This window comes from Oncorhynchus mykiss, chromosome 3 (genome assembly GCF_057628025.1).
Source record: "Oncorhynchus mykiss isolate SJ-2025 chromosome 3, ASM5762802v1, whole genome shotgun sequence".
Taxonomy (NCBI): domain Eukaryota; kingdom Metazoa; phylum Chordata; class Actinopteri; order Salmoniformes; family Salmonidae; genus Oncorhynchus; species Oncorhynchus mykiss.
In genome coordinates, this window is record NC_143024.1 from 46,584,539 (window position 1) to 46,706,434 (window position 121,896).

A 121,896-nucleotide genomic window follows, 5' to 3' on the forward strand; every position below is an offset into this window, starting at 1 on the left:
AGTTCTGAGAACGGAGGCGATAAGTATCTGTTCTGGGAACGTACAGTACATTTTTAGGTTGCAGGGAGGTTCTGAGAATGTTTTACTTTGGTTCCCTGAAAGTTTTCCTGGGAGGTTTTATTAACGTTCTAAGAACGGAAACTAAATGTTTTTAAATAATATTCGTAGAACACTCTTTGAATGTTACTAATGTTTTTAGTAACTGTTTTTTATGGAAAGCTTTCTTAATGTTCTGATTACATCCTTTAAATAGAACCATGAGGAAACCTGCAGAAAACATTATGTACTGAAATTCCCACCTAAGAAACACGTTGTTCTCAGAATGTTATGTATCTGGGTATCTTGCACCATTCCCAGAGCATTGTGGCAAAATAACCAAAGGACAACCATGCTCTCACCAAGTTCTAAGAAACATATGGTCCTCAGAACGTTATGTGCTAGCTGGGGTTGCTCTTATTTGGAGAAACAGAGGGTTACTTTGGAACTCAATGGTCTTCACAACACAATCAAATCATGTCAGATTGAAAGGGAAGCAATGCAGATTAACTGTGAATGACAGAACACTCAAATGCATTTAGACACTAATCAGTAAAATTTATTTTATTTGTTTATGAACCATTAGAGCTCCATACGGCACTCAAAGTGCTGAATAAGTCACATATCTTTGGTTTGTCAGAGACCACTGCTAGTATAGTTGTACAGGCTTGAAGCGGACACAACAAAATGATTGAATAACCAAATTAGTGATGCATGTTCAGTGAGATGCTTGTTCAATAGCCCACCATCTGAATACATAATTACGTGTTCTATGAGATGTAATAGGGTCACATGGCGTTGGGGTTCATATCATATTTTCAGTGTTGTAGAATAACGCATAATACTGTGAGTATTATACACAGGATTTAAATGTTGTTGTCCAGATGTGTCAAAGCATACTGTACATACCCTATAATAACCCCAAATATTCATAATTCTACACAAAATACAGTCAAAAATGCTTTGTTTGAAAACATGGGTTGATAAATGAGGCCTCATGATCTTGTTCTCAAGTCTGCCGTCGTGTCGTTCCTCGAAGGGGCAGACTGCAAATGGACAAGAGCATATGTTTTAAATTAATTTGTCCTTCTCATTTCCCTCCTCTAACCAGACAGCCCTCGTGGAGGGGGGTCTTCAGCAGGAAAAACAACAACATTGTCATCTGTTTTCAGGGAGGTGCCAGAATCCCAGTCTCTGGTTGTGTCTTGGCTCTGAGGAGCAATGCTGAGGAAGTCACATGCTATTAGCTGAGCTAGGAAAACAGCAGTGGAGTCTGGGATATGTTGGCCTCTGTGTCCAGTGTCCACACGCCAGCTCACAGATAACAGAGCAGTGGCACACCCAGTGTTAATCTAGCATAGAAGGTATTTCCGCCCTCTCTCTCCCCCCCTCCTTTGGTGACCTTCTCATTTGCCCCCTGTGTATCAACCATTACTTGCCTTCCAGTCCCATTCTTTCTTTTTCTCACGTTATTTTCCCAGATAACGAAATGTAATTAATTCTAGACACAGGGAGGACTTGTATAAAGTGCAGACCCACAACAGACAACACCCTCCAACTGAAGATTGTTTTCCTAGTAAATTGTGGCTTGGGCTGGAAGGGCGCTGTGGTAGGATACTCAGACCCACACAGTGTATTAACCAGGTTTAACATAATGATGACAAACTCCTTGTTTGTAGCACTTCCAGGAGGCAGCGCTGCATTTCTCAGAGGCAGAATTTTTTTCTTAGACTCATTTACTGCAGTACCTCACCAAGTTGTCACATTATAGCCACTGTTAAGAATTACTGGTCATATCTCAAGTTCGCTACAACACTGAACCTTCACACTTGCGTCTATTTGTTATAATAGTAGTTTGGTCCTGAGGTTGCTGATAGTGAAGTACGGCATTATGTCTAATTGACCATGTGTGTTCACTGAAATCAAATCTCACACATTCCAAAACCAGGAGAAGGAGAAAGTGTATCATTCATAAATAATGTGGATGGGGACCCAAGATAATGTTTCTTTGTTTGTCCATGGTCTGCTACAGCCACTTTAGTTACTCACTGAACCCTCACTAAGCTTTGAAACCCCCAGGCCCCCGGAGGTCTGCTGGGAGAGTGAAACATGCATGGCATCTGACCCCAGCCCTGCTGCTGGACCAAAGTGGAGGTACTTTTAAAACCAGCACGAAATTAAAGTCTGTGTGTTTTGAATCAATATTTCACAAAGTGGATGATAAGACACGCTTTTTTGTTATGGGGCACCATGTCATCTTAGCTCCTCTCAAAGGATTGAGTTCTGATGAATTGTGCATGGACAAATCAGGTCAACCTTGAAGTATAATAACTCCTGGAGTTATTTTGGGTCAATTTTGAATCTACAACTGACATATCTTCCCTGGCCTTGTTGACCTCACTTCATTCAGTTTTGTAGAGTCAGGGTTAGAGAGGGTCACAATATCAGTAGTTAACATGTCCAGAATGACGACTGGTGGTATTTGACTGAGCCATCAATTTGAGAGTTTTTCTTAAAAAGGTTTGGAACATATACCAGGACAATTGACACACCAACTTCTCTTTTATCTACAAGAGTCTGTCAGAGAAAAATGGGAAATAAATTATACAATAGCTAAACTCTATCGTGGAATTCAAAACAAAAGGTGGAATTATCTTGGAGTTTCCTGATGTATTATTTTTAAATGCGCTAGTAGATAAGTCGAGGGAAGGAGTGACACTTCACACAGAAGGTTAATATCTGAATGTGCTAGGTTGTTATATGTAATTGGAGGGAGCAGCTTATGAAAATGACATGGCAGGGACGAAGGCTTTAATTAGATCTTGATGATTTTATATTTATTTTTTATTTATCCGTTATTTTACCAGGTAAGTTGACTGAGAACACGTTCTCATTTGCAGCAACGACCTGGGGAATAGTTACAGGGGAGAGAAGGGGGATGAATGAGCCAATCATGAGCAGAAATGAATTAAAATCCCCACTCATTTATGGAGAGCTAAACTGGAGCAGGGCGGGAGAGTATGTAGGTGAAACTGATTGTATGTTATTGTAGTGTTGTAATAGTAGTATTTTGAGAAAGGATACCATTTATATCGCTTTTAAATTCCCTTAGGACTGTAAAGTATTATGTCACATGTAGGCCTATGCAAGTCTGCATTCCTGTTCAATTGATTGTGACAATACTGTATTTTCAGGTCAGGCTGAGGTCTTTCCCTGCTTTTGCCATTTAGGGTTTTCTTTAACTATAAATTACTTACAGAAAGTCAATTTGTAAAGTGTAAATTATACACTGAGTGTACAAAACATTAGGAACACCTGCTGTTCCCATGACATAGACTGACCAGGTGAATGCTATGATCCCTTATTGATGTCACTTGTTAAATCCACTTCAAATCAGTGCAGATGAAGGGGATTAGACAGGTTAAAGAAGGATTTTTCTAGGTTTTTTCACACTCAACACCTGACCTCTGTGTATCAAGAATAGTCCACCACCCAAAGGACATCCAGCCAACTTCACACAACTGTGGGAAGCATTGGAGCCAACATGGGCCAACATCCCTGTGGAACACTTTTGACACCTTGTAGGGGGTATACTCAGTGTACATCATCAAACAGGTAAACAAAAACAATGAGATCTCACATGCCGTCTGGTGGTCATAGAACTAACTGCCACAAGATGGGGCCACCTTCTGCCTCCCACAACAGTAGGCCTCCCAGCCTCTGTGTGTATCAAGATATAAAATGATGAGTTTGAACAATAACAAAACACAAGAATCCCCTTCAACATTTTTAACAATCAAATTACATTTGGGCCCCTAAAGTAAATGTAATTTAGGCTGTTTTGAAAATATATTAGGTAATAGAATTGAATGACTAAATGATAGAACTTAAAGGGGAACTGCACCCGCTGATTTGGACTCGTTTTTTGGCTTGCTCCTCAAGAAATGCTGGCGGCCATGACAGAAGCCAAATGTGATTTGGCTTGGGGGTGTGGTTTGATGTGGGTGTTTCTTGGGTATGTCCTTGTCGACACCAAGACACACCCATCTGTCAGAACCTTGCCCACAGCGGTTTCCCCCCACTCAATCACAACAAACAAACCTCCTGCAGGTTGAGTTCAATAACAACAGGCAGATGTATGGTGAGAAACGCCAGAGGAATATTTGAATAGGTTAGTAGCCTACAGAGTAATATATGAATGCAATTGCTGAATTTACAGGTCTTATACTCAGCTGTCATGTTGTGTTGCTACCATGCTTTGTTTTCATGTGTTGCTGCAATGCTATGTTGTTGTCTTAGGTCTCGCTTTATGTAGTGTTGTGTTGTCTCTCGTCGTGATGCGTGTTTAATTATTTTTTTAATAATAATAATTCCAGCCTCCTTCCCCACAGGAGGCATTTTGGTAGGCCGTCATTGTAAATAAGAATGCCAAGTTAAATAAAGGTAAATAAAAATAATGTATGTAGATATTCTAAACTAAGTGTTTTGATAACATTCAAATGTAGTAACAGGTCCATGTAGAATAAACAACCCTTTACATAAAACCATAGAATCAGTGTTCTGCTAATATAACAATGTGCACCTTTCATCATTCATTGTCATTCCCTGCCGATACAGATACTGTGCCTATCAATATTTTGTCTGGTGATAATTGGGCTACCTTGGTAAACATGTCAGAGTGGTCATACCTTCCTATATGGTGTCCTGTATACACCAGGAGTTACCTGATCCTGGTGCAGAATACACTGGGTTTCTCCCTCCCCATATTGACTGATACCATTCAATTCAATAATAAAAAAAGACAACAAGTAAAAGTTGTCTAATAAAATGTTAATGCTGTGTCAGGTCTCTCTCAATTTAGAGACATCAGTATGAAGCCCGTCTGGACTTCATCACATCATCTTGCAAGTCTCCTAGTGCTGGGTCAATAGATGCATCTGTGAATAAATACACAGTCACTGTTCGATTACCAATGCCAGTTAGGATATGTGATATACTATGTTAAAGTTTGAACAGGTCAGACTAAACCTACCTACCTCTCCATTAACGACCGTTAGTAAGCAGGCAAGAAGTGAGGCTGGAGGTAAGTTCTTTGCCAGCGCCCCATTGATGGGCATGGTAGCGTAGATGAGCTCCTGGCCCCTCAAAGATACTGGTCAGTCACACAAACAGAGCACTGACTACATTATTAATGGTGGTTCTAATTAGCATGGTGAAATCAACCTGATCGTTGCATTCACCTTTCTATTTCACATCAGATGTCATGATATGCGACGTGAACTATTATGACAAACGCAGTGATCAGCCTGGTGGAACTAGGCTATGTTATGAAGGTGAATTGGGACCAAACTCACAACTGTTTGACCTTGACCAGGGCAAATGTCACCAACCTGAATCAAGTATCCACACTGTTCCATTTATAGGAATGCTCACAGGAAGGGCATGTCTGTGTGTTTCTGAGGGTCCACTTGCTGGTCTTTTCTATGTTGCATGAAACTGGACATCTCTTGAACAACTGCAGCAGGCAATGTACTTCGTCATCTTACGAGGTGGTGTTGACTGGTAGGGTCTGGGACAGCATGATACAATAGACAGCCAAGTAACACATTTCATTGTTAGAAATAAAGGACTAAGTGTTTTGATAATGTACTTCACAACCAAAATTAATCTGCTTGGCTGGGTAATTAAAATATGAGGGTTTTTTTTCAAACTGGATATATTTATTTTGTATACAACTTTTCACATAACACACATTACCGTTGTTGATGAAGCCGTCTGTGTCATCAGGGCAGTAACTCGGTCAAAATAATTCTAGGTCGTCACTAATTACAGCCACAAAGTCATATAGGCCGCCTATTTCTACAATTGCTCTTCTTAAAATGTGATTTTAAACCTAACCTTAACCACACAGTTAACCTTATGCCTAACCTCAGTGGTGTAGCCAGAAATTCATTAGTGGGTGTGTCGACAAAAATTAGCTCCGATTGGGAAATTTAATTTTGAACGGTATTCCAACTCGAAATTCCAAGTTGCAAACTCAGGCATTTTTCTGACTTTCCGATCTGAAGATCACTGACGTCATGATTTGACCTATTTTTTTCCCCTCCCAGTTCCCTTGAAAGCACCAATAGTTCACTGTATTAGTCAGACTCAGACATGAGTTAGCTACATCCATTACTAAGTTTTGCCCTAAACAAAACGGAATACACCTGTATGAGCTACAAAATAACTTGCAAATATGACTTGTAGGCTAACATTAGCTAGCTAGTTAACTAACGTTAGCTAGCCTGCCTTGCTAGCATTATCAAATGATAACGTTACATAACCAGCAGTATCTAGATAATACACAATAAACTTGTATGAGCTACGCCCTAACTACGTTCAAATGAGGTATCTAGCTAGCTAGTTATATTAGCTAGCATGGCTCGCTAGATCAAAAGATAGCTAGCTACCTACATTTTGTTGTGTTACATCCCAAATTTGTAATTTATTGAATTTAGATTTTTTTCGGTCACTGGCCTACACACAATAACCCACAATGTCAACGTTGAATTATGTTTTTTGGAAAATGCTTACAAATTAATAAAAAATGTAACATCTGAAATGTCTTGAGTCAATAAGTACAACACCTTTGTTATGGCAAGCCTAAATAAGTTCAGGATTACAAATGTGCTTAACAAGTCACATAATAAATTGCATAGACTCACTCTGTGTGCAATAATAGTGTTTAACATGATTTTTTAATGACTACCTCATCTCTGTTCCCCACACACACAATTATCTGTAAGGTCCCTCAGTCGAGCAGTGAATTTCAAACACAGATTTAACCACAAAACACCAGGAAGGTTTTCCAATGCCTCGCAAAGAAGGGCACCTATTGGTAGATGGTACAAAATGTAAAAGCAGACATTGAATATCCCTTTGAACAGTGTGAAGATATTAATTACACTTTGGATGGTGTAACAATACTTTTTTATTTAACCTTTATTTAAACTAGGCAAGTCAGTTAAGAACAAATTGTTATTTACAATGACGGCCTACCCCGGCTAGACCGCTGTGCCACTCGGGAGCCCCGTCACTACATCCAGTCACTACAAAGATACAGGCGTCTTTCCTAACTCAGTTGCTGGAGAGGAAGGAAACCGCTCAGGGATTTGACCATAAGGGCAATGGTGACTTTAAAACAGGTACAGCTGTGATAAGAGAAAACTGAGGATGGATCAACAACCAGCGGTGGAAAAGTACCCAATTGTCATACTTGAGTAAAAGTAAAGATACTTTAATAGAAAATAGTAAGTGAAATTCACCCAGTAAAATACTACTTGAGTAAATGTCTAACAGTATTTGGTTTTAAATATACTTAAGTATCAAAAGTAAAAGTATTAATCATGAAAAAAATTATTATATTAAGCAAACCAGACACCCCTTTTTTTCCAGATAGCCAGGGGCACAATGCAACACTCAGCCATCATTTATAAACAAAGCATGTGTGTTTAGTGAGTCCGTCAGACAAGAGGTAGTTGGGATGTCAAGGGATGTTCTCTTGATAAGTGCATACATTTTTCAATTTTCCTGTCCTGCTAAGCTTTCCAAATGTAACAAGTACTTTTGGGTGTCAGGGTACTTTATTTTTAAAATACTTTATTTTCTTTAAGAATGTAGTGAAGTAAAAGTAGTCAAAAATATAAATAGTCAAGTACAGATACCCCAAAAAGCTACTTAAGTAGTACTATTTTTAGTTAAGTACTTAACACCACTGTCAACAACATTGTAGTTACTCCACAATACTAACCTAATTGACAGAGATGCAGTCTCAATCACACTCCACACTGCCCTTTCCCACCTGGACAATAAAGAGATGCTCTGCTTTTTTGACACCACACTCCAAAAAACAAGTTCTGCAGGCTCTAGTTTTGTCTAATGTTGATTATTGTCCAGTCATGTGGTCCAGTGCTGCAGGGAAAGACCTAGTTAAGCTGCAGCTGGCCCAGAACAGAGTGGCACGTTTTGCTCTTAATTGTAATCAGAGGGCTGATATAAATAATGTGCATGCCAGTCTCTCTTGGCTAAGAGTTGAGGAAAGACTGACTGCATCACTTCTTCTTAAAGAAACAATGTGTTGAAAATCACATTGTTTGCATAGTCAACTTACACACAGCTCTGACACACATACTTATCCAACCAGACATGCCACCAGAGGTCTTTTCACAGTCCCCAAATCCAGAACAATTTCAAGAAAGCGTACAGTATTATATTGAGCCCTTATTGCATGGAACTTCCTTCCATCTTATATTGCTAAAATAAACAGCAAACCTGGTTAAAAAACAACACAACACCTCTCCCCTATTTGATCTAGATAGTTTGTGTGTATGCATTGATATGTAGGCTACGTGTGCCTTTGTCCTTGAGCTGTTCTTGTCTGTTGATGTTCTGTATTATGTTTCATGTTTTGTGTGGACCCCAGGAAGAATGGCTGCTGCTTTTGCAACAGCTAATGGGGTACCTAATAAAATACCAAAGGAACACCTATGTGAGAATGCTGTTCATTGACTACAGCTCAAAGTTCATAGTGCCCACACCATAGTGCCCACAAAGCTCACCTCTGCAACTGGATCCTGGACTTCCTGACGGGCTGCCCCCATGTGGTAAGGGTAGGCAACAACACGTCTGCCACGCTGATCCTCAACACTGGGGCCCCTCAGGGGTGTGTACTTAGTCCCCTCCTGTACTCACTTTTCACCCACGACTACGTGGCCAAACACGACTCCAACACAATCATTAAGTTTGCTGACGACAAAACAGTCGTAGGCCAGATCACCGACAACGATGGGACAGCCAAAGGGAGGATATCAGAGAACTGGCAGTGTGGTGCCAGGACAACAACCTCTCCCTCAGTGTGAGCAAGACAAAGGAGCTGATTGTGGACTACAGGAGAGAGTTTCAAGTTCCTTGGTGTCCACATCACCAACAAACTATCATGGTCCAAACACACCAAGACAGTCGTGAAGAGGGCACGACAAAACATTTTAATTAATCAAATGGCCACCGGGCAAAAGTTGAGAATGACACAAATATTTTTTTTTGTCAAGACCTCTGCAATCTGCCTTGGCATGCTATCAATTTTATGGCTAGGGGTGCCGCTAGCGGCATTCCGCTGAAAAGGGAGTGCGCGAAATTCAAAAATGTATACTAATACTAATAATATGCATATATTATCAACTGGGACTGAGTAGCAGGCAGTTTACTCTGGGCACGCTTTTCATCCAAACGTGAAAATGCTGCCCCCTATCCCAAACAGGTTATTAACTTCTGGGCCACATTGATGGCAGCTCATTCTTGCATAATCAATGCTTGGAGTTTGTCAGAATTTGTGGGTTTTTGTTTGTCCACCCGCCTCTTGAGGATTGACCACAAGTTCTCAATGGGATTAAGGTCTGGGTAGTTTCCTGGCCATGGACCCAAAATATTGATGTTTTGTTCCCCGAGCCACTTAGTTATCACTTTTGCCTTATGGCAAGGTGCTCCATCATGCTGGAAAAGGCATTGTTCGTCACCAAACTGTTCCGGGATGGTTGGGAGAAGTTTCTCTCTGAGGATGTGTTGGTACCATTCTTTATTCATGGCTGTGTTCTTAGGCAAAATTGTGAGTGAGCCCACTCCCTTGGCTGAGAAGCAACCCCACACATGAATGGTCTCAGGATGCTTTACTGTTGGCATGACACAGGACTGATAGTAGCGCTCACCATGTCTTCTCCGGACAAGCTTTTTTCCGGATGCCCCAAACAATCGGAAAGGAGATTCATTAGAGAAAATTACTTCACTCCAGTCCTCAGCAGTCCAATCCCTGTACTTTTTGCAGAATATCAGTCTGTCCCTAATGTTTTTCCTGGAGAGAAGTGACTTCTTTGCTGCCCTTCTTGACACCAGGCCATCCTCCAAAAGTCTTTGCCTCACTGTGCGTGCAGATGCACTCACACCTGCCTGCTGCCATTCCTGAGCAAGCTCTGTACTGGTGGTGCCCCAGATCCCGCAGGTGAATCAACTTTAGGAGACGGTCCTGGCGCTTGCTGGACTTTTTTGGGCGACCTGAAGCCTTCTTCACAACAATTGAACCGCTCCCCTTGAAGTTCTTGAATATACAATAAATGGTTGATTTAGGTGCAATTTTACTGGCAGCAATATCCTTTCCTGTGAAGCCTTTTTTTGTGCAAAGCAATGATGACGGCACGTGTTTCCTTGCAGGTAACCACGGCTGACAGAGGACGAGCAATGATTCCAAGCACCACCCTCCTTTTGAAGCTTCCCCCCCCTGTTATCCGAACTCAATCAGCATGACAGAGTGATCTCCAGCCCACCTGTGTTAACGAAATAATCACTGACATGATGTCAACTGGTCCTTTTGTGGCAGGGCTGAAATGCAGTGGAAATGTTTTGCATGGCAAAGAGGGACTTTGCAATTAATTGCAATTCATCTGATCACTCTTCATAACATTCTGGAGTATATGCAAATTGCCATCATACAAACTGAGGCAGCAGACTGTGAAAATTTATATTTGTGTCATTCTCAAAACTTTTGGCCACGACTGTATATAGCGTCGTTATTGTTATTTTATTGAGTTATTTATTTTTAACTTTATTTGGTAAATACTTTTCTTAACTCTTCTTGAACTGCACTGATTTTAATGTTCCTGAGAGGCTGAGTTACAGTTGTAATTATTTTGAAAGTAATGAAATGGGCAAATGTTGCACAATCCAGGTGTGGAAAGCTCTTACAGATTTACCCAGAAAGACTCACAGCTGTAATCGCTGCCAAATGGGATTCTAACATGTATTAACTTAGGGTTGAATACTTATATAATCAAGATGTAATTGTTTATTTGTATTTTATAATTGTTTGTCAAAATACTAAAAAAATCTATTAAATCCATTTTAATCCCACTTTGTAACACAACAAAATGTGGAAAAGGTAAAGGGTTGTTATTGTTAAATAACCAGCAATAAAGTTATTTAATGTTGTTCACTAAATTGTACCAGAGAGGTCATTATATTCCGGTATACCTGGTTATACTCACCACCACCGGTTGTTGCACACCAAGCAAGCATTACTGTTGTAGACTCCAAGCAAGTAATATATATATATATATATATATTTTTTTTTTATTTTTTTTATTTTTTTTATTCAAATATAGATCAACAATTTACATTCTTAGAACATACAAAAAAAAAAAATTATAGTGCATTGTAATCACTCTGAAAAAGTCTTATTGTAATGATTTAGGAACATTTTATTCTTGTTATTGTTCACTTGCTTTAATAAAATACTTAAATTGAATTTTTAAAAACTGTAATTTGGGCATAGAATTTTTAAAATTTTGTTTGTGTATGAAGTATTTGGCAACAATAATAAAAAAATGTACAATCATTTCAGTGGTCTTGTTATCATTGCAATAGTAACATGTTAAATATTTCATGTCAAAAACATAGGCAGTGTTCATAATGATAAATAAGTATTCTGCAAGGTTTTCCCAAAATTATGACACAAATTTACATTCAAAGAACAAGTGAGACAGATTCTCACCTTCTTCTTCACAGAAAACACAGATATCATCAATAGCCACACATTTGGATATCATAGAATTACATGGATATATCTTATGTAAAATGTTGAAGTGCACTTCCTTAACTTTGTTTGGTATACAATATTTGTAAGGCCTTAACCATGCATTTTTCCAGACAACGTCAAGAATAAGCATGTTCCAGAAAAACTTTCCACTCTGTGTAAGTTGGTTTTGTGAATGAAGAATTTGTCTTATATATTTATTACAACAAGATCTCTCAAGTAAGCCCACACCTTCCAATCTGAGTTCTGGATAAACTTTGTGATCGTTACCAAAGCTAAGATGAGTTTTCATTATTGTAGTTAGACCACTGGGAATGGCTTTGATCACAGAAATAAACTCCCTGAAAGGTATTGGAAACTCTTTCAAAGTTATAAATTGTTCATATGTGAGAATATTACCCTTGCTGTTGAAAATATAAAGAACACAGTCAATATTCCTCTCATGCCAGCTGGGGTACAATTCCTTATAGATATGTCTGAATTATTCCACAAAAGAGCTTTAAGTGGGGAAAAATTGTGCAGGAAACATATTTTCCAGGCCATTAAAGCTTGTTGGTGAAACCTAGCCAATTTAGCAGGTAATCTTTCAGGAATATAATTACATTTCAGTAAAAATGGAAGACCTCTCAATTTATTAAACACATTATTTGGAATGAAATACCATATTGAATCAGTATTGATCAAAACATTTTCAACCAGTTTATCTTGAAAGTGTTATTTATGTCAACAAAATCCAACACTTCTAGACCGCCTTCAGCTCTTTTGTTTGAAAGGACAGATTTTTTGAGTTTGTGAGACTTACTTTTCCAGATGAAGTCAAGAAAGGTCTTATTGATCTCTTTACGAGTAGCAGGATTTACACATAACGATAATGAGGGGTACACAAAACGAGACAGTCCCTCTGCCTTGGACAGAAGTACTCTCCCAAGTATAGAAGGATCTCTTTGTAGCCAACTATTAAATATATTTTTAGTTCTCTTAATTTTAGGAGAGAAATTCAAATGTTGTCTGACTAAGTGTTTTTTTGACAGATGTATTCCTAAATATTTAACACAGTCCTTTACAGAAATATTTTCTAGTTTTTTATCATCAGAGTCAAATAAACATAAGATTTCACATTTAGAAACATTCAGCATTAATCCTGATGCAATAGAAAATGCAGTTATAGCATTAAGGGCATGGGCAACCTGGTCTTTGTCTCAAGAAAAGAGTAGTATCATCAGCCAGTTGGGAAATTTTGATTTCTTTGTTAAAAATGGTTAAGCCATACAAATTTGCATTAATCAAACTATCTAGAGATAGAAGTTCCACAACCAAAATTAATACAAATGGCGAAATTGGGCATATCTGTCGTACACGTCTGTTGATACTGAATCTTTTGGAAGTATTAAGGTTTAAAAGCACAGAACTATTTATATCTTTGTAAAACATGCAAATTACTTTGCAAATAAAATGTTCACTAAATCCAAAAAGTTTAAGAGACCTAAAGGGAAATTCATGTTCAATTGTGTCAAAGGCTTTACAGAAGTCCAAAAATAAGACAACCGCATGCATCTGAGTCAATTGCATCTGAATAATTTACAAAGTCCAAGATTAAACGAATGTTAGAGCTTATGTGACGGCCCTTCATAAGTCCTGTTTGAGTCTCATTTATAATGATATCTATTCCTTTCTTTAATCTGTTGGCATAAACCAGAGCAATCAATTTGTAATCAATATTTAATAAAGTAATTGGTCTCAAATTGTCAATAAGAGAAGGGTCTTTATCGGGCTTCGGAATCAATGAAATAAGGCCCTGTTTCATAGTGGAGACCATTTCCCCATTTTTAATGCAATCTTGAAACATATTGAAAATCGGGTCTTCTAGTAACCCCCAAAACTGTGTATAGAATTCAACTGACAGGGCCATCAGGGCCAGGTGATTTCCCTTTTTTCATTGAATTCAGAGCCTCTAATTTCTTCAATTGACACAGGTGAATCACAAACTGAGTGGAAATTATCCTCAATTACAGGGCCATAATTCTGAATGTGGCAAATGTAGCTTTCACAACCATCTTCCTGAAATTGAGAGCTGTAAAGGTTTTCATAAAAGGAATTGACAAATTATGATATTGTAATGGGATCTTTGCATAAAACATAGTTAATTTTGAGTGCAGTTATAGATTTTCTTTTGTGGTTTCTCTTTTCAAGTGCAAAAAAGTAACTAGTGTTTCTTTCCCCCTCTTCACTCCATTTTGCTCTTGACCTTACAAAGGCACCCTTTGCCAAATCCATGTAAAGCTGTTCTAATTCTAGTTGTAAAGACTTGAATACAGACTCCTCTTCTTCAGATAGATAATCTTTCTTTAGAAAACTGTCAAACTTGCTCATCATCTCCTTTTCTCTAAGACTCTTTAATTACATCAGCTCTTTGGCGCGTTTAATGGCTACCACTCTGACTTTATATTTGAAAAATTCCCATCTACTTCCATGACCCAAGTCTTTTCTTGCAAAAATATATTTAGCTAATGATTTGATGTTTTCAATGAGAGTAGTATCTTTAAGAAGTGTGTTGTTTAATTTCCAATAACCTCGAGTACCTTTTGATTTTTTAGTAGTTTGTAAATTCAGGGAAATCAAGTGATGATCAGAAAAGGGAGCCAACTGATGATCTACATCTATAACAAATTGTAACAAAAGAGGGACATTAGGAATAAATCTATTCTAGATTTACGTGACATAGTTTTGTTGGTCCCTTTGCATCCGGATTGAAATAACGCCAGGCATCCTCAGCACAGAGATCCTTGCATAATGTAACGATAATGTTACTATTTTGAGGGTTTTGACTCGTTCTAAGAGGAAAACGATCAGCAGATGCATCAGGTATTTCATTAAAATCCCCTGAAATAATTAGAAAAGCCTCTGAGTATTTGTTGCTTAAATCCTGTACTTTCCTGGTAAATTGGGTAAAAGGGGTCTTATTATGAGTATGTGAGTTATGTCCGTATACATTACAGATGATGAACATAGCATTGTCAAGTTTAACAGTTACTCAGACCCATATCCCGTCTTGTGAAGATGTGGATTCTAGAACGTCACATTTCAACTTGTGAATAAGTGTCAAAACACCAACAGAATGATTTGATCCATGACTGAAATAGGCCGTATCTCCCCATTGTGCTTTCCAAAGTTTAAAATCACTTTCCTTCCTGAAGGACACAATCTGCGATACTGCGTTTACAAATAAAAATAAAAATAAAGCTTTCCTTTTTGTAGAATTTCTCAAACCCCTAGCATTCAGGCTAACGATATTGAGTGAACTGAAAACGAACTCCTGCATTAAAAAAAGAAAGAACACAAATTAGATAACACAAGTAGTAATGTGACCAATAAAACAAACAGTGATCCTTGAGAGGATTACTCCGACGGAAAACTACGCTCGGCTGAGGTAGCGGTGGTGGTTAACAGAATAACAAATCTATTTACTTCCTTTTTTGTTGTTGCTGTTGGCAAGTGTTCATCGGTTGTAGTTCGAACGGTACATTTACTCGTGGCAGTATGTTACTGTACTCATGGTATTACTCACAGTTCCAATTTGGTTAATGTCAACAGAGTTACCCAGTAATCATTCTTCCTTCGATAAACGCGTGTGGACCCTTGAACGCAGCCTTTTTTCCCTCTTTGTCGTGCCTTCTCCAAGCAAGTACCAATTTCTACCGCAAACACAACAGTGACGATGAAGAGGTAGTGACGTTGCTCAAGTCCTGCTCATGAGTGTTTACTGTGCAGTGCGCAGTAAATTGTACACCATTTGGCTGATCTGCATGCAACGTCAACCCTTTTCACTTTGTAATATGTAAATCATTGCATTCAATTCTGCCTTGTTTTTGCGTCTGCGAAGTCTTCTTTTGTGTCAGTTTACGCCACACGTGTACCAGCACAGAAGAACGTGCGCAGGCAAGTAGTAACAATATCGTGCATGACACAGAATACATGAAGAATTGACTTTATATCATTACATGTGTGATCCTCCTGGGGCTTGTGTGAACGATTTAATCTGTATTTGTATAATTCGGCGAGTTCAAATCGAGTAGAAGCTAGCTACGAGTTTGCTGTGCTAACTACACCAGATAGTTAGCAAGACAGCTACGGATTAGTATTGTAGCTTGATCAAGTGAGGTCTACTGTTGCAATGGTAATGTACTCTCCCAGTGGTGATAGTCCTTTTACATCGCTAGCTAGCGAGATCATGTAAGAAGCAGCGAACCTGGCTGGCTATACTTGTCATATCATGTGACTTATATTTTAGTGTATAAACATAGTGTATAAACAAAACGATCGAAACAGAAACGATGTGATTGCCATGAGGAATTCGCAATTCATATTCAACTGAAGTGCCATTTTTATTTCCCGCCATTGGATTTCCGCAATTGTGACAAGTTGAAACTGGGTGAACAACCCGTCTCGAGCTCCAGACAAAATAAACTACAGCCACATAGAACACTATAGTAGTTAGAAGTTAACATACAAACATGAACGGTGTTCATGTAATAGAAGAGATCCAAACACTACGGTGAGTGTATTACAGCTACCATGACATGATTGAATGTTATGGTGCTTTCAAGACAACTGGGAATTCGGGAAGATTCGAGTGGTAATGAGGTCAAATCATTACAGTGCTGTTCAGGTCGGAAGGTATGAGCTCGAGAAAGATTCCCGAGTTTCCGACTTAGAATTTCGAGTTGGATGAGTGTTACACGATTTTTCACAGTCGAACAGATTTTTTCCCCCTCCGAGTTTCCAGTTGTCTTGAACGGACACAGGTCGGATATTTCCGAGTTCCCAGTTTAGTTTGAATGTGGCATTAGGCTAACTTTACATTATTTAAATGAAGACTAAGATGTCGGGGGAAACGAATTGCCTCGATCAATCAAACTTGTAGTGTATTATGACAACAAGTACTTCGCCATTTATATCATTCATTACTAGAGGTCGACCGATTATGATTTTTCAACACCAATGTTTTTGGAGGACCAAAAAAATCCATATATATATATATCAATTGGCCGATTAATCGGTATGGATTTTTTGGTCCTCCAAAAACATTGGTGTTGAAAAATCATAATCGGTCGACCGATTGATTATATATATATATAAAATATAAGTATATATATATTTGTAATAATGACAATTACAACTATATTGAATGAACAATGAACACTTATTTTAACTTAATATAATACATAAATAAAATCTATTTAGTCTAAAATAAATAATGAAACATGTTCAATTTGGTTTAAATAATGCAAAAACACAGTGTTGGAGAATAAAGTAAAAGTGCAAAATATGCCATGTGAAAAAGCTAACATTTAAGTTCCTTGCTCAGAACATGAGAACATGTGAAAGCTGGTGGTTCAATATTCCCAGTTAAGAAGTTTTAGGTTGTAGTTATTATAGGAATTATGACGTGTCAACTATTTCTCTCTATACCATTTGTAGTTCATAAACCTTTGACTATTGAATGTTCTTATAGGCACTTTAGTATTGCCAGCCTAATCTTGGGAGTTGATAGGCTTGAAGTTTCCTTGTGGATTGCAATGTAATCGGCATCCAAAAAGGCCAATTACAGGCCAATTCATTGTTATGAAAACTTGAAATCGGCCCTAATTAATCGGTTGATCTCTATTCATAACTCATTTGATTAATGTTTCTCCGGTCTTAAATTGCTTTAGTCCAAAGGCCGGCAGATGGCTTTCATTTCACTATGTATGCAGCCTGCAATACACTTGCATCAGTTCATAACCAAAACAATCTAATTTCAGACTGCAAAGGCGTTGATTTCCTCCTTAACTATATTTAATGGCGAGAAGGTGGGGAACATGTTAGGGATGGGCATGAGTACTCGAACAGATATCAAAACTCAATCTTTAAAGCAATATGTAACTTTTTGTGCAACCTGACCAAATTCACATAGAAATGTGAGTTATAGGTCCTGTCATTCTAATTGAAAGTAAGTCTACACGTGCGTCCACCATCGCGAGCATGGTGATTTTGGCCATCCACACCAGATGCGATGAGGACACACAAGTTGAAATATCAAAATGAACTCTGAACCAACTATATTAATTTGGGGACAAGCCAAAATATTCATGGACATTTAGCGAGCTAGCTAGCTCATTTGTCTTGTGATTTAAACATTGAAATGCACATGTTCCATTTTTCCGAATCTTTGTATAATTTGACACATGAAATCATGTGTTCTCTAACTAATCCACAGATAAAAGGGGAAACCTACTTAGTTTCTAGTAATCACTCCCCCTTCAGCAACTAACTAAGGTGCATTACTGCCACCAACTGGACTGGTGTGTGGAACTCTGTTCATCTTTCAATCACCCATGTGGGTATATGCCCTCGAAAAACCAATGAGGAGATGGGAGAGGCGGAACTGGCAGTGCATCATGCTTCAAAAATAGAATGAAGTTCAACTTTACATGCTGACCAGACAACACATGCACGTTGATTTAGTTCCCCCACATGCATGTTGAAATATCAAAACAAACTCTGAACCAATTTTATTAATTTGGGGACAGGTCGAAAAGCATTAAACATTAATGGCAATTTAGAGGGCTAACTTGCTGTTGCTAGCTAATTGGTCCCGGGATATAAACATTGGGTTGTTATTTTGCCTCATGCATAAGGTACTCTACTATGACAATTAATCCACAGATAAAACAGTAAACTGAATTTGTTTCTAGTCATCTCTCCTCCTTCAGGCTTCTTCTTATTTTGACTTTATATGGCAGTTGGCGACCAACTTTAAGGTGCATTACCAGACCCGACTGGAGTGTGGAACTCTGTTCATCTTTCAATCAGCCACGTGGGTATATGCACCTAAAAACCAATGAGGAGATGGGAGAAGTAGGACTTGAGCGTGACAAATAAACTCAGCAAAAAAAGAAACGTCACTTTTTCAGGACCCAGTCTTTCAAAGATAATTTGTAAAAATCCAAATTATTTAACATATCTTCATTGTAAAGTGTTTAAACACTGTTTCCCATGCTTGTTCAATGAACCATAAACAATTAATGAACATGCACCTGTGGAACAGTTGTGAAGACACTAACAGCTTACAGACGGTAGGCAATTAAGGTCACAGTTATGAAAACTTAAGACACTAAAGAGGCCTCTCTACTGACTCTGAAAAACACAAAAAGAAAGATATCCAGGGTCCCTGCTCATATGCATGGATGTGCCTTAGGCATGCTGCAAGGAGGCATAAGGATTGCAGATGTGGCCAGGGCAATAAATTGTAATGTCCGTACTGTGAGACGCCTAAGACAGCGCTACAGGGAGACAGGACGAACAGCTGATCGTCCTCGCAGTGGCAGACCACGTGCAACAATACCTGCACAGGATCGGTACATCCGAACATCAAACCTGCGGGACAGGTACAGGATGGCAACAACAACTGCCCGAGTTACACCAGGAACGCACAATCCCTCCATCAGTGCTCAAACTGTCCGCAATAGGCTGAGAGGGGCTGGACTGAGGGCTTGTAGGCCTGTTGTAAGGCAGGTCCTCACCAGACATCACCAGCAACGATGTCGGCTATGGGCACAAACCCACCATCGCTGGACCAGACAGGACTGGCAAAAAGTGCTCTTCACTGACGAGTCGCGATTTCGTCTCACCAGGGGTGGTGGTCGGATTCACGTTTATCGTCGAAGGAATGAGCGTTACACCGAAGCCTGTACTCTGAAGCGGGATTGAGGTGGAGGGTCCGTCATGGTCTGGGGCCGTGTGCCACAGCATCATCGGACTGAGCTTGTTGTCATTGCAGGCATTCTCAACGCTGTGTGTTACAGGGAAGCCATCCTCCTCCCTCATGTGGTACCCTTCCTGCAGGCTCATCCTGACATGACCCTCCAGCATGACAATGCCACCAGGCATGCTGCTTGTTCTGTGCATAATTTCCTGCCAGACAGGAATATCAGTGTTCTGCCATGGCCAGCAAAGAGCCCGGATCTCAATCCCATTGAGCATGTCTGGGACCTGTTGGATTGGAGGGTGAGGGCTAGGGCCATTCCCCCCAGAAATGTCTTGGAACTTGCAAGTGCCTTGGTGGAAGAGTAGGGTAACATCTCACAGCAAGAACTGGCAAATCTGGTGCAGTCCATGAGGAGGAGATGCACTGCAGTACTTAATGCAGCTGGTCGCCGCACCAGATACTGACTGTTACTTTTGATATTGACCCCCCCTTTGTTCAGGGACATAATTCAATTTCTGTTGGTCAAATGTCTGTGGAACTTGTTCAGTTTATGTCTCAGTTGTTGAATCTTATGTTCATAGAAATATTTACACATGTTAAGTTTGCTGAAGATAAACACAGTTGACAGTGAGAGGACGTTTCTTTTTTTGGTGAGTTTAGAACCAAATTCTATTTTAGCGCCTGTCTACGCAGATGCTCGCAAGCAGAGTGGGTGCATAACATGTATGTGTTCATTTATTTGTGGTCAGCATGTAAGAAGCAGTAAATCTGTTCTATGTGCGCTATTTTTATGCTTCCCGTTCTTAAGTTTAGCTTTTTGTCTTTTACTTAGTTTTGTACTCCAGTTTCAAACAGCTGAAAATACAATATTTTTGGTTATGGAAAATATCTTTCACACTACACATTGCTTGTTTTGCCACAAACTGAAAATAGGCAAACTATTATAATTTTAGAAACCAGGAAATGGCGGAGCGATTTCTGCATAGTGCATCTTTAGCCAGAGATTTTAAAAAATCCTATAAAACTATTTGGTGGAATGTGCTTTGTGGCTTGTTCCCCAAAAAATTTGTCATTTTGTCTGGAAGACAACGTTACTTTGCTTTGACTCTAGTGTTCCAGTTGTACATGGTTTGCGCACCACAACCAAAAAGAAACAAAGGCAAGCATCACACAGTTCTCCCTAAATTCCCTTTCCCCTCCGTGTCTCACTCACTCAATTGCATTTTGACCGTTCCCTCTACACCGTTGGCCACCAACCGGTTGATCTCCAAGACATTCATAGTCGATCGCCAAACATTTCTGCAAAAAAAACAATGCTGAAGTCTTGTGTTCCAATTTGTATTTTTTCATTCATCGCTGTGGGCGGTAGGTGCACGATTCAGCTGCCTTCTGCACCAGATAGGTGGTGTTCCCATTTTGACTCATTTAATGTGTCTGAAGGTTCAAACTCTAACCTTCCCAGTGGGACCGATGAGCAAATCAAGTGCACTATACACTACCATTCAAAAGTTTGGGGTCACTTATAAATGTCCTTGTTTTTGAAAGAAAAACACATTTTTTCGTCTATTTAAAATAACATCAAATTTATCAGAAATAAAGTGTAGACATTGTTAATATTGTAAATGACTATTGTAGCTGGAAACTGCTGATTATTAATTGAATATCAACATAGGCGTACAGTGGCCCATTATCAGCAACCATCTCTCCTGTGTTCCAATGGCACGTTGTGTTAGCTCATCCAAGTTTATAATTTTAAAAGGCTAATTGATCATTAAAAAAACATTTTGCAACTATGTTAGCACCGCTGAAAACTGTTGTTCTGATTAAAGAAGCAATACAACTGGCCTTTAGACTCGTTGAGTATCTGGAGCATCATCATTTGTGGTTTCGAATACAGACTCAAAGTGGCCAGAAACAAAGACCTTTCTTCTGAAACTCGTCAGTCTATTCTTGTTCTGAGAAATGAAGGCTATTCCATGCAAGACATTTCCAAGAAACTGAAGATCTCGTACAACGCTGTGTACTACTCCCTTCACAGAACAGCACAAACTGTCTCTAACCAGAATAGAAAGAGGAGTGGGAGGCCCCGGTGCACAACTGAGCAAGAGGACAAGTACATTAGAGTTTGAGAAACGGACTCTTCACAAGTCCTCAACTGGCAGCTTCATTAAAAACACCAGTCTCAACGTCAACAGTGAAGAGGCGACTCCGGGATGCTAGCCTTCTAGGCAGAGTTGCAAAGGAAAAAAAGCCATATCTCAGACTGGCCAATAAGAAGAAAAGATTAAGATGGGCAAAAGAACACAGACACTGGACAGAGGAACTCTGCCTAGAAGGCCAGCATCCCGGAGTCGCCTCTTCACTGTTGACGTTGAGACTGATATTTTGCTTGGCATTGCACATTGTTATCTTAGGCTTGTGTGCTGCTACTCGGCCATGGAAACGCATTTCATGAAGCTACAAATGAACAGTTATTGTGCTGACGTCTCTTCCAGAGGCAGTTTGGAACTCGGTAGTGAGTGTTGCAACCGAGAACAGACGTTTTTTATGCGCTTCAGCCCTTGGCGGTCCCGTTCTGTGAGGTTGTGTGGCCTACCACTTTGCGGCCGAGTCGTTGTTGTTCTTAGATGTTTACACTTCACAATTACACCACTTATAGTTGACCGTGGAAGCTCTAGTAGGGCCGAAATGTATGAACTGGCTTGTTGGAAAGGTGCAATGTTGAAAGTCACTGAGCTTTTCAGTAAGGCCATTCTACTGACAATGTTTGTCTATAGAGATAGCATAGCTATGTGCTCGATTTTATACACCTGTCAGCAACGGGTGTGGCAGAAATAGCCGAACACTAATTTGAAGGGATGTCCCTTTGTGTATATATAGTGTATGTGTCACAACAATGAGTTTGGATTTGGTAATAATTGCATGCCGTCTATTTTCAATTTAGGACTTTGCAAACTGCTAGTGCCATTTAGAATTGATTAGCCTAGGCTATAACCCCCCTAAACATAGACGGGTTCCACACTGAAAATATGCAAAAGCATTATTTTGATAAAGCGTATTTTCATCAGAATCATTAAGCCTAGACCGACCTACTCACCAAACAGATGTTGGCTAAAACTGCTTAGACTAGTATAGTAGGAGGTAGGATAGTCAAATCTTTATCTGTAGTAGTGCTGAGCGATAAATTATTTTTGAGGTCTGTTCGTTTTCTGTTCTATTATTAAAAAAGAATCCCGGTTTTTGGTTTCGTAAGATTGTTTTAAACATTAAATACACTATCCATTTTGTGGGTTGAATGCTTTAACACAGAATAAAACAAATAATAAATGGCTCATGATGGTTAACTTCTCACTTATTAACCATAATCTATTCACATTACTTTAATAAAATATTTAAATTGTGTCTATTACATTTCGGTTTATTTGATGACTTTATTATTTCATTCCAAGTCATAATCTCATTTCTATAGAGCTGCTGCTGCCTATGCTGTCTGACAAAAACACTATTTTAGTAGTTCTTCAATGTAAATGAGGCATAATTTTATGAATGCTGAGTACCAAATTATCAATCACTTAGGTACCTCTCGAAGCAACTGCTCTCTATCCCTCTCGATCTGTCCACCACACAGACCGGAAAAGTACATACGCAATGGATTTTGGTCATCGTAGTTAATGAGCACATTTTCTGTGCTAAACTAATATACAGTGCCTTGCGAAAGTATTCGGCCCCCTTGAACTTTGCGACCTTTTGCCACATTTCAGGCTTCAAACATAAAGATATAAAACTGTATTTTTTTTGTGAAGAATCAACAACAAGTGGGACACAATCATGAAGTGGAACGACATTTATTGGATATTTCAAACTTTTTTAACAAATCAAAAACTGAAAAATTGGGCGTGCAAAATTATTCAGCCCCCTTAAGTTAATACTTTGTAGCGCCACCTTTTGCTGCGATTACAGCTGTAAGTCGCTTGGGGTATGTCTCTATCAGTTTTGCACATCGAGAGACTGACATTCTTTCCCATTCCTCCTTGCAAAACAGCTCGAGCTCAGTGAGGTTGGATGGAGAGCATTTGTGAACAGCAGTTTTCAGTTCTTTCCATAGATTCTCGATTGGATTCAGCGCTGGACTTTGACTTGGCCATTCTAACACCTGGATATGTTTATTTTTGAACCATTCCATTGTAGATTTTGCTTTATGTTTTGGATCATTGTCTTGTTGGAAGACAAATCTCCGCCCCAGTCTCAGGTCTTTTGCAGACTCCATCAGGTTTTCTTCCAGAATGGTCCTGTATTTGGCTCCATACATCTTCCCATCAATTTTAACCATCTTCCCTGTCCCTGCTGAAGAAAAGCAGGCCCAAACCATGATGCTGCCACCACCATGTTTGGCAGTGGGGATGGTGTGTTCAGCTGTGTTGCTTTTACGCCAAACATAACGTTTTGCATTGTTGCCAAAAAGTTCAATTTTGGTTTAATCTGACCAGAGCACCTTCTTCCACATGTTTGGTGTGTCTCCCAGGTGGCTTGTGGCAAACTTTAAACAACACTTTTTATGGATATCTTTAAGAAATGGCTTTCTTCTTGCCACTCTGCCATAAAGGCCAGATTTGTGCAATATACGACTGATTGTTGTCCTATGGACAGAGTCTCCCACCTCAGCTGTAGATCTCTGCAGTTCATCCAGAGTGATCATGGGCCTCTTGGCTGCATCTCTGATCAGTCTTCTCCTTGTATGAGCTGAAAGTTTAGAGGGACGCCAGGTCTTGGTAGATTTGCAGTGGTCTGATACTCCTTCCATTTCAATATTATCGCTTGCACAGTGCTCCTTGGGATGTTTAAAGCTTGGGAAATATTTTTGTATCCAAATCCGGCTTTAAACTTCTTCACAACAGTATCTCGGACCTGCCTGGTGTGTTCCTTGTTCTTCATGATGCTCTCTGCGCTTTTGACGGACCTCTGAGACTATCACAGTGCAGGTGCATTTATACGGAGACTTGATTACACACAGGTGGATTGTATCATCATTAGTCATTTAGGTCAACATTGGATCATTCAGAGATCCTCACTGAACTTCTGGAGAGAGTTTGCTGCACTGAAAGTAAAGGGGCTGAATAATTTTGCACGCCCAATTTTTCAGTTTTTGATTTGTTAAAAAAGTTTGAAATATCCAATAAATGTCGTTCCACTTCATGATTGTGTCCCACTTGTTGTTGATTCTTCACAAAAAAATACAGTTTTATATCTTTATGTTTGAAGCCTGAAATGTGGCAAAAGGTCGCAAAGTTCAAGGGGGCCGAATACTTTCGCAAGGCACTGTAAGTGTTGGTTTCATGAGCTGAAATAAAAGATCCCAGAAATGTCCTATACGCACAATTTGGTGCACAAAGTTGTTTATATCCCTGTTAGTGTGCATTTCTTTTTTGCCAAGATAGTCTATCCACCTGACAGGTGTGGCATATCAAGAAGCTGATTAAACAGCATGATTATTACCCGGGTGCACCTTGTGCTGGGGACAATAAAAGGCTGCGCTAAAATGTGCAGTTTTGCCACACAACACAATGCCACAGATGTCTCAAGTTTTGAAGGAGTGTGCAATTGTCATGCTGACTGCAGGAATGTCTGCAAGAACCGCAGACCACGTGTAACCATGCCAGCCCAGGATCTCCACATCTGGCTTCTTCAACAGCGGGATCGTCTGAGACCAGCCATCCGGACCGTTGATGAAACTCGGGGTTTGCACAACTGAAGAATTTCTACACAAACCGTCTCAGTGAAGATCATCTGCGTGCTTGTCGTCCTCATCAGGGTCGTAACCGACTTCAGTGGGCAAATGCTCACCTTCGATAGCCAATGGCACTCTGGAGAAGTGTGCTCTTCACAGATTAATACTGGTTTCAACTGTACTGGGCAGATGGCGAGTGGTTTTAATGTTGTGAACCGAGAACCCAACCGCTACTTTGGGGCAATGGTATGGGCAGGCATAAGCTACGGACAACAAACATAATAGCATTTTATCGATGGCAAATTGAATGCGCAGACGAGATACTGAGGCACATTGTCATGCCAATCATCCTCCGCCATCATATGTTTCAGCATGATAATGCATAGCCCCATGTCGCAAGGATCTATAGACAATTCATGGAAGCTGAAAATGTCCCAGTTCTTCCATGGCCTGCATACTCACCTGACATGTCACCCATTTGAGCATGTGTGGGATGCTCTGGATCGAAGTGTTACAATTCCCACCAGTATCTAGCAACTTTGCACAGAGGAGTGGGACAACAATCCACAGGCCACAATCAACATCCTTATCAACTCTATGCGAAGGAGATGCTGTGTGAGGCAAATGGTGGTCACACCAGATACTGACTGGTTTTCTGATCCCTGTCCCGACCTTGAGGTCACAGAAAAAAACAATTGAACCGATGTCTCAGTTGTTTTAAAAACGGTACAATAACAGACATTTTGGTTAATCGCTCAGCACTAACCTAACATTGATTGTCATCTTCTATTTTTGTTTCTAGGTTTCACATGCCACTATGAAGTACATTTTGGTCACTGGAGGTGTCATATCCGGAATTGGCAAGGGCATCATTGCCAGTAGTGTGGGCTTAATCCTGAAGTCCTGTGGTCTGCATGTGACTGCCATCAAAATCGACCCCTACATCAACATTGATGCTGGCACCTTCTCACCTTATGAACATGGTGAGTGCATTTGGGTGGTGAGTTCTCTCAGACTAAAGCATTTAATCTGTGAGGGCTAGGCCAATGCATGCCTATCTAATTGACTTGAGCTGCATCACCCATCTAGGTGAAGTGTTTGTGTTGGACGATGGAGGTGAGGTGGACCTGGATTTAGGAAACTACGAGCGCTTCCTGGACATCAGGTTAACCAGGGACAACAACCTGACCACGGGCAAAATCTACCAGTCTGTCATCAACAAGGAGAGGAGGGGAGACTACTTGGGCAAAACTGTACAGGGTGAGCGAGAGATCAAGGGTTCTCCGCAAGGCAAGGGGCATTGGGATTAGGGCAACACCTGGAAACCTATGACATCACTCCTAGTTGTTGTGTTGATTTGTAAGGGTCTCTCCGTAGTCCTTTTTTCTATGCTGATCTCGAGTTTCTGTGGATGCTGATTCTATTTTGCTGATGTTTTCTCTCTTATCTCAGTGGTGCCACACATCACAGATGCAATTCAGGAGTGGGTGGTGAAGCAGGCCAAGATCTCAGTGGATGACGATGGGGTGGAGCCACAAGTCTGTGTTATAGAGGTACGAGCCACAGCGTAGTCAAGTTTGTCTTATTATGGGTCATTCATTATAGGCCATTGTGATTGTCCCCATGAAGTTGTTGTTGGTGTCTGGTTTCAGCCAGGGATTGTTAAGCTGGGTCATATTCATTAGGGCACACTGTAGCAACACATTTCAAAATGTTGTGCAATGGAAATCGAGCAGTTCAGATAGTACCTAACCTTTTCAGATGGTTTCTTGCGTTTTTGCCTAGTGAATGTTGAGGTCTCAGGCTGTGTCCTGTTTTGACAGTTGGGAGGCACTGTGGGAGACATTGAGAGCATGCCATTTATCGAGGCCTTCAGACAGTTCCAGTTCAAGGTGAAGAGGGATAACTTCTGCAACATTCATGTCAGCTTAGTCCCACAGGTAAGAGCTTTAACACACACACGCAGAGTAAGGCTTGTTTGAAAGCCGATTTCAGCGTTGTGACAAAGCACATCTGTACCAAAAATGTCCAAAACATTGTCAGCCCTTTACTGAATTAGTACATACACACACACAATTGAATCAAAACACAGTCTTTTGCATAAGCATTGTAAAACATCATGAACACTTTAACTTCGTCTCAAAAGTACATCAGTTGTGTTTCAAGTAAAAGGTTTTACAATGATGCTTAACTGAGAACTGAAATTTCATTTTGTCTGCCTTTAGCCCAGTGCCACAGGAGAACAGAAGACGAAACCCACTCAGAACAGTGTCCGAGAGCTCCGTGGACTAGGACTCTCCCCAGATCTGGTGAGTTAGATACTCCCTCATCCTTTTGCCTTGGGACTCTTGGAATTGGCTAACTATGTGTTTCTCCTAATGTATTTTCAGATCATGTGCCGCTGTGCGACACCTCTGGAGAACGCTGTCAAAGAAAAGATCTCCATGTTTTGTCACGTAGAGCCCACGCAGGTAAGGCCTTCTCTGTCCGTGACGAATTTCCGTTTTCCATTGCGTGCCTAAATGAACACAACCCGGAAAAAAGTAACGTCAACCAGCAACATTTCATATACTTTTGAAAAAACATAATCCGATTCTTATGCTTTTCTCTCTCCCTGTCCCCAGGTGATCTGCGTGGCAGATGTGTCGTCCATCTACAGAGTACCCCTACTACTGGAGGAGCAGGGGGTGGTGGGCTATATCTGCCAGCGGCTTGACCTGCCTATTGAGATGAGGGCCAGGAAGATGCTCACCAAGTGGAAGGAGATGTCCGACAGGTGAATGGGACCCCTGGCCCCCAGTCCAGTTGGACTGTTTTTGGCAGAAATAGGCTTCTGAATGTAGCACTACTCTGCTGTAGTACAATAGTGATGGGAAACAAAGCTTCCTGAAGTATTGAGGCTTTCCAGCCCATTGTGTTGAAATACTGTAGGTTCATTATTCAAGGCTTTACTCAATACAGCGTACAGTGGTGGCAAATATCGCACGTAGTGTAGCCTTTTTGTCTTCAACCAAAAGCAATAACAAACCAGTCAGTTGGTTGTGCAACTAAACAAAGCTTAGGACATCATTGATCTCGTGCCTCTGATAAAGTGATACAGGCATCAGCACACTGCTTTCAAGTAGACTGCTCTGTGATTTCGACGCATGCCTCGGAGCTCCGGTATTAAATGTAACATCACTATAGTACAACATATGATAAGGTTACTGTGGAACTTAGATTTTTACTACATGCTGACATAGGGCAAGATTCAGACTCACTTCTCAGTAGTTGGTATTCAGACTGACCTTATGCAGGTGCGTAGTGGGCTTTGCAGGTGTGGTACCCTTGCGTGCGCAGAATAAATGTAATTCAACTGCTGAAATCCCTCTCACTTGCTGGCCATCAGATTTTCTCGCTGGGTTTTCATTCAAGAGGGTTTTCAGTGCAGTTATCTAAAGCCACCCCTTTAAATGTGGTGTACATAAAACATTTTTTTACAGTTAAGAATATTAGGGATCAAAAAGCCAGAAAGCCATATGGGCCTAAATAGACTTCTCATTTTCAGCACCAATTGGTAGATGTAAAAAATACTCTGATCTTGTATATTATTTAGTGTTATGAAAGTATTTATGAATAATAATTTGTAAAAATAAAAACTTTGGAGAGTCTTTACGCACAAAATATATTGATGAATCAAAAATAGTGTTTTTTTTGTTGGTATTTTGTCATTTTATTAGGATCCACATTAGCTGTTGCAAAAGCAGCAGCTACTCTTCCTGGGGTCCACACAAAACATGAAACATAATACAGAATGACATAATACAGAACATCAATAGACAAGAACAGCTCAAGGACAAAACTGCATACATTGATTCATCCTGAAAGTTGCCATATTAAATTGTTCAATCCAGGAAATATAAAAAATGCACATTAGTCCTATAAATCTACCCTAATAATCCTTACTAATCATGGAACTGTGATGACAACGGTCCTGTCGGCCATTTCTGTATGGACCTCGCTTTGTGCACAGGGGCAGTTTGGAACTTGGTAGTGAGTGTTGCAGAAGGTTTTTACACGCTAGGCACTTCAGCACTTGGCGGTCCTGTTCTGTGAGCTTGTGTGGCCTACCACTTCGCGGCTGAGCCATTGTTGCTCCTAAACGTTTCCACTTCACAATCACAGCACATACAGTTGGCCGGAGCAGCTCTAGCAGGGCAGAAATTTTACTAACTGAATTTTTATACACCTGTCAGCAACGGGTGTGGCTGAAATAGCCTAATCCACTAATTTGAAAGGGTGTCTACATACTTCCTGCCATGTAGTGTACGTTAGCCTAATATGATCCACTATTGCTAGCGATTCTTATAAACAACGACATGAGTGTGACAGTGGAAAGAAAGGTAAACTAATGATGTAATAGAATGATGCAAAATGTAAGGAAACTAACACAAGTCAGTGACATTTATACATTTGTCGTTATAACTGACGGTGGCTACCTATAGTGGTTAATTCGAGCTTCTACTTCTAAAAATTTACCTTTACAGAAACAAGTCTATCACTGTTGCCGCTTGCTATAGACCTCCCTCTGCCCCAAGCTGTGCCCTCGATACCATATGTGAATTGATTGCCCCCCATCTATCTTCTGAGCTCGTGCTATTAGGTGACCTAAACTGGGACATGCTTAACACCCCGGCCATCCTACAATCCAAGCTTGATGTCCTCAATCACACACAAATGATCAATGAACCTTCCAGGTACAACTCCAAATCTGGGCACCGTCATAGATGTCATCCTCACTAACTCGCCCTCCAAATACACCTCTGCTGTTTTCAATCAAGATCTCAGCGACCACTGCCTCATTGCCTGCATCTGTAATGGGTCTGCGACCAAACGCCCATCCCTCATCACTGTCAAACGCTCCCTAAAACACTTCTGCGAGCAGGCCTTTCTAATTGACCTGGCCGGGGTATCCTGGAATGGCATTGACCTCATCCCTTCAGTAGATGATGACTGGCTATTCTTTAAAAGTGCCTTCCTCACCATCTTAAATAAGCATGCCCCATTAAAAATATTTAGAACTAGGAATAGATATAGTCCATGGTTCACGCCAGACCTGTCTGCCCTTGACCAGCACAAAAACATCCTGTGGCATTCTGCATTAGCATCGAATAGCCCCCGTGATATGCAACTTTTCAGGGAAGTTAGGAACAAATATACACAGTCAGTTAGGAAAGCTAAGGCTAGCTTTTTCAAACAGAAATTTGCATCCTGTAGTACTAACTCAAAAACGTTCTGGGACACAGTAAAGTCCATGGAGAATAAGAACACCTCCTCCCAGCTGCCCACTGCTCTGAGGCGAGGAAACACAACACCGCTAAATCCACTATAATTGAGAATTTCAATAAGCATTTCTCTACCGCTGGCCATTCTTTCCACCTGGCTACCCCTACCCCGGTCAACTGCCCGGCACCCTCCACAGCAACCCGCCAAAGCCCCCACCATTTCCCCTTTACCCAAATCACAATCTGGACCCTCTCTTTCTAAAATGATATGCCGAAATTGTTGCAACCCCTAATACTAGCCTGTTCAACCTCTCTTTCGTATCGTCTGAGATTCCCAAAGATTGGAACGCTGCCGCGGTCTTCCCCCTCTTCAAAGGGAGTGACACTGTAGACCCAAACTGCTACAGACCAATATCTATCCTACCTTGTCTTTCTAAGGTCTTCAAAAGCCAAGTTAACAAACAGATTACCGACCATTTCGAATCCCACCGTACCTTCTCCGCTATGCAATCTGGTTTCAGAGCTGGTCATGGGTGCATCTCAGCCACGCTCAAGGTCCTAAACGACATCATAACCGCCATCGATAAGAAACATTACTGTGCAGCCGTATTCATTGATCTGGCCAAGGCTTTCGACTCTGTCAATCACCACATCCTCATCGGCAGACTCAACAGCCTTGGTTTCTCAAATGATTGCCTCGCCTGGTTCACCAACTACTTCTCTGATAGAGTTCAGTGTGTCAAATCTGAGGGTCTGTTGTCCGGACCTCTGGCAGTCTCTATGGGGGTGCCACAGGGTTCAATTCTTGGACCGACTCTCTTCTCTGTATACATCAATGAGGTCGCTCTTGCTGCTGGTGAGTCTCTGATCCACCTCTACGCAGACGACACCATTCTGTATACTTCCGGCCCCTCTTTGGACACTGTGTTAACTAACCTCCAGACAAGCTTCAATGCCATACACCTCTCCTTCCGTGGCCTACAACTGCTCTTAAACGCAAGTAAAACTAAATGCATGCTATTCAACCGATCACTGCCCGGCTCCGACTTAGAATACGTGGACAACTACAAATACCTAGGTGTCTGGTTAGACTGTAAACTCTCCTTCCAGACTCACGTTAAGCATTTCCAATACAAAATTAAATCTAGAATTGGCTTCCTATATCGCAACAAAACATCCTTCACTCATGCTGCCAAACATACCCTCGTAAAACTGACCATCCTACCGATCCTCGACTTCGGTGATGTCATCTATAAAATAGCCTCCAACACTCTACTCAACAAACTGGATGCAGTCTATCACAGTGCCAACCGTTTTGTCACCAAAGCCCCATACACTACCCACCACTGCTGGCCAGGTCACCATCTGGCCAGGTCGCAATTGTAAATGAGAACTTGTTCTCAACTTGCCTACCTGGTTAAATAAAGGTAAAATAAATAAATAAATAAAAATTGCGACCTGTACTCTCTCGTTGGTTGGCCCTCGCTTCATACTCGTCGCCAAACCCACTGGCTACAGGTTATCTTCAAGTCTCTGCTAGGTAAAGCACCGCCTTATCTCAGCTCACTGGTCACCATAGCAGCACCCACTCGTAGCACGCGCTCAAGCAGGTATATCTCACTGGTCACCCCCAAAGCCAATTCCTCTGGTCGTCTTTCCGTCCAGTTCTCTGCTGCCAATGACTGGAACGAACTGCAAAAATCTCTGAAGCTGGAGACTCACATCTCCCTCACTAGCTTTAAGCACCAGCTGTCAGAGCAGCTCACAGATCACTGCACCTGTACATAGCCCATCTGTAAACAGCCCATCTATCTACCTACCCCATCCCCATACCGTATTTATTTATTTATCTTGCTGCTTTGCACCCCAATATTTCTACTTGCACATTCATCTTCTGCACATCTACCATTCCAGTGTTTCAATTGCTATATTGTAATTACTTCACCACCAAGGCCTATTTATTGCCTTAACTTCCTAATCTTACTTCATTTGCACTCACTGTATATAGACTTTTTGTTTTATTTTGTTCTACTGTCTTATTGACTATGTTTTGTTTATTCCATGTGTAACTCTGTGTTATGTGTCGAATTGCTATGCTTTATCTTGGCCAGGTCGCAGTTGCAAATGAGAACTTGTTCTCAACTAGCCTACCTGGTTAAATAAAGGTGAAATAAAATATTTAACACTATACAAATTGTTTTTAAAGAAATACAGTAAAAAGTCCGGGCAAATAATTAAAACATTCTAGAAATCATAAATCAACTCTAGGTTTGGCGCTATACTGTCATTGGTGCAGAAGCCTATAGCTTGGGTCTCCAAATTTCATCTGAAGTTATAAGGCCAGCATTTCATATACAGCGGGGCAAAAAAGTATTTAGTCAGCCACCAATTGTGCAAGTTCTCCCACTTAAAAAGATGAGAGAGGCCTGTAATTTTCATCATACAGTGCCTTGCAAAAGTATTCGGCCCCCTTGAACTTTGTGACCTTTTGCCACATTTCAGGCTTCAAACATAAAGATATAAAACTGTATTTTTTTGTGAAGAATCAACAACAAGTGGGGCACAATCATGAAGTGGAACGACATTTATTGGATATTTCAAACTTTTTTTGTGAACAGCAGTTTTCAGTTCTTTCCACAGATTCTCGATTGGATTCAGGTCTGGACTTTGACTTGGCCATTCTAACACCTGGATATGTTTATTTTTGAACCATTCCATTGTAGATTTTGCTTTATGTTTTGGATCATTGTCTTGTTGGAAGACAAATCTCCGTCCCAGTCTCAGGTCTTTTGCAGACTCCATCAGGTTTTCTTCCAGAATGGTCCTGTGTTTGGCTCCATCCATCTTCCCATCAATTTTAACCATCTTCCCTGTCCCTGCTGAAGAAAAGCAGGCCCAAACCATGATGCTGCCACCACCATGTTTGACAGTGGGGATGGTGTGTTCAGCTGTGTTGCTTTTACGCCAAACATAACGTTTTGCATTGTTGCCAAAAAGTTCAATTTTGGTTTCATCTGACCAGAGCACCTTCTTCCACATGTTTGGTGTGTCTCCCAGGTGGCTTGTGGCAAACTTTAAACGACACTTTTTATGGATATCTTTAAGAAATTGCTTTTTTCTTGCCACTCTTCCATAAAGGCCAGATTTGTGCAATTTACGACTGATTGTTGTCCTATGGACAGAGTCTCCCACTTCAGCTGTAGATCTCTGCAGTTCATCCAGAGTGATCATGGGCCTCTTGGCTGCATCTCTGATCAGTCTTCTCCTTGTATGAGCTAAAAGTTTAGAGGGACGGCCAGGTCTTGGTAGATTTGCAGTGGTCTGATACTCCTTCCATTTCAATATTATCGCTTGCACAGTGCTCCTTGGGATGTTTAAAGCTTGGGACATTTTTGTATCCAAATCCGGCTTTAAACTTCTTCACAACAGTATCTCGGACCTGCCTGGTGTGTTCCTTGTTCTTCATGATGCTCTCTGCACTTTTGGCGGGCCTCTGAGACTATCACAGTGCAGGTGCATTTATACGGACACTTGATTACACACAGGTGGATTGTATTTATCATCATTAGTTATTTAGGTCAACATTGGATCATTCAGAGATCCTCACTGAACTTCTGGAGAGAGTTTGCTGCACTGAAAGTAAAGGGGCTGAATAATTTTGCACGCCCAATTTTTCAGTTTTTGATTTGTTAAAAAAGTTTGAAATATCCAATAAATGTCGTTCCACTTCATGATTGTGTCCCACTTGTTGATTCTTCACAAAAATATACAGTTTTATATCTTTATGTTTGAAGCCTGAAATGTGGCAAAAGGTCGCAAAGTTCAAGGGGGCCGAATACTTTCGCAAGGCACTGTAGGTACACTTCAACTATGACAGACAAAATGAGAAAAAAAATCCAGAAAATCACATTGTAGGATTTTTAATGAATTTATTTGCAAATTATGGTGGAAAATAAGTATTTGGTCACCTACAAACAAGCAAGATTTCTGGCTCTCACAGACCCCTTCTTTAAAGGCTCCTTTGTCTCCCACTCGTTACCTGTATTAATGGCACCTGTTTGAACTTGTTATCAGTATAAAAGACACCTGTTCACAACCTCAAACAGTCACACTCCACTATGGCCAAGACCAAAGAGCTGGACACCAGAAACAAAATTGTAGACCTACACCAGGCTGGGAAGACTGAATCTGCAATAGGCAAGCAGCTTGGTTTGAAGAAATCAACTGTGGGAGCAATTATTAGGAAATGGAACACATACAAGACCACTAATAATCTCCCTCGATCTGGGGCTCCACGCAAGATCTCACCCAGTGGGGTCAAAATGATCACAAGAGCGGTGAGCAAAAATCCCAGAACCACACGGGGGGGACCTAGTGAATGACCTGCAGAGAGCTGGGACCAAAGTAACAAAGCCTACCATCAGTAACACACTACGCCGCCAGGGACTCAAATCCTGCAGTGCCAGGCGTGTCCCCCTGCTTATGCCAGTACATGTCTAGGCCAGTCTGAAGTTTGCTAGAGAGCATTTGGATGATCCAGAAGAAGATTGGGAGAATGTCATATGGTCAGATGAAACCAAAATATAACTTTTTGGTAAAAACTCAACTCGTCGTGTTGGAGGACAAAGAATGCTGAGTTGCATCCAAAGAACACCATACCTACTGTGAAGCATGGGGGTGGAAACATCATGCTTTGGGGCTGTTTTTCTGCAAAGGGACCAGGGTGACTGAGCCGTGTAAAGGAAAGAATGAATGGGGCCATGTATCGTGAGATTTTGAGTGAAAACCTCTTTCCATCAGCAAGGGCATTGAAGATGAAAAGTGGCTGGGTCTTTCAGCATGACAATGATCCCAAACACACCGCCCAGGCAACGAAGGAGTGGCTTCGTAAGAAGCATTTCAAGGTCCTGGAGTGGCCTAGCCAGTCTCCAGATCTCAACCCCATAGAAAATATTTGGAGGGAGTTGAAAGTCTGTGTTGCCCAGCAACAGCCCCAAAACATCACTGCTCTAGAGGAGATCTGCATGGAGGAATGGGCCAAAATACCAGCAACAGTGTGTGAAAACCTTGTGAAGACTTACAGAAAACGTTTGACCTCTGTCATTGCCAACAAAGGGTATATAACAAAGTATTGAGATAAACTTTTGTTATTGACCAAATACTTATTTTCCAGCATAATTTGCAAATAAATTCATTAAAAATCCTACAATGTGATTTTCTGGATTTCTTTCCCTCATTTTGTCTGTCATAGTTGAAGTGTTAGTGGCTGACTAAATACTTTTTTCCCCCACTGTAGGTCACTTTGGAAAAGGTGATTATATTGATTTGCTTCAGTTTGCTGCCATTTTTGCATTAATTATGGATCTCCATTAGCTGCTGCCAAGGCAGCAAATAAAATACAATTTTATTGGTTGCATACAGATATTTAGCAGCAGCTACTCTTCCTAGGGTCCAGCAAAATTAAGGCGGTTATACAATTTTTAAAACATTACAATACGTTTCACAACACATTAAGTCTGTGCCCTCAGGCCACTATTCTACTACCACAAATCTACAACACAAAATCCATGCGTGCATGTGTGTATATTGCGTATGTTATCTGTGTCTGTGTGTGTGTTTCAATATGACTGGGTTCAGATTTGTCAATACAGTCTCCAGCGATCATAAGTTAAAATAGGTCTAAAACAATATTGTAATTTATATTTACGATCCCCTCATCCAAACAACTTACATGTTTACCTAGCTCTTATCAATAGCTCTTATCAATTTGTAAATTACAGTGCATGGAGAATGTTGATATTTCTATCTGATAAAATAAAGTAGATGTTCACCTTAGAACTGACAAGTTGCTCGACCTTATTCATAATTTCATCGTGCCTAAAGGTGGTGGAATTATGAGGGAATTAAGTCAAGGTCAGAATACTGTTAGACACACCTCCGACGCACCTTAATTCCTTTGATCTCCACCCAAAGTGAAAAGCGGTTGAATAGCATGCTATTCTCATGCTTTAGTTCAAGGTCAGAGTGCGCGTATAGAGAGAAGTGCATAAAAAGGGAATTATGTTCCATTTATGCACGATTAACTTGGGTTGGAATTTCCCCATACTGTATTGGGAGTCTCACCCTGGTTTGATTGAGTATTTACCATGTTTTAGTCTAAAATACATATTGACTTAATACCCCAGGGTCCTCGGAACATGTTGGAACTAAACTGTCTCCTCTCAGGTCTGACCGACTCCTGGAACATGTGTCCATCGCCCTGGTAGGGAAGTACACAAAGTTCTCTGACTCATATGCCTCTGTCATCAAGGCCCTGGAGCACTCAGCCCTCGCCATCAACCACAAACTAGAGATCAAGGTATGGAACACAGTCACATTCACCCATGCTCCCTCTTTGGAGCGACTGCAGTTCCCTACGCACAGCATCTGTGTGTAGGAAGAGACGACTCTGCTTACATCGGTGGCATTGATGTTATCTTTTGTGCTAACCAAACCTTGCGTATCCTTAGACGAGGATTATGAGAAGCTCTGTTCTAATGGACTGTGTTAAATATGGCCTTATTTGTTATGTTATAATAAAAATGACGATTACTGTATGTCATGTTCTTATTCCACCCACCTCCCACTGACCCTCAGTCTTCCTCTGGCAGTTCATCGACTCTGCAGACCTAGAGCCAAATACACTGCAGGAGGAGCCTGTGAAGTACCACGAGGCCTGGCAGAAACTCTGCAGTGCTGAGTGAGTCTACAGCAAAATACCTACAATGAGTATACAAAACATTAAAAACACCTGCTCTTTCCATAACATAGCTTTCACTTGGTCAGCCTATGATGCATTATTGATGTCACTTGTTAAATCCACTTCAAACAGTGTAGATTGGGAGGAGACAGGTTAAGGAAGGGTTATTTTTAAGCCTTGAGACAGTTGAGACATGGATTGTGCATGTGTGTATTGTTGGATTCTGGAGTAAACTTTGAACATTTGTTATACTCAGAGTATAGGAACATTAGTTACACAAGAGACATGAGGGGTGCCATGATGAAGCTTGGGAGGGGCTGAGTGCAGGGGAAACAATTGCATGTGAGAGTATGTATAAGGGGAGAAACTGTTGAAGGCTCATTTACGTGTAGTAGCAGTATCAATATGGAGAGAGGTTGGTTTATGCCCTATGGGGAGAGGGAGACATGAGAGATGATGCGGGTTATCAATAATAGTGATATTTGAGGATGTACTGGAATAGGACATTAAGTAATCCGTATTCTCCAGTAATACATTTTCAGACGCTATGGTATCGGTTCTAATACAAGGTATTAAGTGCCATGACCAATTAATTATTATCCGGGGAAGTGTGTAGCGCTAACTTGTCAACTAGTTAATAGAAGGTGTGTATTATAGACGGGAGTGAAGGAATCTAAAATACCTTGGACACCGTCGGGAGAGTTTATGGAATAATAACTATTGATATGTCGACAAACGGCTCTGATTCTCCCTGTAGAACAGAGCTAGGGATTTTAATCAAGCCATGGAGGCTCTGAAAGAAGCGCACAAGCATTCTACCAATTCGGCTGGAATATGGGACAAATTGAGAAAATTTGAGAAAATTGGACAACATTTTCCTGCTGACGGAGAATTCAAAACAAATAAAGACTTCAGGGAGGCAATTATGACTTGGCACAAAGACATAAAACCAGAATCAAAAGCTCAATATAACAGCGTTTTGATGTCAGCATTCTATCAACAAAAAGTGCATCACGATAAACCCGGAATGAGTACCAGGACTCTGCCACAGAAAGACGTAACGGGAGTGTATTGATAGAATTTGCAGTTCTGCTTTGATGGCAGGTTTGAACCCTGTGATCAAAACGGTAATTGCAGAGGTAGTAGATTTAATTCAAGACGATGTTTTGAGAGTGGAATATAGCTCTGCTAACCTCGCCGACATGCGAGGGGTTAATAGGGCCATAGAGAAAAGCACTAACTATAGTTTCAATGGCCAAGATAAGACAATGAAATGTAGCGGAAATGCATCACAGCGTAGGGAGACCGAGTCCTGTTTAAGGTGTGGGGCTATTGGTCATTGGAAAAGGGAGTGTAAAGTGGGTATGGAGCCTGCTGTATTCGTAGAAAATGCTGCCAGGCAAGCGTTTGCGTCGTTTTGAAAACGGCAACAACAAATACTCTGGAAAGTAGCAGGAATGGCACTTTCACCTAGCGGTGTATAGTCTCTGTTCGATCGATTAGTGGTTCATAGAGATTACAGTTTCTATATGATGGAAGACGTATGAGATCACATTTTACCTAACTTTTTAGTAGAGGCCAGGGTTCAAATATAGCGGTTTCCTTACGACGGGAAATGGGCTAAATTTGCCACAGGAAAATGTATTTGGGGTTGAAGAATCTAGGCGAAATGCCAGGGGAATTAATTCTAAAGGTAACACATTTAAAATATATTGCCAAACACTCCTTGCAAACTCAGAAAGCCTTGGGTTTTTTTTTTTTATATCATGAGATATTTTGTGGTTTTATTTTTAAAATATATTTACATTTTATGTCGTCTTTATTCTGGAAAATATTTCTAGGATGGTTGAAAGGGTGGAGGAGTCACGAGGTATTGGTATAGGGGTTATCAAACCTAAAATTAACTTTTCATTTTTTTATGTGGTGAGGTGGTTATGGAGAATCATGGGGAAAAGAGACCAGTGAATCGTTAGACTCGGTGGCGAGATAATGTTGCCTTGTCGAAGGGTAGTACATGCGAAATAAAGGATGGGGTGGATTAAAACAAACATTTAATGATTGGAGAAAGGACAGTGGATTTACAAATAACAGGTTTGGTTTATAATTAATACTATGCTGATTAAAATGTAGCACAGTGAATGCTAACGAAATGTACACTCTTTTCCAGAAGAGGGGGTTTTGTTATTTTTCGTTGGAAGGTCCCCGGAGATTGTGAGGGGAGTGCAGTTAGTGATATTTGGCCGTTTTAGGTATTAACGTATCTGGATTAAGCCATAACCGAGTTCCAGATAATAAGTGAGGCTTGTTCATGTGTGTTCTGGACCTACGGTTCACCAGCACACACCATTTACTGGTTACGAATGTGTGTCAGTGGTGTGTTGATACTGTGGGATTTATCGAATGGGGTCTTTTCAATTCGGTTAAATTGGGTATGCAGAAGGATGGACATGTTTTGAAAGGTATTTCAATTGTTTCTGAAGGACAGGGAAAGAAAAGGGAGAGGAAACATTTTAAATGGGGTCGAATGCCCTGTATCCTAAAATGTCTTATGAAGTCTGATCGAAATGGGGATTTAATTATAAAATGAATGAGAAACACCAGTCTCTATCAAAACTACCATTACTTTAGGAGATTATTATTATTTCCGTAGGGAGTTATAAAGAGTTGTAATTCTAAGTTGTTAGTTAGTTATTCGAATTAGTTTATTTTTGATTTAACATATTGTTTTTGAATCACGTGTTCCACAGGGTAAATTACCAGTTCCCAGAGGAAAATATATGTTATAAGGGATGACAGTGACTTCAAATGGATTGTGATATATGTATTGCTCATTTCATTTTGTGTTTTTGTTTCGATACAAATTTGGGATACTGGAGTGTGGAATTCTGCGAGGGGTTAGGGTGCTAACTTCATGATCTGATAACTCTTCCGAGAGGTCGCCAGCTGAATAAGGGTGTATGGATTGATTTAGAAAATGGTTTTAGCAGTAACACGTATGTTATGCTTTTTGACATTTTTCGTAGATATAATGTTATTAAGAAATGCTTGTCTGGATTTCCTGAAACAGAAATTAAATTAACTAAACTGTTGTTTTGATCTGTGCTTTTTTGAGGTTATCATGGAAGGTGACGTCATACCGTGCCTTAATGCATGGTGGGAATAATTTGGCCACAAACAGTGTGTGCGAACCTCAAAACCCTCCCTAACCGTCTGAAGAAAGAGCGACAAAGGCGTGACTTTTAACACTCCTGAGTCCGAACCATAAACCGGGGCCGTAGTGCTGAGAGCGCGTGTGGAGTGAGCGTGGAGAGAGAGAGCGGTTCAGGTGAGAGACTCATGTACGTGGGAGAAACGTATGTATCTACTTGGATATTAAAATCGGGACGTTATCAAGGGCCATAAAATGTGACAGGTAAAAGTTAGAGTGGGGCAAAAAAGTATTTAGTCAGCCATCAATTGTGCAAGTTCTCCTACTTAAAAAGATGAGAGACCTGTAATTTTCATTATAGGTACACTTCAACTATGACAGACAAAATGAGAAAAAAAATCCAGAAAATCACATTGTAGGATTTTAATGAATTTATTTGCAAATTATGGTGGAAAATAAGTATTTGGCCACCAACAAACAAGCAAGATTTCTTGCTCTCACAGACCTGTAACTTCTTCTTTAAGAGGCTCCTCTGTCCTCCACTCATTACCTGTATTAATGGCACCTGTTTGAACTTATCAGTATAAAAGACACCTGTCCACAACCTCAAACAGTCACACTCCAAACTCCACTATGGCCAAGACCAAAGAGCTGTCAAAGGACACCAGAAACAAAATTGTAGATCTGCACCAGGCTGGGAAGACTGAATCTGCAATAGGTAAGCAGCATGGTTTGAAGAAATCAACTGTGGGAGCAATTATTAGGAAATGGAAGACATACAAGACCACTGATAATCTCCCTCGATCTGGGGCTCCACGCAAGATCTCACCCTGTGGGGTCAAAATGATTACAAGAACGGTGAGCAAAAATCCCAGAACCACACGGGGGGACCTAGTGAATGACCTGCAGAGAGCTGGGACCAAAGTAACAAAGCCTACCATCAGTAACACACTACGCCGCCAGGGACTCAAATCCTGCAGTGCCAGACGTGTCCCCCTGCTTAAGCCAGTACATGTCCAGGCCCCTCTGAAGTTTGCTAGAGAGCATTTGGATTATCCAGAAGAAGATTGGGGGAATGTCATATGGTCAGATGAAACCAAAATAGAACTTTTTGGCAAATACAATTTCATATTTTTAACAAGAGTAATAGTTAGTTAGTATATTACATTTACGCAAATCATGAATGCTTTTAAAAAATATCTATATTTATTACTTTCCAAATAAATGTTATATTTCCTTGGAAATACATGGTTAGCCATGAGAAAGACCCTCTCTCTCTGTGACAGCGGGAGAGGCATGGTAGGCTGGGTCAGGTTGTGTGGGGTGGTTGCTCTCCTGTAGATGAATTAAGCAGCAGAGTATCTGCTGGCCATCCAACATGGCAATTCACATAGAAATACATCACCTACAACAGCCTTTGCCGTGTAGAATCGAGAACAGATCTATATATTGCATTTCTTTCTGGAAAACTGTATCTAAATGCGGTGTCTCAGATGAAATAAGCCACTGTTCTTCATTCATTATCAATGGAGAAAGCTCAAAACTGCGGAGGACAGCAGAGAGAAGGATGGTGGGATTTGTGTGAAGCATAAACACAATCAGAGGTTTAAGCACTCGCCGTAATCAGCAGGTTAGGAAGAGTACACAACCATTCTAGGAGGCACTCTGCCACAAATGTGCTTTGATCTTTTTTTATCTTTTCCAGCTCCAAACAGCGTGGTGGCGAGTCAATCTGCAAGTCTAATCTAGGCGAGCAGTGAGGAGCGCACATAACAATACAGGCTCCAGACATCACAAGCCAGCTAAAAGAAACCCATGAAACAAACAAGTTACACACACTCATAACTTCTTATGGCTTGGGGGCAGTGTTTCGACGTCTGGATGAGAAACGTGCCCAAAGTAAACTGCCTGTTACTCAGGCCCAGAGGCTAGGATATGCATATAATGGTAGATTTGGATAGAAAACACTCTAAAGTTTCCAAAACTGTTAAAATAATGTCTGTGAGTATAACAGAACTGATATGGCAGGCGAAGACCTGAGGAATATCCATCCAGGAAGTGGGATTTTTTTGATGTGGGTAGTTTTCAATTGAATGCCTATTGAGTATCTAATGGGTTAGGACCCAGATTGCAGTTCTTATGGCTTCCACTAGATGTCAACAGTCTTTAGACATTGTTTCAGGCTTGTTTTCTGAAAAATGAAGAAGAATGAGACCTTTCTGTCAGTAGACTGTAGAATCATTTAGTGCTGGTTTGCGTGCGTGATCGAGTGCGCGCCCTTCAATGTTTTTCCTTTCTATTGAATACGTTATTGTCCGGTTGAAATATTATCGATTATTTATACAATTGGCAACCTGAGGATTAATTATAAACATCGCTTGACATGTTTCGACAAACTTTACCAGTACTGTTAAAATCAAATCAAATCTATTTTTATTTGTCACATACACATGGTTAGCAGATGTTAATGCGAGTGTAGCGAAATGCTTGTGCTTCTAATTCCGACAATGCAGTAATAACCAACAAGTAATCTAACTAACAATTCCAAAACTACTGTCTTATACACAGTGTAAGGGGATAAGAATATGTACATAAGGATATATGAATGAGTGATGGTACAGAGCAGCATAGGCAGGATACAGTAGATGGTATCGAGTACAGTATATACATGAGGTGAGTATGTAAACAAAGTGGCATAGTTAAAGTGGCTAGTGATACATGTATTACATAAGGATGCAGTCGATGATATAGAGTACAGTATATACGTATGCATATGAGATGAATAATGTAGGGTAAGTAACATTATATAAGGTAGCATTGTTTAAAGTGGCTAGTGATATATTGATATACTCAATGTTAGTGGTGGCTGTTTAACAGTCTGATGGCCTTGAGATAGAAGCTGTTTTTCAGTCTCTCGGTCCCAGCTTTGATGCACCTGTACTGACCTCGCCTTCTGGATGATAGCAGGGTGAACAGGCAGTGGCTCGGGTGGTTGATGTCCTTGATGATCTTTATGGCCTTCCTGTAACATCGGGTGGTGTAGGTGTCCTGGAGGGCAGATAGTTTGCCCCCGGTGATGCGTTGTGCAGACCTCACTACCCTCTGGAGAGCCATACGGTTGTGGGCGGAGCAGTTGCCGTACCAGGCGGTGATACAGCCCGCCAGGATGCTCTCGATTGTGCATCTGTAGAAGTTTGTGAGTGCTTTTGGTGACAAACTGAATTTCTTCAGCCTCCTGAGGTTGAAGAGGCGCTGCTGCGCCTTCTTCACGATGCTGTCTGTGTGAGTGGACCAATTCGGTTTGTCTGTGATGTGTATGCCGAGGAACTTAAAACTTTCTACCCTCTCCACTACTGTTCCATCGATGTGGATAGGGGGGTGTTCCCTCTGCTGTTTCCTGAAGTCCACAATCATCTCCTTAGTTTTGTTGACGTTGAGTGTGAGGTTATTTTCCTGACACCACACTCCGAGGGCCCTCACCTCCTCCCTGTAGGCCGTCTCGTCGTTGTTGGTAATCAAGCCTACCACTGTTGTGTCGTCCGCAAACTTGATGATTGAGTTGGAGGTGTGCGTGGCCACGCAGTCGTGGGTGAACAGGGAGTACAGGAGAGGGCTCAGAACGCACCCTTGTGGGGCCCCAGTGTTGAGGATCAGCGGGGTGGAGATGTTGTTGCCTACCCTCCCCACCTGGGGGCGGCCCGTCAGGAAGTCCAGTACCCAGTTGCACAGGGCGGTGTTAGGATGTATTCGTCTGCATGTTTTGATTGCCATTGAGCCAGTGGATTACTGAACAAAACGCGCCAACAAAACAGAGTTTTTGGGATATAAAGAGGGACGTTTTTGAACAAAACAAACATTTATTGTGTAGCTGGTACTCTTGTGACTGCAACCAGATGAAGATCTTCAAAGGTAAGTGATTCATTTTATCGCTATTTCTGACTTTCGTGACGCCTCTACTCCTCTACTTTTCCTCTACTTGGAAAATGTTTGTATGCTTTTGTAAGCGGGGATCTGTCTTCAGATAATCGCATAGTATGCTTTCGCCGTAAAGCCCTTTTGAAATCTGACAAAGCAGCTGGATTAACAAGAAGTTAATCTTTAAGCCTATGTATATCACTTGTATTTTTATGTTTATTATGACTATTTCTGTAATTTTGAATTTGGCGTTCTGCAATTTCACCGGATGTTGTCGAGGTAGGTTGCTAGCGGATCGCCTGCGCCAGAGAGGATAAACACACAACCTCGTGTGATGGATAGCTGTCGGCTATATTAGCCACGACTTACCGTTCTTCGTGCAGCTTCAAATGTCGAACAAAGTTGGAAATTGTTGCGCCTCCGTCTTTAATTTTCTTCCCGCATGTTTTGCAAGTTGCAATCCGTTTTTTGTTGATACAGCAGGTCTTTATATCTGAACATAATAATTTGGGGTATCATCTTTCCAAGGGCTCCATCTGAATTCACCCGCTGACGTTCCTCTGCACTGCCACGCACAATTTGATTGGCTGCTGTCCGATTCAAACTGTAATCCGTTAAATGAAGAGTTGATGCGTTGCACACTTTTTTTAATAGCATAATTTTTTATATTTCGGCTTGGGGAGGATATCAAGTCAGGTCGAGTCATAAGGCTCAAGTCCAAGTCATGAGTCATTGGTGTTAAAGTCAGTCGAGTTGCAAGTCATCATATTTGTGATTCGAGTCTGATCAGAATTTCTGATGGAACTGTAAAGAGTGACACACAGAATAAGCGTTCCATCTGACATGGAACAAGACAGCAGATTCAGCTGGAATGGCATTTTGTTGTGTGATGAGAGATGGAAATAAAATTGTGTATGGTGTGGTCATAGAACAGAGGCCATAAGTCTCTGAGTTTGTAAACCTCACGGTGGAGTTTGTTTTATCATTGTTCGTTCATATCTAATCATGTATTATCTTTTATTTTAGATTCATGTTTTTTTTTAGCATTGTTTGTTCAATTATAAGTAATTTCCAAGTTTATGTCAATTGAACAGTAGGACGCCATTGTTCAAAAAGAGGGACTGTTGGATTCTGGAGTAAACTTTGAACATTGTTATACTCAGAGTATAGGAACATTAGTTACAGAAGAGACATGAGATGAGGGGTGCCATAATGTAGCTGCTGAGGGGCTGACTGCAGGGAAAACAATTGCATGTGACGGTATTGATAAGGGGAGAAACCACTGAAGGCTCGTATCACTTAGTTCCCTGCTTAGCAAGAATGATGCAATGTTTAGAGATGAGGAGGAGACTCCACCCAAAGTGGGGTATGAATATCACCTCGGGGGAAGCCATTTCTTGGTCTGAATACAGCTGTGTCGACCCTTTGGGAAGAATTAAACTTGGTCAAGCTTCTTTAGTGTCCGTGAGTGATTTACTCAAAAAATATGAGAACTTAACAGTATGAATGGGCAAGACAAAATATGTAAGTGCCTTTTGAACAGGGTATGGTAGTAGGTGCCTGACATACTGGTTTGTGTCAAGAACTGCAACTCTGCTGGTTTTTTCATGCTCCAAAGTTTCCTGTGTGTATCAAGAATGGTCCACCCAAAGGACACCCAGCCAACTTTTTTCTTAACTGTGTTGTTGGTTAAGGGTTCGTAAGTAAGCATTTCACTGTAAGGTCTACATGTGTTGTGTTCCCTTTAGAAAGCTTTCGACACCTTGTAGAGTCCATGCCCTGACGAATTGAGACTATTCTGAGGGCAAAAGGAGGGGGGCGCAACTCAATATAATAGGCTGCTTGACACCATAAATCCAACAGCATTTACATGAGCATTGTGAATTAAAAAAAATTCTGTGTAATTGTAACCCTAAGCCAAGGGAGCTGTGTTCTCCTGTCAGTGAAGGATCAATGTTGTCTCATACATACAGTGGTGTCTTGGTACCTGGAGGCTTCGGTGTACGGGGGACAGAGGGGAAAATCCAGGCTATCAGCTGGGCAAGGAAAAAGAAAAAGCCATTTTTAGGTAAGATGTATTTAAGCATTAATGAAATACAAATGAATCAATAGTATTGCCATGTATCATGCGTCAGTTTAGCATGTTTTGTTAAATGGAAATGATATTCTGTATGTCACTCTTTATAGTTCCATCAGAACTTCTGATCAGACTAGTTCAGCCTGACTTTTTTTTATTGCACACATTTAATCCCAATTGTCTTGTTGCAGGGGTATGTTTGGGCATGCAGTTGGCAGTGTGTGAATTTGCCCGCAATGTTCTTGGCTGGCAAGGTAATATTTGAATCAGTAATCGTTATATCCTTGAGGTGTATGTTGCGTAATTCCAGAATGTTCATAAGTTAAATGTTCAACTCTCAAACCTTAGAATGGAACTGAAATACGTATTTCTTTTTTTTTTTATAACAGATGCCAACTCTACTGAATTCCATCCAGAATCTAAACACCCAGTGGTAGGTGTGCCATAGTAATCATGTCCTTCTCTGTCACTTCTCACTGAGTTTTGGCTCACAAACATTGTGATATTCTGGTCCTTTTTTGACAGGTGATTGACATGCCAGAACACAACCCTGGGCAGATGGGTGGGACTATGAGGTTGGGGAAGAGGCGGACCATCTTCAAATCCAACACCAGCATTTTGAGTGAGTGCTAATCTTGCCAAACCAACATAGGGTTTGTTGTGTTATAATGGTTGATAATATTCAGTATTTATTTTTCAGGAAAGCTGTATGGTGATGCTGAATATGTTGACGAGAGGCATCGTCACCGTTTTGAGGTAGTAGAGCTGAATCGAGTCTTGATGTGTATATTTGCGTTACATTTTTAAAGTACATTTTACATCATATGTTACTTGGAAGACAATCCATTTGACAATCCATTTGAAGTGTTACATGTATTACATTCTAAGTGTGGATAGGATGAATTGATGGGAGCTCTCTGTCCTCTTAGGTGAACCCTGAGCTGAAGCACCACTTTGAGGAGAGGGGCTTCCATTTTGTCGGCCAAGACGTAGAGGGAGAGAGGATGGAGGTCATTGAGCTGGATGGTGAGTTAACCATGGAGACATTTCAGTGTTTTCCACTGTCTGGCTCTTGGAAATGTTATTGTTAAATAGTGCGTTATCACTTCATAAAGTACTTTCTTGAATGAATTGAACAAAAAAATGTAACACAATTTGTAGGGGTATCAAATGTAATGACAGTTGTAGCTACGCCAACCGTCCGTAGTATCCATCTCAAACTGATCATCTTCCCACCTGTGTTGTTTCAGATCATGCCTATTTTGTTGGAGTGCAGTACCACCCAGAGTTCACTTCTCGTCCCATCAAGCCCTCACCCCCCTACTTTGGCCTCCTGCTGGCTGCAGCAGGGAAACTCCAGAGCTACCTACAGAAAGGTTGTCGCCTCTCACCACGGTAAGACCACGCAGATCATTGTATTTCTCATCATTTCCTTTTAATCCATCAGATGGAGGCAAGCAAGATGAGTGGCATTTGGTCTGGCGTAAAGGGGAATGGAAAAAAGTTACCCGGACAGTTTTGGATTTTTGTAATGCTATACCTAGTTTATATCTCTGACTTATCATATCATCCTGAAAAAGTATTATGGATGTATATAACTCTGTCCCTTGTGTTACAGAGACACATACAGTGACCGCAGCGACAGCAGCTCTCCAGACTCTGAGATCGCTGAACTGAAATTCTAGGAGTTACATGCACCTGTTACTCTGTTGATGCTGGTACTAATGTTATAGTTCACCTCATCTTTTCAAACTCAATACACAGCCTCCGCTCATCTACCTGACAATAAATACTTTTTTCTGTCACCCAACGGAAGGTCTCGTTACTGAGAAAAGTAGCTCTCTGAAATGATGCAGGAAACTAAAATGGCTAGATTTTTAAACAATTGAATTGAACAATTGAATGCAACATATCGGCATTACAATGCCCCCCTTTTTTAAATGGTATTCTTCAAAGTGAAACTTTGTCCAAGAACACTAAGAAACAACAGTGTGAATACAGTTTGATAATATGTAAATGTAGTAAGAGATGTATGTGTTTGTCAATTTCCCTCAGAAAAAAACACCCAGCGAGGTGTTATTGAATAAAACAGTGATGCACTAATGAATGGAAGATGAAAATAAAAAGTTGGTGTGAATTTGATCCATCTTCCATTCTGCACTATTTCAATATCATCCTTCACATTTTTTGTTTATAACAGAAAGAAAACCTTGAATTTATTTCACTTTTATAATTGTTTGAGATCAGCTTTGATATAAGACTAGTGATATTCTGTGACCCTGAATAGACCACCCTTTTCAGTGTGCACCAGTCCCTCTTGTTTCCAATGACAATCCTTACAGCTGAACGTGCAAGTTCCTGTCTTGACTTGAGAGAGATTGATTTGACAACCTATGAAATAAAGCTCAGTTTACATATCCTGAGTTATTAAAATCCCGAGTAGCCCCTCCGTGTGAGTCCTCGGAGAGTTTAGGTTGTATTGTTGTCCACTTCCCTTTTTCAGAGGCTCAACTGTACCCATATAGTGGGTTATGGGGGAGGCTACAATTCAATGTAAGTTTCTTGATAACTTGATATAAAAGGAGTGCTTGCAACCCATGTCATATTCTTATTTAGTGAAACATAGTGTCAAATAGTGACAACAGGAAATGCATGATTCAGGGGAGAATATGTACCCGTTCCCTTCAGAGAGCCGCAACTCCCCTTTTCTCTCTTTCCATCTGCACACCCTCCCTTTCCATTTGAGAGCCCTCCCTCTCACACTCTTGCACCTCTCCCTTTGTCAAGTATCAAGTTTGCACAGGCAAACTTTGGAAGTCCCCACCCCTACCAAACACTCATACACACATGCACATGCTTGTGCAATATCAGTCAGGATCTACATGAAGGAGAACGGCAGCATAACAACTTAAGAACTCGATGGGATGGACATTCTTCCACAGGTGCTTTCACTGAGGATTTGAGGAGCAAGCACACACACTGAACCAAACACACTTTCGACAGCAGGGGATCAACAATGTGAGGGTGTTTCCTGGCTGCTGACACTACGGACAGAGACTGTTTTATGTGGGAGCCGTGAGAAGTGCCTCGCACTATTTCTCCTCTGAGGGAGCGTCGAGGAACTAGCTCCAGCTTTTCAAAACCCTATCTGCCTCTGGCTTCCTGAGGGGAATCCCTCTCTCCATATCTCCCTCCATCTGCCCTATCCCCCTCTACAGTCCTCAGCAGCTGCTATGGACCTGACTCTGTGGCAGTACCAGTTCAGGATCATCATGTTGGGGGACTCGACAGTGGGCAAGTCGTCCCTGCTGAAGCGTTACACAGAGGAGATGTTTCTGGACTGCATCAACCAGACAGTAGGGGTCGACTTCTACGTGCACTTCCTGGAGGTGGAGCCTGGCGTTAGGGTCAAACTGCAGTTCTGGGACACAGCAGGCCAGGAGAGGTTCAGGTAAAGAACAGTAATGTGATGTATTACCACAACAACACATTCATTCAGCCTACAACATCACTCCATTCTGTAATGTTAGCTATTCATTTACTAATCCACCACCCAGTTACTTTTCTGACTTGAGGGACCTGCTTTCTACTCCATGGCATAAATCATGTAAATACATGATTACATACACCCAAGCCACTGCCTGTTCACACCGCTATCATCCAGAAGATGAGGTCAGTACAGGTGCATTAAAGCTGGGACTGAGAGACTGAAAAACAGCTTCTATCTCAAGGCCATCAGACTGTTAAACAGCCATCACTAGCCCACTTTAAGGAAGGAAACACTAGTCACATTAATAATGTTTATATATCTGGCATTACTCATCTCATATGTATATACTGTATTCTATACTATTCTACTGCATCTTAGTCCGTTCCGCTCTGACATCGCTCGTCGGTATATGTATATAGTCTAAATTAATTCCTACTTTGATTTGCGTGTATTGGGTATATGTTGTGTAATTTGTTAGATATTACTGCACTGTGGGAGCTAGAAGCACAAGCATTACTCTACACCTGCTAATCACATGTATGTGACCAATACAATTGGATTGGATTTTAATGCCATGATCTGCACAAACTGGGTATTTTACAGAGGCTCAGGGGGATAGGATTGTTCCCATAAAAGGACAATTCTTAATAGTAAGCACTAACCATATTGACAACAGGAAATACAGGGCTTGCCTTGATATGGAGCAGAATGCACCATTTTCCCTTCAGAGAGCTGCAACTTCCCCTCTCTATTTCCCTTATCTTCACACCGCTGCAATGTTCATGCAAATGCAATACCCTGATAAACTACCTGCTCTTTGATTTGGGTATTTTCAACAATAGGAGTATTCACCAGTCTTTACCTAAAGAAAATCAAACAAATACAATATAACCTATATGGGAGTATGGTGCATCAGACCTGCCCTCCTTACAGAATGTAATGAACACTGTGACTCACCACAGCCAAACAAAATATTCCCTGTGAATCAATGGTTAGGAGTTTCTTTTAACTGTCACATACTTGCACATTTGACCATAGTGCAAGTGTTCCTTATAGTCTGGTTTATCATCTGTCTCCCTCTCTACCTCATGAGTTGATATTCAGTGTTGGGGAGTAGTAAACTACATATAGTTCAACTAGTAATTTAACTACATTTTGCTGTAGCTTGGTGGTAGTTGAACTACATTAAAATCTTGGTATCGTTTTCAATAGTTAACTTTTTTGTTGTTGTCATTTTAGAGGTGTAGCTAACCACACAATACTTTTTGGCAAAAATAAATATGGATGAAGTAGGTAAGAATTGTCTTTCTTTTTTGTCATCAGACCTGCCTAATTGTCACTTGAAACAGTTTTTGTGTTTAATAGGCCAAGTTACACATTCTGTTAAAATCCCAATGCAGACTTTTTTATATCAATATCAAATACTTTCTGCGTAACAAATAAGTATCTTACTGGAATAGACTTCCATTAAAATGGGCAAAAATAGCTTTATAGCAAAAAACTGAAAACTAGCTGTTATTGGCTATTAACCAATTTACTGCATGGTGATGTCACCATTGAAAGCCAAAACCCCCGCTCATGCAAACCTGATGATTAGAAGGTCCTGTGTAGATTGCATTTTCAACCAGCAACTATCAGGAAATAACACTGATCTACTTTTACAGTATGAGTTTCATCAGCTGGAAAAACATCATTTTGGGACTGGGACTCAAGGGATGTGATAATTCATGAAAAAGTAGTTTGGATGTAGTGAATTACTTTTTCAAAGTAACTATAGTTAAATCAATTATATTTAGTGAAGCTTTAGTGAAGCTTAATTTCTTTCAATGTGGAGTAATTGGTAGCTTGCTAAACTATATTTTCAGAGAAGCTTCCCCAACACTGTTGATATTATTCAGTGACAAAAGGGGAGCTGAAGAGTTAATTTATTTACATTTGCAAGAGTGAGAGTGAGAGAAACAATCTGCTTAATCCTCTCTGTGGGGGGGTACAACGGTAGACCCCTTAAGGCATGACATTTGAATAATTAAAAACCTGTCCCTCTGTAAAAAACCTGGCCCATGTTACATATCATATGGTGGTAGATTTTGCCTCGTTTTTTTTGGCTTGCTCCTCAAGAAATGTTGGCGGCCATGACAGAAGCCAAATGTGAGTTGGCTTGGGGGTGTGGTTGATGTGGGTGTTAATTGGGTGTGTCCTTGCAACCACCAAGACACACCCATCTATCAGAACCTTGCCTGCAGCTGTTTCCCCCCACTCATAGTTGAGTTCAATAACTACAGGCAGATGTATGTTGAGGTGCCGGAGGAAACTTTGAATAGGTCAGTAGCCTACAGAGCAATATGAGAAGAATGCAATTGCTGAATTTATGTAGATATTCTAAACTAAGTGTTTTGATAACTTTCAAATGTAGTAAGAGGTCCATGTAGAATAAACAACTCTTTACATAAAAACATAGCATCAGTGTTCTGCTGATATAACATTGTGCACCTTTCATCAGATACTGTGCATGTTGGCATTTTGTCTGGTGATAATTGGGCTACCTTGGCAAACTTGTCAGAGGGGTAATATACCTTCCTGCGTGGTGCCCCGTATACACCAGACGTTACCTGATCCTGGTCCTGGTACACTGGGTTTCTCCCTCCCCATATTGACTGATACCATTCAATTCAATAATAAAAAAAGACAAGTAAAAGTTGTCTAGTAAAATGTTCATGCTGTGTCAGGTCTCTCTCCATTCAGAGACATCAGTATCAAGCCTGTCTGTCATTCTGGACTTCATCACATCATATTGCAAGTATCCATGAGCTGGCTCCATACATGTTTCTGTGAACACATACACCCATAGTCACCAATGGATGTTAGGATAGGTAATAGGTAACAAACAGGTACTACAGTGCATTCGGAAAGTATTCAGACCCCTTGACTTTTTCCACATTTTGTTACATTACAGCCTTATTCTAAAATTGACTAAATACATGTTTCTCTTCATCAATCTGCACACAATAACCCATAATGACAAAGCGAAAACATGTTTTTTTAATTATCTTATTTGAATAAGTATTCAGACCCTTGCTATGAGACTCAAAATTGAGCTCAGGGGCATCCTGTTTCCATTGATCATTTGACCACAGGCCAAACTGAGTAAATCGGGGGAGAAGGGCCTTGGTCAGGATGGTCACTCTGACAGAGCTCCAGAGTTCCTCTGTGGAGATGGGAGAACCTTCCAGAAGGACAACCATCTCTGCAGCACTCCATCAATCAGGCCTTCATGGTAGAGTGGCCAGACGGAAGCCACTCAGCGGCAGGGACTGGGAGACTAGTCAGGATGGAGGGAAAGATGAACAGAGCAAAATACAGGGAGATGAAAACCTGCTCCAGAGTGATCAGGACCTCAGACTGGGTTGAAGGTTCACCTTCCAACAGGACAACGACACAGCCAAGACAACGCAAGAGTGGCTTCGGGACAAGTCTCTGAATGTCCTTGGGTAGCCAAGCCAGACTTGAACCCGATCTAACATCTCTGGAGACCTGAAAATAGCTGGGCAGCGATGCTCCCCATCCAACCTGACCTAACTTGAGAGGATCTGCAGAGAAGAATGGGAGAAACTCCCCAAATACAGGTGTGCCAAGCTTGTACTCAACAGGACTTGAGGCTGTAATCGATGAAAAAGGTGCTTCAACAAAGTAAAGTAAAGTAAAGGGTAAAGTAAAGTGTCTGAGTACTTATGTAAATGTGATATTTTTACATTTGCAAACATTTCTAAAAACCTGTTTTTGCCTTGTCATTATGGGGTATTGTGTGTAGATTGATGAAGAAAAACAATTTAATCAGTTTTAGAATAAGGCTGTAACGTAAGAAAATTGGGGAGAAGTCAAGGGGTCTGAATATTTTCTGAATACTTTCCAATCCAATGTTTCCAAAGTTTCCATCCAAGCTTTTTATGCGAGTAAAATACAAAAAATGCTACGACAGTGCTACCCAGGAGCACGAGTACAGGGACATCACAAAGCTTCTATCGGCTGTTTTACGACAGATGCCGGGAGCTGACACTGTCGTAGTCCATGTGGGGTCAAACTACATCAGGAGGGCTAGCTCAGAACATCTGAACATGGATTTTAAGGAACTTATTTTAGCCTTAACGGCTAAAAAACGGCCAATCATTTCAGGTCCATTTCAGGTCCAGTACCATCGTTGGGTGTGGGAGATTCAGCAGGCTACTGGCATTATACATCTGGCTAAAATATTATTGTAGCTCTGCTGGAGTCACTTATAGATAACTTTGACACCTTCTGGAAACAGAAAATATTCTACAGGAATGATGGAGTCCATCATGTTTCCAGAATCATCTTGGCTCCTGGACTCTGTCCGTGCATTTCAAGGCTAAGTTGAAACAATGACTTATCAATGACCCAAGACCAGCTCAGTTAATCCCTATCATTGTGACAATGAGTCGTCATAATGCTGCATCAGATGTACATTATCCGAGGGGCGTTGGCAGACACAATGTAAGTATCTTAATGTATGTCCCATGTATGTCACCCTAATTGCCCTGAATAACTCTGTTGATCCTACAGCTATTGTATGCAGTAATCATGAGCCTATGAACCAGAGTTACACTGTTAACACAGAGGCGGTGTGCCCTAGTAGGAAGACCACTTTGTGCAACTCACCCTGCACTAATCAGCTCCAATATAAGTAACATGAGCAAGTCTACTTCTGATAAGCTTCCCAGTAAAGCATTAAAACCATCACGCAACCCAGAAAAGTGCTAAAATAGCCCATATTAACTTGCAGCCTGAGAAACAAGGTCCATGAAGTCAATAACTTGCTTGTAAACAAATTACGTTCATATTGCATCTCTGAAACTCACTTCGATAATGCCTTTGATGATACAGTGGTAGCAATACATGGTTATAACATTTACCGAACAGACAGAAATGCCAACGGGGGAGGTGTTGCGGTCTATATAAAGCACCACATTCCTGTAAAACTGAGAGAGGATCTCATGTTAAATACTGTTGAAGTAATATGGCTCACAGGTTCATCTGCCTCACTTTAGGTGAGAAGCTGCTATAGACCACCAAGTGCTAACACTAATATGTGTGAAATGCTTGATAATGTATGTGATATCAACAGAAAAGTATATTTTCTGGGTTTAAATATTTAAGATTTAAATATTGACTGGCTCTCAACAGCTGCCCACTGAAGAAAAAACGTCAAACTGTAACCAGTGCCTGTTGAAGTAACCTACCAGGGTAGTTACAAACAGCACAGGGATGAAATCATCAACATGTATTTATCACATCTTTACTAATGCTGCAGAAATTAAATCAGTATCCAAATCCATAGGATGTAGTGATCATAATATAATAGCCATATCTAGGAAAACCAAAAGTTCCAAAGTCTGGGCCTAATATAGTGTATAAGAAGTCATGCAAGAAGTTTTTGTAATGATTCATATGTTGATGATGTAAAGGATATTTGCTGGTCTGTGGTTTGTATTGAAGAGCAACCAGAGGCCACACTTGACACATTTATGAAATTGCTTATCCCGGTTACTAATAAGCATGCACCCATTAAGGAAATGACTGTACAAACAGTTAAATCCCTGTGGATTGATGGGGAATTAAGAAATTGTATGGTTGAGAGGGATGAGGCAAAAGGTATGGCAAATATATCTGGCAGCCCAACTGATTGGCAAACATACTGCAAATTAATAAATCATGTGACTAAGCTAAATAAAAACCAAATGAAACTATACTATGAAACAAAGATAAATTATATAAAAGAATGATAGTAAAAAAGCTTTGGAGCATCTTAAATTACATTTTTGGGAAAAAATACAAAAAAAGCCAACTTAAACATTATTCATTGACTACTTTAATGACTTTTTCATTGGCAAGATAAGCAAACTTAGGGATGACATGTCAGCAACAAACGCTGACACTACACATCCAAGTATATCTGACCAAATTATGAAAGAGAAGAATTGTACTTTTGAATTCCGTAAAGTCAGTGTGGAAGAGGTGAAACAAATTATTGTTGTCTATCAACAATAACAAGCCACTGGGGTCTGACAATCTGGATGGAAAATGACTGAGCATAATAGTGGACGATGTTGCCACTCCTATTTGCCACATCTTAAATTTAAGCCTACTAGAAAGTGTGTGCCCTCAGGCCTGGCGGGAAGCTAAAGTCATTCCGCTACCCGAGAATAGTAAAGTCCCCTTTACTGGCTCAAATAGCCGACCAATCAGCCAGTTACCAACCCTTGTGTTCGACCAGATACAATGCTATTTCACAGTAAACAAATTGACAACAGACTTTCAGCACGCATATAGGGAAGGACACTCAACATGCACAGCACTTACACAAATGACTGATGATTGGCTGAGATAAATTGATGATAAAATGATTGTGGGGGCTGTCTTGTTAGACTTCAGTGCAACTTTTGACATTATCGATCATAGTCTACTGCTGGAAAAATGTATGTGTTATGGCTTTACACCCCATGCTATAATGTGGATAAAGAATTACTTGTCTAACAGAACACAGAGGGTGTTCTTTAATGGAAGCCTTTCAAACATAATCCAGGTAGAATCAGGAATTCCCCTGGGCAGCTGTTTAGGCCCCTTACTTTTTTCAATCTTTACTAACGACATGTCACTGGCTTTGACTAAGGCCAGTGTGTCTATGTATGGGGATGACTCAACACTATACACGCCAACTACTACAGCGACTGAAATGACTGCAACAGTTTACAAAGAGCGGCAGTTAGTTTCGGAATGGGTATCAAGGAATAGGTTATCCTAAATATTTCCTAAACTAAAAGTATTGTATTTGGGACAAATCATTCACTAAACCCTAAACCTCAACTACACCTCCTAATGAATAATGTGGAAATTGAGTAAATTGAGGTGACTAAACAGCTTTGAGTAACCCTGGATTGTAATCTGTCATGGTCAAAACAGATTGATACAACAGTAGCTAAAATGGGGAGAAGTCTGTCCATAATAAAGCACTGCTATGCCTTCTTAACAACACTATCAACAAGGCAGGTCCTACAGGCCCTGGTTTTGTCGCACCTAGACTACTGTTCAGTAGTGTGGTCAGGTGCCACAAAGAGGGACTTGGGAAAATTGCAGTTGGCTCAGAACAGGGCAGCACGGCTGGCCCTTAAAGTACACGGAGAGCTAACATTAATGACATGCATATCAATCTCTCATGGCTCAAAGTGGAAGAGCGATTGACTTCATCATTACTTGTTTTTGTAAGAGGTGTTGACAAGCTGAATGTACCGAGCTGTCTGTTTAAAATACTAGCACACAGCTCAGACACCCATGCATACCCCACAAGACATGCCACCAGAGGTCTCTTCACAGTGCCCAAGCCCAGAGCAGACTATGGGAGGCGCACAGCACTACATAGAACCATGACTACATGGAACTCTATTCCACTTCAGGTAACTGACTGTATCACAGCCTGGACTTGATTGGGAGTCCCATAGGGCGACGCACAATTGGCCCAGCATCACCCGGGTTTGGCCGGTGCAGGGCGTCATTCTAAATAAGAATTTGTTCTTAACTGACTTGCCTAGTAAAATAAAAGGTTAAGTTTAAAAAATGTAAAACTGATGCAAGGAGTAGAATCAGATTTTTTTAAACAGGTAAAACTACACCTTATGGAACAGCAGGGACTGTGAAGCAACACAAACATAAGCACAGACACGCATACAATACACACATGATAACATACACACTATACACACACGTACACATGGATTTTGCCTTGGCAGCACCTAATGGGGTTCCATAATAAATACAAATATAAAACCTGATTACTGCATTCACCTTTTTATTTCACTTCAGATATTTGGCTAGCGATTATAGTGATAATGCTAGCGATGATAGTGATAATGATTATCAAAATATACATAACCAGCAGTCTATAGTCTAGCTTCCAGTATACTCACCACCTATTCAGCATGATAGGGTCCTTCAGCAGGGCATGCTGGCACTTCGGCAGGGCATGCATAGTCCATATAGGGCTTTTCGGTCTCAAACGGCTGTAATCCTTTGAAGACGTTGGGTGTGATGAAACAACAGAGCCCTATTCAATGAGGGGGTTCATTTATCTGGCCCGGATTACCCTGATAGGAGGAGTTTGAACAGGGTGAAAAGTGATTGTCGTTTTGGAACTGTGCTGCCTCCCGTGTGTGAGCCAGGTGCCCCGCTCTAGTAAATGGTGAAGTCGGCTCAAAACAAAAGTGAAGTACTCAAGCACGTTGAGTGATTAAGTAGGATTCTCTGTTTTCACAAGCAAAAGCGATTGCTTTTTATAAAGATGCTGGTAACACTTGACACTCAGCATCATAACATGTTATGACACAGTCGTAACCATGACATAATATGTCATAACAGCTCACATAACTTGTTATTACCGGTCATAACACTGTCATGACCCATGTATTTAGATCTGTTGTGACATACAGTATATTGCGTTATTTTATGGCTGGTTTTGAGTGAGAGTGTCAAAACCCACAAAACCTACCACACACAGCAAAACCTTCTATTACACCATAAACAAGTAGGCTATGTTAAATAACATTTTCTGAAATTGACCATATTAAATTATCATTGTAATTGTGCACAATTGATGTCAGACATGTACCTACCCCAATGCTTGTTTTCTGATGACTGGGATGAATGCAGGAGCAGATTTCAAGAGCAGGACAAGACACCCTCTTTTTGACTGATGACTAACATAAGGGCATGTACGTGATAGGGCTGTCTGGCTTATATGATTATGATGGTCATAATGCTTCTTGACAGTGTCATAAAGTGTATTTTCTTAGTCCAATTGAAGTGACACAGGATGGTCATAATGCTTTATGATGTGTGAAAGTGTACTTTCTACAAGTTATTTAAAATATGATGGGACAAAAACATGACTGTAAAGAATTCATTACAATAACAAAGGATTTAAGAAACAAACCTTCAAACGCAAGGAAAAAACATTTGAATAAATGTGGGTTTTGACACTCTTATGTAGGTTTTATAACCAGCCATAAAATAACTTAATATACGACCATGTTATGACAAGTAATGTCAGCTATTTTGACATGTGATATGGTTATGACCGTGTTATGGAGCCGGGTTTCAAGTAAAGTGTTAGCAAAATGCTTTATCTGCCTTCCTAATGAAAACTAGTTTGAAAATTAAAATCTTTATTTTACAGAAAAGAGATGTTGTATGTTTCTGGACGATGCACCTAGCTGTCTTGTTGACAACATGACCGAGCAGTGCAGATTACTGTTTTGAGAAGGGCGCTCCTCCCTCCTCGCTTTTGCCCAATGACACTACGGGCCATTGCCCTATTCAACCAGAAAACATTCATGGAAGCCTCTCTAATGCAAATTTGGTTGAGTGTGGTGTACTGCAGGGCAGCCGGCTTGGACCATTATTGTTTACTGTGTTTACGTTTTGTACTACGACCCCCTCGAGTGTAACAGGACTCATTTGAAGGTAACTGGTACTGGTTTTAAAAAATTATTGTGAGTATGGAGGTAGTTTAGACTCAACACTATACACATCGGCAGCAACAGTAAATTAAATAACTGACACCCTTAACATAGAGCTGCAGTCCATTTCAGAATGGGTAACTAGCAATAGGCTGGTGTTAAATATCTCAAAAACTAAAAGCATAATTTTTGGGAGAAAACCCTAAACCTCATCTTGATCTATTGTTGACTAATGCGGCTATTGAGCAAGTTGAAGAGACTAAACCGCTGGCTGTCACCCTAGATAGCAAGTTATTGTGGTCAAAACATATAAACTCAATGGTTACTAAAATGGGATGAGGTCTGTCCATAAATCATTGCTCTTCTTTCTTGATATCTCAGTCAACCAGACTCAGGCTATAGTTTTGTTGCACCTGGTCTTACTGTCCAATTGTGTGGTCAGGTACAATAAAGAAAGACATAGGCAAGTTGCAGTTGGTCCAAATCAGAGCAGCACGCAATTTGAGTCTGCTAAATGGCTCACATGGCATGACTCGCAGTCGGCGTTCCAATTCATCCCAAAGGTGTTCGATGGAGTTGAGGTCAGGGCTCTGTCAAGTTCTTCTGTCAAGTTCTTCCACACCAATCTCGAAAAAACATTTCTGTATGGACTTTGCTTTGTGCATTGTTGTGCTGAAACAAGAAAGGGCCTTCCCCAAACTGTTGCCACAAAGTTGGAAGCAGAGAATTGTCTAGAATGTCATTGTATGCTGTAGTGTTAAGATTTCCCTTCCCTGTAACTAAGAAGCCTAGCCCGAACCATGAAAAACAGCCCAGACCATTATTCCTTATCCACCAAACTTTACAGTTGGCACTATGCATTGGGGCAGGTAGCTTTCTCCTGGCATCTGCCAAACCCAGAAATGTCAGTCGGACAGCCAGATGGTGAAGCATGATTCATCTCTCCAGAGAACGCATTTCCACTGTTCCAGAGTCCAATAGCGGCAAGCTTTACACCACTCCAGCTGACGCTTGGCATTGCTCATGGTGATCTTAGGCTTGTGTGCGGCTGCTCGGCCATGGAAACCCATGAAGCTCCCGACGAAAGTTATTGTGCTGATGTTGCTTCCAGAGGTAGTTTGGAACTCAGTAGTGAGTGTTGCATCCCGAGGACAGCAGTTTTTTATGCGCTACGCACTTCAGCACTTGGGGGTCCCATTCTGTGAGCTTGTGTGGCCTACCACTTCACGGCCGAGCCGTTGTTGCTCCTAGACGTTTCCATGTCATAATAACAGCACTTACAGTTGACCGGGGCAGAAGTTTTACTAACTGACTTGTTGGAAAGGTGGCATCCTATGACGGTGTCACGTTGAACGTCATTGAGCTCTTCAGTAAGGCCTTTCTACAGCCAATGTTTGTCAATGGAGATTGCATGGCTGTGTGCTTGATTTTATACACCTAGCCGAATCCACAGATTTGAAGGGGTGTCCACATACTTTTGTATAAATAGGGTAAATTTGGGTTCCTGAGTTGCGCAACGGTCTAAGGCACTACATCTCGGTGCTAGAGTTGTCACTACAGACACCCTGGTTTGAATCCAGGCCGTTTCACAACTGGCCGTGATTGGGAGTCCCATAGGGCGGCGCACAATTGGCGCAGCGTCTTCCAGGGTTGGCCGGTGTAGGTCGTTAATGTAAATAAGAATTTGTTTTTAACTGACTTGCCTAGTTAAATAAAAGTTAAAAAGAAAATATATATTATGTCAATCTCTCCTGGCTCAAAGTTGAGGAGATATTGACTGCATCACTATTTGTCACAGTTCGGACATTCATTGGTATTACACAAAACATGCAATCAGAGGTCTCTTCTAGAGGTCGACCGATTATGATTTTTCATAGGTGATACCGATTTATTGGAGGACCAAAAAATATCCGATAACGATTAATTGGCCGATTTTTAGATATATATACAGTGCCTTGCGAAAGTATTCGGCCCCCTTGAACTTTGCGACCTTTTGCCACATTTCAGGCTTCAAACATAAAGATATAAAACTGTATTTTTTTGTGAAGAATCAACAACAAGTGGGACACAATCATGAAGTGGAACGACATTTATTGGATATTTCAAACTTTTTTAACAAATCAAAAACTGAAAAATTGGCCGTGCAAAATTATTCAGCCCCTTTACTTTCAGTGCAGCAAACTCTCTCCAGAAGTTCAGTGAGGATCTCTGAATGATCCAATGTTGACCTAAATGACTAATGATGATAAATACAATCCACCTGTGTGTAATCAAGTCTCCGTATAAATGCACCTGCACTGTGATAGTCTCAGAGGTCCGTTAAAAGCGCAGAGAGCATCATGAAGAACAAGGAACACACCAGGCAGGTCCGAGATACTGTTGTGAAGAAGTTTAGTTTGATTTGGATACAAAACGATTTCCCAAGCTTTAAACATCCCAAGGAGCACTGTGCAAGCGGTAATATTGAAATGGAAGGAGTATCAGACCACTGCAAATCTACCAAGACCTGGCCGTCCCTCTAAACTTTCAGCTCATACAAGGAGAAGACTGATCAGAGATGCATGAGCCAAGAGGCTCATGATCACTCTGGATGAACTGCAGAGATCTACAGCTGAGGTGGGAGACTGTCCATAGGACAACAATCAGTCGTATATTGCACAAATCTGGCCTTTATTGAAGAGTGGCAAGAAGAAAGCCATTTCTTTAAGATATCCATAAAAAGTGTCGTTTAAAGTTTGCCACAAGCCACCTGGGAGACACACCAAACATGTGGAAGAAGGTGCTCTGGTCAGATGAAACCAAAATGGAACTTTTTGGCAACAATGCAAAACGTTATGTTTGGCGTAAAAGCAACACAGCTGAACACACCATCCCCACTGTCAAACATGGTGGTGGCAGCATCATGGTTTGGGCCTGCTTTTCTTCAGCAGGGACAGGGAAGATGGTTAAAATTGATGGGAAGATGGATGGAGCCAAATACTGGACCATTCTGGAAGAAAACCTGATGGAGTCTGCAAAAGACCTGAGACTGGGACGGAGATTTGTCTTCCAACAAGACAATGATCCAAAACATAAAGCAAAATCTACAATGGAATGGTTCAAAAATAAACATATCCAGGTGTTAGAATGGCCAAGTCAAAGTCCAGACCTGAATCCAATCGAGAATCTGTGGAAAGAACTGAAAACTGCTGTTCACAAATGCTCTCCATCCAACCTCACTGAGCTCGAGCTGTTTTGCAAGGAGGAATGGGAAAAAATGTCAGTCTCTCGATGTGCAAAACTGATAGAGACATACCCCAAGCGACTTACAGCTGTAATCGCAGCAAAAGGTGGCGCTACAAAGTATTAACTTAAGGGGGCTGAATAATTTTGCACGCCCAATTTTTTAGTTTTTGATTTGTTAAAAAAGTTTGAAATATCCAATAAATGTCGTTCCACTTCATGATTGTGTCCCATTTGTTGTTGATTCTTCACAAAAAAAATACAGTTTTATATCTTTATGTTTGAAGCCTGAAATGTGGCAAAAGGTCGCAAAGTTCAAGGGGCCCGAATACTTTCGCAAGGCACTGTACAGTTGATGTCGGAAGTTTACATACACTTAGGTTGGATTCATTAAAACTCATTTTTCAACCATTCCACATATTTCTTGTTAACAAACTATAGTTTTGGCAAGTCGGTTAGGACATCTACTTTGTGCATGACATAAGTAATTTTTCCAACAATTGTTTACAGACAGATTATTTCACTTATAATTCACTGTATCACCATTCCAGTGGGTCAGACGTTTACATACACTAAGTTGACTGTGCCTTTAAACAGCTTAGGAAATTTCCAGAAAATTATGTCATGGCTTTAGAAGCTTCTAATTGACATAATTTGAATCAATTGGAGGTGTACCTGTGGATGTATTTCAAGGCCTACCTTCAAACACAGTGCCTCTTTACTTGACATCATGGGAAATTCAAAAGAAATCAGCCGAAACCTCAGAATTTATATTTTTGACTTCGACAAGTCTGGTTCATCCTTGGGAGCAATTTCCAAATGCTTTGCTGCAGGAGGGACTGGTGCACTTCACAAAATAGATGGCATTATGAGGATGGAAAATTATGTGGATATATTGAAGCAACATCTCAAGACATCAATCAGGAAGTTAAAGCTTGGTCGCAAATGGGTCTTCCAAATGGACAATGACCCCAAGCATACTTCCAAAGTTGTGGCAAAATGGATTAAGGACAAGAAAGTCAATGTATTGGAGTGGCCATCACAAAGTCTTGGCCTCAATCCCATAGAAAATTTGTGGGCAGTACTGAAAAAGCTTGTGCGAGCAAGGAGGCCCACAAACCTGACTCAGTTACACCAGCTCTGTCAAGAGGATTGGGCCAAAATTCACCCAACTTATTGTGGGAAGCTTGTGGAAGGCTACCCAAAACATTTGACCGAAGTTAAACAATTTAAAGGCAATGCTACCAAATACTAATTGAGTGCATGTAAACTTCTGACCCACTGGGAATGTGATGAAAGAAATAAAAGCTTAAATAAATAATTCTCTCTACTATTCTTACACATTCTTAAAATAAAGTCGTGATCCTAACTGACCTACGACAGGGAATTTTTACTAGGATTAAATGTTAGGAATTGTGAGAAAGAGTCTTCAATATTCCCAGTAAAGAAGTTTTAGGTTGTAGTTATTATAGGAATCATAGGACTATTTCTCTCTACACCATTTGTATTTCATATACCTTTGACTTATTGGATGTTCTTATAGGCACTTTAGTATTGTCTTCAATTGTAAGATATCCAGACACAATGCGTCTGACAACATCTACTGAAACACAACTAGGGGTTGTTCAAAGAGGATACCTATTCTGGTGAAACCTCCCTTCAATGAATACCACATCCTCTTTTGCAGATGCAATAGATAAGAGTTCCTCCATACATAGTCAACATTAGCCTAATTTAGGTTAACATTTACCAATGTGTATGAGTTCATAGTAATTATCACAACTATTTATATGCTGATCATTGATTCACATCCATAAATTGATTCCATTTTTTTTTTTACAATTTACACAATTCCTTTCACTTTTTGATATGTTTTTCTTTTCTCTCAGGTCAGTGACTCGGTCCTACTTCCGTAACTCAGTGGGGGGCCTGCTGGTGTTTGACCTGACTAACCGTGCCTCCTTTGAGCATGTGCAGGAGTGGCACGCAGAGGTGTGTGAACATGTGCAGCCCCACACGGTGCTGTTTGTACTTGTGGGCCACAAGAATGACCGGGTGGCCCAGGGAGAGCGGGTGGTGGGCCATAACGAGGCTGAGAAACTGGCAGGCCAGCTGGGGATGCCCTACATCGAGGCATCGGCTAAGACTGGTCAGTGTGTGACGGAGGCTTTCGAGCTGCTGACCCGCCGGGTGTACCAGGGCTTGCTGAGTGGGGAGGTGCAGCTACAAGAGGGCTGGGACGGGGTGAAGTGCTTGGCTCCACGTGCAACCTTAGCACAGCTACAAAATCCCAAGATCAATATATCCAACAACAGAAGGTGCTGTTCCTGAGTTGCTGTATTGTCATGTATGCCATGTCACAATGCCTCTCTTGAAAAACTGACTGCCATATTGGATAAAAGATCATAAAATAATCTTGACCGGATAAGAATAAATTTTACAAGATGGGCATTACCTATTGTGACAATATTTCAGAACATGGAAATAGACATAACACATGTAAAAGACTTGCAAGTGCGTGTACAGGGACTTTTCTGAAGCAGGTCGTTAGTTTGTCATCCAGAATCAAGAAACATTATCACAGTGGTATTACAGTTAAGGAAATCTAGTCAAATCTCTTTACCCTGAATAGTGATATACTGATGTAATCCATTTATGTAGAAAGTGAACTCCGAAATACTCAAGGTTCCAACAAATGAGAAAGAACATGACTTAACACTGAAATAAACACACAAATCAAATGCCAAGTGAAATATGAATCTTGTTTTATTTATGGATTAAAAGGAACAGGTTTAACTAAAACACGGCCATATGAAGTAAAACAAAATGTTACTGCTTCCCTACACATCTCCAAATAAGGACCATTACCCAACCCCATCTCACGGCAGTCTGGCGATACAAGCAATACTTCACATACTTATTATTTTTGAATAATAATCAGTTAATTGTTGACATCTTATGAAAAACAATGTCCTGGGTAATTTTCTAATGAACTATGAAGATGACATCAGATCCCTACAGCACACAAAAACATAGTGCCATGAAAGTACCCTGAAAACTAACTAACTGCAAAAGGTGTACATTTCTGATGTTAGATGAAGGGGGATTATGTGACAAAAACTAAACGCACAACAGCAAACGCATGCCAGACAAAATAAAATAAGAAAAGTGGGAAAGAGTATGGTAACCACCACCATATTGAAGGTGTGTGTGTTTGGTGGTTACCCCCTGAACAAAAATGTAAAGTTGAACAGATAATTCCAAAAACAAAACACTGTCCAAAAACAACACTCCATACCTGAGTGTACATTTACACTGAATGAGAGAGTGTGTGATTTTGGCCAGTTTGTGGTGAAAAGCATTAAAAAGGACAAGATATCAAAATACTTGTGTGATAGTGGAGCTGACAAATCACACACAAAACCTGGGGGAGATGAAGACGTGGGTGAAACAATGTCCCCCATTATTAGAAATACACAGAGAAAAGACAAAAAGCACAGAGTGTTTGTGCGAGGCTGGTTCCAGGTCTTGCTACTTTTTGGTTGTTTTGCGGATCAATGCCATTCTCTGGATGAGACAAATGAAAAACATGCTCAATCACTATTGCACTTAGGTCATTTTTTCGTAGACATTCTTATCCAGAGCACCTTACAGTCAGTGCATTCAACTAAGGTAGTAAGACAACCACATATTAAATTATTGAAATTATTTTCAATACTTTCTAAACAAACAATACACCAAAAATAATATTTATTTAATACATATTCAGTGCTGTGAAAAAGTATTTGTCCCCTTTCTAATTTTCTCTACTTTCGCATATTTTTGATACTGAGTGTTATATCTTCAACCAAAACCTAATATTAGACAAAGGGAACCTGAGTGAACCAATAACAACAATTACATACTTACTTCCAGTGGTGTAAAGTACTTAAGTAAAAGTACTACTTAAGTAGTTTTTGGGGTTATCTGTAATTTACTATTTAAATGTAACAACTTTTACTTCACTACATTCCTAAAGAAAATAATTTACTTTTTACTCAATACATTTTCCCTGACACCCTAAAGTACTCATTACATTTTGAATGCTTAACAGGACAGGAAAATTGTCAAATTCACGCACTTATCAAGAGAACATTCCTGGTCTGATCTGGCGGACTCATTAAACACAAATGCTTCATTTGTAAAGATGTCTGGCCCACTCTTCCATGCAGAACTGCTTTAACTCAGCAACATGTGGGTTTTGGGTCATTATCTTGCTGCTTGACCCAGCTGCGCTTCAGCTTCAGCTCACAGACGGATGGCCTGACATTCTCCTGTAGAATTATCTGATACAGAGCAGAATTCATGGTTCCTTCTATTAAGGCAAGTGGTCCAGGTCCTGAGGCAGCAAAGCATCCTAAAACTATCACACTATCATCCACCACCATGCTTGACCATTGGTATACGGATCTAACTGTGGAATGCAGTGTTTGGTTTTCACCAGGCATGAGACCCGTGTCGTCCAAAAAGTTATACTTTTGACTCATCTGTCCATAGAACATTCTTCTAAGAGTCTTGATGATCATTCAGGTGCTTCCAGGTGCTTTTTGGCAAACTTGAGTAAACTTTTTCGATGAGATTTGGTTGTAGTCATTCCCTTTATCTAATATTAGGTGTTGGTTGAAGATACATTCAGTATCAAAAATAGAGAAATTCAGAAAGGGGAAAAATAATTTCACAGCACTGTACATTTAAAATATTGAACGTTTAGCACAATTCATTAGTATAAATTTCAACCCTGGGTGTGATCAAGATGAAAGTGTGACAAACAAACCTGTTTGTGGGCCTCTGTGGTACAAGCCTTCTTATAAGGCCGAATCTCATCTGAACCATAGCCAGGAATCCACATGTTCCATTGGCGCTCTGTTGAGTGGCAGACAACACAGGGAGTGAAAATAAAAATCAAAAAGAAAATACACTCAACAGGATATGTTCCATTAACTTCATCCACCTTTTATAGGCATTTTCTTTAAAACTCAAAATTGCTACACCCATGGCTCATTTTTGCCATAGTAAATTAATCATTCCAGTAATGGAGACAAACACTGCTTAAGTTGCCAGGGCTCTACAGTGAGACCATTTTACTCGCATATACACCAAAATATTTTGCTGTGCGACCTGCAATTGTTATTTAGAAGCACCAGTACGCCTAGAAAAATGAAGGATTCTAGCATTATTACCTCTAATACTGTGATCCTACATTTCTTTGTGTGCGCCAACATTTCTCAACTGAGGCGCACACGTGCTCCTTGTAAAAAAGTTCCGCGTAGAGCCCTGACTGCAGCGGCTGCTGCTCCAACCATCAGCCAGTATCAGCCTGTACTTTTACTCACCCAGGTGTAGCTGGACGTCCTTCACTTCTAAGGTGTTGGACTTGCGATGGCGGGCCAGCTGACAGGCAGCCGTCACCACACTGTCAATAAAGTCATCTGCAATCTGCAGCAGCATCTGAGAGGAAGACAGGTGGGGGACCTCAGGTCACAAGTGGTGAGGCTTCAAAACATTGCATGCACTAGTCTTTGCATTGTGGTTTTGGGACGCCATCTTCAGTGAAAGACACTTCTGAGCTACTGTAGTAAACATACCTCCTCCACATCCTCATCGAGCTGCTCATTGGGGTCAATCTCTCTTACTAGGTCCTGCAGCTTCTTTTTACTCAACACCTGAGTGGAGGGCAAACAGGTTGTTAGTCATAGTCAATGGTGCACTAGAAGCGGTCAAGCAGAGTGGCTACATATGCTCATTGTACACCCTGAAACTTGGCATCTGGCTAGGGAGATGAACATAGAAGGCATGTTTTTACAGAACCAATCAGCATGTGAAACTGAAGGATTGGCGTCAATATGTGCAAAGCCAAGTAGTAACTGTACCTTACAGTTTTAGTGAATTCTTTGAACAATTCTATTGAAAAACATCACCCAGCTGAAGTATACCATGGTCGTGTTTATTAGCTACCAAATGGAAGAATCCGAACTGAAACAGGGAGGGACTTCATGTCCAATAAAAAATATACATTTTCAGTCACAAAATTTTTCCAACATGCCCCAGGTTGGTGATGAGGAGATGGATATGAGGACTCACCTGACTTCCTTCTGGGCTGATTCTGCCGGCAGGGCCAGGTGTGCCCATCACCTTCCCTGGAGCGGCGGCGCTGCTATTGGCCATGCTGGTGGAGAGAGGTGGTGTTGAGGAGGCCTCGGCTTTCACAGTGAAGAAGTTGGAACGGTTGGACTGTGGTTGGTACTGGGTCATAATCTTCCAGACCTAGGATGTCAGATGGTGGTGCCTCTCTCTGGGTCTGCACTGTCGTCGTAAGGACCAGGTCCGTGAAACTGGAATAAGAAGGGAAAAGTGTGAGACAAAAAGCCCCTTGCGCCCTCAATCAACAACACACAGAATGCCAGGGTGAGGGTAGACTGGTACATGGGATATGACTAGGGCCTTGTAAAATCTGCGTTGCAGAGAACCAGGACGGAATCCAGACATTAAAACAAAATTCAACAATAAAAACAATTTTACTGAACTTAGTAGGAATGTACTAAATGTATGAAACATTAGAAAATGAAATAATTTGCCCAAGTTAATCATAAGACATGAACAAAATGCATCAGTTATTCATATTTGCCTGCAATTTTTGGAAACGGCACAGGAATGCTCCGTCTGTGTGTGGTGCTCGCGTATGTCTACACTTTGTGTAATCTCTTCTGGTAGAAATAGAAAGACTCTCAAAAACCTTCTAAATTAAAATGTTAACTACAAAATAGCCTATGCCTTCCTCACATAATGATATCATGATTACTTGCATCAATGCAATCACATGAACGCTACAGAAACATAACCAACCAAACAAGGAACTATTGCTGGTGCACACTTGCATTAAAGGGTAACTACACCCCAAAACCCACATTTCTTCTATTTTTCCCCAGATCTCAAAAGTGGTATCCTGGCGTTGTTGTGGACTACAATATTAAGTGTAATTTGAGCATGAAAACCTGAAAAGGCTTGGAAAAAGAGAAACCTGGAAAAACAAAAACGAGAAAATAATAATTTGGGAAAATATTCTACAAATCTTAGACGGCCCTAGCCATATCATGACATTTAGGTAGTTAGCTATTTAAAAATGTCAGACTAGCTAACTAAAAACCTAGCATGATATTTCTATGGATATTTACTGGGTAGTTAAAAAACAAATATCACACATTGCGGCTGGCAAACCAATAACATTACACCGTCTGTCAGTCTTACATTATTGCGTATGGGCATATCAACACTCAGGTGACAGCTATGTTTGTTGACTAGCTAACTGGCTATGTTTGTTGACTAGCTAGCCTGCCGACGCATGTTAACTGGATAAATATTGATTGAGCACATGTTGATTGTTTGATATCGTGAGACAAGCGTTGAATTTAACTAGAGGAAGCCGTAATCATGTTGAAAAACTAGTAATAAATGCATCACAACCACAGCTAATTTCAGTTAACATCCGTTAGTTAGCAGGCTAACATGATTTAGCTAGGTAACATTAACGTTACCGATTTAGCAAAGATTCAGCTTGAAGACACAGCGGTCACATTTTCTATGGAATGGTCCGAGCAAACGTATCTGCATATATAAAATAAATACCTTTATATTTCACTCGAACGTTACATTTTAATGTCAAGCCATAAATGCAGCTAGCTTAACCTTAGCCGTCTTGCTAGCTAGTTATTAGCCAGCTAGATACCTGCTAACACAACATGGGGGGAGGATCTCAATTTCCTCCCGTTCCTTTCTTTGCTTCTTTTTCAAAAACCCATTGGGGGAGAGGGTCAGAAGGGCGGGACCTCTGGCTTCCTCATCCAATGGGTTTTTGAGAAGGGGAGAGGACGCGAAGAGTAAATGATTGAGCTCTTCCCATAATCATAACGCTGTGCAAACTAGCTGGAAAAAATACATGTAATCTCCCCAAGATATATATGTTTTAAATACTTACCTGACAAAACAAACACTATCTCTCCATGTTTTGAACTAGCAAATGTAAGCCCACACCACACAAACCCGTCTATGGCTAGAAAGTCAGATTTTTTTCAGATCTTCCTATTTGAATAACTGTATTTCCGGTACACCCAAATTGACGTACTCCTGCCCCCAGTGTCTGATGAAGGAAATGTTGCTCAATCTACAACATGAATGTGAACGCTATCCCCAAAAACTGATATCACGTCTAGCCTAGTCAATAACCCACAACTGGTCAATGTGATTGTGTATGGGTAAATTTGGGCATAAAATAATTTAATACTAAATAAAAATGATTGGTCTTAATGTTTTCTTCACACATCATTTTCTTTACCACAAGATGTCAACAAAGCACGTTTGTGTAATTTTTATTCAACCACAACACACACTTTTATCTCTGTACACAAACATTTGAGGCCCAGGAAATAGTGTTAAATATAATAGAAATAACTATATTCGTCACTGTATTTATTTTTCCAGTACAAAAATATTCACTTTTCAGTGTCATTCAGTTCACTCTGTGAACATGAAGTTCTCCTGAAAATTATTTTAAAAATATCACAGTAAAAAAACAAAAATAGTAAGCATTATCTAAACAGATGAGAGAAATGGTGTCACAACTTGATACAAGATAATACACTGTAATCAGACAGTCATATTGCTGTTTCCAAGACATGCTCTTTTTTGTACAGCTACTGTAAGAATGATTTAAACTAACACTTCAATGAGCATTTCAGCTTTCAAGTATGTTAAACTTTGATTTGTAATTTATATTTGACTTTTTGTGCCGTTTTATTCACGGAATATATTAGTTAATTGGAATCAATATATGCCATTAGACACATTTTCTTGTAAATAACAGGTCATCAACTTTGGACGGTACTGGTCATGAATGGTCCCTGCTTTGCCCATTACGGTGGCCCAAGGGGTGGGAGTGCCAAGCAGAGAGCAGCCAATGGTGCCACCAAGTGCAAACTGGTACAGACAGACAATGAAAAGAATAAGGATGTGTGTACCAGGTTGGGCTCTATTCAATCCGTATTGCTGAAATTCAGGGTTACAGTGTGAATTAAATTGAAAGACAATGTTCCTGTGTTAGCGGAGACTGCATTCACAGTAAATGCTGCATGTATCGGCGCAATCGTAAATGACCTTTACATTTATAGCGTGCAATATGTAACACTTCAGGAATAGTGGTTGAGCTTGCTATATTCAGAAAGGCTCCTCATATGGGTGCTGTAGCAGGGAGTCAGACAACAGGGGCTCAGGCTCAGTGTAGACCACACTGGCCGGGCGTGGGACATTGGCATGGAGAGACGTAGTGCAATAGCCATTGGGCAACTTTCTGTGAGAGGGGCAGTCATACTGGGCTTGGATTATTGTGGTCCTTGTCCCTGTAGAAACCATAGGCAGTACATGTTTGTTGTTGTGTAGTGTCCCCTGTGGAGTTGCCAGATTGGGATCTGGGGGCTGGTCACTGAATGGGGTGGCATACTCGGGCTCCAGGGGCAGGGGCTCAGTGTGCTCTAGGAGCTTTCCAGGGGTATCATAGTGGTTGAAAGTGAAGGGGACGGTGTAGCCCTCCTCCACTGTGGGCCGGAAGGTGGAGCCAAGCTTCTGCCCCCAAGCCATCACATCTGGCTCTGCATAGTCTGGGCAAGCAGAAACACAACAAACATGAATGTGTCATAGAGCTCACATACTACTTCTAGTTCTATGAAGCACCAGAAACCCATACAGTGGCAAGAAAAATGATATGAACCCTTTGGAATTACCTGGATTATTGCTTAAATTGGTCATACAATTTGATTTTATATTAATCTAAGTCACAACAATAGACAAACACAGTCTTCTTAAACTAATAACTCAAACAATTCTAAGTTTTCATGTATTTTTTGAACACACTGTGTAAACGTTCACAGTGCAGGGTGGAAAAAGTATGTGAACCCTTGGATTTAATAACTGGTTGACCCTCCTTTGGCAGCAATAACCTCAACCAAACGTTTTCTGTAGTTGCGGATCAGACCTGCACAACGGTCAGGAGGAATTTTGGACCATTCCTCTTAACAAAACTGTTTCAATTCAGCAATATTCTTGGGATATCTGGTGTGAACCGCTCTCCTGAGGTCATGCCACAGCATCTCAAATCGGGTTGAGTTCAGGACTGACTGGGCCACTCCAGAAGGCGTATTTTCTTCTGTTCAAGCCATTCTGTTGATGATTTACTTCTGTCTTTTGGGTTGTTTGGGTTGTTGTCCTGTTGCATCACCCAACTTCTTTTGATAGCCTTACATTTTCCTGCAAAAAGTCTTGATAAACTTGGGAATGAATTTTTCCGTCAATGATAGCAAGCTGTCCAGGCCCTGAGGCAGCAAAGCAGACCCAAACCACTATGCTCCCGTCACCATAATTTACAGTTGGGATAAGGTTTTGATGTTGGTGTGTTGTGCCTTTTTTTCTTCACACATAGTGTTGTTTGTTCCTTCCAAACAACTCAACATTAGTTTAATCTCTCCACAGAATATTTTGCCAGTAGCGCTGTGGAACATCCAGGTGCTCTTTTCCGAACTTCAGACAGCAGTGGCTTCTTCTGTGGTGTCCTCCCATGAACACCATTCTTGTTTAGTGTTTTATGTATCGTAGACTCGTCAACAGAGATGTTAGCAGTTTCCAGAGAATTCTTTAAGTCTTAAACAGACACTCAAGGATTCTTCTTAACCTCATTGAGCATTCTGCTCCGTGTTTTTGCAGTCATCTTTGCAGGACGGCCACTCCTAGGGAGAGTAGCAACAGTGCTGAACTTTCTCCATTTATAGACCATTTGGCTTACTGTGGACTGATGAACATCAAGGCTTTTAGATATACTTTTGTAACCCTTTCCAGCTTTATGCAATTCAACAATTCTTAATCTTAGGTTTTCTGATATGTCTTTTGTTCGAGGCATGGTTCACATCAGGCAATGCTTTTGTGAATAGCAAACTCACATTCTGTGAGTGTTTTATATAGGGCAGGGCAACTCTAACCAACATTTCCAATCTCGTCTCATTGACTGGACTCCAGGTTAGTTGACTCCTGACTCTAATTAGTGTTTGGAGAAGTCATTAGCCTAGGGGTTCACATACATTTTCCAACCTACACTGTGAATTTATAAATGATGTATTCAATATAGACAAGAAAAATACATTCATGTGTGTTATTAGTTGAAGCACACTGTGTTTGTCTATTGTTGTGACTTAGATGAAGGTCAGATCAAATTTTATGACCAATTTATGCAGAAATCCAGGTAATTCCAAAGGGTTCACATCATTTTTCTTGCCACTGTAGCTGAAGTACAGTTTAAATGTAACATCCTTAATTTCAGAAAGGGTAACAGGGGTTAAGGACTTGTCATGACAACATACCCCAGTACTGTACAAGCAGGGGCTTGGGCTCCCAAGTGTTGCTGTGGTCTAAGGCACTGCATCTCAGTGCTAGAGGTGTCTCTACAGACACCCTGGTTCGAATCCAGGCTGTATCACAACCGGCCGTGATTGGGAGTCCCATAGGGTGGCGCACAATTGGCCCAGCGAAGTCCGGGTTTGACCGGTGAAGGCCGTCATTGTAAATAAGAATTTGTTCTTAACTGACTTGCCTAGATTAAATGTTTTTCACAGTACTGGGGGTATGTTGTCATGACAGTAGGGCTCATAAAAATACATAAAAATTAAAGTGTTGCTCTGTACTCCCTCCAGCCATGTCTTGAAAGTGCCTCCCTCATACTCAGTAGGGCTCATATCATGGGCATTGTTGAGCCCCTACAAGAGCTCTGTGGCCAAAAACAATGGCCGATCTCTAGGGACAGGGATGAGGGCTGACAGGGGAGGCCTCAGACCCTATCCCTCACCCAACCTCTGAGGGGGAGCTATTTTAATTAGAGATGCCTATAATTGTCTTAGCAACTGACCCTCTGTTCTGTTTATCACTGGCCTTCTCAGTGTAGTGCCCCTTCATCTGTGGGAGGGAGGGGGAGGCTGTGCTTCCCTGGCATGAATGCCTTTTATCCAGCTCCAATTAAAGGGTCTCTTTCAGAGCGGGCTCCGCAGACCAAAGAAAGGAATGTTTATACTGCAATTGGGAGACGGACTAAGTGAAGGGGAAGAATGGGCAGCCCATGGAGAAAGCTGTTTGCTTGTCAAGCCTGGTCTGAGCGCTGCAAACTGGCCAGCCAAGTCAGGATGTGTGTGTGTGTGTGAGAGCGAGAGAGAGCGAGAGTACTTTGGATGAGGTTGGACTGAAAGATGGTGATGGACTCAGAGTCACAGATGGCTGGAGGGAGGGAGTTCCAGAGCCTAGGAGCAGCCCTGGGGAAGGCCCTGTCACCAAAGCTCTGGAGCTTGGACCTGGGGATGTTAAGGTGGCCTGCTGTGGTGGAACGGAGTGAGCATGTAGGTTGGTGCGGCAGGTAGCCTAGTGGTTAGAAGCGAGCCAGCAACCGGAGCGTTGCCAATTCGAATCCTAGAGGGCATTGCCTGCCGTTGTGCCCTTGAGCAAGGCACTTACCCCCCACAACGACAGCTCACCGGGCACCCAGTGTGGCAGCCCCCTGTACTTCTCTAAAACCTGTTTAGGTATGTGTGTCTTTCGGAGGGGTTGGGTTAAAAGCGGAAGTAAAATTTTGGTTGGACCTTGCGTGCAATTGATCAATAAAGTGATCTAAATCTTAATCTGACAGGTGAGAAGGTGAGAAGGTCTGAGAGGTAAGGGGCAAGGTGGTGGTGGAGGGCTTTGTATGTCAGAAGGAGGGTTTTGTAATCAGTGTGTTGGGAGACAGGGAGTCATTGAAGCTGATGGAGGACAGGGGTGATGTGCTGCCAGAACTTAGTGTGGGTGAGAAGGGCTGCAGCGTTTTGAACAATTTGGAGCTTAAGGAGGGAGCTTGAGTTAAAGCCGGAGAGTAGTGAGTTGCAATAGTCAAGACGGGAGGAGATTAATGCATGTATGAGGGTTTCAGTGGCAGGAAGGGAGAGGGAGGACTTGACTTCGGCAATGTTGCAGGGGGAAGAGTGTGGAGTCCAGGATGAAGTCAGTAGTGGAGTTGCCAGCTTTGGTGAGGGTGGATTTGGTGCCTGTCAAGAGGAGTTCCGTTTTATCACTGTTGAACTTGAGGAAGTTTTGTTGCATCCATGTTTTTATTGCAGAGGCAGGATTCAATGTGGGTCAGAGGCTGGTTGTGGAAGGATTTGGTGCCGAGGTAGATCTGGGTGGCGTCGGCATAGCAGTGGAAGTCAAGGTTGAAGTGACGGAGGATCTGACCAAGGTGGAGGATGTAGATAATGAAGAGTAAGGGGCCCAGCACAGAGCCCTGGAGGACACCCTGTGTAACTTCAGCTGAGTCTGAGTTGTGGCCATTGAGGGTCTGGTTTGTGAGGTATGATTGTAGCCATGACTGCGGTGCCCTCAACACCCAGACCCTGAAGCCTGGTGAGGAGGATCTGATGGCTCACTGTCAAAAGCGGCACTTAGATTGAGAAGAATCAGGATGTTGAGGGCACCAGCATCAGCAGAGGTGAGGAGGTCATTGATAACTTTGAGTGCAGTTTCAGTACTACAGCGGTGAGGGAAACTAGACTGGAAGGGCTCGATTAGCAGGTGGGTTTGGAATTGGGAGGCAGAAGTCCATTCCAGAGTCTTGGCAAGGAAGGGAATCAGGGTATAAGATTCACTTTTTGGTCCACCAGCCACTGTGGCAGGTAGATTAAAAAAAATGTATCAGCCAATCAGATTTTTTACCAGCCAAAATATTTTTTGTTGTTGCTAAAATTACACCAACAAAACACAAAAAAAACAGATGAGCATGCTTTGCATTGTTTCTAAAACAATAAATGTATTACTAGTAAAAACTAATGTGGTATATTGTTAAATTTAATTTCTTGTGACCCAAGTCTTTTAAGCAAATATCACAAATTAGACAAAAATGTTCACCTGCCCCTTTAAGGGGCAGAGGTTATATGGTAGGGCACCTCCAGTCATATTTGTGCCTGTGAGATTGAGTCTGGCTAGTTGAAGCGTTGTCTTCTCTTCCCTAACAGTTGAAACTCAAACATAGAAAAACAAAGAGTTGGAGGGGGTTAACAGCTTTGATGTTGCGGAAGGAGAGGAGGCTTTTGTCAATGTTGTGGGGTGTGTATGAGAGAAGAGAGAAATTAAGAATATTGTGGTCAAACGTTGGGAATTGAGAAGGGTTAATATGAGTTAGGTTGAGGCTAACATAGCAGACAAGATCAAGTATCCCTTGATGTGAGTGGGAAAATTGTTGAGTAATATTGAAACAGTCCAGAACTGCAATGAGATGAATCCACGTGAATATTCATTGGCCTAGCAATAGTAAGCGGGGGGAGATGGGCATGTGTAGTCCTAGCCTGTTGCCCTGGCAGGCTAGCCTGGTCCTGGATCTGTTTGTGTTGTATAGCCTAGGAGTTGGCAAAACAGTACAAACAGACATGGAACCAGGCTAGTCTTGACATGCCTCTCTCATTTCAGGATTATGACTGCTATGTCTCTGGCTCTTGGTTTACTGTTAATACATCTGGCAAATAGCCAACTATATCTGACAACTGCATGTCTTTCTATTTTTTATTTGATTTAACCTTTATTTAAGCAGGGAGTCATGCTGAGACCACTCACTTTCGCAGATGAGCCTTCAACGAACACATCAATAAACAACCATTACACTATACATATACACACATCAATTACACAATACATTAAAAGCAAAACACAACACGAAAAGCAAAACACAAAACACGAAAAGCAAAACACAATCACATGCATCAAAAACATTCTTCAGTAAAAAGGCCCTCTAAAATTTAAGGACTTTTGAAGATCATTCCACAAGCAAAAAACTAAAAGCAGATATATCTAACTCGGTGGAGAATGAAGGAATCTTCAGGGTTGGCCATCCGAGTCTGGGTCTGGTAACTTATAGATCTGAAGGTCTATAACGGGTTAAGGTATGGCGGAAATTTATGCAAGAGGGACATATGGAGAAAAAGATTGTGATACAAGATTGTGTACTGAACCTATTGCCCGGAATAAATCACAATGTGCTATGATAAACTGCATCCAAAGGCTTCAATACAATGGCAACTGCCATAGTCAATAACCGGAATGAATGTTGACTGAATTATTTGTTTTCTGCTACAGTTGAAGTTGGAAGTTTACATACACTTAGGTTGGAGTCATTAAAACTCATTTTTCAACCACTCCACAGATTTCTTGCTAACAAACTATAGTTTTGGCAAGTCGATTAGGACATCTACTTTGTACATGACACAAGTAATTTTTCCAACAATTGTTTACAGACAGATTATTTCACTTATAGATCACTGTATCACAATTCCAGTGGGTCAGAAGTTTACATACACTAAGTTGACTGTGCCTTTAAAGCTTGGAAAATTCCAGAAAATGATGTCATGGCTTTAGAAGTTTCTGATAGGCTAATTGACATCATTTGAGTCAATTGGAGGTGCACCTGTGGATGTCTTTCAAGGCCTATCTTCAAACTCAGTGCCGCTTTGCTTGACATCATGGGAAAATCAAAAGAAATCAGCCATGACCTCAGAAAAAAAATTGTGGACCTTCACAAGTCTGATTCATCCTTGGGAACAATTTTCAAATGCCTGAAGGTACCACGTTTATCTGTACAAACAATAGTATGCAAGTCTAAACACCATGGGACCATGCAGCCGTCATACCGCTCAGGAAGGAGACGCGTTCTGTCTCCTAGAGATGAACGTACTTTGGTGCAAAAAGTGCAAATCAATCCCAGAACAACAGCAAAGGACTTTGTGAAGATGCTGGAGGAAACAGTTACAAAAGTTTCTATATCCAGAGTAAAACGAGTCCTATATCAACATAAACTGAAAGGCCGCTCAGCAAGGAAGAAGCCACTGCTCCAAAACCGCCATAAAAAAGCCAGACTATGGTTTGCAACTGCACATGGGGACAAAGATTGAAACAAAAAAAGGACTGTTTGAACATAACATCGAGGCAAGCCGAAGAACACCATCCCAAACTTGAAGGACGGGGGTGGCAGCATCATGTTGTGGGGGTTCTTTATACAGGAGGGACTGGTGCACTTCACAAAATAGATGTCATCATGAGAGGGGAAAATTATGTGAATATATATATATTTTTTATTTTACCTTTACTAGGCAAGTCAGTTAAGAACAAATTCTTATTTTCAATGACGGCCTAGGAACAGTGGGTTAACTGCCTGTTCAGGGGCAGAACGACAGATTTGTACCTTGTCAGCTCGGGGGTTTGAACTTGCAACCTTCCAGTTACTAGTCCAACGTTCTAACCACTAGGCTACCCTGCCGCCCCCTGAAGCAACATCTCAAGACATCAGTTAAAGCTTGGTCGTAAATGGGTCTTCCAAATGAACAAGCATACTTTCAAAGTTGTGGCAAAATGGCTTAAGGACGACAAAGTCAATGTATTGGAGTGGCCATCACAAAGTCCTGACCTCAATCCTATAGAATATTTGTGGGCAGAACTCAAAAAGCGTGTGCGAGCAAGGAGGCCTACAAACCTGACTCAGTTACACCAGCTCTGTCAGGAGGAATGGGCCAAAATTCACCCAACTTTGTGGGATGCTTTATAAATGAGGATACCAGCAACGAGGGCACCATCCAAAGTACTTATGCATCAGATACATTTTTACTTGATTTGGAAAAATAACATATACTTGGTTTTACCGGCATTAAGTTCCAATTTCAGTTCAACAAAGGCTTTCTGCAGGACAGTAAAGGCCGATTGAAGATTCACTAGAAGTTGACGGAACATCCATTCATTCCAACTAGAGGCTGGGAGAAGGTTAGGCAGTCAACTGGCTGACCAGGATCAATTAAACCACCATTTTGTTCAAATAAAAAGCCTGCCGAAATAAAATGCCGATTGAAAGCATCACTTCTCATTTTTCTCAGTAATGATGCCAGAGTCTGACAACTTGCTTCGGCAGGGAAAGAGAGGAATTTCCACGCTTCAGTCCATTAACTGTTTTCCAAAATGTTTACAAATCACCAACAAAGTCTGAGATAAAACTTAGAAATTACCTAGATTTCGCTTTCTTGATTGAGGAATTGCATCTATTTCTCAATTGCCTTGAAAATATACCTATCAGCTACAGTCAGTTTTTCTAGTCTTGGCCCCCGGATTTATCATCATAGCAAGATCAGAAAGTTCTATAGATAACCAAGGATTTGTTATATTTTTTACTCTAAGGCATTTAAAGGAAGAGTGTTTGTCTGCCAGAGAGATAAAATAGATAGATAGAACAATTCTAGAACTTATTCAGGGTCAGGCATGCAGCTGATAGAGGAAAGGTCAGAGTAATACATATCATGAAGAAAAGCTTAAGGGTTTATACCCAGCCTCACTGGCATGCTCATTTGAAAAGGCTGGGTTGTTTGTACATTCTTACCATTGAGAGGAGGGTTGGGTAAAGCATCATGGACACTCCGCTCTAGAGGGTAGGAGATAAGCTCAGAGTCAGAGCAGGGGAGGCTCTTCTCCTGGAAACTCTGAGAGGCTGCTGGACAGACAAAAACACTTTCAGAGAGGTCCTGGAAGAGTAGTAAGGCTAAAACAGTGAGCAATGCGCAAGAATACCTTTGGGTACGGAAAACATTTTCATGTGTGCAGCTTTTTTCCTAAAAAAGACAAGACAACAAATCAAATTAAATCGAACTACACCATAATGATTTATCATAACATTGCCAAAATGTGTCAGAATAACACTGGAAAGTATGTGGACACTTGTGTTATCTGGGCGTTTGTTGGCAGCTAAGGACCAGATTCTCAGATCCGCGCTAGCCGACATCCGCATAGCGGTGTCGGAGATGGCAGCGGTGTCGGAGGTGAATTTAACACAAGTCGGATGGGTGTGGCTTTGTAACAATGACCACACTAGCAGCCGCTCACCGCTTTGACAGCTCTAACGCAGTTACACCTCCGACAGCTATTGAGCTATTGCCGGTTAACACTTGATCCGATTGAAACTGATTCAAATATCAAGCATTGGGAGGATAGCCAGTGAGTGGGTGTTGGACTGCTAACTACATATGGTATAGTGTTACAATACCTTCTATTCCACCAGACTCCAGCCAACAGACAACTGACACACAGGATCAGTCCGAGAACCACGCCCACCGCAACTATCACTGGCTGATTGGAGCCTGCAGGGCACAGGAGGAGTCATTAGCATTCTAGGCTGAAGGGTCAGCACAACAAACAATCACTGCTGAAGAAAGGCCAGCTTTAAACTATCATTTAGCTATGTGCTTTATATCAATGTGAAGGAAGTCCAGTGTCAAGCAAATAAGCAATCTAACTTCAAAATCGATACTGTCGTACAACCATTTTTACAGCTGTTATAAAAGGCATGGTGGCCCCAAGGCTTATTCCGATCAATCAAGTACAAATTAAATTCCTCAAACTGCTGCAGTTCAAATTGAAAAACATAAAGTACTTTAAAAAACCCTAGAGTCAATGCCTGCATCCGTGTGTAAATCTAATTGCCACAATACAAAAATCCCTATCAAAATCCATCTGTTTAGGCTAGATGTCGGCCTTCCGCATCTGCGATGGAAGTTGGCAGAACTACAGCATTGCTTGTCAGACCAGGAGACATCCCAAAAATTGGTCTTGTCATGATAATGTCTGTTTGGGCTACAAACGAATATGTGGAAAGATGACTTACGATGGTGTTCTCCATTTTGCTCTACGACCCCCACAAGCTTCACGAGACTCGTCGGAAGTCGGTACTACTGATCTGCATATTGCCTTGAATTGCCTCTGTTTTGCCATGTATGAATACGTTATTCAATGCGTTTTTATGGGCTCATAGCAGCAGGGCCAAATTAAATTTTAATCAAATAATCACATTTATATTTTTTATACCTAATCTCCTAAAATTCAAACTCAAATAGAAAAATGGTCCCTGAAAGGATTAGACTTTTAGGGGTTTGAACACATTAGGTACATACTCAGGCTTGAGTCCTTTATGATAACAGGGCCCTCTGTGGGGACTGGATTGAGATGAGGTGTTGTGCTAACATCAACTTTTAAGGATGGAGATCCTATAGAGAGAGTTGGAGGATATGATATGAATGGCATCCAGCATACAAGCTACATTCGCTCTTGCTGATGCCACAATTGCAATTTACCATACAATATAATGGAGAGTTTATTCTAGTGGCACAGCTGCTAAGAGCATGTAGTATTCACATCTTCTAGACGGTTTTTATCTGGAATGTATGGTTGAGCCTTACCCCCAGCGGAGCGAGGCCTGGGGTGGATCTTGGGGAGAGGACAGCCCAGGACCTGGACGTGTGCCGAGGCCCTACCTTGCCAGCTCTGGGGCTGCAGCCGGAGGTACCGGACTACCACCGGAGGAAACAGGCTATTGAGAACCCTCAGATGACCATCAGAGTGGGCTTCAAACACCTACAGGCCAAGAAGAGTGACATTAACTAAGCTAGTTCTCTTAGATGACTAACAGCACTTCCCTGTTCTACGGCCTCCCAGTCTCTGTTTGCTCAGCGCAGCTAGGAAAACTTAGCACAGATAGGAAATTGATCAGTACATGTCGAAGAAAACATTGCAGGCAGCGTACCTTTTTCTCTCTGCTGAGAGCAGATTTGTAGACTTTCCAGTTGTGGCGGTCTTTGCTAAAAAGGAGAACGTAAGATTCGATGTAGAAGTCAGCCGATCCCCTTGTTATTATTCCTGGGAAAACACAGCGTGTCTTTTTCAACACTCCAGACCACATTCATAATAGGCTACACACGGATTGTTTGGCAAATCTAACTAGAAGTTAGCCTATCAACATCACGGCTGGAACTGGATTTTTTTTTTCATCCAATGAATAGAGTTTTGAAATCAGCAAAATAGCATTTTGAGTTCAATGAAAAAAACAGCGGTTTCTATCTTCATATTTTCATTTTAATAACAACTCAACGCTAATTATAGTGGATGTAGTAAATTAGACTCCTATTTTGGCCATGAGGGGAGAAGAACATCACCTCAAACTTTCACTGACCTGTGACACTACTCTTGTCTGTAAGCTCTAGCTCCAGCCAGGGCTCCCGGTCACTACCGTCCGATGCCCAGGGTAGTAACTGTCCCTCTGCATCCATGTTCTTAGGGGACCATAATACAAGCTGCCCCAGTCTGTTCACTTCTCTCCAGATGGAAGATGCATTGAAACCAGACACAGTCAGTTCATCATTACACTCTGTTGGAGAGGAGAGGCAAGAAAAGAGTTGAAGTGACAGGAACAGGGCCAGCTCTAGCTTTTTCGGGGCCCTAAGCATCTTGCGGAAAAACATTTTACTTGCATCCCTTTTGACAGTGGAGAGAAAAATGTATGTTTTAAAGTTCATTTCCTGCAATTCTAGACATTTTACTAAGGGAGGGAGAAAAAAATGTTGCAGTTTTAAAGCACATTCCTGCAATTCTTTGTATGACTTAATCCATGTTAATATGATATCCGAGTGAGAATGACCAACAAAATCAATGGTGCGTGTCTGGTCGGATTTCGGACATGATTACTACAAGTTTAGTTAGCTGGCTAGACTTACTGCCAAATGAAAACATTGTTAGTTGACATGGCTAATTGAGTGACTGATTGATAAAACAAAATAAAAACTGCAGATGCACAGCCACATTTCAAAATTGCACCTGGTGGCCCTAAGCGACCGCTTATGTCGCTTATAACTGGAACCGGCCCTGCAGAGGAAGATAACTTGCAATAATGACTTGAACAGCTAATTTAGTCTGGCATTATATCTCCGCTTACCTTTGGTGAAGACCAGCTTCTTTTCAGACAGTGATCCCCTGTCAAAACAACAATGTTCATGAATGGCATCCCTGCATACCAGAAGCAAGAGCGGATCCATATACAGTAAGTGGCCCACATTTCAGCTACCCAATAACACCTACAGAGGTCCTGGAGTGCTGATTAGATTACATTACATGAAACAGATTATATGAAATGTTACCTTTCTGAATACAGCAAATTTTAACACAGTGTGTCATCATGAATAATGAATACGCATCCCTTTCTCCCAAACCAATATGATGTGGATAGAAACATACATCTTGGACAGAATGCCGTTGGCAAAGCTGGACTCATAAAGCGTGAGGCTCCTCCCACGGGTCACAGTGATCCGTCCTCCTAGGTTGTCTGACACCACCCCGGCATGGATCGCAGCTTTGCACAAGACTGACGTCTGAGTGGGGTGGGGGAATGTGTGTGTGTGTGTTTGTGAGAGAGATTGAGGGAGAGAATAAGAGAAAGAGAACAAATAGTTTCAATAAACTATTGCAGCTCTCCACTGTTTAGCCTTCCTCGTGTGGCCCAGTACAACCGATGTCATTATCACAAGGCTGAGTTGATGAGGAAGTGAAACTGGAGCTGAGGCAGTATACTCACATCTCTGTAACCCTGCTCAGAGTGACCACATATGTCCCCCGTCACGTCCTTACACCCAGCAGGACAGTACACACTGGAGAAGAGGAGTCACAGAGGTCCACCATTTCACACACAGTTTCTCTATAGCCATATGTAAAAAAATTCCTCAACGAGCCTGTAAAGACAAAATGTAGTTCACAGCAAAAACACTGAGAAGTGACTACTGAAATAGCCAGAGTTGTCCACTTACCTAAACTGCTGAGATATAAAATGTGTTCCTCTCTGTCGACACGAAATGAGACCTGGTATTGAAATCAAATAGAATATGGGTTTGTAAACAAACAAAACAAAAAACATCTGTCCACTCTCAGGATAATTCTAAGGAACTTCGCAATAGACGGGTGAGTAAACACAAACAGACAGGCACACACATACATGCACATATACAGACGCACATACACTATACACACGCATGTACAGGGGACTTGTGATTGTTACTGTAGATGTGACTAAGTATTTTGTCATCTGTGACTTAACTCACAGAGCAGAGAGAATGCCTCTGTGTTAACGTGACAGAGTGCAATTTGTGGCACTGGCTCCAGACATAGCTGCATTTCATAAACAACTGAGTAAATAACAGGAAACAGGGATATACAAACCACTTTAGCACGAATTGGAGAAACAAAAATCTTTAAACGCACACTATTTGTGGCTGTAAATTGGGTAAAGGGTCATTTTATGACCCCCCAAAAAATCAATGCACACATCGCTAATTGTCACACTGGTATAAATGAGTCGGGAGACAGGCGCAGGAATGAGTAATCATTTTTTAAATTAAGCCCCAAATTACGGCGTGCAGTGTAAAGGCACGGTGACGAAGACCAAACAAACACGTCACAAAAACACAGGGCTGAAACCCCCCAAAAAGAGCGAGGAGTACCTTGAATAAATAACTAGCGCACAATGATTATCATACGGGATGAGACCCGCAATCCACAAGGGCACGAAAGCCCAAAACACACAGCACAGGTACTCACACACACTAACAGACATAGTAACAATAATCGACAGCACCATGGTGAACAAAGGGCACATATATACAAATACAATCAGTGAGAATAGGGGCCAGGTGTGCGCAATGAAAGTTCCAGAGGGATCCGTGACACTAATTCTACTATCAATGAGGCAACAATGTCAAGTCAAAACATCTCCTTCTTTTGGGAATGATTTTCACAAGTATGTGGTACATTTTTACAATTTGAAGCACAAAATTCAAAACAGATAATCAAAAAGGCTCATGTTTCAAAACTCTAAGCACATGTTCAATTGACTGAGTACAACAGACACATTCACAAAGTCACTTGTTTACTGCACCAAATCACTCATTTAGTTTGGACACATATTCAATCTAAGTATTGTATCTGCTTTTCAAAATGCAATATTCAGTTCACATTTGATATGATTTTCTTGTAATTTGTTGACAATACAATACAGCAGCGACTCTTCCTGGGGTCCTGCAAAATTAAGGTAGTTCTACAATTTTAAAAACATTACAATACATTCACAACAGATTTAACAACACATTAAGTCTGTGCCCTCAGGCCACTACTCTACTACCATATATCTACAACACAAAATCCATGTGTACATGTGTGTATAGTTGTATGGTATCATGTATCTGTATGCATGTGTCTGTGTCTGTGTTTGTGTCACTTCACAGTCCTCGCTATTCCATAAGTTGTATTTTTATTTGTTAAAAAAAATATATATTTTTACTGCTTGCATGAGTTATTTGATGTGGAATAGAGTTCCATGTAGTGATGGCTCTATGTAGTACTGTACGCCTCCCATAGTCTGTTCTGGACTGTGAAGAGACCTCTGGTGGCATGCCTTGTGGGGTATGCATGGGTGTCCGAGCTGTGTGCCAGTAGTTCAAACAGACAGCTTGGTGCATTCAAAAAATACTCACAAATACTAGTAGTGATGAAGTGAATCTCTCCTCCACTTTGAACCAGGAAAGATTAACATGCATATTATTACTGTTAGCTCTCGTACATTCAAGGGCCAGACGTGCTGCCTTGTTCTGAGCTAATTGCAATTTGTCCATGTGCGACAAAACTAGGGCCTGTAGGACCTGCCATGTTGATAGTGCTATTAAGAAGGAACAGCAGCACTTTATTATAGACAGACTTCTCCCCATTTTAGCTGCCGTTGTATCAATATGTTTTGACCATGACAGTCGACTTGCTCAATTTCCACATTATTCATTAGAAGAGTTGAGGTTTAGGGAGTGTCAGGCAACCACAGTGAGGCAATGCAGTTTCTGCTCCTGGAGTCTCCTCATGTACCCATGGTTTTGAGGTTTTAATGGCTCCAGAGGAACAATCCCCTAATCGACTGGGCTACGTCTTCCATCATGGGTTGGAGCCCATTTTGCCATGCACATTGTCTGAAGTCGGCACAGCCTGCCCCAGGACATCTTCCTGCGGGCTTGGGTAAAGCCTTGGATCTCTCCGCCATTCCCGCAGAGTACCAGGACTTACGGGAGGTTTTCAACTCTGGCCGCTCCACATCTCTTCCTCCACATTGGCCCTACGACTGGGCAATCGACCTTCTCCCCGGCCCTGCACCGCCTCGGGGGAGACTTTATTCCCTGTCGTGTCCGGAGACCAACGCGAGGGAGGGGTACAATGAGGACTCTTTCGCAGCAGGGATTATGTGTCCCTCTGTCCCCCCCCCCCCCCCCCCCCCCCCCCCCAGCGCAGAGTTCTTCTTTGTGGAGAAGAAGGACAAGACCGTGTATCGACTACCGGGGCCTTAATGACATTATGGTTAAAAACTGTTACCCGCTACCACTCATCTCCTCAGCTTTCGAGACTTTCCAGGGAGTGGTCATCTTCTCCAAGTTGGACCTTCCAAACACCTACCATTAGGTTTGGTTACGGGAAGGAGACGAGTGGAAGACAGCCTTTAACAAGACTGGTGGGCACTACTAGTACCTGGTGATAACATTCGGACTGACCAACGCTCCCACAGTGTTCCAGGCCCTTGTCAATGATGTGCTCCGTGACATGTTGAACCGATTTGTGTTTGTCTACCTCGAGGATATCCTAATTTATTCCCGGTCAGCTCAAGAGCATGTCCTCAATGTCCGACAGGTCATCCAGCGTCTCCTGGAGAACCAGCTTTTCGTGAAGGCGGAGAAATGTGAGTTCCATTGCTCCACCATATCCTTCCAAGGATACGTCATCACTGCAGAGAATATTCAGATGGACCCTGACAAGGTGAGAGGGGTGGTGGATTGGCCTCAACCCACATCCAGAGTGCAGCTGCAACATTTCCTGGGGTTTGCTAATTTCTATCGTCGTTTCATCTGGGGTTACAGCACCCTTGCTTCCCCGCTCTCTGCACTCACCTCTCCCAAGTTTCCATTCTCATGGTCTCCAGCAGCTGACTGGGCGTTCTCAGACCTTCAGCACGTCTTCCGTAATCCATGGACTTCCCATCGCCATGGTCAAGACCACCGGACCCCTGCTCCCCGCTACCGTCTTGGGCAGAGGGTATGGCGTTCTACTCGGGATCTGCCCCTCCGGGTGGAGTCCCGCAAACTTTCCCCTCGTTTTATCGGCCCTTTCCCCGTCTCTAAGGTCCTTATCCCATCTGCTGTTGGCCTGCTGTTGCCCCGCACCCTCTGTATACATCCAACTTTCCATGTATCTAGAATTAAACCCCTGTCTCATAGCCCTTTGTCTCCTGTTCCATCAATACAACACACATACGAACATTGGCGTACAAATTGTGTAAACATGTGTAAACATGTGTGCATACATTAAACTGACTTCATGCCTGTGACTCCATCAACTCTAATGCTGGACTTGAATGCAACTGGGTATGAAATTACAGCATGTTTCCAGTCTCTTTGACACCTCAGTAATGACTGTTTGTGCCTTTCAACTTGCTTAGCAGCACTTTGGGGGTTACCAGTGATGTAGGTGACGAGCAGAAAAACAACAATTATGATCACAGTGGGTGCTCTTCAGCACTGTTGTTAACATCAATGAGGTAGGGCCACTGTAAAAAAAAAAAATACAACTTAACCAATTGCTTAATCAGCGTTTTTCTGAGTTGAGTGGCCTTCAAATGGACAAGAATTTGAGCTAAGGTGTTCACATTTGTACACTCAACAAACTCTGCTCAAAGTGAGTGAATTTGAAAAGGCTTGTTGAGTAAAATTACAAATTCATGTTAACCCTTGGAAGGCAACACTGTATGTTGGTTCAGCTATATACCCAAATGTTGAGTATGCTGAGCAATGTTGAGCAAACTCACAATCCTATTGCAGCCTGACAATTGTATGTCCAATCAACTTTATTTTTTTTACAGTGTGGGTCATTGCTTTCACTGAGAAAGTTCCACCGCAGAGCTACTGTGCCCATGTGGGAAAATAAAATATTATCATCAACATTCTGTGTGTAATGTGATTGTATGATGAATTAATTAAATTAGATGAAGCATTTCCATATGTAGCACATATACAAAGGTAGCTATAGAAAGTAAACGTGTGAGCAGTGTGTGATGATTTGGGCCATACCTGAGTGTTGGTCTGTGGTGTAGGAGAACAGGAACCCTCGGCCTGAGTGATGGGGGCCAGAGTAGAATACTATTGTCACCTCATTGCTGTTTACAGTCACATTTTTCTCTGAGTCTTCAAGCTGTCCACACAGGGGGCCTGTGGATGACAGACAGACAGGCATGCATGTAAGAACCCATACGCCACACACACACACACACACACACACACACACACACACACACACACACACACACACACACACACACACACACACACACACACACACACACACACACACACACACACACACACACACACACACACACACACACACACACACACACACACACACACATCAGCACAAACATGACCAAGCTGGAGGCCTAGAGGCAGGGCAGTCTGGCTTTACACACTATGCTAGTGTGTGGTCTCCTAGTCATGTTTGTGTAGTACTGCAGACCATCCATGCTTGTGTGAACAGATGACATGAAGTGAGCTCCAGAACAGCATGAGGTTGCCCCTGTGGAATCCGCTAATAAAAACAATATAATAAGCAGGGTAACTGAATAGTTACAGCCTCTGGAATTGTCATCTAATATCTAGGAATGGCATCATACCCTTGTGCCCACAAGGTATGGCTGGATTCACCGTAGTGGTGTAGAATCGGCAGAGATGCATTGGCAGTGACATTGTGTTTATGTGCTCTCTGCAGTCTACACTGCATGGCTTTTACTAGTAGCAAAGATAGGTTTTGAATGAACTACTTAACAGAAGAGACAGATCAAGTGGTCCATCAGAAGTGGGTGGATTTGTCTTAATGACAAGCATTAATTCAGTCGGTCAGAACTTGAGTGAGAATTCAAAATGTCACTATAAAATAGTTTGTCAATAGCATGTACAGTAAATCCCTTGTAAAAGTAGAGACAAGCACATAGCCAGCCAGGTCTGCGGCCCTGTGTGCACTGGAGAGTCTTACCCAGGCTGGGAGCTCCGTTGTTGGGTGTGATGGTGAGGGAGCCATTCCTGCAGCCCGGACTCCTTTCCACGTCAAAGTCCCCAAAGAGGAGGTGCAGTGTACGTCCCTTCGGAACTCGCAGTCTCCACTTACACCAGGAATCAACAGGGTAGGTCCACGGGTAGTTCTGAGAGGCCAGGGTGCCACTCTCTGTGGCCATCACAGTGTGCCCGCAGCCATTGCCTGAAATATGAAGACAACCAAACGTACAGTTATAACAGTTATTGTACTTGTACATAATACATCTGTCATATATGAAATGGTTTGGTGGCTAATTCCAGGCAAATTATATATCCTAACACTGTATATGGTAATGTTGCTTTGGCATCCAGGGTAAATCCACAGTAATGTCAAATTTCCACACAAGTACGATAATGGCTATTTCCAGGAAATCCTTGGCCGCATGGTGTGTAGGTGTGAGAAGTGAATGAATGCATGACTAGCAGTGTAGGCAGTACGGCGGGGCAGCTGTGGCTTGTTAGCAGAGGGGACGGCCAAGTTCCCCACTGTTTAGTCACAGTACATAACAGGGACTTTCATTAATGATGTTAATACGGTAAGGACACTATTTAGAGCTCTGTTAATTATAGGGCTCCTTTCCCAGACAAAGTGAGTAATAGGAGTCTCCAGGGAGGGAGCACTGAGTGTGCGCAGTAGAGCAGGAGATGTTTACACTCCTGAGATCATAACCGCAAAATGTCCTAAAACAACCAGCTGCTGAAGCAGTCCTCCTCAACACTGTTGGACACTGCTTACAGTAAAACAAGATTGAAGGCCCTATGCGATCAAAACTAAGTGGAAAATACTATTATTCAAAGGCAATGAGAAAGTGTGTTTGATTGTGTCATTTGTGTCATTTGAATCCAAAACTGCAATCATAACTCTTTAACGGGTTAACATGTTTGATTGAACAATACCCTCTGTTTAGCACTCCTTACAGGGGCTAATCCTTAATACTACAGAGTGTTGAGCAAACTCATCATCCTTCCACTCTGTTTCTATTTCATTTTAATCAATGTTTTCCTGCTAGTTCTCTGTCGTACCTCTTCTTATTGCCCTATTCTTACATTTTTCCTATTTATTTTTCATTTGTATTTTATTTAACCTTTATTTAACTAGGCAAGTCGGTTCAGAATAAAATCTTATTCACAATGATGGCCTACCACAAAGCAGAAGGCCTACTGCGGGGATGGGGGCTTGGATTAAAAATACAAATAAAATACAAATATAGGACAAAACACACATCACAACAAGAGAGGCAACACAACACTGCATAAAGAGAGACCTAAAGACAACAACACAGCATGGTCTACCTCTGTGGCTATGACTAACTATTTTTTGTAACGGAAAGAACTCAAATATTTAGCTAGACACATTCTTAATGTGACTGTTCGGATGAGTCAGTGCATTAGGTCATAGAGGTAAGTGCTGTGGGGTTGGCTGGCTGGCTTAAAGTTGTACCGTGGTCAAACCAAGGACACCCACGCTTCCAGGGTAGACAGAAAGAAGCGCAGTTCTCCCTTGGGTTTAAAATTAAGTTTGCGTGAAGAGTTGGTGGTCTCTGTTACTTTCCACTCACAAGTCACATACATGTCACATACACGTCACACTGGTTAGCCTTTCCTGTCCGGCTAAGAGACTCTTCCAATCATAGTACATAACATTCTATCTTTCTTTCTTTCTCCTCTCTCTTGCTTTCTTTATTTCTCTCTCTCTCTCTCTCTCTCTCTCTCTCTCTCTCTCTCTCTCTCTCTCTCTCTCTCTCTCTCACGTCTCTCCCCCTTTCTCTAACTATCTCCCATAACTTCTCACCGCTACCGCCCCATTTCCTGTCCCTTAGGATTCACTGGAAATGCCAGCGCGACAAACTGTAGCTGTGGGCAACAGAGCGTGGATCTGTGTCACCATCAAGTCTGCTTGGGAGCAGTATTCCTTGTATTCTGGGGACGTTTTTGGGTTGGCAGGCCGAGCTTCCCCCCTACACTCCTCCCCTCTCACCCTGTCTTTGACCTGGCCTGTCTCATGAAGGTCTTGTCTAGTGGGGCTCTCTCTCTCTCTTTCCTCAGTGCTGGGGATCAACCTAAGCTTTAACTCATGCATGATAGCTGTTGGTTGTTCCATGGAGTGAATAGTCTACACCCTGGCATTCCTGCTACTGGCCCATACGTGCGTCCTGCTTTTAGGTCTCTCTTGACAGACTGGGCTTTCCGACTGTCTCAGACATATAATCAAACGTTTAGATTATGATGGATATCCTTCTGAAAACCCTCACCTTCAGGGGCAGAAAAACCAAAAGTAATAACACAAGTTTTTAGAACACCTACTCATTCAAGGGTTTTCCTTTATTTTGACAAATTCCTACATTGTAGAATAATAGTGAAGACATCAAAACTATGACGTAACACATATGGAATCATGTAGTAACCAAAAAAGTGTTTTATATTTGAGATTCTTCAAATAGCCACCCTTTGCCTTGATGAGCTTGACCAGCTTCACCTGGAATGCTTTTCCAACAGTCTTGAAGGAGTTCCCACATATGCTGAGCACTTGTTGGCTGCTTTTCCTTCACTCTGCGGTCCGACTCATTCCAAACCATCTAAATTTGGTTGAGGTTGGGTGATTGTGGAGGCCAGGTCATCTGATGCATTACTCCATCACTCTCCTTATTGGTAGAATAGCCCTTACACAGCCTGGAGGTGTGTTGGTTCATTATCCTGTTGAAAAACAAAGCCCACTAAGCCCAAACCAGATGGCATATCGCAGCAGAATGCTGTGGTAGCCATGCTGGTTAAGTGTGCCTTGAATTGTAAATAAATCACAGACAGTATCCCCAGCAAAGCTCCTCCTGCTTTACAGTGGGAAATAAACATGCAGAGATCATCCGTTCACCATCTCATCCGTCTCACAGACACGGCGGTTGGAACCAAAAATCTACAATTTGGACTCCAGACCAAAGGACAAATTACCACCGATCTAATGTCCATTGCTCGTTTCTTGGCCCATGCAAGTCTCTTCTTCTTTTTGGTGTACTTTAGTAGTGGTTTCTTTGCAGTAATTCGACCATGAAAGGCCTGATTCACACAGTCTCCTCTGAACAGTTGATATTGAGATGTGTCTGTTACTTGAACTCCGTGAAGCCCTTATTTGGGCTGCAATCTCTGAGGCTGGTAACTCTAATGTAATAATCCTCTACAGCAAGAGGTAACTCTGGGTCTTCCATTCCTGTGGCGGTCCTCATGAGAACCAGTTTCATCAAATCGCTTGATGGTTTTTGCGACTGCACTTGAAGAAACTTTCAAAGTTCTTGAAATTTTCCTTATTGACTGACAATCATATTTTAAAATAAAGATGGACTGCTGTTCTCTTTACTTATTTGAGCTGTTCTTACCATAATATGGACTTGGTCTTTTACCAAATAGGGATATCTTCTGTTTACCCCCCTACCATGTCACAACACAACTGATTGTCTCAAACGCATTAAGAAAGAAATTCCACCAATTAACTTTTAAGAAGGCACACCTGTTAATTGAAATGCACCAGCTTCATGACGACCTCATGAAGCTGGTGGAGATAATGACAAGAGTGTCCAAAGCTGTCACCAAGGCAAAGGGTGGCTATTTGAAGAATCTCGAATACAAAATATATATTGATTTGTTGGACACTTTTTTGGTTACTACATGATTCCATACAGTTGAAGTTGGAAGTTAACATAAACCTTAGCCAAATACAGTGGGGAGAACAAGTATTTGATACACTGACGATTTTGCAGGTTTTCCTACTTACAAAGCATGTAGAGATCTGTAATTTTTATCATAGGTACACTTCAACTGTGAGAGACTGAATCAAAAAAAAAATCCAGAAAATCACATTGTATGATTTTTAAGTGATTAATTTGCATTTTAATGCATGACATAAGTATTTGATCACCTACCAAACAGTAACAATTCCGTCTCTCACAGACCTGTTCGTTTTTCTTTAAGAAGCCCTCCTATTCTCCACTCATTACCTGTATTAACTGCACCTGTTTGAATTCGTTACCTGTATAAAAGACACCTGTCCACACACTCAATCAAACAGATTCCAACCTCTCTAGAATGGCCAAGACCAGAGAGCTGTGTCAGGACATCAGGGATAAAATTGTAGACCTGCACAAGGCTGGGATGGGCTACAGGACAATAGGCAAGCAGCTTGGTGAGAAGGCAACAACTGTTGGCGCAATTATAAGAAAATGGAAGAAGTTCAAGATGACGGTCAATCACCCTCGGTCTGGGGCTCCATGCAAGATCTCACCTCGTAGGGCATCAATGATCATGAGGAAGGTGAGGGATCAGCCCAGAACTATACGGCAGGACCTGGTCAATGACCTGAAGAGAGCTGGGACCACAGTCTCAAAGAAAACCATTAGTAACACACTACGCCGTCATGGATTAAAATCCTGCAAGGTCCCCCTGCTCAAGTCAGCGCATGTCCAGGCCCGTCTGAAGTTTGCCCATGACCATCTGGATGATCCAGAGGAGGAATGGGAGAAGGTCATGTGGTCTGATGAGACAAAAATATAGCTTTTTGGTCTAAATTCCACTCGCCATGTTTGGAGGAAGAAGAAGGATTGAGTACAACCCCAAGAACACCATCCTAACCGTGAAGCATGGAGGTGGAAACATCATTCTTTGGGGATGCTTTTCTGCAAAGGGGACAGGACGACTGCACCATATTGAGGGGAGGATGGATGGGGCCATGTATCGCGAGATCTTGGCAAACAACCTCCTTCCCTCAGTAAGAGCATTGAAGATGGGTCGAGGCTGGGTCTTCCAGCATGACAACGACCCGAAACACACAGCCAGGGCAACTAAGGAGTGGCTCCGTAAGAAGCATCTCAAGGTCCTAGAGTGGCCTAGCCAGTCTCCAGACGTGAACCCAATAGAAAATCTTTGGAGGGAGCTGAAAGTCCGTATTACCCAGCGACAGCCCCGAAACCTGAAGGATCTGGAGGTCTGTATGGAGGAGTGGGCCAAAATCCATGCTGCAATGTGTGCAAACCTGGTCAAGAACTACAGGAAACGAATGATCTCTGTAATTGCAAACAAAGGTTTCTGTACCAAATATTAAGTTCTGCTTTTCTGATGTATCAAATACTTATGTCATGCAATAAAATGCAAATTAATTACTTAAAAATCATACAATGTGATTTTCTGGATTTTTGTTTTAGATTCCGTCTCTCACAGTTGAAGTGTACCTATGATAAAAATGACATGCTTTGTAAGTAGAAATTGGCAGTGTATCAAATACTTGTTCTCCCCACTGTACATTTTAACTCGGTTTTTCACAATTCCTGACATTTAATCCTAGTAAAAATTCCCTGTCTTAGGTCAGTTAGGATCACCACTTTATTTTAAGAATGTGAAATGCCAGAATAATAGTAGAGAGAATGATTTATTTCAGCTTTTATTTTTTTTCATCACATTCCCAGTGGGTCAGAAGTTTACATACACTCAATTAGTATTTGGTAGCATTGCCTTTAAATTGTTTAACTTGGGGCAAACGTTTCAGGTAGCCTTCCACAAGCTTCCCACAATACGTTGGGTGAATTTTGGCCCATTCCTCCTGACAGAGCTGGTGTAACTGAGTCAGGTTTTTAAGGCCTATTTGCACGCTTTTCAGTGCTGCCCACAAATTTTCTATAGGCTGGAGGTCAGGGCTTTGTGGTCAGGGCTTTGTGATGGCCACTCCAATACCTTGACTTTGTTGTCCTTAAGCCATTTTGCCACAACTTTAGAAATATGCTTTGGGTCATTGTCCATTTGGAAGACTCGTTTGCAACCAAGCTTTAACTTTCTGACTGATAACTTGAGATGTTGCTTCAATTTAGCCACATAATTTTCCATCCTCATAATGCCATCTATTTTGTGAAGTGCACCAGTCCCTCCTGCAGCAAAGCACTCCCACAACATGATGCTGCCAGCCCCGTGCTTCACGTTTGGGATGGTGTTCTTCAGCTTGCAAGCATCCCCCTTTTTCCTCCAAACATAACAATGGTCATTATGGCCAGACAATTCTATTTTTGTTTCTTCCGACCAGAGGACATTTCTCCAAAAAGTACAACCTTTGTCGTATGGTCCCATGGGACCACGACCTTTGGCGTGGTCCCATGGTGTTAATTCTTGCATGCTATTTTTTGTACAGATGAACGTGAAACCTTCAGGCCTTTGGAAATTGCTCCCAAGGATGAACCAGACTTTTGAAGTTCTACAATTGTTTTTCTGAGGTCTTGGCTGATTTCTTTTGATTTTCCCATGATGTCAAGCAAAGCGGCACTGAGTTTGACGGTAGGCCTTGAAAGACATCCACAAATACACCTCCAATTGACTCAAATTATGTCAATTAGCCTATCAGAAGCTTCTAATGCCATGACATAATTTTCTGGAATTTTCCAAGCTGTTTAAAGGCACAGTCAAATTAGTGTATGTAAACTTCTGACCCACTGGAATGGTGATACAGTGAATTGTAAGTGAAATAATCTGTCTGTAAACAATTGTTGGAAAAATGACTTGTGTCATACACAAAGTGGATGTCCTAACCGACTTGCCAAAACTATAGTTTGTTAACAAGAAATTTGTGGAGTGGTTGAAAAGCGAGTTTTAATGACTCCAACCTAAGTGTATGTAAACTTCCGACTTCAATTGTATGTGTTATTCCATAGTTTTGATGTCTTCACTATCATTCTACAATGTAGAAAATTGTAAAAAAAAAAGAAAGAAAAACCCTTGAATGAGTAGCTGTTCTAAAACATTTGACCGGTAGTGTAGTAATAACTGGACAGATGATAGGGAATTGTAGTCAATCATCAGCTCTGTATTGGACCAAAATGTATTGACATCTTTGGGGGATTTGCAGGCAGGCCCTCACAGGTCTGCACTATGAGACAGGATGTTTAGCTGTGTAATCTGTCACTACACAATACTGCTGTGTCAATCAGAGCATGACAACACACACTGAGTTATTCATTGACCAGGAGAGGATTGATATGTTTTTTTCTTGTACATGTGTCTCTTGCTTCTCTCTGGTGCCAAAGTGATTCAGAGGAAGTAATGTACCATGAATTGGTCATCTTCCTCTGTGTCTATACTAAATCCCCAGCAGCAAAACAAAATGTGTCAAGAGAGCCCAGATCTGCGTGGACATTCACAGTAAGTTTCCATATATGTGTGATTCATGTTGACCCCTGCCTGATTGTGAAATACCATGTCAACACAAGGGGTACACTCTTCATGCATGTCTTCCTGCAAATCTTCTTGTGGGGAATAGTGGGGGGAAAAAATATGTATATATGTTTTGTCACATACACCAGGTGCAATTAAATATGTTGTTTTATAGGGTCAGCCGCAGTAGTACAGTGCCCCTGGAGCAAATTATAGTTATGTTCCTTGCTCAAGGGCACATCGACAGATTTTTCACCTTGTCGGCTTGGGTATTCAAACCAGCGAGCTTTCGGGGACTGGCCCTGGACCACATAGGTAAACACAGATGAGAGTTCACTATCTGCAATGGAATGCCACCATGACATCACAGATGACCTTTGAACTATCGGGATTGTTTGCTCCAGACAGTCCCAAAGATATTTGTGGCTTTGGTTTGATCCACCCCATGTGTTGGAAGAGAGTTATTCACAGGAGCACTGAGCCTTATATTCATTTAAACCCTATCAAAGCTAGTGTTGTCGACTACTTGCATGCACCCCTTTAGCTGAAGTCAACTGTATGTGTGACAGGGTTTTTGCATAAAATATTTACTCTTGGAAATTACTTGAAAGGATGCTCAGCAATGGAAAGGATGCTCAGTTTGTCGTAAATACTTGGAATGACTAACACAAGCAGAACAGCTCCAAACGAGGATGTGTACACACACCTCACCGTTGCCAATAAGAGTGAGTTACCAAAGAAGGGCAGTGTACCTTTAACTTACCAAGACAACAGCTACCTTGTTTATGAGGACTTTTATAAGAAACCTGAATTAAACTCATGCATCAGGGTATGAGGGGTGGCAGGGTAGCCTAGTGGTTAGAGCGTTGGACTAGTAACCGCAAGGTTAACCCCGGAGCTGACAAGGTTCAAATCTGTTGTTCTGCCCCTGAACAGGCCATCATTGAAAATAAGAATTTGTTCTTAACTGACATGCCTAGTTAAATAAAGGTAAAAAAAACATCTGATTGATCAATAATCTATGATATATACCTTCTGAACTGGACTCTATTTATGTCACCAATAGCCACTTTAGAAAATGTCAAACGGTTTCAAATGTGGACAACAACAAAAAATTATTAGAAATTGATGACAATATCAATAAAGTAAGCACCACACAACATTAAAATGACATGAAGATAATCTGTGAATATGTTCACATGTAGGCTATTCATGTCGATTAAACTCAGTTTACAGTACCAACTAAATTCGACAACTTTTATTATATAAACATAATAGCCTACAATTTATAGAGTTATTCCATAATTATCCAGTCAAGGCTCAGAGTAATTATCTCAATAAAAATATCGTAAGCGATTTATAAAAAAGATAGCTAGTCTAATGTCTTTGGTTGTCTATTGCACTACATATATTATACTATTCTGTACATTGACGAGGACATACACAAGGGAATAAATAGCTTACCCTCCTGTCCGTTGACAATTATAAACACGAAACTAAAGACGATCCAAAAACTGCCCAAATAATTCACAGCATCTCTAATCTGTCCAGGTTTCAAGAACATGATTTCCGCGGATAAATGCAAGGAGTAAACCCTCAAACCCCGGGATAACACTACTCAGTTCACTTCTGCAGAAATTACTAAATTACGAGGCATTGAATATTTACGATTGGGCACAGGGAGACGAACTGAGATCTCATTGGCTTCCAGATGTGTCAATTAAATCACTTCAAGAATCGCTTTCCCAAATAAGGGGGTCTTGCTAGATGTGGACCCATAAATGCTGATCTAAGGTCAGTATAACTTGTTATTTCATGTCGACGAGGGGAATACGCTGGTCCTAGACCCGTGCTTAGTGACAACCACCCCCTAAAACTTGAAATGACTTGAGTTGTGCAAAATGCATTAGAGCAGGTGAGCATACATTCCTTATATTTTCTGAGTTTAATTGAGTGCTAATAATTTATTAGGCTATGGGTTGAGCCCATAGCCTAATAAAACTATGTGCGCTCTATGATTAGCCTACTGTACACAACTGTAAAAGTCCGCTACCCTTTGCTACAACGTGTGCATTGATTTCTACCTATTTATAATGCTAAATCATTTTACACGCTCAACAAACATCACTTATTGCATGCAAATAATATATGTGTATTATAACAACACTCCTTTATTGGCCAAATGACATACGCGCGGTCAAATAAAACAGTATGTATAGTTGTTGTGAGCTATTCTAGTCATTTAGCCTTAACCTTCTCTAAACCATTCCGTGGTGCTCAAGCAAGCGGTGCACTCCTAGTAGAGCAGTTTGGCCGATATACACATCGCGTGCGAACAACCGCTTCTCGTGACAGTAGGACAGATGCTTCTCACAGGCAAATACTGCCTTCGTTGCAGGAAGTGTAGCGAAGCAGCAGTACAGCGCATGTTCTGAGAACTCTCTGCAAGCAAATGATGAATTCTCTGCAGTGAAACGGTAAGGAAAAACACAGAGTATTCAGTTAAAATAATATTTGATAATTTCTGGTTGGTTTACGTTATGTTTTCGTTTGCCTAGTCTGGAATGGTGTGTACTATGTACACATTGGTTGGTTGTGTGCGTGCCGCCGCACCAACATAACGTCAGTTTGAGTGGGTGAAGGAGGGAGAGAGGCACGCAAGTGCCGAAGTGGTTTATGCGCTGGGAATACTGGCTAAGATCTCTGAAACCTTTGTTGGTATTTTATAGTGGATCTCCATCGGATTTTCCTAATTTTTGAATAACTTGGGTGTCTTTTTTTGATAGGGTTTAATTCCTTTCATTAACCACTTTTCCATCCACAGTTGTTGTCCCATATTATAGACTCAATTATAGAACTGTTTCTAATACTTTTCAGAAAACTCAATGGATTAATGTACTACTCCACTATGTATGGATTGGATTGGAAGCATCTATCTTTACTGTACCATTTTTATAATGCACCCCTCCAAACCTACAGTGCATTCGGAAAGTATTCAGACCCCTTGACTTTTTCCACATTTTGTTACGTTACAGCCTTATTCTAAAACTGATTAAACTATTTTATACACACAAAACCCCATAATGACAAATCAATTTATTTTTTATTTTTTAGCAAATGTATTACAAATAAAAAACAGAAATACCTTATTTACGTAAGTATTCAGACTCTTTGCTATGAGACTCGAAATTGAGCTCAGGTGCATCCTGTTTCCATTGATCATCCTTGAGATGTTTCTACATCTTGATTGGAGTCCACCTGTGGTAAATTCAATTGATTGGACATGGTTTGGAAAGGCACACACCTGTCTATATAAGGTCCCACAGTTGATAATGCATATCAGAGCAAAAACCAAGCCATGAGGTCGAAGGAATTATCCGTAGAGCTCCGAGACAGGAGTGTTGAGGCACAGATCTGGGGAAGGGTACCAAAAAGTGAAGGTCCCCACAGCATTGAAGGTCCCCACGAACACAGTGGCCTCCATCATTCTTACATGGAAGAAGTTTGGAACCACCAAGACTCTTCTTAGAGCTGGCCAAACTGAGCAATCGGGGGAGAAGGCCCTTGGTCAGGGAGGTGACCAAGAACCCGATGCCAGAACTACAGTTCCTCTGTGGAGATGGGAGAAACTTCTCGAAGGACAACCATCTCTGCAGCACTCCACCAATAAGGCCTTTATGATAGAATGGCCAGACGGAAGCCACTCCTCAGTAAAAGGCACATGACAGCCCGCTTGGAGTTTGCCAAAAGACACCTGAAGAATCTCAAGACAATGAGAAACAAGATTCTCTTGTCTGATGAAACCAATATTTAACTATTTGGCCTGAATGCCAAGCGACACATCTGGAGGAAACGCATCATGATGTGGAGCTGTTTTTCAGGGGCAGGGACTGGCAGACTAATCAGGATCGAGGGAAAAATGAACGAAGCAAAGTACAGAGAGATCCAAAGAAAACCTGCTCCATGCTCAGGACCTCATACTTGGTGAATGTTCACCTTCCAACAGGACAACGACCCTAAGCACACAGCCAAGACAATGCTAACCCTAACCCTAATTTGTCCTTGCTTGGGGACAAATCTCTGAATGTCCTTGAGTGGCCCAGCCAGAGCCCGGACTTCAACCCGATCTAACATCTCTGGAGAGACCTGAAAATAGCCGTGCACCGACGCTCCTCATCCAACCTGACAGAGCTTGAGAGGATCTGCAGAGAAGAATGGGAGAATCTCCCCAAATACAGGTGTGCCAAGCTTGTAGCGTCATACCCAAGAAGACTCAAGGCTGTTATCGCTTCCAAAGGTGCTTCAACAAAGTACTGAGTAAAGGGTCCGAATACTTATGTAAATGTGATATTTCAGTTATTTTTATTTTATTTTTATAAATTTGAAACATTTCTAAAAACCAGTTTTTGCTTTGTCATTGTGGGGTATTGTGTGTAGATTGAAGGACAAAAACCATTTGAAACATTTTAGAATAAGACTGTAATAAACAAAATGTTGAATGTCTGAATACTTGCATATGTGATAATGGCATTTATCCTATAATGGAGACTAAATTAAAGGACTGATTCAAATTCTTTGTCAGCAAACTCAATGGATTAATGTTTTCAACTACTCTTGTATCAAGTTGTGTATTAGAAGCATATTTACTGTACCATTTACAAAATCCACTCCTCCAAACCTAATTACATCACACACAATAATGGTATTTTTCCCATGTTAAAGAATAAATTAAAGGGCCGTTTCATATACTTTGTGATCAAACTCAATGGATTAATGTAGTACAACGACTCCACTATCTATGTTATGATCTAGAGTAATTTTTACTGTACCATTTTGAAAATGCACTCATCCAATCTACATAATGGCATTTGCAGTTCCTTCAGAAAGCTTTCAAACCCCTTGACTTATTCGTCATTTTATTGTTACTGCCTGAATTAAACATGTATTAAATAAATACCCCATAGTAAAAAAGTTAACATTTGTTTTTTAGAAATGTTTGCACATTTATTGAAAATTAAATACAGAAATATCTAATTTACTTAAGTATTCACACCCCTGAGTCAGTACTTTGTAGAAGCACCTTTGGCAGCGATTACAGCTGTGAGTCTTTCTGGATGAGTCTCTAAGAGCTTTCCACACCTGGATTGTGCTACATTTGCCCATTATTCTTTAAAGAATTCTTAAAATTTGTTGTTGGTCATTATTAGAAAAACATTTTCAAGTCTTGCCATATATTTTTAAGTAGATTTATGTCAAAACTGTAACTCGGCCACTCAGTAACATTTATTGTCTTCTTGGTAAGCAACTCCAGGGTAGATTTGGCCTTGTGTTTTAAGTTATTGTCCTGCTGCAAGGTGCATTCATCTCCCATCTCCCAGTGTCAATTTTGTGTATAGAGCACACTTCGGACAAAACTGAATTACATTTTTTCCTCCGGGTTGGCAATGTTGCAAACTACACTGAACAAAAATCTAAACGCAACATGTAAAGTGTTTGTCCCATGTTTCATGAGCTGAAATAAAAGATCTCAGACATTTTCCATATGCACAAAAAGCTTATTTCTCAAAGAAAATGTATAGTTTACATTACTGCAAGTGAGAATTTTCCTTTGCCAAGATAATCCATCCACCTGACAGGTGTGGCATATCAAGAAGTTGATTAAACAGCATGATCATTACACAGGTACACCTTGTGCTGGGGACATTGAAAGGCCACTCCAAAATGTGCAGATTGTCACACAACACATTTGGCATGCTGACTGCAGGGATGTCCACCAGAGCTGTTGCCAGATAATTGAATGCTCATTTCTCTACCAGAAGCCGCCTCCAACATAATTTTTGAGAATTTGGCCGGCCTCACAACTGCAGACCACGTGTAACCACGCCAGCCCAGGACCTCCAAATCCAGCTTCATCTCTTGCGGGATTGTCTGAGACCAGCCACAGCTGACGAAAGTGTGGGTTTGCACAACCAAAGAATATCTGCACAAACTGTCAGAAACTGTCTGTGTGTTCGTTGTCCTCACTCATTGTCCTCACCAGGGTCTTGACCTGACTGCAGTTAGGCGTCATAACCGACTACAGTGAGCAACTGCTCACCTTTCGATGGCCACTGGCATGCTGGAGAAGTGTGCTCTTCACGGATGAATCCCGGTACAGGGCAGATGGCAGACCGCGTGTATGGCATCGTGTGGTGAGCGGTTTGCTGATGTCAACGTTGTGAACAGAGTGCACCATGGTGGGGTTATGGTATAGGCAGGCATAAGCTACAGACAATGAACACAATTGCATTTTATCAATAGCCATTTTAATGCACAGAGGTCCTGAGGTCCTGATGAGATCCTGAGGCCCATTGTCGTGCCATTCATCCAACAACTACTCCCATATCTATGTTATGGACTGGAAGCTATTTTACTGTACCATTTTGAAAATGCATCCCTCCAATCCTACTTACATCCCATAGGCAATAATGGCATTTAACTTTTTGGGCGACCAGACCAAATTCACATAGAAATGTGACTTATACTGTAGATCTGTCATTGTCGTTGAATGCAAGTCTAAGAAGCTGTAGTTCTATGTGTTGTATTTCTATGCTTCCCTTTTCGTTTTTCTGTCTTGAGTCGGTTTTGTACACCAGCTTCAAACAGCTGAAAATACAATGTTTGGTTATGGAAAATATATTCCACTGTGGTTTAGATGGTACAATGATTCTCTACACTATATTTGCTTGTTTTGTCATATAAACTGAAATTAGGCAAACTATTAGAATTTTAGCAACCAGGAAATGACGGAGCGATTTATGCATAATGCTATGCTTCAGGCGTAAAATATGATGCTCTGCTCGAGGCATAATAAATAAATCAAATAAAACATCCCCATCAATATCTCTCTGCTTAAGCTAGATATCTGTTGTTTTGCATGAGCTGCGTTTCAAATGCCGATTTTGACTTTCTGCATTTGCCGTGGAAGGTGGCAGAGCTACTGCGGTGTTTGTCAGACCAGGAGACATCTCGAAAATCCGTCTTCTAACAAAAACGTCTGTAGTGTCCAAACGGTTTGTCCTACAAATTAACATGACCCCTCAATGGAAAGATTACTCTCACGATGATGTTTTGCTCTACGAGTGTCACGGTACGCGTATGAAGGTAACCTGTTACCTGAAAAATGTATGGAAGTGAATAGGGCATTTCCACGTCAAATGTATACAGGTAATACCACGGTAAAATGTATTTGATTTTTGCCCTAAGCTTTCTTAGATTTTAGATATAGGACAGACACTTAAGAACATACTTCCTTTTGATTACATTTTTGACTATCTGTTTTTCCATGTATGAATCAGTTATTCAATGCATTTCTATGGGCTAGTAGTGGCAAGGCCAAATTCTGTTTCATCAAATATATACAATACCAGTCAAAAGTCTGGACACACCTACTCATTATTTGTACTATTTTATATATTGTAGAATAATAGTGAAGACATCAAAACTATGAAATAACACATATGGAATCATGTAGTAACCAACATTTTTTTAAACAAATAAAATTGTATATTCTTCAAAGTAGTCACCCGTTAATTGAAATGCATTTTGTCATCAAGGCACAGGGTGGCTACTTTGAAGAATCTCAAATTTCAAATATATTCTGACTTGTTTACCACTTTTTCAGTTACTAAATGATGTGTTATTTCATAGTTTTGATGTCTTCACTATTATTATTCAATGTGTAAAATAGTAAAAATAAAGAAAAACCCTTGAATGAGTAGGTGTGTCCAAACTTTTGACTGGTACTGTATATATTTGATGAAACATTGAATTTGGCCTTACAAGGTGCATCTGTGTAATGAGCATGCTGTTTAATCAGCTTCTTGATATGCCACACCAGTCAGGTGGATGGATTATCTTGGTAAACGAGAAATACTCACTAACAGGAATTTAAACAAATTTGTGCACAAAATTTGAGAGAAATTGTCAGGTGCGTGAATGAGGACCCAAAAGCGAATTAACAAACAGAGTTTCTTTAATGATGAACACACGTGGGCTCAGATGGACAGGTAGATTCCGACAGGACAGGACAAGGTTGCAGCAAACACGATGATAGTCTGGTTCAGGCATGAGACACACAAACAAGAATCCGACAAGGACAGGAGCAGAAACAGAGAGAGATATAGGGACCTAATCAGAGGGAAAAAGGGAACAGGTGGGAAAAGGGGTGAATGAGGTAGTCAGAGAAGACAAGGAACAGCTGGGGGAAAGAGGGACAGAAACGGTAACCTAGTACGACCAGCAGAGGGAGACAGGGTGAAAGGAAAGGACAGAAAGACACAACATGACAATACATGACAGTACCCCCCCACTCACCGAGCGCCTCCTGGCGCACTCGAGGAGGAAACCTGGCGGCAACGGAGGAAATCCTCGATCAGCGCACGGTCCAGCACGTCCCGAGAGGGAACCCAACTCCTCTCCTCAGGACCGTACCCCTCCCAATCTACGAGGTACTGGTGACCACGGCCCCGAGGACGCATGTCCAAAATCCTACGGACCCTGTAGATGGGTGCGCCCTCGACAAGGATGGGGGGGGGGGGGGAAGACGAGCGGGGGCGCGAAGAACGGGCTTGATACAGGAGACATGGAAGACCGGGTGGACGCGACGAAGGTATCGCGGAAGAAGAAGTCGAACTGCGACAGGATTAATGACCCGAGAAATACGGAACGGACCAATGAACCGCGGGGTCAACTTGCGAGAAGCCGTCTTAAGGGGAAGGTTCTGAGTGGAGAGCCAAACTCTCTGACCGCGACAATATCTAGGACTCTTAGTTCTACGCTTATTAGCAGCCCTCACAGTCTGCGTCCTATAACGGCAAAGTGCAGACCTGACCCTCTTCCAGGTGCGCTCGCAACGTTGGACAAAAGCCTGAGCGGAGGGGACGCTGGACTCGGCGAACTGAGATGAGAACAGCGGAGGCTGGTACCCGAGGCTACTCTGAAAAGGAGATAGCCCGGTCGCAGACGAAGGAAGCGAGTTGTGGGCGTATTCTGCCCAGGGGAGCTGTTCTGACCAAGACGCAGGGTTGCGAAAAGAAAGACTGCGTAAGATGCGACCAATAGTCTGATTGGCCCGTTCTGCTTGACCGTTAGACTGGGGGTGAAAGCCGGAAGAGAGACTGACGGAAGCCCCAATCAAACGGCAAAACTCCCTCCAAAATTGAGACGTGAATTGCGGACCTCTGTCCGAAACGACGTCTGACGGAAGGCCATGAATTCTGAAAACATTCTCGATGATGATTTGTGCCGTCTCTTTAGCAGAAGGAAGCTTAGCAAGGGGAATGAAATGAGCCGCCTTAGAGAACCTATCGACAACCGTAAGAATAACAGTCTTCCCCGCTGACGAAGGCAGTCCGGTGACAAAATCTAAGGCGATGTGAGACCACGGTCGAGAGGGAATGGGAAGCGGCCTGAGACGGCCGGCAGGAGGGGAGTTACCGGACTTAGTCTGCGCGCAGACCGAACAAGCAGCCACGAAACGACGCGTGTCATGCTCCCGGGTGGGCCACCAAAAACGCTGGCGAATGGAAGCAAGCGTACCCCGAACGCCAGGGTGGCCGGCTAACTTGGCAGAGTGAGCCCACTGAAGAACGGCCAGACGAGTAGGAACGGGAACGAAAAGAAGGTTCCTAGGACAAGCGCGCGGCGACGGAGTGTGAGTGAGCGCTTGCTTTACCTGCCTCTCAATTCCCCAGACAGTCAACCCGACAACACGCCCCTCAGGGAGAATCCCCTCGGGGTCAGTGGAGGCTACTGAAGAACTGAAGAGACGAGATAAAGCATCAGGCTTGGTGTTCTTAGAGCCCGGACGATAAGAAATCACGAACTCGAAACGAGCGAAAAACAGCGCCCAACGCGCCTGACGCGCATTAAGTCGTTTGGCAGAACGGATGTACTCAAGGTTCCTATGGTCAGTCCAAACGACAAAAGGAACGGTCGCCCCCTCCAACCACTGTCGCCATTCGCCTAGGGCTAACCGGATGGCGAGCAGTTCGCGGTTTCCCACATCATAGTTACGTTCCGACGGCGACAGGCGATGAGAAAAATACGCGCATGGGTGGACCTTGTCGTCAGAGAGGGAGCGCTGAGAAAGAATGGCTCCCACGCCCACCTCTGACGCGTCAACCTCGACAACGAACTGTCTAGAGACGTCAGGTGTAACAAGGATAGGAGCGGATGTAAAACGATTCTTGAGGAGATCAAAAGCTCCCTGGGCGGAAACGGACCACTTAAAGCACGTCTTGACAGAAGTAAGGGCTGTGAGAGGAGCTGCCACCTGACCGAAATTACGGATGAAACGACGATAGAAGTTCGCGAAGCCGAGAAAGCGCTGCAGCTCGACGCGTGACTTAGGGGCGGGCCAATCAATGACAGCTTGGACCTTAGCGGGATCCATCTTAATGCCTTCAGCGGAAATAACAGAACCGAGAAATGTGACGGAGGAGGCATGAAAAGTGCACTTCTCAGCCTTCACAAAAAGACAATTCTCTAAAAGGCGCTGGAGGACACGTCGAACGTGCTGAACATGAATCTGGAGTGACGGTGAAAAAATCAGGATATCGTCAAGGTAAACGAAAACAAAGATGTTCAGCATGTCTCTCAGGACATCATTGACTAATGCCTGAAAGACAGCTGGAGCGTTAGCGAGGCCGAAAGGAAGAACCCGGTATTCAAAGTGCCCTAACGGAGTGTTAAACGCCGTCTTCCACTCGTCCCCCTCCCTGATGCGCACGAGATGGTAAGCGTTACGAAGGTCCAACTTAGTGAAAAACCTGGCTCCCTGCAGGATCTCGAAGGCTGAAGACATAAGAGGAAGCGGATAACGATTCTTCACTGTTATGTCATTCAGCCCTCGATAATCTATGCAGGGGCGCAGAGACCCGTCCTTCTTCTTGACAAAAAAAAACCCCGCTCCGGCGGGAGAGGAGGAGGGGACTACGGTACCGGCGTCAAGAGCTACAGACAAATAATCCTCGAGAGCCCTACGTTCGGGAGCCGACAGAGAGTATAGTCTACCCCGGGGGGGAGTGGTTCCCGGAAGGAGATCAATACTACAATCATACGACCGGTGTGGAGGAAGAGAGGTGGCCCTGGACCGACTGAACACCGTGCGCAGATCGTGATATTCCTCCGGCACCCCTGTCAAATCACCAGGCTCCTCCTGTGAAGAAGAGACAGAGGAAACAGGAGGGATAGCAGACATTAAACATTTCACATGACAAGAGACGTTCCAGGAGAGGATAGAATTACTAGACCAATTAATGGAAGGATTATGACAAACTAGCCAGGGATGGCCCAAAACAACAGGTGTAAAAGGTGAACGAAAAATTTAAAAAGAAATGGTTTCGCTATGATTACCAGAAACAGTGAGGGTTAAAGGTAGCGTCTCACGCTGAATCCTGGGGAGAGGACTACCATCCAGGGCGAACAAGGCCGTGGACTCCCTTAACTGTCTGAGAGGAATGTCATGTTCCCGAGCCCAGGTCTCGTCCATAAAACAGCCCTCCGCCCCAGAGTCTATTAAGGCACTGCATGAAGCTGACGAACCGGTCCAGCGTAGATGGACCGACAAGGTAGTGCAGGATCTTGAAGGAGAGACAGGAGTAGTAGCGCTCACCAGTAGCCCTCCGCTTACTGATGAGCTCTGGCTTTTACTGGACATGAAGTGACAAAATGACCAGCAGAACCGCAATAGAGACAGAGGCGGTTGGTGATTCTCCGTTCCCTCTCCTTAGTCGAGATGCGGATACCTCCCAGCTGCATAGGCTCAGCTCCCGAGCCGGCAGAGGAAGATGGTAGTGATGCGGAGAGGGGGGCAACGGAGAACGCGAGCTCCTTTCCACGAGCTCGGTGACGAAGATCAACCCGTCGCTCAATGCGAATAGCGAGTTCAATCAAGGAATCCACGCTGGAAGGAACCTCCCGGGAGAGAATCTCATCCTTTACCTCTGCGCGGAGACCCTCCAGAAGACGAGCGAGCAAAGCCGGCTCGTTCCAGCCACTGGAGGCAGCAAGAGTGCGAAACTCAATAGAGTAGTCTGTTATGGATCGATTGCCTTGACATAGGGAAGACAGGGCCCTGGAAGCCTCCTCCCCAAAAACAGATCGATCAAAAACCCGTATCATCTCCTCCTTAAAGTCCTGATACTGGTTAGTACACTCAGCCCTTGCCTCCCAGATTGCCGTGCCCCACTCACGAGCCCGTCCAGTAAGGAGAGATATGACGTAGGCGACACGAGCAGTGCTCCTGGCGTAAGTGTTGGACTGGAGAGAAAACACAATATCACACTGGGTGAGGAACGAGCGGCATTCAGTGGGCTCCCCAGAGTAACACGGCGGGTTATTGATTCTGGGCTCCGGAGATTCGAAAGCCCTGGAAGTGGCCGGTGGATCGAGGCGGAGATGGTGAACCTGTTCTGTGAGGTTGGAGACTTGGGTGGCCAGGGTCTCAACGGCATGTCGAGCAGCAGACAATTCCTGCTCGTGTCTGCCTAGCATCGCTCCCTGGATCTCGACGGCTGTGGAGTGGAGTGGAGTGGAGAGGATCCGAAGTCGCTGGGTCCATTCTTGGTCGGATTCTTCTGTCAGGTGCGTGAATGAGGACCCAAAAGCGAATTAACAAACAGAGTTTCTTTAATGATGAACACACGTGGGCTCAGATGGACAGGTAGATTCCGACAGGACAGGACAAGGTTGCAGCAAACACGATGATAGTCTGGTTCAGGCATGAGACACACAAACAAGAATCCGACAAGGACAGGAGCAGAAACAGAGAGAGATATAGGGACCTAATCAGAGGGAAAAAGGGAACAGGTGGGAAAAGGGGTGAATGAGGTAGTCAGAGAAGACAAGGAACAGCTGGGGGAAAGAGGGACAGAAACGGTAACCTAGTACGACCAGCAGAGGGAGACAGGGTGAAAGGAAAGGACAGAAAGACACAACATGACAATACATGACAGAAATACACTTTTTGTGCATATGGAACATTTCTGTGATCTTTTATTTCAGCTCATGAAACATGGGACCAACACTTTAGATGTTGCGTTTATATTTTTGTTCACTGTAATATGGGCTACTTTTATGTACAGTGTGTGTACTTACATTGTTAGTACCAGGGTTACGTTTACCAGCTAGAAATAGTGTAATCAGATTACATATATTTTTGAAAAACTAGATGATTATTTCGAGGATTACTTTTAAATTCAGAAAGGATGTTTGCGAAAAAATATATTTCACTCTTCTCTGTTTTCTCAATGACATTCAAATCAGCATTGAACAAAGGCACAAATTTAAGTTTGTTCCAACTGATTGAGTCTGACCACAGATCAGAGACCACTATGATGACACACCAAATGTGTTTGATGGATGGCGGGAAAAGAGCAGGAACAGCCTTTGGTAGGCTACAGTCCAAGCTATGTCTTGCATTGGTGCTACTGCTGTCGGCATCCAAAGATTATCCAACTTGAATAAACGTTGGAAGTAAGGATGACAGAAGTGGTGTCGTCTACGGTGATACGGATATCACTTATTATTTATATCTACATGGCGCATTGATGGGAATCACACTGCTGCTCTCTCATTTAGCTATTTGCGCCTCATGGATTGTGGTTGTTGTGGATAGCTGTTCACAAATCTAAATGGGTATCTGAACCCAAAAATGGTTGAATTCAAGAAGTTTAAGCTGCCTGTCAATCATTGTTTTTGAAACCAGTGGACAGCCAGTGAAAAATGCGCTCTTGCAACAGCTGCATAGTGCGGATCCCAGCCTATATAATAAAAGTTTTTTTTTTAATTGTTCAATCTAATTCATGCTGATTAAAACTAAACATCCATAGGCCAAATGGACACATACTCAAACTCGCACACTTTTGAAAAGACGTAAAGGGGCAATCTGAGGTTAATACATCAATTTTAGGATTTATAAATTATATTAGTGTAAAGATAGAATTTAATTGTATTATTATATGTAGTAAAAAGCGAGGGGTTAGAAGAATCCTACATAAACAACCCATAAAGTACAATTTTACATCTGTGTATGGCCAGCTATGTAAACTTTAACATTGATTTATCCTGCAATAGATGTAGTTCAATTGGTAACATACATTTTTGTCTTCTTCTAATACTTCTTAAGGGGAAAGTAAATTAAAAGTAACGGAACGTAATCAGAGTTTGGGTAATCCAACAGTTACGTTACTGATTACAGGTAATTTACAGGTAAGTTACTTTCTTGGACAGGTAACTAGTAACTGTTAACGGATTCAATTTAGAAAGTAACCTACCCGACCCTGGTTAATACAGTAGTTAATCTCAGCACCCAGAATAACCAATGAGAGACTACACTGTCTGCTACTTATGTAGCTACCTAGAATGCATGATTTTAGCACCACATGCAATTAAGTGGTAATGTTGTTTTCTCTACTTCTTCTTACAAACCATTCCGAAGTTAGGGAAAGAACAATTCAACTTGAAGCCTGTCAGTCTGTTTTTGTTAACCCCTATTTATATATATATATATATATTTTTTTTTTAAAGGGGGGTAACCCATACTAGGAATGGCTCATAACCTTCATGCAAAATACTTTTTGTCAGATGATAAATTATTTGATTACATGAGAAGAAATCCCAGTCAGAACCATTTGTGCCATAAATTCAATATGGATCTATTCTCAATAGCTACTATTGCATGTCAGGACCTACAGTACTATTTAGGACTAGCGTAACATGGACCTCTATACAGTATGCTGAAAAGCATCTGTGTGTGTGTGTGTGTGTGTATGTGCGCGCATGTGTGTGTGAATGCGTGCATGGGGTAGCCTAGGCAGGTAGACTAGTCGTTAGAGCATTGGGCCAGTAACCGAAAGGTTGTCAGTTCAGGGATTCGCTCTAGCAAGGGAAAAATCTGTCGTTCTGCCCCTGAACAAGGCAGTTAACCCACTGTTCCCCGTTAGGCAGTAATTGTAAATAAGAATTTGTTCTTAACTGACTTGCCTGATTAAATAAAGGTTAAATTAAAAAAATATATATATGCCCATAAATATGCCTGTCCCTACAGCAGTCCAGGGAGTGGTCATGGCGAGTGCTGAGATCACAGTGTCCTCAAGAAACATAGTGATGGTGAAGGAAGAGGAGGAGGAAGGGGAGCACTGTGAGAGCCGCAAGACTCAGGTCATCCTCCATCTGCAGCCCATCATACAGGGGTAAGACTTGCAATGCAAAGAGGGGGCACTGGACACAACAGGGTGGAGGGTTGGAGTTACCATTTGGACAAAACGCAAAAGTCTCAAAATTCTAATTGCAATTAGTGACTAATTTAATTTATCGTTACTACGTAATGTAATTACACTAAGAAATTACACATTTCGTTTTTTAAGTGTACAAAGTGTGCTTTTCTAGACATCCAAGTTGTCAGTAAGATAAAACTGTCTTTGAAGTGTAGAATTCTGATAGCAGGTTCTGTTATGTACTGTACGTTGTAACAGCTGCCTCAGTGGGAGTGGTGAATATTGCATGAAATAGTGGACTTTGTCTCCTCCTACAGGGCAAATGAGGACAACGCTGACACTGGCTCTACTGTTCTAGCCATAGAGACGCATCATGGTAAGATTCCAAAAGACGCTTTGTTTCTATTGCTTATTTGTATGACCCGTATTTTAATTCATTAATACATTCAACTTGGAGATTAGATTTGTATTGTATACATCAGCTAGTAATTTTTTTAAACTGGATATATCATTTGTATTATTTTGTTTTGTTGTGTTTTTGATGTATGGATGCTTGCTTGTGATATTGTGTATTTTATATACTGTGTGTTTAAATTGTATTTTACCATTATGGATGCTAGAAGACAATCTTGCGGAGGGTGAGGAGGTTGAGTATGGATACCCCATCACCTGTGGCGAAAGCAAAGCAGTCCTCCTGTTTAAGAAGTTTGTCTGCCCTGGCATCAACATCAGATGTGTCAAGGTACCAGTCATCAAGTAACTTGTTCATAAGTACTGTATGCTGGGGGGGAGGGGGGGGGGGGGGGGGGTTGTGTCCATAGATCATTTTGCTTTCCATTGTCGATATGAAAGCATGTGAGATATTTTATTATTATTTAACTCTTTCTGTGCCTGTGATTCTCTGTGTTGCTTTTTCTACTCAATGCAGTTCAATGACCAGCTGATCAGCCCCAAGCAGTTTGTTCACATGGCAGGGAAAGCCACTCTGAAGGACTGGAAGAGGGCCATCCGACTGGGAGGGGTGATGCTCAGGTAGGCTGCGTCGTACTGGGTGGAGGGCAGGGTTTACATTTACATTTTGGTCGTTTAGCAGACGCTCTTATCCAGAGATACTTACAGTCAGTGCATATAACTAAAGAAGCTAAGACAACCACATATCACAAGTAAAAACGTTATTAAATAAAGCATCTATAAGCAGAATCAGTGCTAGGAAAAAGACAGGTTGGGGTCAATATGTGTCTGGGATCTTCTTGTTTTGCCTTCATCGGGTTACCTGGAGTTTTTTGCCCCATACATTCCACTAGCAGTTAGTAAGCAGCGTTCTTGTGGTGGTAGGATCACATATCACGCTGTCAAATTGCTGAGTGATGCATTTCTCACCCCATCTTCGTGTTTGCACATGTTCTCTGTCCATCTGTGGTTTAGTCTGCTGCCTTCATCCCTACATATCAGATCAGAAGCTTTTGTTACAAGCAAAGCTTTGATGAAACATTGAATTCATTAACCACTTGTAAACATTTCACTGTGTAATACACATATTGCCGCAACTAGAAGTAGCTATTTTCTGACTGGATTAGATATAGTGATAACAATGTTCATTATTATATAACTAATCATAAAATAAATATACTAAACCATTCTCCTTCTCCCAAATCTTCTCTTATGTCCTCTATGCAGGAAAATGATGGACTCAGGTCAGATTGACTTCTACCAGCATGACACAGTGTGCACCAACACCTGCCGCAGCACTAAGTTTGACGTGTTGATCAACAGCACCCGCTTCCTTCCGGGCAGCGCCATGCAGCACCCCCCTTCCCCTCTGCCAAGTGAGCCTATCAGCCAATTAGCCAAGGGCTGACTACACATTGCCCAGTGTGCCTATCAGCCAAGGGCTTACCTAACTACAGTACACGTTTACTATGTACACATTTACTCTCTCATATCCCGTGGCTGCTGCCATTTATTAAACTGCTGTTTTTATCCCTGCACAAACTACACTTCACCTTCATAAACTGTACCACTCATATTTTGAAATGGACTACATCAAAACATCAATGAATAATTGCCCTCAGCAGTCTTTGGTGTGGCACCTATTTTTATCACTAGACAGGGCAGTGATTGGAATCTAGAAGTAGGAAAACAATTAGATTTAGGGGCCTCAATGGTCTCCTCAGATGCGCATAGAACTTGGATTGAAAACCCTGTACTGTGAAGGCACTTGCAGAGCCACACAGTTGTTACCACTGCTTACAACCAAATGTCTACAACAGAACTGAACCAGAATTTGAGCTAGTGATATGAGTGATGACATGAGATGTTGGAGGAGTGATTTGATGTGTGTTGGTGTGTATAGTAGATGGAGGCCATGCTGCAGTGTCAGATGACAGGCTAGAGGAGAAGGCCTACACTACAGTGGAGTGGAGCCCTGGGCCAGCTCCTCCCATCACCAGCACAGCCAATGGACATGTCAAGAGGAAAAGGGGTGACATCATCCCTGGTCAGTATAACAACAACAGGGATACATTGATGGTTAGCTTAATGTAAACACATGCAAACAGGCACGTGCTTACGCACACACGTTCACACACACATACTGTATAAACACACACACTAACGCACGCATGGTGGCACGCACGCACGCACGCACACACGCATGAGCACACACACACACACACACACACACACACACACACACACACACACACACACACGCGTGTTAGGGACTTACAGTAATAAGGAAAGTCACTTTGATGACTAAAAAGGCATCCTGGTCACATCTGACGTCTTGACATACACACACATTCCCCCATCACCATTCCACTTTCCTAATCATGCCACGTCTCTTGCCTTTCTCTAGATGGCAGTCTAAGCTTTTGGAGAGGCATAGCAGACGTTGGCCTGATGGGGGAGGTGTTATCCAGTTTCCGCACAGAACTGGTGGCCATGTTGAGAGGAGTGGAGGTCCGCAGTGAGAAGGCCATTTTGCAAGAAGCCGGTGAGCTTACACACTGTGACAGGTTCCCACACATACTTACATGTATGAAATATCAGAGAGTTAAAAAATGTAATGTTCTATGGGTAACATGTACACTGAGTGTACAAATCATTATGAACACCTTACTAATATTGAGTTGCACCCTCCCTTTTGCCATCAGAACAGCCTCAATTTGTCGGGGCATGTACTCGAAAAGGTGTCGAAAGCGTTCCACAGGGATGCTGGCCCATGTTGACGCCAGTGCTTCTCACAGTTGTGTCAAGTTGGCTGGATGTCCTTTGGGTTGTGGACCATTCTTGGTACACACGGGAAACTGTTGAGCACTTGTACTCAGTGTATTTAGCAGGTTTATATAGAGGCAGGTGGATTGGCAAGAGTTTCGTAGACCAAAATTAGAATTGGGGATTGGTTAATTTGTTGGACTGATTTATTTGAATTGCCTGTCTATTTGTTGTTACTGTAATGTGTTTTGTCGTGTCAGATGCGGTTGTGCTGAACTCCCTTTCTGAGATGTTTGGGCTGCTGGACTCAGTGAGGAGGGTTCTGGACCTGAGACGCAGTGAGACTGATGACAACCAGCAGCAGGTCCACAATGCTCTTAATGGTGAGAGAATGTAAGCTTGGATGTGAGCTTAGAATGGGCAAACATACACTCTTGGAAAAAGGATTCAAAAAGGGTTCTTCGGCTGTCCCCATTGGAGAACCCTTTTTGGTTCCAGGTAGAACCCTTTTTGGTTCCAGGTATATAACTATGTTGGGTTCCATGTAGAACCCTCTGTGATGGGTTCTACCTGGAACCAAAAGGGGTTCTTCAAAGGGCTCTCCTATGGGATTCTAGATTGCACAACACATTTGTACTGTACTTACAATATATAGGTTTGGATCCCTGCACTAAAAGTAACACCGTTGTTTAAGTTATTTTTGCTTACCTGATATGTATACAGACTATTATTATGTTCGGTTTTCTTATTTCACTTGTGGTAAACCGTGGGGTGTTGGGTTGAGTGTGCCGAGATTAACACAGAGACAGTGAGGTTTTAGTTAGCAAACACAACTATACCAGGCCATAAAATAAACATAGAACAACAAAGAAAATCACATAGGTTTGGCTCAGTCCTTCTTCTCAGCTTTGGCTCTGTGTCGGTCTCTCCCGGTTCTCGCTGGCGGTGTGCCACAGTGCCAAATGTCGCATCACGTACCTCCCCTCTATTATCACCCCCTGGGGTAGACCTCCTGGGATACCACACAATGTTCATTGCTCGATGTTATACCAGTACAACCATGTGTCCTTCCTCAGTGCTGGAGGACCAGTTGGAGGACCAGAGGAAGCAGAGGCAGGATGAGCCCCCACCCAGCCCTGGTCACCTCTACATGGGCAGCTTCTCCAAGGCCACCCCCTCAAAGTGCCCGCGGCTGCATCCCTCTAGCTCTTCCACCACCCAGCCTCAGAACCAGACCACACAATCGTCTATCGTCTTATCTCCCATTACCACATCCCCAGTGGGTCAGCCTCTCAATGTGGCCGGCTTGCCTGTGGCCACACTGGCCCAACTCCCCACTGGCTCCCAGCTCTTCACCCACTACACCACTGGCAACACCTCTGCAGGAAAGAGAGGCAGAGCCAGGTCTGTGGCTCTCCATGCAGCCTCCAGGGTGACTGTGCTCAACACAACCACAGAGTCATGGGTAGGGACCCCTCTACAGGCGCTTCATCTAACCCAGAAGAAGGAGCAGGACTCTGGGGACAAGGAGAGCCAGAGACTGGGGGAGGAGAGGATAGTACTTGTGCAGCAGGGGGTACTACTGGACACTCCAGGGATTCAGACACACTTTGCTGGGAACAGTGGGGGCTCAATCAGAGATGGAGGAAAAGGGGGAGGAACAGGGGAGGGACAGGAGAGTGAAGGTACAGAAGGAAGGGTTGCATAATGTAGAGTATAATGTAGAGTCTTTGGCAGGAACAGGGCATTAAAAGAATGTAAAGCCAAGTGAGAGAAGAGAGAACCGTAAGGAATACAGTTGAAAGAGAATAGAGTGAGTGAGTGAGTCAGCGAGCGAGTGTGTGTGTGTGACAGTGTGTCTGTGTGGAAGAGAGCAAGAAGGTGAACTTCGCCATGTCATGTCATGTGTAGCGCCACACAGATTTTAGGCTATATGTGTTTTAGGCTATATGTGTTTTAGGCTACATGTGTTTTAGGCTACATGTGTTTTAGGCTATACAGTGCCTTGCGAAAGTATTCGGCCCCCTTGAACTTTGCGACCTTTTGCCACATTTCAGGCTTCAAACATAAAGATATAAAACTGTATTTTTTTGTGAAGAATCAACAACAAGTGGGACACAATCATGAAGTGGAACGACATTTATTGGATATTTCAAACTTTTTTAACAAATCAAAAACTGAAAAATTGGGCGTGCAAAATTATTCAGCCCCCTTAAGTTAATACTTTGTAGCGCCACCTTTTGCTGCGATTACAGCTGTAAGTCGCTTGGGGTATGTCTCTATCAGTTTTGCACATTGAGAGACTGACATTTTTTCCCATTCCTCCTTGCAAAACAGCTCGAGCTCAGTGAGGTTGGATGGAGAGCATTTGTGAACAGCAGTTTTCAGTTCTTTCCACAGATTCTCGATTGGATTCAGGTCTGGACTTTGACTTGGCCATTCTAACACCTGGATATGTTTATTTTTGAACCATTCCATTGTAGATTTTGCTTTATGTTTTGGATCATTGTCTTGTTGGAAGACAAATCTCCGTCCCAGTCTCAGGTCTTTTGCAGACTCCATCAGGTTTTCTTCCAGAATGGTCCTGTATTTGACTCCATCCATCTTCCCATCAATTTTAACCATCTTCCCTGTCCCTGCTGAAGAAAAGCAGGCCCAAACCATGATGCTGCCACCACCATGTTTGACAGTGGGGATGGTGTGTTCAGCTGTGTTGCTTTTACGCCAAACATAACGTTTTGCATTGTTGCCAAAAAGTTCCATTTTGGTTTCATCTGACCAGAGCACCTTCTTCCACATGTTTGGTGTGTCTCCCAGGTGGCTTGTGGCAAACTTTAAACAACACTTTTTATGGATATCTTTAAGAAATGGCTTTCTTCTTGCCACTCTTCCATAAAGGCCAGATTTGTGCAATATACGACTGATTGTTGTCCTATGGACAGAGTCTCCCACCTCAGCTGTAGATCTCTGCAGTTCATCCAGAGTGATCATGGGCCTCTTGGCTGCATCTCTGATCAGTCTTCTCCTTGTATGAGCTGAAAGTTTAGAGGGACGGCCAGGTCTTGGTAGATTTGCAGTGGTCTGATACTCCTTCCATTTCAATATTATCGCATGCACAGTGCTCCTTGGGATGTTTAAAGCTTGGGAAATCTTTTTGTATCCAAATCCGGCTTTAAACTTCTTCACAACAGTATCTCGGACCTGCCTGGTGTGTTCCTTGTTCTTCATGATGCTCTCTGCGCTTTTAACGGACCTCTGAGACTATCACAGTGCAGGTGCATTTATACGGAGACTTGATTACACACAGGTGGATTGTATTTATCATCATTAGTCATTTAGGTCAACATTGGATCATTCAGAGATCCTCACTGAACTTCTGGAGAGAGTTTGCTGCACTGAAAGTAAAGGGGCTGAATAATTTTGCACGCCCAATTTTTCAGTTTTTGATTTGTTAAAAAAGTTTGAAATATCCAATAAATGTCGTTCCACTTCATGATTGTGTCCCACTTGTTGTTGATTCTTCACAAAAACATACAGTTTTATATATTTATGTTTGAAGCCTGAAATGTGGCAAAAGGTCGCAAAGTTCAAGGGGGCCGAATACTTTCGCAAGGCACTGTATGTGTAACATCATTTTAACGTACAATACTTTTTCACTTGGTGTTTATTACTGCAGGGCCCATAGTACTTTAATTATCCATGGTCTTCATCATCAAAGATATTGATATACTTAATGATAGGGGAGAGTGGGCTAAGTTGAGCCATTTCTCCGTCAAGGGAAATATTGTATTCTTTCTAACAAAGATGTCTACATTTATTTCAGGATGTTGTGTATCCCTGAAATTAATCAGAATTATGTATATATTACAGTTTTGCGGGACAAGGTAAGTTAAGCCGCCTATTTCTGTACTGAATTAAACATTACCACTACTGTTTTAAAACACTGTCTACCTTTATTTCCTAAACACAAATCAACATAATCACAATACATTTTTTGTGTTTTAATCATTTAAAGCATATTTAACACTGGCTTAAAACTCTTTGTACTTTTTTAAAACACATTTAACTTAGGCCAGGCCCTGTTGTCACCCCATATCCCAGCGATAATGATAAGAAAACACTTACATTTTCTCAACTTGCCATTGGCTCAACTAACCCGTGGCCATTGGCTCAACTTTCACCCCATGGCAAACATTTTGACTATATTAGCCCACACACCTACACGGATGCACTTTCATGCTAGGTTTAGGACCTCATATTGAAACTTATAGAGACCCCCAACGGATGTACAGAACGATCTTGAAATGATCTACATTGGTTTAGATACAGTACAAGCATCATGAAAACACTTAACACAATAAATTCATTTTTTTGGATCTAACTTGCTTACCACTTTTTCCATGTGGTTTCTTTTTTCACAGAGCTCTTCCTAAATATTTGGTCATGTAATACATGTTTTGTGTATGGTTTCCTAAAAACAAGAGTGGCCTAACTTACCCTTTGGCTCAGCTTACCCCACTCTCCCCTACAGGGTTTTATCACAACCTCCTCAGTAGTTCTCATCAACTCCTGTAAATCACAGCTTGTATTCATAAAGCGTATCAGAGTAGGATTGCTGCTCTTGGATCAGTTTTGCATTTTAAATCATAATGAATAAAAAGGGGGGACCTGATTCTTAAACAGCACTCCTACTCTGAGACGCAGAACTCACTGTTCCTCTCAAGTACACCAGGAGATAGGAACCATCTGTGCTATTATCATTTGGCTGTTTGTTCCATTCTGGGTTCTGAATTATCATAGCAGAACCCAGAATGGAACAAACTGCCAAATGATAATAGCGCAGATGGTTCCTGTCTCCTTTTGTTCAGATTTGATTACATATTGGCAAAATGACAGCACAGACTGGGGCAGGACTCTAGCAAGTTCAAAGTTGTCGAAAGGGTTTTGTGTGCAAACATTAGAATATTCCTTTAAATCTTTTTTCTTCCTGAAGTTTTCACATGTTCAAATTAAAAACTTTGTTTTCCATTTTTGTTAGTAATGGAATGCTCCATGATAAATGTTTTGGTTGTTAGAGGTGCTTCTGATGCATACACATCTAATGTTTTATTATTTGGTATGCTATAAAAAATGAATAGTCACACACCATGTATAAGCCTCCCAGAAATGTATTCGGTAAACCACCAATGTTTCTGCATCATATTGCCTTCTTCAGGGTTATTATTTTGTATAAAGAAATATTTTGCGTTATTATTTATCATACCGAGAGATGCGTCTGTAGTGTTATTCTTTTTTAAACCGGCAAACATGTTTGCTAAAGTTTTAAGCAAAACTTTTTTGTGTTTGTCACTTTCGTCCCACATCATCTACCCAATAACAATTGCAAAAAAATATATATTGAAACGTCATATCACCTTTAATTGTGAGAGTAAATGCACTACATTGAGTAAGACTGATAATGACAATTGTACAAACTTGTTATGTAAAAAAATGAAAGACCGATGACAACAACCCACACTGTCATTGCTTTACATTTACATCGCAATACCGTGATTGTAGGGTTGGCACAGAGGTTGGAGGTTTATAGAGCGGAGGCAGCGGAATGGAGTCACCATTGGTTTATTTTACAACAAAAAAAGTTACTGATCCAGTGAGGAATATTGAAATTGCAGAATTTTGTTGGTTTGTTTTTTGGGACAAAACTTGAAAAATATTCCACTGGACACCAGTTCAAATTATAGTTTTTATTTACATTTGGTTGAGTTGTCAACTAACGTCTTGCCATTGAGATGGCGTCGGTTTGCTCCTTTCCAATTTAAAAGGTGAGCAGATTTATGCACAACTGGGGAAATATGCCTGCAGTCTTAAAATATATATTTTTTAATCCATCACCATGGTAAGCGTAGCTAACATTGTTCAGCCAATCAGGTGGCTCCTAACATACAGAGTCAAGCCTGGTCTGTATGTACAATGTGCAAAAGATTGGCTGGACACCGAACGCTACTTCTTGGTGTAGCACTGGCGTGGTGGTGGAAATTTTACTGTAGGCATATTTTCCCCGTTTTTTAAACCTTCTCCCCTTGCAAGTTAAGAAGGTAAGGAGAAAACCTACACCAAGGCAGTCTGAATGGCACATGTTTGATGTCCCTGCTAGCACAAGGCAACTATGGGTAGGTGCACCCCGGAGTAGTGGGCATGTGGGTGCGTTGAAAGGAAGGAGTGGGCGTGTCTAAAGCACTATGCCATAGGTTAGAGGCTTTGGCTAGATGGTACACAGTTTATGTAAAAAAAAACAATAACGTAGCAGGTTAGGATAATTATCTTAAGGTTTGGAAAATAGTGTTATTGTATTTATTTAACCTTTATTTAAGCAGGGAGTCATGCTGAGACTACGGTCTATTTCGCAGATGAGCCCTGAATGAACACATCAATAAACAACAATTACACTATACATGAAAAGCAAACACAAAACACGGGTTAGGGTAAGGGTTAGCATAAATGCAGAAAGGGTTAGGGTTAGGCGGTGCAGTAGCTGCTTGCTTTCGAAACGCCCACTCCTTTCCACACACCCATACTCTGATCGCCATATCGGGCTGCAGCTACCCCCTTCTCGCTCAAGGGCCCAATAAACCATAGCTG

At 41.8% G+C, this 121,896-nt stretch overlaps 5 protein-coding genes across 19 annotated transcripts; 3 read left to right on the forward strand and 2 right to left on the reverse strand.

Moving 5' to 3' along the window:
- The first annotated feature begins 15,053 nt into the window (after window positions 1–15,053).
- On the forward strand, window positions 15,054–48,081 carry ctps1b (CTP synthase 1b). Of its 4 annotated transcripts, none has more exons than XR_016494660.1 (19): window positions 15,055–15,592; window positions 25,931–26,111; window positions 26,218–26,388; window positions 26,581–26,681; window positions 26,952–27,068; window positions 27,354–27,437; window positions 27,519–27,599; window positions 27,753–27,904; window positions 36,618–36,750; window positions 37,043–37,131; window positions 40,244–40,456; window positions 46,168–46,262; window positions 46,463–46,525; window positions 46,661–46,704; window positions 46,797–46,893; window positions 46,972–47,027; window positions 47,201–47,297; window positions 47,522–47,666; window positions 47,890–48,081. XR_016494660.1 is itself a non-coding variant. In XM_021596594.3 (18 exons), exons 2-18 carry the CDS (start codon window positions 25,946–25,948, stop codon window positions 47,954–47,956), a joined length of 1,758 nt encoding a protein of 585 aa, XP_021452269.1. In that variant the 5' UTR covers window positions 15,054–15,592; window positions 25,931–25,945; the 3' UTR covers window positions 47,957–48,081. The 4 variants fall into 4 exon arrangements, 2 of the variants coding, with proteins under 2 accessions (XP_021452269.1, XP_090085507.1); XR_016494661.1 differs by having other exon boundaries at window positions 15,580–16,208; XM_021596594.3 differs by lacking the exon at window positions 40,244–40,456 and having other exon boundaries at window positions 15,054–15,592.
- Window positions 48,082–48,930: 849 nt separating this feature from the next.
- On the forward strand, window positions 48,931–65,254 carry rab42b (RAB42, member RAS oncogene family). The gene is made up of 2 exons (XM_021596601.3): window positions 48,931–49,722; window positions 64,397–65,254. The coding sequence occupies exons 1-2, from the start codon at window positions 49,505–49,507 to the stop codon at window positions 64,836–64,838; spliced, it is 660 nt and encodes a 219-aa protein (XP_021452276.1). The 5' UTR covers window positions 48,931–49,504; the 3' UTR covers window positions 64,839–65,254.
- A 1-nt stretch (window position 65,255) lies between these two features.
- Window positions 65,256–70,770, reverse strand: taf12 (TAF12 RNA polymerase II, TATA box binding protein (TBP)-associated factor). Of its 2 annotated transcripts, none has more exons than XM_021581717.3 (6): window positions 70,519–70,770; window positions 68,628–68,878; window positions 68,132–68,209; window positions 67,880–67,994; window positions 67,321–67,409; window positions 65,256–66,074 (listed from the first exon to the last, which is right to left on the reverse strand). In XM_021581717.3, exons 2-6 carry the CDS (start codon window positions 68,796–68,798, stop codon window positions 66,039–66,041), a joined length of 489 nt encoding a protein of 162 aa, XP_021437392.1. In that variant the 5' UTR covers window positions 68,799–68,878; window positions 70,519–70,770; the 3' UTR covers window positions 65,256–66,038.
- A 123-nt stretch (window positions 70,771–70,893) lies between these two features.
- si:dkey-34d22.1 (discoidin, CUB and LCCL domain-containing protein 1) lies at window positions 70,894–98,452 on the reverse strand. Of its 4 annotated transcripts, none has more exons than XR_016494659.1 (15): window positions 98,246–98,424; window positions 89,547–89,768; window positions 88,589–88,726; window positions 84,248–84,299; window positions 84,019–84,091; window positions 83,682–83,815; window positions 83,383–83,420; window positions 82,624–82,818; window positions 82,198–82,252; window positions 81,854–82,028; window positions 81,569–81,661; window positions 80,665–80,758; window positions 80,193–80,233; window positions 80,005–80,115; window positions 70,894–72,193 (listed from the first exon to the last, which is right to left on the reverse strand). XR_016494659.1 is itself a non-coding variant. In XM_021596611.3 (15 exons), exons 1-15 carry the CDS (start codon window positions 98,343–98,345, stop codon window positions 71,754–71,756), a joined length of 2,016 nt encoding a protein of 671 aa, XP_021452286.1. In that variant the 5' UTR covers window positions 98,346–98,452; the 3' UTR covers window positions 70,894–71,753. The 4 variants fall into 4 exon arrangements, 3 of the variants coding, with proteins under 3 accessions (XP_021452286.1, XP_021452285.1, XP_090085506.1); XM_021596611.3 differs by having other exon boundaries at window positions 80,005–80,112; window positions 82,198–82,310; window positions 98,246–98,452; XM_021596610.3 differs by having other exon boundaries at window positions 82,198–82,310; window positions 98,246–98,452.
- Window positions 98,453–98,574: 122 nt separating this feature from the next.
- Window positions 98,575–119,198, forward strand: LOC110519579 (glucocorticoid modulatory element-binding protein 1). Of its 8 annotated transcripts, none has more exons than XM_090229382.1 (11): window positions 98,575–98,696; window positions 99,180–99,258; window positions 111,873–112,017; window positions 112,359–112,417; window positions 112,662–112,783; window positions 112,970–113,073; window positions 113,719–113,867; window positions 114,395–114,538; window positions 114,899–115,036; window positions 115,518–115,640; window positions 116,334–119,198. In XM_090229382.1, the coding sequence occupies exons 3-11, from the start codon at window positions 111,890–111,892 to the stop codon at window positions 116,963–116,965; spliced, it is 1,599 nt and encodes a 532-aa protein (XP_090085508.1). In that variant the 5' UTR covers window positions 98,575–98,696; window positions 99,180–99,258; window positions 111,873–111,889; the 3' UTR covers window positions 116,966–119,198. The 8 variants fall into 8 exon arrangements, with proteins under 8 accessions (XP_090085508.1, XP_090085511.1, XP_036829839.2 ...); XM_090229385.1 differs by having other exon boundaries at window positions 114,398–114,538; XM_036973944.2 differs by having other exon boundaries at window positions 111,876–112,017.
- The last annotated feature ends 2,698 nt before the right edge of the window (window positions 119,199–121,896 follow it).

Bases quoted from the DNA above. Each gene is read 5' to 3' on its own strand.
- ctps1b (XM_021596594.3), top strand. From the start codon at position 25,946: ATGAAGTACATTTTGGTCACTGGAGGTGTCATATCCGGAATTGGCAAG. The intron at 27,438-27,518 runs GTGAGTTAGATA...ATGTATTTTCAG, and splicing joins TAGGACTCTCCCCAGATCTG to ATCATGTGCCGCTGTGCGAC. The intron at 27,905-36,617 runs GTGAATGGGACC...GTCTCCTCTCAG, and splicing joins TGGAAGGAGATGTCCGACAG to GTCTGACCGACTCCTGGAAC.
- rab42b (XM_021596601.3), top strand. From the start codon at position 49,505: ATGGACCTGACTCTGTGGCAGTACCAGTTCAGGATCATCATGTTGGGG. The intron at 49,723-64,396 runs GTAAAGAACAGT...CTTTTCTCTCAG, and splicing joins GCAGGCCAGGAGAGGTTCAG to GTCAGTGACTCGGTCCTACT.
- taf12 (XM_021581717.3), bottom strand. From the start codon at position 68,798: ATGACCCAGTACCAACCACAGTCCAACCGTTCCAACTTCTTCACTGTG. The intron at 68,210-68,627 runs GTGAGTCCTCAT...CCCTCCACTCAG, and splicing joins TCAGCCCAGAAGGAAGTCAG to GTGTTGAGTAAAAAGAAGCT. The intron at 67,410-67,879 runs GTGAGTAAAAGT...GCCACTCAACAG, and splicing joins GGACGTCCAGCTACACCTGG to AGCGCCAATGGAACATGTGG.
- si:dkey-34d22.1 (XM_021596610.3), bottom strand. From the start codon at position 98,345: ATGTTCTTGAAACCTGGACAGATTAGAGATGCTGTGAATTATTTGGGC. The intron at 84,300-88,588 runs GTATGGCCCAAA...TTTCAATACCAG, and splicing joins CACCACAGACCAACACTCAG to GTCTCATTTCGTGTCGACAG. The intron at 80,234-80,664 runs GTATTGTAACAC...TGTCTTTTTTAG, and splicing joins GGAGTCTGGTGGAATAGAAG to GAAAAAAGCTGCACACATGA.
- LOC110519579 (XM_090229382.1), top strand. From the start codon at position 111,890: ATGGCGAGTGCTGAGATCACAGTGTCCTCAAGAAACATAGTGATGGTG. The intron at 113,868-114,394 runs GTGAGCCTATCA...TGGTGTGTATAG, and splicing joins CCCCCCTTCCCCTCTGCCAA to TAGATGGAGGCCATGCTGCA. The intron at 114,539-114,898 runs GTCAGTATAACA...GCCTTTCTCTAG, and splicing joins AAGGGGTGACATCATCCCTG to ATGGCAGTCTAAGCTTTTGG.